The sequence below is a fragment of the Oenanthe melanoleuca genome, chromosome 3 (assembly GCF_029582105.1).
Source record: "Oenanthe melanoleuca isolate GR-GAL-2019-014 chromosome 3, OMel1.0, whole genome shotgun sequence".
NCBI lineage: Eukaryota > Metazoa > Chordata > Aves > Passeriformes > Muscicapidae > Oenanthe > Oenanthe melanoleuca.
Genome location: NC_079336.1, coordinates 94,889,916 through 95,034,094, shown reverse-complemented (window position 1 = coordinate 95,034,094; position 144,179 = coordinate 94,889,916). Strand labels below are relative to the sequence as shown.

Genomic DNA, 144,179 nt, shown 5'->3' with positions numbered 1-144,179 from the left:
CATCAAGAGGACCAAATTAATTATTCCACTGGCATGTCTGAGGTGGTATGAAACCATGCTGGTTTTTTTCCACTTTACTGCAACTTGGAATTTGGAGCTTCAGTGGAGCAGAATGAAGCATGGAAACTGCTGCTCCTTACTTGAGGGTTCATTTGATTGCTGTGGGAACTCATGAAAGGTAAGTTAAACAAATCAAGTTTATACTGCATAGCTCCTAATGTAGAGAAACATTGCACATGAGTAAAATTACAATGTATTAGGGCTAGGCTTTCATGAAGAACTTCGGTGACAGATCTATAATTACGTCCACCAGCAATAAGCAATTTTGCTCTGTTAACTTTCAAAGATTACATCTACTTAATTAAGATGATGAATTTACTTACTGTTTAAGAAAAAAAGACAGTGAAATAATGTTAAAATTTATTTTTGCTGCTGTTCACTGTTCCTATATGCACAGGTTTGAGCCATCAATAAAGCACTCCATCCAAATTGATCACCAAAAAAGCACTTCTTGTTGCCAAGCATCCACACAAGAAGGCAGCAGTGTTGCCCCAAACCCTCCTGTTCTGAAACAAAACCACTCATTATGGAAATGCTGTAATTTGTCCTCTGCAGAGGCAGGACCTCAGCAAGAGGTGATCTCTGTGAACCATCATTCAGAGGCTGTCTTTTGTTCCTGAAGGCCACCAACGAGGTGACAAGGTGGCCACAGTCACACCAGACAAGGACCCTTCTGGCCCATTATTCTGTGCCCAGCCATGGTCAGAGGTGGGCAGAGAGGGGAGGGCAGGAGCAGCACCAGTGTAACATGATCCTTCTGCCCCCGACATTCTCTCCTTATGTTCAGCTCAGGGGCTTCCAGAGCCTGCTGCACTTTGTCATTCAGTAACCAAAGGGCCTCTCCTCCAGGCACTTTGCCATCTTCCCTTTGAACTTGTGAAACACCATCCAGAAAAGACTTCCTGAGGTCCTAAGCTCCACCACTGCTCCCATGGAGCACCACCTCCTTTTGTCCTGACTCTGGTTTACTTGTCTACCTCCCTATAATTCAGTGGCAGTCAACAGGTCACCCTGCTCCCTGTACAAAATTCCAAATCTCTCTTCATAAAGACCATCTCTGTGTGACAAAGGCTGTCCAGCTCCCCAAGCATACTGACAATAAAGGATTTTAGCCCAGAACAGATTTTTGCCCTTTAACAAAGGGGAGCTAGGATGGATGGATGGATGGATTGCCCAAGAGATGGAGGCAGGTAGACATGCCAGGGAGCAGCTTGGTGGCAGGTGAGGTGGCCTAGCACTGGGTCTATGACCAGATGGAGGCATCCAGCAGGCACATGAGGAGCAGCCAGGGGTGGGAATGGGTGCGTGGGGATCCCAGGAGCCAGTCAATGGTGCACTCAGGGCCCTGGCAGCCAACAGCAGAGGCCAGACACACTGCTTTAGGGGTTTTTGGCTTGTTTTCCACCTCCAAGAGGAAGGAGGCTGTGACAGGAAAGTAGGAATTAATCTCCTGGCTCAATCTTAAAGTCCAGTCTGTTCAGCAATTCTGATGCAGACTAGAGTTGGATGCTTCCCAGGGAGTAGAAAAACCTGTGTTTTTCATCCCAACACCAGGAGTTAAACACTGGCTTCCAGGAGGCCATTCAAGAGCTTTTGCAACTTTATTCTCATTTGGTTTAGCAGCAACAATAGTAGCACTGGGTATTCCTGACTGCACCCGCTCTCCTTTGAGAACGGGAGGCAATAGGGAAGCGGAACTGGAAACAATTCCTGTGGCTAAGATCTGCAGAACAGAGGTGACCTGCTGCCTGAGCCAACACGGGCTCCTACAGACATCTGAGAGTGTTCTGGGCAGGAAAACTCTTCATCTGGGAAACAGGAAGACCCCCTCAAAAGGCATTAGCAAAGTTATTTTAACTTCCTGGTCACATAGCTGTGTTTACACCACCCGTGTTATTTACTGGCCATGTGCTTGACAAGCACTTACCACAAGGAATACTAATTCAAATTTCAGGAAGACAAGCAACTTCCTATCAACTTTTTACTATTTCCAGCCTTACCTAAACACAGGGACCTGCTCATATGGAGATTTGTATGGTAAATAATTTACATTCTCCAAACATTTGTTTCAAATCCATGAAAGAAATACTTCTGTTTAATTTTCTACTAAATCCAAATGACATTTTCATAAGCTAATGAACAATATCACACCTTTACATACTTGCTGGTTTTCTGATTTCTGTGTCAGAACCTCTTTATATGAGGTCTGAAGGGAGCAATATCACTTGCTTCAACCCTGCAGGCAGTTGCCAAAGGAATGCATAGTGAGAATAAAGCAAATTAAGTATTAAAATGGCCTCTCCTGTTCTTCCAGGAACACTTTTATTTCTATACCAAATGTTTCTGACTCTCAAGTCAGTTGTAGGTGCATTCATTGTTTTTCACAGCTTCCCAAAAGTGAATGACACAGCAGCTGGGGCTGGCTCCAGTTTGGGGGAGCAGGAGATTAATTTGTCACTCAAACAACCGGAGCTACAAATCCCTGTCCATGGTGCATCATCGCCTCGAACTGAGATCATCACATGGAATAGATTGATGAGGGCACAGCAAAATCAATCCCCTGCATCCCATAAAAACCTAGCAGCATGTGTGAGGACACGTGTGATGTGGTATTTACAAAACTGCATTTATGCATGACAGTCAATTCCTCTGTTTATGTAATCATTGTATTGGCATTCACTACAACCTGCTTGCAGGAGCATATTTTGAATTTTCAAAGCATGGCTAAGCTGGCAGGTGCTGTGTGAGTCAACATCAAACTGCAAAATTGCATGGTGATGTCCTATCATATGTGAATATTGGTGCTGTTCAAGGCCACAAAAGAAACCTTCACAAGGTTTAAGTTATGTATACTTTAATTAAAATTAATTATGGCAATGATCTCAAACTGGATGCAATTACAGCTACTGATTTGTTTAAAAATGTGGCGAAACTTCAAAGTGCAACCCTGAGTTTTAACTGCTGGAAATGTCTTTTTGCTTGTTTTTGAAATCAGATTTCCAGATTCTCAGGAAGTCCCTAAAGCTTTGCTGATGATGATGATGTAAAAATATAAATTTATTTTTTATTACCCCTATAATAAAAAAGCAAAATGTCTGCCAAGGAGGGGATGGATGAGCTGTAAAGGATTATACATATCCAGGCTTTTACTGGCTGATACAATACATCTTGCCATACAGAAGGACACCAAATCAGTGCCTCACACTTTGTCAAACTGAGCCACCCAAGAAGAAACCTAGCAGCCACCAAGGTGTTTAATCAATAGCACTGTCTTTGGTGATCCAGGTGTGTGCCCTCAGCTCCTCCCTTGGGCCTTTATCACCCCTTTCTGAAAACACAGATATGTTCTGTATGCAGATACACAGAATTTGTTCCTTGGAGCAAATGACAGCACTCAGGCTGGGCATGGGTGAGCCAGGCTGCAGGCCACCATTTCTGACCTGGGAAAAAAGGAAAATTTCTTCTGCTGATGGAAGCGGTTCAGCTCCACTGAGCTCATTAGGAAGATTTGAGTTTGCATCAGCATCATCTGTTTCCCAGCTACTCCTTCCATGGATGGAGGGGTCTGAAAAAGGGCCCTGTGATGCCACTCTAAGAGGCTGTTTGGATGCAGGGATGGGCAGAGCAGAGTGACAAACCAGGGTAACATCAGCACTATGGATGTGCATCCAGCCTGCTTCCAGCAGCCCTGAGCCACCTCTGCTTCCAGCACCACTGAGAGTGGGGTGGGAAACAGCCTGGCAGCTCACTGAGAGCAAGGCTGACCCTGCTGTGCCTCACCTGAGCCTCTCTCATTCCAGGGGATGTCACGTGTACAAATCCAAGATGCTGAGCCTGATGGCAAACGGGAACTTTGCAGCTGGACTCCGCAGAAAGGCAATTAAATAATCAGTGTGAATTAGCCTCATTTTATTTACCCGTGCAACATCAGGCTGATGCAAGTCCCATGATTTTGCTGCTTTCTGGTTACCTTAGTGGGTACATCCTCTGTCATGTTTCCTCTGAGTCTTTTCCTGCTCTCTTTTCCTTTTTTCCAGGTCTTGCACAATGTTGTGCTGGCTGTCAGCACAAGTCAGCTACAAAGAAACAAAAGGATAAACTTTTCCCGTGAGAATTAAAACAAAACACAGCAGAAGTCTGTTTAGCAACTTTATGAAGAGCAAGGGAAGCCAGCAGGGCTCCTGAAACACCTCTGTAGTGGCATTTCATTAAGTTTTAAAACTACATCAAGGCTTAATGCTTTATAGCATCCAGAATAATGTTGCAGACTCAGGGCAGGGATATTTTCCTCCCAGTTATGTGACCGTACAGCCACTCCACTCAGCCACCTCCAGGCTGCTCAGGTGAAGACTTCCATTCATGGCCACTTTGAAACCAAATGTGGAGCCACAAGGAAAAGAAAAATGCTCTCCCACTGATGAACCAACAGTGGCAAAATAAGGCACCAGCACTTCCAGAACCAACAGTGGCAGTAGAGTCTTTTACCGTATAAATCACATTCATTGGGGGATTTTTATCTCTCTAGGGAGAAAGTAAGTTTTATCATTACAAGTGCTGTTTCTACTGTGGTCTTTCCTGACAAAATTCTACCAATAAAAACATTTATACAGCAGCCTTCTGTCACTCCTAGGTCCATATCTTAAAATGTGGCTGCAAATATTCTGGTTTTATTAACTGAAAAAAGCTGGTCTTTCTGTTCCCAGCAGTATTAAACAGCTCCCCACACATCCTCTTATTCATATTAATTTATTCCCAGCTTTAAATATGTTTTCCCAGCTGTTGAGGCAAACTTCATTCACACTTATGACAATACAGATTTTAAATCTGTATCAATCTGATAATATTCAGACATTCATCTTGAAAGCACAATTTGAGCCACGACCACAAAAGCAAGTACACTTGTTTATCACCACTGTGGTTATTTGTAACACTGTGGTTGATTGAAAAAGACAAGATTCTTTTAAGTAAAGTCTTTTGGCACTCACTAAGATGTTTGTAGATGTAGATAGCACATTTTCAACAACTACAGCCGTGTATTCTCAATAATGACTGTAACAGTGAAACAGTTTTTCATGTTTTTACTGATGTGATAATTGGTTTGAATATTGCAAAGTATGGGACATGAGAAAGTGTGCTGGTTACATTTGGAAAAAGCTCTCCATTCTGTTTCCATAACACAGGGGAAGTCATATGAGTCATATTGCATCCAGATGAGCCTTAGGAGAGTTGTCCCAGGTCATGTGCAAACAGCACAACTTCCTCATGAGGGGAAGCAGAGGGGCAGGCACTGATCTCTGCTCTGTGGTGACAGTGACAGGACCTGAGGGAATGGCCTGAAGCCGTGCCAGGGGAGGTTTAGGTTGGATATCAGGCAAAGGTTTTTCACCCAGAGTGTGTTTGGGCACTGGAACAGCTCCCCAGGGCAGTGTCACAGCACCAAGGCTGGCAGAGCTCAAGGAGCATTTGGACAGCACTCTCAGGGACATGGTGTGACCCCTGGGGGATGTCCTGTGCAGGGACAGAGCTGGACTCAGTGATCCTTGTGGGTCACTTCCAGCTCAGGACATTCCATGACTCTATGATGACACTATCTACACACCCTGAATTCCCAGTGGCTGCAGGGATGGAGCTGATGTGGGTGCTCCACCTGCCCACCCCATTCCTACTGCAACCAGCATGGATGAAATGCACAGTGACCAAGGGGAGGGAAGTGATTTAGGGTTAGAAATCTGTGAGGAACTAAATGTACTAGGAAGAGAAAAAGAGAATGCCTTAATTGCTGAAAAAAGTGATGGTAGAGGGTGTTTCAGCATCCATTTCCTAGACAAGTAAAGCACAGACCCAGGACTGGGATGCAGATGGACAATTCCTGCACTCCCTGACACTAAAATTACTGTTCCCCACTAAATTAGACAAAGTTTGTAAGAAGAGACTACATCTTTTACTAAAATAACTGCCCACACAGGAAGAAAATTATCCACCCCTTTGGGTGCACAAGCCCCTTTCCTAGTCATGAAGAGGACTTTAGAATAAGACACTTGAAGCACCACACAGCTCATTTGGCAACAGGTCATGCCCAGTCTGAGGTTTCTGCACAAGGGACTTGCCTGTTTGCCCTTTACCATCATTCCAGCTCACAAAACCAGTACCCAAGTGCCTGATTTTTAATAACTTACCACTCCCAGAGGCAATCTGACTGCATGTTCTCAATTAGTGCTGCAAAGGAAAAGGGACCTCCGTGGTTTTGGGGATTCAGGAAAAGACAACACTGCTGCAGCTTCTCAATTAGCTGCCCTAAAAGAAGAAACAGGGTGTGCTAATAATATAACAAAACTCGAATGCCACACCTGGGAATTTTCCATGCAGATACCCTGGTTTGATCCTCAGGAGACAGCCACTGGCCCACTGAGCACAGGCAGTGTGTGCTGGGAAAGGACACCAGAGGCATCATCCATGCTCTGTTTTATTCACACAGAGAAATATTATTATAGATTGGTTTCTAAAATGTCTAAAAATGCACCATGCCTCAGTACTGAGACACTAAACCCAAATTTTAAATTATGTTCTGCTTATTGTACCAATATTTCAGAAACTAAGCACCTTGTGATACTGTGCATAAATTATTCACAACAATCTAAAACCACATTGCTGATAGAAGCTCTTTATCAATTTCTTTGAACTTGTAAGGCTGCAGCAATGTTTTATCAGTGCAAGAGGAGCATGGCTGGGAAGGCAGAGGATGTGGCCTCTGAGATCTTTCCTTGGTCACTGTTTATCTGTGTGGTGGTGGATGTTGATATACTGGTCAAAGATAACCTCAGCTGGGAGATTTTCATGGAAAATATTTGACCATCTGAATATTTTACCCATCTCTCTGGCATCTATACTGAACAGGGCAATTTGTGCAATCTTAGCCAAGCACTCAGCACCAACAGGGTTTCATAGGTGAGGGTTTAGGGTCACGTACTCAAAGCCTGAAAGTGGGCAAGGAGGGAATGTCCCATCCAACAGAAGCTTTCTTCTGAATCCTGACTAATGGCAGCTGCTCACATCTAGTTTGCAGCTCATCTGATGTAATTGGGGATACTGTCATTGGTCCCATGAGCAAGCTAACATCTGCTCAGCTCCTGCATGTACCAAGTCCTGGCACACAGAGTGGCCCTGGTGCAGAAGTGCCTCCTTCCCTGCCCTCAGTGCTTCTCCACAAAGGCAGGCAGAGAGTGCTTTTGATCCAGGTTCTGTGGACACTCAGGTATTTCGTGCTGCAGTCCCTGCAGCTCTCAGCATCTTCCATCAGTTCAGGGCTGTGGCAGGAGCAGACACTACAGGGTGATGCTGAGGGACGCGAAGGAGAAAAGGAACTTGACCTGCCTCTTACATCTGCAGTGCAAATGCTCTGTGCTTGATGTGTAATGGAAAATAGAGCCTGTTTCTCTTGCTGTTGCTGTGACCAGCATGAGCAAAATACTAGATAGAGCACAGAGCAAAATGTGAGGAAGGTGATATGGGATACAGATAATGACACCTTGCATGTGGTGAAAACTGACTGCCTGCAAGGACAGGGCTGCCGAGACATCCAGGAAAACATTATCTACTCCATGGCAATAAGCAGAGTTTTGTTCCACTTTATTTTTAGCTCGGTTCCTCCTCTTCCTCCACACATATGAGCCCTTCAGCTCAAGGCAAAGGTCCAAGAACAACAGTGTTTCAAGCCAAGGACTAACCTCACAATCAGAAAACCAGAGCTGAGATATGACAGGCTGCCTTATTTACTAACACAGAGCACACAAACCCAAACCAAACCAAAATAACCTACTTCAATATTTTTGCTTCATAGAGCAAGGAAAGCAAAGTCTCCCTTGCACTCAGCTCTGATGTGCTGCCATGAGGAATACCCTGAGAAGTCAGATGAGATTTATTTGGAACACTGAAACCCTTGTGTGTATGTTCTTGCCATAAATTCAAACCTCAAATGGAAATGTGATTTGAATTTAAACACTTAAAGCTGTGGCCTTAACAGTAGGCACTTTTGTATATTCATGCTCCTGCTACTGTCCTCAGTCTCCCGTGGTCTTGAATGACTTACTGTTTTTAGACAATTGGCTTCTTGTCTGCAGAAGAGCAGTTTGGCCCTATCCCTTCCATTGTCTTTTATGTTCAGTGAGGAAAAGGGGAGAGAGCACAGAAAGAGAGAGACAGATTTCAATCAAAAGCACTACATTGATAAGGGATTAATACAAGCCTGCCTTGTGATCAGATGAAACCTAACAGTCAGCCTGGATGCCTTATATTTGATAACAAAACTGGTACTTCTGAGTATCACCTGTAGAGTCGAGTACCTGCATCAACTGGAGCAGCAGCAGCTCCCAGCAGTGCCTGTGGCTGGTGGTTTGTGCTCTGGCACTCCCTGCTATGGCCAAATCGTCTTAAGGACAAGAATTTGTCAAGCTGATTGAGTAATGTAAAGATGGTGTTTAACAGCCACAGCTAACACTGAAGACACAGCTCTTTCCTAAAGGCACACAGCAGAACCTAAAGAACACACAGATGAGGAACAAAACAGGCAAAAACAGGTACTCTGCTGAGCATGGTGTCCCAGTGCTGTATTTTAACTATTCCAGCAGGTTTTTAGGGCTCCATGTTTTAAGGGGCAGACATCCCATGACTGTGGAGGAGCCAAGAGGCACCAGACAAAGAAGAGAGAAGCAAATATGGGGCAGACAGACACTGCAAAGGGAACACAGCAGTTTGGGGTAGGCTTGGGGATATGTGAACCTGAGCACAAGCAAAGCCCTTGGCACATGTTGCTGTTTCTTGGGAGACCCAGAGAAGTCCCCACTGAAGAAGGCAGCAGAAGCACCATCAATGTGTGAGAAAGGTGCTTTCACTGTGAGAGCAATGCTCAGAGACTCCAAAGAGAATAAACTGCCATGGATGCTCTCACTATCCACTGGGGGATCTACCCAGGTCTCTCAGTCATCCTTTATCCTACCCTTCACAGAGACAATTCAGGGTTTGAGTTACTGCCACCTTGTTTCACTTCTTTTCATTCATATTTTTACAGCCACATGTATATTTGACCTGGGCCAGTCCCAGGGAGCCACTGAAGGGCAGGAATATCTCTTAGGCAGCTGGGACCTGTTTTCCAGCTTTGATTTCCCTTTATGCCCAGGGGAAGGGGAAAAGGGACATGTCCCTGTGTCACTTTTTTGTTGCCACCATGAAACACACAGAGGTGCTGTGTAGATATCATAGGTAAACATGGACTGTTTACACTGAGAAATAAACCAGCTAACAGGAATAACAACTACCTCATGCTTTTTGTTGGCTCTTCCTCAGCCTCTCACATGGTTCACATGGTTTGCTGGGAGGAATCCCTGCCCTTGCCAACACTGTCCCTGTCAGGACATTCGCTTGTGACAAGCCTGTCTGTCACTACCTCTCTCAGATAGAGATAGTTCAGTCCCAAAGTATTCTCTGAAGTTGAAATTGGGTTTCTCCCAGGCACTTACTATGGCATAACTCTTAAAACCTGCACACAAAAAAGCAGCACCCACTGCATGTGCACAGGAAGCCTCCTACATCTATGAGGTGTTCCCCATCTTGTGTGCACCTCCAGCATGCCAGGTTCACCCCACAAAAAATGAAGAGGCACTCTTGTCCTGGAAGCCAAAATTTCCAGGAATCTGTCAGGTTACCAGGAAATACTGGAGGATGTAAGATTATTGGTAGAATTGATAACCCAAAGCATCTGAGCTGCCTGAAGGAGGCTTGGCACATCACAAATTGTATGTCAGGTGCAAACAACTCACAAACCAGATCACACAACTGGAAAATCAGTGCAGGCTCAGAAAGCACTAGCAGAACCACAAACACCTTAAACCTAAGTCCATGTTGTTCCTGGTAATTCACAGTGTCTAGGGATGTTGAGCAGAGAGATTGTTTTCTCTCACCTGGCTTAGATATCCCAGCACATCCCACCTCAGAAGTGCATAGAAATGTGCTTGGACAGGTATGGGCGACACAGTGTTTAACAGAGCAGTTTTCACAGCAATGGATCATACCCCATCAGCTATGATTCCCAGATTCCCCAGCCCATCACAGAGTGGTGCCCATCTTCTCTTTAGACTTCTTCACTTCCTGCCTCTGGGAGATGAAATAGAAGAACCAACACTGATTCTTCAGTCAGGCTGAATTTGCTAGATAAATGAATTTGTTAAGTACAACACAATGGATTTAAAAGGCTTCTGAGAATGGCTGCAGTGCTGACAAGCATGGGTCTGTCAGAATTCCCTTTGCAGCTGTCCCATGGTCAGTGAGTAATTCACACTTGCAGCCTCTTGCCTGAGTGTGCCCAACAGACATGACCAATGTGTTTGAACATTTTTTGCTGGATAATTTGGCAGGCCCAACACTATGGAAGATGATAGTCTATATTTCAGCTAGCTCTGGCAGAGCAGAGCAGAGCCAAGGTGGGAAATAAAGGCACAAGCCCCTATTCAGCACGAGAGGGCACAGCTTGGTGCCACCCTCCCCATGTCAGCCTTGGCTCTTTGAAGGTGTGTCACCTGCTGGGCTGGTGCACATGTATCTGTCAGGGTGGTTGTTCCCTATGGGAAATAGAGATGCAGTTTTCCAAGTTTGTGTAAATCACAGTCTGAGCTCTGGGAGACAGAGAACAATTTGCATGAGATAAACTCGAGCCCTGCCAAACAAGATGCAGTCACACCCTCTGACCAAAGCACAGGATTTACTCTGACACTCACTCACCTTCTCACATGAGGTGCTTCAACTGTGTCTGTACAAATAAACCCACTTAATAGCAGGATAATGTGCAGTGTCAGCATATCCTGTCATTAAGGCTACATTCCAACCTCATCTATAACCATTCACTTCATTGGTTCCTAAGTACTCACAAAAAATTCATCTCAGGCAGCAATTTTTTATATTTGACTTCTATTTAGAGCCATAAGTAGCTTTTTTAAACCTAAAAGGGGCTGAAGAAACATTTCTTTCTATATACAGAATTAGTGAGCTCTGAGCATTAGTTTCTGTTCACTGCAGGATGTGCAATATGGTTAAGTCATGATATCACAATTTACAACACTTTTATACAGCTCATGCATTTAAAACAAGAGGAAGAGAGATACAAAAGCAGCCTGGAGTTAACTTTTGAGGCATGAACTCCACAAGACTCAGTTCAAGGGAATTTTGACCAACAGAGATCCCAGGGATGGGGCATGCAGGGAGTATCAGATTGGTGCCTGCAGGAGCCACCATCACCCAGTCCTTGCTAATCCATGAGCTACAAGGAGCTCAACAGCTTTCACTTTGCCTTCCACTTACAACTTCCAAGAAAGATTTCAAGTCTTTGCAGCTCAGCTGAGAAGTGAACAGGGAATGCCTAGAGGCAGCTCAGGCATCTGGGCATATTTATTGATCTGTCACTGTGAGCACACCTCGTTTAGAGCTCCTTTCAAAACCAAGCCAGCCAGCAACTCCCAGCACAACACATTTTCTTCTGCTCTTCAAAAGCACTTTGCTTGACAACGAATTCCAAAGCAATTTGTGTATCTCAAAGGAGGCATACAAGTGGGCTTTAGGAGGAGTGACAGTGAAGAAAATGAAGGACTGGAAAAAATCTAAGGAATCTCTAAAAATGCCAGCCTGAGGATCTCCATTTACCTAAAAAAAAAAAAAAAAAAAAAAAAAAAAAAAAAATTAAAGCCTTCCAAACTTAGGAAGATAAGACCCTTTGTACATAGCTATGTCTTTACTGGGGACTTTGGGTGAAGGGATGCATAGAATTCTGTCTGTTATTCTTATAACATTTGCTGCTGTACAGTGCCCAGGTTATTTCTCATGGACTGAGACTGCTGTGGAGCTTTTCAGGCCAAGACAAGCAAGATCTCAAGCCCAAGGATACCTACCCAGATGTTTCAAGGCATTCTTCTGTGTTTGAGGAGGTTAGTGTATACATTTCTTTTATTATTCATTTATGTATTTTTATATTTATATATAAAAACCTGGTTTATAGATATATATAAACCTGACACTGTCAGGTTTTCTGAGACATTGATTATCTTTAAAGTATTGCAATTTTTTTGTAGCTTTATATTCTCATTTTATATTTCAATATCTAAGGAGCAGAGAGATCAGATCCATGTCCACAGGGTATTTTTTGGCATCCAACTCCCTTCAAGGTAAAGTGGAGGATGAAGGCAACCAAAGCTAAGAGTTAGCAGGGAAGATCTGTCTAGATAAACTTCAAGAAACAGAGCAAGCCCAACAGAAAGCAATGCCCAATAATGTCATCAATGATGTTTTAGTCTGTACATTTTCCCAGCTCTGGAACTGGTTGGGGATTTACTGCCTCACTTTGGGAGATGGACTACACAGCTCAAATGAAGCAGTAATGGAGCATTAACAGAATTAGTGCACTGAAAGTGCTTTGTAGGCTGGAGTTAGACATTTTCACTGGGGATGAGGGGATCACTCTCCTGCAGTAATTAGTGGAGCAGCTGACATTAACTCCCTAAGTGACCTGCTTGTTGCCACCACTGTGGATCAGAATAAGATTAGCAGCTCCCCTACAGGTGTGGCTGCAGTATGGAGGTGAACAGCACACAAAATGCTCTGCTGATTCAGGTGAACCAAACTGCATCCAAAGGATTACATTCCACTTGGATCAGCTGCACACAGAGAGGATTTGGGAAAGATCCTATAGCCCCAGGGAAGGGAGGTGAGGTGTCAATGCAAGAAACAGTTCTTGCTCAGCATGGAAATATTTATTCCCAATCCATCACAAAATTTACAGTTGTCCCAGGTTGCACATATGTGCTGTGTTCAAAAGCAATAGATGAAAACAAATAAAAAAACAGTGGCTTGAATAAATAAAAACCCAGAAACCTCCAATGTAGTGAAGGGGTCACTGTGCAAACATATTTTGGGAGAAGATCAGAAGAATTGGCATCTCTCAAATTATATGTCTTGCAGTATATGGTTGTTTGAAGTGATGCCCCCTTAAATTCCAATTTTATTATAAAATATAAAGTTTTAGCCTTCACAGTCGCAGAACAAAGCTTGAAAATGTGACCCAAATATAGCCAAAGGACTTCTTAAAAACCCAGACAAAATAAAAAAGCTCTAATCTCTTAAAAACAGTCTCATGATTCCTGAGTTACTCTCAAAATGCTGTGAGGGCTTAGCAAAATTTATAACACTTCACTTGTTTCAATTCTGTTGTCAGGCATAAAATCCAAAGCATGGGGAAAAAATAATTTAAAACCTGCAAGAATAAAGAAAGCAAGAAACATCTTCTGGACCTGCATCCTGTAACAATCATTACTCCATCATGATTGAGTCAACCAGAAAGAAAGAAGAAAAAAAAAAGAAAAGAAAAAATAAAGAGCCCAGGAAAACAATATGTAATTTTTAAGGCAGGTCAGTGCTGGAGGTAGCTGAGGGCATGAGCACAGGAGCAGGTCAGGAAAGGGAGAGCTCCTGGAGCAGAGACATTGGTGTCAGCACACAGCAGAACCCAGTGTAAGACCAGCAGGACAGAGCTCTTCTAACTGTGGAAGGAATAAAAGATGGGAAGCAAGCCAACATGGAATGGAACAGCAGAGGGAAACAGGAGTCCAGCTGGGAGAAAATAAACAGAAAACTAAACAGCAGCAAGGTTAAAAAAAAAAAATTAAAAAATAGAAAAAGCATCTCTGGCTGAACCAGATGGGGAACTTGCACTTTGCACAGTCTCCTGATCATATAATTAGAAGAATATGTATTGACCATAATGGATTTTCCATAAATGCTAAGTGCCTCTGCAGAAACACTGTTGTTTCAAGCACACAGATATCAAACTGTGCTTGCACTGTAACAGAGAAGAAAAGAATTTCCTTATATTATCTACCATAAGGAAAAACTGAACAACAGGCCAGCTGCAGACAGACTTCAGCTGTGTTAAACTGTTCCAAGCACACCAAGCTGGTCAGAATGCACAGATAAACTGACATGGTTATTAGAAATAAAGTTCTTACACACACAGACACACACACACACCTCAGAGAACAGGATGTAGTAATCAGCTATTTTAAAATATTCATGTGACCCTATCCTATCTTACAAAATCAGATTGCTGCCAAAGGTCAGACTGACCAAATCTGCACCTCCTTCCCCAGGTCTGACCTATAAATGGCACTGTTTAAAGCAACCACAGGCACTACTGCTCCTAATCTACCTTTGGGATGAAAGAAGTGCAGCAAACACCTTGAGTCTGACAGAAAACATCCTGTCAAAGGTTTTGCTGCTGACCTGCAGCTGAAGCACAGCCAGGACTGCTCACAGCATGGCTGACCCTGCAGCAGGGAGGCAGAGGGATGGGAGCACTGCAAGAGAACAGGCTTTTTTCTGCTCATGAGGAGTTAACACTGCTGACAACAACAAGGCAAATAGCATTGGGTGTGGTGGCTGCCAGCCACCGTGCAGATTTTGTCACAGAAGCAATGTCAATGACAGTATTCTGCCACTGCTTCAGATCAGGAAAGGAGACATTTAGGTCTCATATTTCAGTGTGTGTTTCATTGGAATAGAGGCCAAGCAGGACACACTGGGAAGTGCTGACTCAAATATTGGCCACGAGTGTCTTGCAGTGCCCACGTTTGCTCGAGTGGAGATTTTGGGGCCCCTGGTAGGTTGCAGACCAGTTGACAACACTATCAGTGGTCTAGAAATGCTAATCAACCTGGATCCCTTCCTCTCTCTCTTTTTTTTCAGTTTTTAACACATGCAGAACTTTCACCTTGAGCCTTCAGTCAGGGAGCAGTGGAAGGAAGGGACAGAGAGTTTCTGCTTGGTTACAGTTATTCTGCCTATGCATTTTGCCCTGGATTCTGCCTTGTGTTGAGTCTCTCCTGTTCTGCAGGGGGAAAGACATCACTCCCCTCAAAAAAAAAAAAAAAAAAAAAAAAAAAAAAAAAAGGGAGTAAGTGAAGCCATAGCTCACTGTGCACAGCTTTTGACACTCGCTATCTTAATGCAACTAACTTCAAAGTAAAAAATCTTTAAAGATGAAAAAAGGCTTTCATACAGTCTCCAGGCAAAAGCACTGCAAAGTACCATGGATCTGAAATTGTTAAACTCTGTGGTGGCTCATAACCCTGGAGGAGCTGATCATCATCTGGTAATGGTTCTCCCCATATTTATAGTGTCAGAAATTACACACTTCCCCAGCATACTTTCTACAGAATAAATCATGGCTGTAATTGCCCATATACAAGATGTGACTGTAAATAAGAGAAACCAAAGGCTAAAGCACTCTAAAGAGAGCATGAAAGTCACACTGGTAAGAGGTTCTCCCCACCCCACACAGAGCAAGATGTTGAAGTGTGGGAAAGCAGAAGATTTGGGCTGCTTCCAACCACTGGAGAAAAAAAGTGTCCACTTATTTTCTGGGGGAGCAAGATCAGACACGTTGACATGGTGGCTGCATTATCAGCAACATCTTCCTCTAATAAAGGTGCACACAAAATTAGGGCAATGTTAAGACCATTTGTTCTAAGTGCTGGACAAATCAACTTCAACCAGAGTGTTTCTGCCTGAAAAATAGTGATTGAACCCCCTCAATTCTGTATCTCAGAAAACAAAAAGTCATCAGGAGCACTAATATTTCTAAAGCTAACAAGCAAGGGTATCATTTATATCCTGATATTAGCATGTAATATTGGCACTTTCAGATAAAACCACTGGCATTTATATATATGAAATCACACAGTTTGGTAATTTTGAACTCAGGTGTTTCCAGTTGATTGGAAACTGGTTTTCCTTCTGCATTTTATTGACAACACAACTACTCAAAGGTGGTTCTAAGTTGTATTAATAGCATAGGTTGTTGAAGGCTACCTATCTTCAAAGCCCCTAATGAACAAATTGCTGCTGTGTTTAGACTTACATTTGATGGATTCTTTTTAAATGTAATATGCTTTAAGAAAACCACACAAGAAGTCAGACCCCAAGCTAGCACTGTACATAGCTGTGCTGGGGGAAATTAGGAAAAGGCAAAATATAGCACCTGTAAATCTGTTTCTGTGATCTTATAGTACAAAATTGTTTCACTTTAATTTAAAATAGCAATACATAAAATCACAGAATCACATCCAACTCCTGGCCCTGCACAGGGCAGCTCCAGGAATCACATCATGTGCGCACAATGGAAACTGAAGGAGAGATTCATTATGAGGAAGATGAACTAGAGTAACCCAGGGAGAGGGAAAAAAAAAAAATCATCCATAAAGTGATTTTTAGAATGAGGCTCCATAAGTCAGACATCCTTGTGCTAAGTGTCATGCAATGGAATGCATTGATTTTTTGCTTTGCCTTTCATGATTTCTACCTACTATTTACTGAAACAGATGGAGAAGATTGCAAGCTGATCTATAAAGACTCCTCACCCCATGCCTCCCTCTTTCAGAGGTACGAGCAGAGGGAATAGGAAGAACTTCCCAGGCATCCAAAATGCATTAAGTGGGACATTTCTTAATTCAAATCAACAACATTATTGGTGAGGGCAGGAAGGTAATGGCAGATTTTGGAGGTTATGACCCTTCACTTGCATGGGCTGATTTGAGATTTTGGTATTTTCAGCACATGCAGAAGGAAACACAACTGTTCTCATGACAAAGCCTTCTATGCTATTGCTTTTTCCACCCAGCCATGATGAGTCTCCAGCAGAAGCTGCATGGACATTAGCTAAGCACATCCTTTCTTTGTAGCTTGCTTTAGAAATAACCAAATCTCTTCTCTCTCGCTTTTTTGAGTAGGGAAAACAATCAAAAACATGGAAATGGCTTGTCACCTTCCTGCAGCTCCAGCCCCTGGAATCCAGAGGCCTCCAGACACAGCAAGAGGGTCAGTGAGCTGGCACAAATCTGCTCAGCTGCACTGGAGGGGAGAGGTTTGTGCAGCAGCTGATGCTCTGGCAGGGCAGGGATGATGGCAGTAGAGGAGAGGAGGTGGCACTCCTTTGTCTCCTGTGAGATTTGGGGTTTAGTTTCGTGTGTGATGCCACTTTGGATCATTAATACTTTTGTCATAAGGCAAAACAGGAGAGGGAATAGTGAAAGTAAGGTACAGATTCATTGTTTGAGAGGCTGGAAATCAGCATCACATCAGTTCCTGTGATTTTCAGAAAGTCTTAAGCAGATTTAAATGCAAAATTCCTGCAGCACTCACACGTGCTAATTTTTCCATAATTCAGAGTAGGATCCAAATTAATTGGTAACAAATCAATCTCATGCAAAATAAAATGTTGTGTTGTGCCTTGAAATCGCAAGAAGTGTGGGAATTTTAGTTTCGTGGATTTAAAGCTGCTGATGCTTTTGAATCCATTCAGAAAATGTCTCAGCTGTGGTCACGTCTTATAAAGACAAAAAAAAAGGCATTTTAGAACAGTCCATCCTCTTCACCTGGTGTGGAAATAAAAAGAAACCTTAACACTGCCGTGGAGCTGATGAGCACTACAGGGATGGAAGAAGATGGGAGCTTAGGACTGCACACAATATACAGCACGAATTCCCAATGTGTGCCTGTTGGAAAAGCCATCGGATGAGGTGCACAGGCACGCTTTTGAACTGCAAAACCCACGTAATCAGGGAGGCAGTTTTCCTGCTGTGAAAGGACGGGCAGGAGTGTCTAGACACGGGGCCGAGCCATGGATGCCACGGGCGGGATCCATCCCCAGGGATGCAGCTGCAGCTCCGGCTCTCCAGCTGTGCTGCTCCCCAGCGTGCTGACAATGCTCCTGCCCCAAACAAAGCCCAGCTTTCGGATCACGACGGGAACGCGGCTTCTGAGCGGAAATGCGAGGAAAACAAATAATTAAGTGGCCTTTAATTGTCCCGCTTAGCGTGTGTAGGGGCATAGAGGCAGGGAGATGCTGCTCCTGAGCACCGCGGGGGAGAGAAACAACGTGGTCCCCAAACATCATTTTGCTGAGAAGAGCTGGGCTTGGGGCATCTCTTTCCTGTCTCCCAGTCTGAATTAGTGCAGTGGGGGAGGACCAGGAGTAGGTGTGCTTGGCATCCTCTTGGCTGAGCCTTGCTAAGGCAGCCTGAAGAGCCAGAAGGGGCTGACAAGGAGCAGCACAAGTGGAATACATGGTGCCAGCCTCCAGTGATTTTTCATTGAAAGGAACAGATGAAATTAAGAATTAAAAGGAGGAGGGCTTAGCTTAGCCAAGCTCTACAGAACAACTGTTTAGTTTGGCTTCCTCAGGTGATTCTGATCAGGTAATGTTTCTTTGGTTAACTCGGACTGAAGTGCAGTGCCAAAGAAAATTTGCATTTGATTTACAGCTGAGAGAGAAGTGAAACCCTTCAAGAAGAAAGTCAGTGAAGAAAAAATATAGGGAAAGCAGTAAGATTCCTGCACTTGAGCAAATAGTTGAAGATGGCTGAATATTTATTAGCAGAATTCAGTTAGCATTTCACAGATTTCAGGCCCCAAGAGCAAGCATATGCTACTTTTCAAGGGGGTTTATACTTGTGAGTTGGAAAGCCCTCCAATACAGATCTCCAGCTCCAGCTGTTAGTTTATTGACTTCAAGTGAGTGTAGAGACAAAGGTTTGAATGAAGTGTGGCTGGTTTCTGTTAAAGGCTGCCATTATGAGCTATACAGAGTTTATTCAGTTCTACCATAACCATTGTTGGAATCCTTCCCTTCAGAAAAAGGAGAAAATCTTTTCCACTGTGAATATGCATCAATCAAGAAGCCTAAACTCTGCTCACCGTTGATGAATACTTGCTCTCAGCTGCATTCTTGCACTTGTGACCTGCATAAACCCCATTGACACATCAGCTGGGAAATGACTGTCCCATTGTAACCCTGCACATGTAGGCACCATGCACCAGCTTAGCATAAAGGTGCTGGACTGCAGGTGACACCCTTCAGCAGCAGCTGCTGGCCAAATGTCCCACACTTTCAACGATAAAACATGACTCAGACTTGGGGAATCAATGTTTTAAAGATTTATCCCTGTAATCTTCACTGATGGAGTGCAGGAGCCTCATCTGCCACCGAGTGGGGCTGCACCCCCAATAAGCTGTGATACATCAATACTACAAAGAAAACAAAGATTAGCTCTTTCAACTAATTCCTACTGCTCTACATATACAGTAAGATATTATTTGCTATGTAGAGGGTAATTCCCCTGAAGGACACCACGTTTAAGTGGCAAATTAATTTGCTTCTTACATTCACTGGCTCTTCCAGCTGGCTTAATTCTCATCAGCCACCATAATTTATTAACAGTGAGGTGAGAAAAGACATGAATCAGCTTAATGTGCTATAAGTAGGGCATTGTCATGGCAACAGGATGCAGACTGTTTTCTACTATTTATGTATGGTTTGTTTTGTGCTCAACCTTGAGACACGGCTTGGAACTACTAGAATTAGAAATATCTTCTTTTTTTTCAACTTTTTTTTTTTTTTTCTATTTGGTGTATTTTTCATAAATAACTATGTGAAAGGCTCCAGAGAATCTCTCCAGGAAAAGAGCTATATGCTCTTCACTGAGTCTTCCTAGAAGCAGAGCCTTAACTCTGATCTTCCAACCATTTTCTCACATTGTCACACAACTGAGTCCATGGATTAGCTCCCAGTTCATACCAGTCTGAGATTATGCTGTTCCATGCTCTACATTTAATTATTACCTGGGGGTAGAGGGAGAGCTAGACAATATTACTGAAAAAAGAGAAAACCTTTGTATTTTCTTAAATGCAATCCATTGTACTTAAGACATGAAAAAAAATTAAGATGTTAGGATTTTTACTGACTCATGATGAGGAAATATAAAGTTAAAAATTAACAATAAATGATTTTTATTGCCTTTGCAGCTAAGACTAAATCCTATGCCCCTTTTGCATCAGCAATTAATGCTTTCAAATAATGCCAGTTCTTCATTCATTAATTTTATTTACTACCCTGCTGCATAAATGGAACAGTTGGAATGCTAACAGTGCCCTTTGAAAAGCAATTGCCAAAATTACTCTTTTGTTTTCTTTTTTTTTTTTTTTTCTCCACTACCTTAGGAATCCGCTATCAAATAGTTAACAAAAATCAAAACATGTCTAAGATGTGTCAGGAAAAACACAAAGAAAAAAATAAATCCCTTTCACAATAAATTTTGCAGGTTTTAAACATTGCTTTGTTCTGAGTAAGGACAATAAAAATTTGAAAAATTCAAATAATTATTCCCCTTTTCTCCATCCAGTAGTCATTAATATGTCTTTTATTTAAATATGTCTGGGTTTATATTACCCTAGGTATTTCTTTGCATAATATGTAGGGCAACAGGCAACCATAACACACAAGAAAAGAGTTATTTTTTAGAGACTCAAGAAAAAATAGTAAACAATATAATTTTGAACTCAAAAAATTCTGTCAAGCTACGAATTGCAAATGTTCAGTCAAGCACTACTAACTAATTGAGCCTCTGGATAACACACCTCTTGGTGCCATTGGTGCCAGCTTTGCCTCCCACATGTTCTGCCAGTGGGAAGCAGTTTGTGACCAGCATCCTTCACAGAAGCTCTGGAATTGCTGGAAATTTCTGTGGCTCCCTGTCCCTCACAAGTGACACCTCTCAGCAATAATGAATGAGCTGTAGGATGTCCAGCTGCTGGCACAAAGTGGTCCAGTCCTCCCTGGATTCCTTTTCACTGCTCAAGCCACACTCTTCAAGGCTGCAGTTTCCCATGGACAGATTACATTTCAGCTGCCTTCTCCTCTCACAGAAGGTGAGTTCACTTTGAAAAGGAAGGTTGTTTTGAAAACTGGCTTGTGATCTGCTTTCCTTCCTCATAGGTAAGAAGACAGTCTGAAATTTGACATTTTTGACTGCTCAGAGCCACAGGGCATGTCCCTCCTGCTGGTGAGATCCTGACTGAGTGGGTGGGAATGCTCCCCCCTTGCACCACACACTCACATAGGGAATGCTTTTTTGATCTCAGAGAAGTGTTAACAGCATCCAAATAAATTTTTCCCCCAATGTTACAGTGTGTGGGAATAATGTCCCAGTTTACTACAGGTCCTGAGCTACTGCAGGTCCTCCTTCATGTCCATCCTGACAGGCAACAGCATTGAATGAGACCTTAATAAAGTAAAACAAACCAAATCCCTGCCCTTATGTAACTACCTGCTACTTTCTCCAGTCAGAAAACAAAGGATATACAGCCTCACCCTTCCCAAAGCTAGCTCTTCTCTGTTAAAAATTAATATACATTTTAATAACAAAACTTTCTTTACAGTTTTCAGCCTATGCCTGTAGGAAGGAATAACTTACAATGTATTACTAATTTGTTATTTGACCCTACATTGATCTTTTCACCTGCCTGTGATTCTTGCTACTGAAAGGTACAGATGCAAGAATTCATCAGGGAAACCAGACTTTGAAAAATGCTTCATTATTTGCTCTGTGTTAGCTAAAACTGAATTTCCACATTACTAAGTATCACTAGTATCCCATATCTCTGCCCAGTCCTCACAAGATGTCAGAAGAAGAAAGAAAAAACTCAGAAGAAACTTATAGTTCCCAAGATGGGAGGAAGGAGAAGGAAAAGGAGAAGAAAGTACCTGGGCTCAGTTTGACCCTGTAATTAGTGATCTGGAAAACATGAGTTTGGGCAGCCATTTGCAGAAAAGGATAAGGAACCACATATCCCAAACCCACAGAAAGCAAACAGGAGGCAGGAACCACCTTCTGAACACCCATGCCCCAGGGAAGGGATTCACCAAGAGCCAGGAGGCAGAAATCCTTTATCCACCCAAGGGTATTTTGAACTCCTCATGTGGTTGCAACACCTAAATTCTAGATAGAAAATATTGCTTTAGTTGGTAAAAAAAGCTCTGTTTTTTCAGGACATTACTTTTGAAATTAGGTGATTAACCCTGCTGTGTGGAGTCATGGGAGATGCTTCCCCACTTTGGGAAGTCTGGGCTTCAAAATGGAGACTGAGTGCTATGGGGAGGAGACAGCTCTTGGTCAGCTGGAGGGAATGGCTCTGATTTTGCTTACAGTTAATGACACTGGCTGTTGGACCAGAAAACTGAGAAAGAATAAAAATATAGATAATGAAGAATACAGCTCACATGGCACCCATACCATGCAATTTAAAAGAATGAGTAAAGTGAGCCCTATTTTTTATAGCACACTGCAAAATCCTGCATGGGTTCTGGTGTGTGGAGAACAACTGATGGATATTGAATGACTTAGTAAGTAAGATTTTAAAAGATGTTAAAGGACTGCCATGACTGGCAGATGCAAGGAAAACCATGTGGAACCCTATGCAGCCCTCAGGATCACAGAAGTTGCCATGTTAACCACTGTGCTTTGCCACAAAAACACTGTTTGCTGAGAGAAATGCTTATCCTGGCAGTGTGACACAGAACAGTGAACTATATTTGTGGAGGAAATGTGATTTATCCCATTGAAGGATCTGGGTGTTTCTATGTTGGAAGCATTGCTGTTCATAAGCTCAGCTCTTGGTCCAAAACCTGTGGTATGAGAAACATGATCAGTTTATTTCTATACAGGGGAGCACATATCTCACATTTGGGTTGGAGTTTCCCAGTGTGAAGAAACTGGGATAAATTAACTGATTAAAATAAGGCAGTACACATGGCTGATGGGGAAGATAAATATTTTCATTAAGTTCATAAGAAAATTAAGATTGATTTAGACAATTTTTAGGTCTTTCCTAAAATACATCCAAGACTTTATGTGCTTTATGTACATCTCACAATATGGCAAGTCCTGAGGTTGCTGCAATGCTGGCACCATTCTGATTTTCAGTTTGTGCCCATTTCCTTGGGGATTGATAAAGATCTGGAGAAGACCAGGCTCAGCATAGCTGCTTTCTTAGCTTACCTCGTAAATGCTTTCTGAGATAACCATCAGGGAGGGAAGGGCAGAAAAGGCTTTTTCCCATCCCATACAATGCCCTGAGCCGTGAAAAACACCTCTGTTCTCCAGAACACCCAGAACCAGCCCAGGGCCAGGAGAGGGAGAAAAGCCAGAGCGGGAGGAGCAGGGGCAGTGGATCTTTGGAGAGTGGCCAGCTGCTGGTGAGACCTGTCCTGCAGAGCCCCGAGCCTGCCTGAGTGACCCCCTGGACCTCTGACCCCCGTGGCTTTGCTGGGACCTGGCTCTCACCCCCATCCCCATCCCCATCCCCATCCCCATCCCCATCCCCATCCCCATCCCCATCCCCATCCCCATCCCATCCCCATCCCATCCCATCCCCATCCCATCCCATCCCATCCCATGGATCCCATCCCATCCCATCCCATCCCCATCCCCATCCCATCCCCATCCCATCCCATCCCATCCCCATCCCCATCCCATCCCATCCCCATCCCCATGCCCATCCCCATCCCATCCCCATCCCCATCCCCATGCCCATCCCCATCCCATCCCATCCCCATCCCATCCCCATCCCCATCCCCATCCCCATCCCCATCCCCATCCCCATCCCCATCCCCATCCCATCCCCATCCCCATCCCCATCCCCATCCCCATCCCCATCCCATCCCATCCCCATCCCATCCCCATCCACCATCCCCATCCCCATCCCCATCCCTGCCCGCGCACGGCCCCAGGTACGAGCAGCTCCAGGATTTCAAAATTAAAGTTTGCCATCTAGCGGCAAGCCTCGGGCTTCAGGGAGCAGCCGCGCCGCTCCCTCCAGGCTTTTGGGGATCTGTTTGTGATTTCTGACACAGGGATGATTCCTAGCGCTGCCCGCCATCCCGGTCTGCCCGCAGAAGCGATGGAAAGGGCTCGGAATTTTTGTGACAGTGTCACAGCCCCGGGGCAGCTCCCATGGTCATCGCACGGTGGCTCCAAGTAGCATTAAATCCTGAGTAGTTAAGAAAACTCCCACAACCAGATACCTCCAAAACTTTCGCTAGGATTAAAAAACGAAATGCAATCAATCCCCTCCATGTTCTTCTCTTGCCTGGGACAGTGGTAATTCTCAGGGGACAGTCCCCTTTGTTTCTTTGAAGTGTTTTGTTTGCCGTTTGAACGGAGCTGCACCTGGGAGCGACAGTCTTGGCTTGGGTGATGCTCCCGAGTGTCAGAGCTGCCAGGAGCCAGCACCTCTGCCAGAGCAGCAGTGCCCTCCTTGCCAGAGTCCCTGCAAGCTTCCCCTGAGCAGCACACATTGCCTGTGTGGGACACACTTAGGATGTGCCTATAGGATTCATATGGAGACCACCCCCGGCATCACCTGTAACTTATTTTCATACGAGGAAACAACATGAGGCAGCACGGGTAGTTTTCCAAAGAGAAGAAGAGCTCGAGGATCCTTCACAGAGGAAGGCACAAAGAGTGGCTTTGGCTGAGGACAGGCCCAGGAGAAGGAGCACAGGGAAGGTCTGGGAGGTGATGGGCAGCATGGTCTACTCAGGTGACCAGATTGCAATTAAGGAGCTGCAGGATGCCTGCACAACCTCTCCTCTTCCACGTACAACACTTCTATTAACAGAACTCCAGGTGGGATTAGCAATTTTTGCAGCATAATCACATTGTTGAGTCATATTTAATTTATGAACCACTATACACACAGTATCATTTTCTCATATTGATGCTGAGCTGATTATTTCCCAATTCATATTTATGCATTTGATATCTCCCTCTGCAGTGTAGCACTTCATGCTTGTCATTAGTGAACTTCATCTTGTTGATCTGAGACCATCTCTTCCATTTAGCATTTGGCATTCTGATCCTGCCTGCCAGACTGAGAAAATTTTATAAGTGCACTCTATATTTATCCTGAAAATCACTAATAAAAATATTGACTAAAATCAGTTCTGAAGATCTCTGCACATCTGCTTGGAATGCTCTCTTGAAATTTCCTTCCAGATTGACATTGAGTCATTGGCAATAACACTTTGAGAGTTTTTTCATCTATTTGTATACACACTGATAATCATGATTTTGCATAAACTGCATTTTGCTAGCTTATATGTATTAATCCAAGTTTTTAGTGCCAAAGGTCTTTTTAGATATATTGTCTACTGTCTCTCCCAATCATCAGTACTTAGAATACAGATATTCAGATCCTGCTACAAAACTGTGCAGCTATGTTGGAAAGAAGTAATTTTTACCCCTTCCTTCAAATTTACTAATTTCATTAAATGAGAATTAAGTCTCCATCTTTAATGAGGGAATTTGTGAGGCATAAGCTATTCAAATGATGTTGAGAGTCCAGAGAAAAAAAATAAAGCTCTGTACCTTCACATTTCACTTTGTGTGCAGTGTCAGCACAATAAAAATATTTGCTGATGATGTAGATGCTCCTTAATACAGCAGATAGGACTGAAATGATGCAAATGCCTATTAATCCTAAGATAGGATTCCTGGTAAAAGGAGGAAAAAAGGAGAAGTGCTTAATAACCATAACTGTGTCAGTTTTACTGCTAGCACATAATTAGATCAGAAGATTATTTCAAAATGTCCAGAATATAACTGCTTCTTGTTGTTTTGTTTACCTGTTTCTGAATAAAAAGCTGCAGTTCATCTCATATTTTTAAGTATAAGAATCTTTTTGGGGTCTATGTCCCCAGAGTGGTGGCAGGAGGTTGCTTCTTCCCAGCCTCTGCAGTTTGTAATTTGCAGAGGAAAAGTATTGAAAGCAAACAAAAAAAAAAAATTACCATGTTTATAAAAAGGTTTGGTTTTTTTCCCCTGCAAGAAATCTCTCACATGTAACGCCTCTGTTTCTGGCACAGGCTGGAGGATTTTAGGGATGCCACTGATCTGGAATGTAGCATCCACATGCCAACCATCTCAGGCAGGTGCTTGGGAAGAGGCCAGGAAAAAAGTTGTCCACAGCCCCACAATGGAAACAAAGGAATTACTCAACAACCTCTTCCCATAAAAATATGTGTTAAAGGAATGCAATCAAGGGCCAGGGCCAGCAAAGCCTGACCTGTGCTGGAGCAGTGAGGAGGCAGGAGGGATTTGGGCATGGCCCATTCTGAACAGCCCTGCTGGTTTGGGGGGAGGCAGATGGTCACACTGCCCTCCTCTTCCTTCTAGGCTTCCTGCTGGTTTTCCCTGCCAAAGCTGTCCCACTGAGAGCAGCAGTAAATGTCATTTTGTAGGTGTCTGCAAGGGAACAGAAGTGGCCCCAGCAGCCCGTGAAAGGCTGCAGACAGAGATGGATTATGCCAGCACCGAGTCAGCTCTCACACAGAGCCCGTGTAGGTGCTGTTATGGCTGTGACAGGCTACAAAAGAACCAATTGCACAAAAGCCAGGCTGGCAGTGGCTCCTGTTAGCATAGCCTGGTAACACTGCTCACATCACCTTCTCACATTACGCTCTGTTCCTTGAAGAAGGTTTGGCTGTAAACTCCTCCTGACTCCATGCTAATTCCAAAGGATAACATGAGCATCAATTAGGCTACCATGACTCAGAAAATGAAATATTGCCCTTGGTGGGAAGTCAAGACCACGTGTTTTCCCCTGCCTGCACCAGCACACGTTGTCCTACCCACTAGGTGTCCCTGCCAGCCAGGGAAACAGCCAGGGCTGCATTCGCTTCGTTCTGCTTGGCTTCAGCTGAAAACACCAAACACAAACAACCCAGGAAACGTCTGAAGTAACTTCTTCTCCTTTTTTCTTTTTTTTTTTTTTTTTTAACCCTCCTTTTTTGAAGCAGCTTCAAATCCATGCACAAAGCACAGGATGGAAAAGGCTGCTCTCCATTTTGCTCTGCAGTGTAATAGAAAGTTTTTGGCCCCAAGGAGAATGGTTTCCCCTCCTAGATAGCAAGCAGGTGATGGGCTACTTTAGCCCAAGCAGCACCAGCTTAATCCCTCCAGCCTCATCTCTGACTTCTGCAGGAGCCAGATAAATTTTACTGCAATCCCTCACCTCTACAAGCCCATCTTTAGAATAAATCCTGTGCCATTTTGTCCCCTCCACCATGGAACTAAGAGGTTAAATGAAGGGTGATAATGTTCTTGTGCTTCCCAATAAAAATAAAAAAAAATCAATATTAAAAATAATATTACTACTAATGCATATATATTCAAGTCTCACACACACACAAAAAAAAATCCTAATTTGTGGGTAAATAGGGCTAGGTGCTTATAACCTCAACATGGATTAGGCATAAAACGTGTTTAATGGCTGCCTCTGTAAAGAAGAGACCATTTTTCCCCAGATAAAATTTGCTGCAGTAATCCCTGGAGAGTTTCCAGAGGTCAGCAGAGAATCATGGAAGAAAGTGAAGACGTTAAAGGAAGCACATATCTGCAGATGTGGCAGCCCAGGAAGAGGGAGAGGAAGCAGGAGGCAAAACCTTGAAGACATGCGGGGAATTTTTTGCCTTGAAAAAGGTTTTGTCTCTTTGTGATACTGAACTGCGGGAGAGAGGGGCAGGAAAAGGCTATATAAGGTGGAGAATCTCATTCCACATTTTTGTAGCTCTCTTTCCTGATCTGTCAGCAGCATTCCCATGTCTCCTGGCGATGCTGCTTTACGATCAGCCTGAAATCCTCGGGAAGGAGAAGAAAACCGCAAGAGAGCCGGGTTTTGTGAAGCAGCACGCAGGATGGATTCTGCACCAGCAGCCTGGTCGGAAGGCTGTGCTTTTGGGAGCCATCCATGGGAGCACAGCCTATTGTGCCGAGCACTGCACAAACAGCCAGGGAGAGCCATCCCTGTCACAAAGGATCTGCTCTCCAAACAGAGACGGCAGAGCAGGAATAGCAGGAGGATTAGGAATGAATCGAGCTGCCCGGTTTGGTGAGAGACAGAAGCCTGGTGCTCTGATTTCCAGCCCAGCAATCTGCTCCTTTTCACGGCCAGCCACCTTGCGCTGCTCTGGTGCTTGCAGGGTGTTAATGGCACCGATGGTAATTGCCTGTGGCTCGGTGTTTTTAACTGCTGGGAGCTTTGCATGCAGGCACACACCCGCTGGACTCGGGTGCCCCCGGGGACCGTGTCCCCTCCTGGCCCCAAGGCAGCTCGGAGGGTGCTGGGATGGTGACTCCAAGGTGACCTTCGCAGCACAAATGCCATGCAAGCACAGGGACAGGAGGAGGGCACAGCCCTTGAGAAACCCGGCTGTTGAAACACCTTCCCCAGTGGCAACACAAAGCCAAAAAACTCTTTGTCTTACGGATTTAAGACTAACCATAGAAAGAACTGTGTTTGTCTCATGTTAATCACCTAGGCAACTGGGAAAGCAGAAGTGAGCTTCACTTTCTAGTGGGCTTCAGAATCTGCCAGTTTGTTCAAAAGCCTTTTTCTGGTACAGCAGGAATGCTTGTGGTTCTGCTGCAGAATTGCGTTTTTTAGAAGAAAAATCGTACTTAAAACAATCACTTGGGGTTTGCAGCTTTTCCTTTCCCACAGGTGCTGTGTGCCTGCAAGCTCAGGTAGTTATTTAATGTCCCAGGATCTGCTTTACAAGTACAGCCCTTTCCCTCATTTTAATTTCTCCTCCCTGGGATCCTACCACTGGGGCAGCAAGGATTTGTTAGAGACCAAGGAATGGGCTGGGAACTGCCCTCTCCTTTCCCAGTCAGTAGGGAATGGATAAAAGCCTCTCATTCTTGGAAAGGGGCTGTTAAGGAGAGGAGGATATATCCCAACAATGGAGTGATGCTGTGCAGGGGCAGACCTAAAGCTTGTGTCACAGCACTGCAACACAGCTACCATAGGTGAATAATCCAGCCTGCCACGGGGTCTTGCAGGATTCAAGTTCCAACTCTTACCTTTATTGTGGGCTGGGTCAGGAAAAAGGCAGGAAAAGTGGCTCTTGGCAAGGAGCAGCAGCAAGGTTGTTTTTCTGCTAGTGGCTCATTCAAATCTGAAGTTGTTTTTGTGAATAAATGCTAGCATTAGCATCTGCTATCTTATGGAAACCTGTACAAAAGCATAGGTTGAAAATTCTGTTGAAGTTGATCTTTTGGCTGAGAATCATGCCTTCAAAGCAAAAAAAACAACAAACCAACAAAACAAAAATCCACAGAGAGCTCCTACAATCCTAAAAAAAAAAAGGTTAATTTTAATTTGATTGTTCCTATTCTTGTCCAGATTGCTTTGCTTACAATAGATTTTGATAGTTTTTCACAGACTTTTTTATTTCCAAAATGGAAAAAAATAATGGTTTCTGGATGGTGCTGTCCTAGAAGAAAAACATGTTTTTGGTAATGTCTTTATTTACATTGTTTCAAAACCGATTTTCCTTGAAAGGAAATGTTTATGAGGTTTGGCTTTTCTCCTTATATTTCCAAGGCAGAGTTGCTGGCACTTTGCTCTGCCTGCCTAAGCCCAATATTAACTCCAAATTTTTAGTATTATTTTATTTAGCAGAAAAAAAATTCTGAGTTTTCTAGCTCATCTACAGCTCCACAGAGGGGGTGTGAAGCCCTGATATTTCATTTGGGCAACATTTAGAAAACTTCCAAATTACTTTACAAAGTTATAAATAATTATACAAAAGGTGCAAGGACTTGCAGAGACAAGCCAAGTTTATGAGGCCCAGAAACTGGGAGAATTAGAAGTTTTTCCATCTGCTTGGATGAGTTTTGGTTTAAACACCAGAAATCAGATTCATCTGAACATACTGGATCAATGGAAAAGTTACAGAGCAGTGGACAACATGATACATTTCACTCCACAGAGCTGATGAATAAGGCAGAGAGAAGAAAAAGCACATGGTCAGATCCTCTACCAATCTTTTTACCAAAAGAGCACAAAGCAGGCAAGAAAAGAAGGAACTCAGCAACCTTGTGGACCCCCTTAGAAGGGATAAATTCGAGAAGCTGTGCCTGTGCTCACAGCACCTGGAGCAGAAGAGAGCAGGGAGCACAACCTGCAGAGCACAGAGTGCATGGACAACATGAAAACTCTCCTACACCCAACATGGAGCCTGCAAGGTTTAGGTTTGTTTTGTTTTTTCCCAAGGCCATGCAGCTGTAAAGGGAAAAGAACAGAAGGCCTGGAAAATTCAGCAAATGAAAGGACCAGTTTCAATATTTCTTAAGTGTATAATTAATAGAGGGTAGAGATACACTGCTTAACCACTAAGATGCAATTAAAAACAAAACATTAAAGGCTAACTCTTGGTTATTTTCAACAACTGGAATTAGTGAATGAAATTTCTGATCACAATACATCTGCCTTTAAATTACAACAAGGATAGGATACTCACAGGATAAAGCCATGGGATTGTCAGCAAATGATGGCTAAGAAGAAATGGAATCCAATCACTTGCATGTGGAATAATTTTTTAATGTTTTAAACCAGGTAAATAAGAATGCCATTTATTCATTAGAAAGGATAAACTCTTGGAAGCCTGATACAAGCCTCTGGACCACCAATTTGAAGGGAAGTTGTGTGTGCAGAGCAACATCTCCAAACAGACTTGTTGAACCTGGGCCCAGAAATTATGAATAATTGGGCAGTCTTATGTGCAAAGAAAGACTGGCATTAGAGACAGAAAGTGTTAAAGTGGTGAAATAAAGGAAAGGGACATTGGAATAAAAGGGTGGAATTTGGCAAGGAGGGACTCTGTGGCATTGGCTGCAACAAGGCAGAAGGAGGAGGGGATGTCTCCTTTATAGGAAGAAAAGCAGTCAAATCTGCAGGTTACAAATGGATGTAACATGAAATAGGAGCCTTATGTTGTCATTTCCACTCCCCCTGCAAAAGACATCCTCCCTAAAGTCTTGATCAAGGACTGGGCTGTAAATCACAGAAGAGGCAAGATGCAAAGTTCAGTAATTTCCATCCACTGACACCAGGCTGTAATTGGTAAAAATGTGGTTTGGGGCAGTCTATTAACTTCTACTCTGCTGCTCATCATTCCCACAAGTTCATAACAGAGGAAAAGGCAATCAGATACCCAGCTGTCTATTAATAATTGATTTAATGTAACACATGAAGCATGAGTAATCTGTTTCTTGTTTCTCTGTTTAATATAATCCATGAATCATGGTGACCAGTAAAGAGGCTGATTGACTACTCAATGCCAACTTTTTCACTGATTCCAACTACTGACTTGCAGTTAAATGTCTGCTAAATACTTTGTGGTTATAACAAGAATGCTATGGAAGAGGGAGACAATTAGCCAGTTCACTAGATAGTGTTCATTTTTGGATAAAAGGTTGTAACTCTGCCTTGTGCTTCTTCCAGTAATCCCAAGTCTGCCCAACATTAGATATTAAAATAACTGTTGTCAAACATAGACCTCTCTCTTTTTGGCCCAGTGTCTTGTCTCTCCCAGAGCTAAGAAAAGGTTTAACTTGCAAGCAGATGTTGCTTTTCTTCTCACCATATTGCTACAGGTACCATGGTATCTATTTACCCCACAGTCACAAAAGATTTCCTATTTTCAGTACCTTTTCAAGGTGAGGAATTGCTGCTCTTCCTCTTTTACTCATAGGGAAACAAGGAGCTGAGAGTGTGTCAAGAACCTGGCTTTGCTAATTGTGCTATTTCAGGCACTTCTGCTTGTGAACATATGTGTGTTTTTCACCAATGCCAAGATTTTCACTCACTGAGTGTCACTTCCTTTGTTAGCTCCAAATGTGCAAAGGCTGAAAGGGCATCTTTACTAGTGAAAAATCTCTCAAGAACTCTTATAAATCATTCAAGCTTCTGGTTGAAAATGTTTCCTTTCACACACTTCTTAGTGCCAAATACAGGCCCATCTGGAACCATTATTAATTCTGTTGAACTGTTTAATTCCAAATGGTTCTCTCTTTTTTTTCCCCCCTTTTTTAAAAGAAAGACTTGATTCAGTATTTTATAACCATAATTGGAATAGCACATTAAGACTCAACAGCTCATTTTTTTATTCCAGGAAATGGCAAGCAACACATCTTGTACTCAATCAGTCACATTAATAGAGCAATGCTCAAAAATCTTGTAACATGCAGTTACCCACTAGTTTAATTCCTCTTACATATTTGTTTGCCATACAAACAGAGATTAAAATTATCTTTGTGGGCTTAAGAAATCTTCTTAAACAATTGGGAGCACTTCTCTGTGTATGCTTCATTGAGCACATCAGCCAGAGAATTGGAAGAATTGGTACCCTGCCACTGAAATGGCTGAGCAAAGTGCAAAGCATGCTCCTCCAGACACAAACTCACATCAAGATAGTTTTTCTGGTTTATCATCAGGACTGAAAAATTAAATTCAGTTTGCAAGCAAAGTCCTATTCACATTTCAAAAAGGAAAAGCACCAAAAAAAAAAAAAAAGCAGAGTTTTTGTGCAAACCTGCTTATTTAACTTGTTTTTGCATTAAACATTGCCTCTAGGATTTGAATGCACATGTTTAAGGGAAGGGAACTGTGAAATCTTGGGTGTCACTTATGTCAAAAGCACAGTTCCTGATGACTAACACTCAGGAGAGCTGGGAAGTTCTCTGCATAGCTCTCCAAACACAAGTGATGTGGGAGACACTCGGGATGCACGTTTGGCTCCTTGATGCTTGCTCTGGAGAGTGGTCACAGATCTCCAGACCCCTGTGGGGCTGCACAGGCTGCTCAGTGCAGGCAGGCTGGGACACAGGGACTGTGGCTGCCCACTGAAGGGCACAGCTTGCATCCCCCACGAGATGGGGATGAAAGCTCTGGAAGGTTTTCATCCCTAGAAGCTGGTGATTAATGTTCAGCTACAGAGAACCCTAGGTATGGAACCAGTCAGGGCTTAGAGTGATACAATTAGAAATTCATAGCCAGACTGTCATGATACAAATTAGTCTCAGCACTCATTTTCTTTGGCAAGACTCCCATTCTTCGGAGAAATTTACTGTGACATGAAAGATATCCAAAATACAGATAAAAGGAGTAGTTTTCCAAGTGCAAAATCCACTAGAAGTGTTTGCCATAAACTCTCCATAAAATAAGCTGGAAGGCAGCTTTCATGTCTGGTCCATGCTCCTGCTCCAAATAGGGTCAGCTTTGAAGTGAGATGGGGGTGCTCAGGGCCTTTTCCAGATAGGTTTTGAGTATATCCAAGAATGGAGAGCTTACAACCTCTCTGAGCACTTATTCTAGCACTTGATCTTCTTTACCATGAAGTTTTCCTCCTTACATCTAACTGGGATCCACCTTGCTGCACTAACTGGGATTCACTGCCTCTTGCCTTCATAGTGCACCCCCAAGAAGAGTCTGGCTCCATCATGTCTGTAGTCATTTATTGGGTAGTTATAGAGAGCAATTAGATACTCCCTGAGCCATCTCTTCTCCAAATGATCAAACAGCTCTCCCAACCTGTCCCTGTACTCCATACTTTCCAGCATGCTGCATCTTGGTGGTTTTTGTTGAACTTGAGCCAGTACAGAATCATAAAATGGTTTGAGTTGGAAGGAACCTTAAATTCACATCATTCCTATCTCCTACCATGGGCAGGGACATCTTCCATGAGACCAGGTTACTCAAAGCATCATCCAACCTGGCCTTGAACACTTCCAGGGATGGGGCTCCACGCTGCTCTGGGCAACCTGTGCCAGTGCCTCACCACCAAACTTGTCTACCAGGACCCCTGGGTCTTGCCTTAAAGCTGCTTTCTGGTTGTTGCTGGACATTATTCCTTACTGGGTGCAGAATTTTGCATTTGCCTTTATTGGACGTGGTGAAGTTTCTCTCAACCCATTTCTCCAGCCAGTTGTCATCCCTCTTCAATGCCCTGGCCTTTAGTGCATTGACTCTTCCACCAGTTTTGGGCCATCAGTGAACTTGGAGAGGTTCCATCCCACTCCATTGCCCATCTTTAATGAAGACATTAAATAATATCAGACCCTGAGGAGCACCACCATCAACCAGTCACTACTTCAACTCTGATCTGCTGCACAGAATACCTGGAGCCCTGTGCTCCAGTCAATTTTGCATTCATCTTATCCTCCTGCTCAGTTCTCTTGTCTCCACCTCAGTATCCTTATCCTCCAGGATACTACAGGAGGCTGTCAAAAGCCTTGTTGAAGTTCAGGTAAACAACACCCACTGCTCCCCAGTGCCTCTGACATGGCCATGGCCCTCTGGCACTGCCCCTTTCAGTGCTCATTGGCATCACTGCTCGTGGTGCTGTCACAGAGACCATGTGAAAGGATTCTAATGTCATTGGTCTGAGCTGATACAGCCATGAGGACCTGACTGAATAGCAATGCTAAGAGACAGCAGCAAAGTAAATTTTGTTTGGAAATATTGCTGCAAAATCATCATATCCGTAGAGAAGGGTTTGATGTATTAGTAATCAACTTCCCTGGAATATTCCTGTAATTGTTATGGTTCCTTAGGCGTAAGGAAACAATTTTCTGGATTTGGATCACTGTGTTAGTTAGTCTGACAAGCCCAAAATAAAGTAAATTTTCACACATCAATCATTAGCATATTTGCCTAGGAAACAGTGTGCAGAATTCATGCAAAATCAACAGCTTATTCAAGTAAATACATATTCATAATTATTCTATGTGAAATATTGCTTTCTGATTTTATTCAGTGAATGCTAACTACATTCCTAACAAATATACAAAAATAACAGCTCCCCTGTTACTATGGAGAGGGAGATGAGAAGGTATTGTGCCGGAGGACTAACTGTAAAATCTTTGGAGTAAGAACCAGATAGTGTGATTCCCTCAGATACAGTAATAATAATTCAGCAGCCCAAGGTTTTACCTCCAAGGTTTTTGGAGGGAGAAATTAAAAGTTGCTGATGAGTTGGTCTAGAGATATGCCGAAGGGGTGTGCCACGGGAGGGACATTCTCCATCATTCTGCTGGGAAGGGAAGGTGTGACACTCAGCTGAAGCCAGCAAGGCGAGAGGGCAGCGCGGAGGCTGCAGGAGCGGAGCCGGGGATCGCGGCGCTGCCTCTGCCTTACAGACAGCGGTTCACACCTTTTTGCCAAAGATTGCTGAGCACTCTGCAGCAGTTCCTGACGTGCCGGCTCCCAGCGCCAGTGTGTGGTGCTTTTCCATTCGGCAGAGGGGCTTTCTCATCCCTAACAGCGCGCTGCGCTCATTATTATGCAGCGGGTTACATCTTGCCTAAATAGAGATTCTGGTGACAAGATAATTTACAACGCTCTGTTGCATAATCACTGAGCCAAGGTCAGGGAAACCATTGATGTAGCACAGCCAGGGCAGTTGTAAAAAAACCCCACATCACCAAAGGGGCTACTGCCAGTGAGAACAGGCGGACAAGAAAGGACAGAAAAGAAAGACCCTCCAGCTCTCTCACCATGGTAAATTCCTACTCCCCTCCCTTATCTCCACAGATCCCATGGTTGGCTAATTAAAGAAGGAGGTGTAACTATCAATCTAATCTCACTTGTTCTCAAATTTACCATAATTTCTACACTTGAGAGGCTGGTGAAATGAAACAGCACTACTAGAATTTCCCATTCATCAGCAGGAAGCAGAACAACTCTGGGAATTGGGCTAAAAATAATTAAGAAGGGGGATCAGGTGCTGTGCACATGCATCTGTCTGTACAGGGGCATGCAGGCACACAAGCATTTACTGAAACTAGAAGCAGTGGCACAGGGGGAGATGAGCACGACCAGTAATTTTATCTTAACATATGAATGCTTGCAGATGCACTCACAGCATACTTATTAGAGTGGCAAAAACACCCAAGAAAACTGCCATCAAATTATGCTACAAACAAAATCAGCTTTTTGAGCAGATACAACCACCAGCAGTACTTCAGGAGACACTTGGGAGCTGCTGGGTGCTCAGCACATGGCTCTCACCCCAGCACACTGTGGGCACAGAGCAGGTACACTGCCTTTGAGCAGGAGGGCTGACATTTTCTGGAAGCATCCCTGTTATTTCACATGCTTTGCTTTGTTTTGCACTTGTGCAGTAACACTAGAGTTTTTCAGAGAGTGTTGGAGTGGCTTTTGCCCCTTCTCCAAACAGGCAGGCTGGAGTGAACTGCTGCCAGGGCCCTAGCTCTGCTCAGCACAGAGAGGGAGCAGCTGGTCCAGGACCTCCTCCAAAAGACAGACTGATCAGACACACAGAAATCCTGGATCATCAGAGCTGCTCTTCAAAATACACTTTGATTTCAAAGGGATAGCTGAAAAGGAAGATGTACCTGAGAGGCAGGACTAGAATGGAGGATTTAACTAAGTAAGTAGCTCTTACCTGAGGAATCAGCTATCCAGCAGAATGGTTTTTGAGAAAGATTCCCCAGCTTTACTACTAGTCAGCCTAACACACAGTTACTTGCCATGTTCCAGGAAAAGCTTTTGTCTAGTTTGCACCTCCTCCAAGAAGGCTATAAGGAGATGGTGATGGGCCAGATGCACAAGCTGGTGTAAATCAATGCTCTTTGTTTGTCTCTGCTGGAACCCCCACTCTCTATTTCAGTCAAGAGCTAACACACAGCAACTTAATATGCATTTATGTTAATATTTGCACTTTGCAGGGTTTGCTAGATTGTCAGGTTGTATGTCACTTCCAAAAGCTAGGGGACCTACTGGAAACTGCCATTAAGAGTCACTAGCTGACAACATGTAGCACCTCTCTAGAAAAGCCTACACTTCAAGCACCTCCTTGTGATTAATCTTTCAACTAGACAATACACATTACTATCTTTAAAAAATTAATTTTTTAAGGACAGAATGCATTAATAAAAATGTGCACAAATTAGTACCTTCAAGCACTGCAAGACACAGGGAAAGGATGCATGGACAGAGTGGCCAGGTCCCTTCAGAGACCACAGCTGTAGCCCCTGTCTGCAACTAGCTCCTGGCAGCATTCCTGCATCCAGCCCTGGAATCCAGTCTCCACTCCAATCACTCCAGAGCGTTATTAAGGTGCATGGCATCTCAGTAAAATTCAAATCAAAGTTTCTTTCCTGCAAATCAGAGTGGGATAGGTGGCAAAGGTTGATGTAAAAAGTAAGCAAGCAGCAATGAAGGGGGTTTGTATCACACAAACTTAAAAAACAGTCTGGAATAAAAAATGTGTGCATTATTGCCTTTCACACTTTATCTGATTTTGCACTGCCAGACAACTTAAACTAAGAGTATATGGCAGAATTCAAGACAATTTTGAAAAGACTTTCCATTCTCCTTCAGCAGATCGCTCTCAGTGAGACCTGATGGGGAGGGAGTTGGAATTCACAATATTAGAATGAATATAAATGGTAATGATCATGCTCTTCCACAATATTTCCACTTTAAAGAACAGGTTAATTAACCCTGAATTAAGCAGGCTTTGCAGTCAGGAATAGAGCAGTTCAATTGATAAGAACTTCCTGACCCCTACCTCTTAAGATTCAAGATTCAGTAACCCTTGTTTATGTTAAACATTAGCTTACCCTGTGAGGAACCTCCAGAAATCAATAGGAATTGCACTTTATGAGAAAGACTGGAAGAATCTGATACCAATTATAAACTCAGACTGGCCCTCAGCTGGGTATTTCTGTCTGCTCTTTTCTTTTTTTTTTTTCTTTCCATATTCCTCCTCCCCCATGTCTGCACCCAAGGAAATACAGAACGTTCCCTCTTATAAAAGGCACTTGAATGGCTGCTTCTCCTCTTTTCTTTAATCCAAAAAGTATGAATATTTCTTGTTAAAGGAAGGTAATGTTTGACAAAAGCTGGCAGACTTAAGTGTATTTCTAAGCCTGGAAGGAGCCCAGCCTTTTTCACAAAATGGAAGCCACAATTTGTGACTTTTAAATGTGAAGTGGTTTATTTCTTCTTGAAGAGAAAAGTATAGCTGAAACCACTGGAGAAAGCATTAAGGGAAGCAATCTGGACTTAAAGAAGAAGAGATGTTAGATCCACACTTTTCTTTTACCAAAGCATGTGAGGGAAGAGGTGGATAGAAACAAGGAGACGTATTTTCTATTTGCAGTTCCTTTCCCCAGATTTTCCCAGAAGCAGAACAGGCTGTAGCTGTGTAGAGGAACAGAAAGCCTGAAGATACTGGTAAAGAGAAAAATACCCATGTGATGTAAAAGGGAGGTGGGAGAGAAAAATCCTTCAGCCTTTTATTTTGAGTCAGCTCAAAGTTAAATTACATCTTGCTGCACAGGGAAAACACATCTCCTGAGAGCTGCAGCCTGGGTTTCTGTGTCTCCTCTCTGGTCTGGCCTCCTACATTGGACTCCTTCTCCCAAAATGTCACTGCCATGCACCACCCACAGCAATCCCCTTGACTCAGCCAGAAAAGCATGTGGTGCTGTTGGAGCAGTCATTGGAATGGGAAGGCTGGAGGATGGCAGGGCAGCAATTCAGCCTTCAACCTTCTAGCTCAACAGGCTGAAGGACAGTAAGCTCAGGCTGGGCAACCCTAAACACAAGACTTTTTCTTACATCACCTGATGAAAGAGTTGTTAGTGTGCTAGAGTTGTTCATGTGGCAGAAACTGCCTTTTTGATCAAAAACATGGTTCCAATGGGAAATTTAGAAGCTGATCTATTTTTACTAAAAAGGAATAGCAAAAACCCCAGTGGGACCTCAGGAACGAAATCATGCAGAAATCATCCTTCCAATACTGATGTGCAGGCACAATAGATGCCAGTGTTTTCTGCTACTGAATGACTGTTGCTCACGCTGCCTTTTTCAAAGCTGAGTGACAGATTGGGCTGGAATTAGATGGGAGGCATTGCTACCTTGAAGCTGTGTGAATGTCTGTGACTTTACAGCACTGACTAGCTTTAAGTCTCTATTTCCCCCCAGTTTAGTAGGTACTTTTCTGCCTGAATTAGATGCTGCCTGATTTTCTCAGCTTGTTTTTCACATCAGTTTGCCTAAAATTGTTGGATACCTAGCAAGTTAAAAAAAAAAAAATAGAAAAAAAAAAAAAAAAAGAGCTGTGCCTGGCTCTGGTATTTTTTTCTGCTCATGTCCTAAAGCCATGTCAGGTTGAAATAAGGTACACAGCATCTCTCCCATCCTCCTTCATTGGCAGCATCCGTGTTTCTGTGGAAAAGAAAACCCGGAGCATGCACTGGCAGGGAATTGCAGCATGGCCAAATAGGTTTGGTATAGAAGAGTGGGGCAGCAAGTCTGCAGACTCTTCCCTGGCTACAGAGACAGCCAGCAAGCCAGGAGTTCCTTATTCTTTCTGTAGACACAGACAAGAAGATTTACTGCTTAGTGCAGCATTGCCTCTGGGGCTGGAATTGGATTTCTCCCCAAACTGTTACTTCCTTCCAAGCTCCTCTTCTGTGCAGAAAATTTTAGAAGGAAATGCCACTGGATTACACAGTTGCTGTCTGCCTGGGCTTTAAATGTGCCAATTTGCATCAGTCTGTAGGCAGTGCTGAGAACAGGCTGGAAGTGACTGCAGCCTTCCTATGCTACTAGTGGCATCTAACTTGCAAATCTGAAACAATTGAAGAGAAAAGGTGAAGCAGGATTAGAGACAGCCAGCTCTGAGATACTAGGAAAAACCTAAACTCTTCTTTTCTCCTCAGAAAAGCAGGTGTGAAACACAGCACTCTTGAGGGATGCCTTACAAAACATCAGGATGGAGCCTCAGTGACTGATGGAAGCAAAATGAAGTACAAAATGTCCCCATGAAGGAAACTGTCCCCATTTGTGTAACTGAACACACTGGGAATGAAAATCATTGAGAACAAACCTGTCGCTAAACACACTGAAAAATTTTTAAAGATAAATTGAAACAGTACCAGAGCACTGTGAGAAAGCTGATTCCTACTTGTTTTGCAGAAACAAATGGATAGGGTAAGAGCTCAACTGCAGAAATGCTGGCCAGAAGTGAAGTGCTAAAGCTTTGCAATTACATTTTCTGTTAACAGGTAAGCAGGCACATTGTCATGGGAAGCATCACCATGTGGCATCACAACAAAGTCTTCTAATGTTACCTTTACAGTGTGCAAGCAGGTTTTCATCTCTTGCTGCCTTGCTATTCAGTGTTTGGGTTATGCAAGGACTTTGTACCTTGGCAGGCTGAGGAGAAGAGGAGGCAATGTGAACAGCCTGGAAACTGGCTGTCTGCCTTGCCTCTCGTTAAAGTAATTCTGGTGCTCAGAGTTGTCACTTGGGAACTAGACAGAGATGCTGGGCTAGGACTCCTACATGAAGGAACTGCCTTAAATATTGGCTGTACATCCTCAGTTTAGGACTGGGATGCATGTGTGAGTTAAGTGATTCAAATTTAGAGCACCCTCAGACATCTTCTATTCCCAAAGGAAGGCATAAGCATCTGCTAGCAATCCACAAGACACCCAGATGTTAGAAGAAAAGTCAACAAAACTTCAACTTACTGACACCTGTCCTTCTTCATAGGAGAGACATTTGAAGGGTAGATAACAGGAAAAACCCTGCATGTGCTCAATGCTTCCTCAGAGGAGGGTAAATAAACCCTTTAGGCCTTGTTGAACCAAGTTAGCAAACCATAAAAATATCTAGCAATCACCATTCTAGGAGAGCCAACCTTTGCTGAATGGTAACTAACGTTATTTCAAGACATTTTTAAATATTTATATCAATAATGTCATGACTGCAATATCAGCTACTTGAGTGCCTCTCTCCTCAGCAGCACGTGCTCCATTTCAGCTGGCGTGTTTGAGGAGCTGTGCTCAGTATCTTAGCTGAAGAAACACTTAAAAGGCATTAACTAGCAAATTAACATCCTTGTTTTCAAAGGGATGTATGAGAGGAAGAAAAAGGCAAACTCTCGTGCTAGCACTTAAATCATACAGAATTTTTAAAAGAAACTAACTTGGACAGCTGCTGTTATGATTATCCTATGAGATTCATTAAAGCCCAGTTTGACATTCAAATAAGTTCTTGTTTCTGCTGGTAAGAAAGAAGGAGAGTATGTACTTTAAAGAAATTACAGGATTTAGAAATGAAGATGAAAGATTCAGAACTACCTTGTAGTTACTTTCTGCTCCCTCTGCCCTCTTATAAACTGGAAATATGATGACAAGAGGCACAGTGACCTCTGATGTACCGCACAAGAAGAAATAAGAAAGTTAATAGGGGAAGCACCAAATTAGACACCTGAAAGAACAGGATTAAAAGATGAATAAGAATACTATATCACTTGTCTGCATGGCATTACAGAGTCCACTTCATCTTTTTTTCAGGTTTTATTGAGGAAATTATTAGATAGGTCTGTTTCTTTCCCAGCCCTGTGCAGCCTATTGAAAAGGCAGGATACATTCACTCAGTAGTTGCATGCCAACAATGTGCAAGGCCTAAAATTATTCCATGATGTTCCTATGGATTTGCACTGCACCTTCCTCCTATCCATGGGGCACAGCTGCTCCCATGCAGCTCATTCTGTGAGTGGGACTGAGGCTCCTCAGAGCTGCTTCTCAGGCTCCTGCAGCCAAGGCACAGATGCTGCTTGTGCTCCCTTTATTAAAGCATATTATTACACAAGCAAAGGGGATTTGTACCACCTGAGCTACCCATCTCCCTCTCTGCCTCTGCCCCACCCAGCCATCCCATGGCAGCACAGATCAGCTACAAGTTTCCACTACAGCTTTAGAGGAACTAAAATAAGTGGGGGCATTCTGCTCCTCATTTATTATCCAGCAGTTCAGGCTTCAGGTGTGGATCTTCCCAAAGCAAGATCAGAACTTGCTGCATTTCAGGGAAATGCTTACAGGTATTAAGGATGTCATTAGTCATCCAGGATTATTCCTCTTGGACTCTCATTTGTTTCAGAATATCTAGAAGCCATATACAAGGGTATTTCTTTCCATATGTAGTCTGTAGGAGGTAATGATCAAATACTATGATGATGAAGATGCTCTAAAAATATACAAAATCTGAGTAGATTAGACTAAAATAAACATGGACAAGGATATGTTGGGAGATGATTGTTTTACTTGGAGCTTTCACCTTAGTGTGGAAAAAGCTAGATTTTTTTTTTCCTGGTGTATTATAAATTTTGTGTTTTTCCCTAGGCAAAAAGATGTACAAAAAGAGAACAGTGTAAGTGGGTGAAAAATATAAGAACTGGCAGACTGAAGTGTCATGGATGATGACACTTTCTGCTTTTTATCAGCTGACTAGCTGAATTTTACATTTGATTTTGTGCTGGTTGTAAGCCTGGGAAAAAATACATTTTATAAATTAAAAAAAACTCAGATAAAAACCAGCATATTGCAATATACCTTCACCTGTTACATGCATGCAAACCCTTCTTAGAAATGGATTCTCACATTCTAAGTGGCTTCTAAGAAGTTGATTTTGACCTTTAAAGGAAATTTTAGTTATATGGAAGTTTGAAGTGACACACATTAAAGACTGAGATGTTCAGATATTGTAGTAGCTGGACTGACTGGCTCAATATACAGCAATCAGAAACCAGCAGGATTTTCCTCTTGCTTTTCAGTTCACACAGGATTGTATTGCTTGGCACCTTGCATTAGAATTTAGCTGGAAATAAATCTCTGTCAAAAACCACTCTTATCAGAGTGAATTCCAAATGTTTTGGAAGATGATTTGGTATCCATGTACCTCCATTCCCACAAACACTCCTTTCTAGAAATAAGAGATTGAGTTTCAAGTTAATTAAACATGAGACAAGATTCTAATTGGTCTGATTTTCTTTCAGAAGGCTTGATCTGCCCTTCCCAGTTTCTGGCACATTCCCCTAAAAAAGCAATATGTCACATCCCTGTTGCCATGCTGCATCTGTGGGACTGAACAAGCAAAGCCTTTCAGCTACAAAGGGATGCTGAATTCCAGTTCTACCTGTATGATCCCACTTGATTTACCAAAGGCTGCTCCCTTAGATATCTGCTCAACCTGTCTGAAATGACTCACTGGAAACATTCTTAGCATATGCCTTAGAAAAAAATGAAAAAAGCAGCAAAGGAGTGGAAGGAAAATAATGAGAGAAAGGCAAAATAACTGTTCTGTGTTAGTTAATCTCTCAGAGCCTAATTTCATCTTGCATTTTGTCACTGTAAACTTCTCAATTATTTAAGAAGTAATTTTTTCCTGGTTTTGTTATTTTTATAGGGACTGTGCAGATTGATCTGGAGAATTTCTATTTTGGATGCCATTAAGTAAGTATTATCTGTTCACTCTGACAGCTGATCTCTGACAAGAAATCTGCTGTTATCATTCCTCTGTCTTTTTCCTGGGTTCAGATGGAAACATTTCACTTGAAATATTCTCACTGCAAATATAAGACTTTTTTTTTTTTTTTTTTAATATATATATCTGACATTATCTCATGTATTCTGGCTCTCTGAAAAAAAAAAAAAAAAAAAAAAAAAAAAAAAAGTCCCAGGGTCTTTTTTAACATCTTTCATATAGCCTACACTTCAATGAAGATGAAATGTTTATCTCTTCAACTTTTTATGCCTGGGACACATCTATGCAATAGGAGAATACAGTTACAAAGGTGCTACAGCAAGAATGTTAAATGCCCACAGACATGTCATGTCATGAATATTGATTTAGTTGGATTAAGGCATCTGACACTTCCTTTTTATGAGGGGATATTCCTAAAAGAATGTCCTGAACTTTGGGAACACCCTTATCTGCTATGTGATCTGAATTAATCTTCTCCTATATCACAATCTCTTATTTGCCTTTCCATACTTTCCATTTCTTCTGCTGAAAGTTTCAAAGGTAGAAAGAATCACAGTAAGCCTTGTTTCTTTACTGCTTATCAAGACCACTGCCTCTCTTGGAATCAAAATACTATAGTGGAAATCTCCAACTCATTTTCTTTTAGATCCAAGAAACACAGTACACATCCACGTGGATTTATCCAAAGATAAAACCCCTTTCCCCATTAAAGCATATTTCTTAATCTTCTGAAGTGACACTGCCCCTCACATCACATTCTCCCCTGCTTTCAGCTACAATTTGCAATTACAGGGGCTCCAGAGCAGCCACACTTCCATGCAGAGTCATCCTCCTCCCCATCTCTGGCCCTGTGCAACAAGCCCACCCCATCAGGTCCCTGCTCACTGAAGGGTCACATCCCTCCCAGGACATTTGGGTACCTCAGGCTTTATCTTTGTCTGTCAGGGAAGACTTCAAAGTGCTGCTGGGGTCAGGGTTCAGACCCTTCTCTGGAAAAACAAAAGAAGTTTCTAACTGTAGCTTATGAGGAATGATGCAAAGCAACTGATTGCATTTTGTCAAGGAGAATGAACTAAGCCAGGGCTACCCAATAAACAAATCACTTAAAACAATTTGCAAGTCATATTAACTCCACATTCTTTTAGGAGGTATCCTGAGGGACTTTAGAGAGACATTCACAGAGGAGTTGTACCTACCAGGAGACAAAGCACTGACTGAAACACTAAAAGACTACCAATGAAATCTAAGCACTTCCATACTGGAGGGAATTTTATTCCTTTTCTCGAAATGCAGAAATTTCAAAGTACTAAAGTGCAAGCAAAGACAATGATAGTAAGGTATCCTAAATCACTCCTTCAGGAATTCCAGACACAATCATGGAAGTAGGTACCCATACTAAACTGCAGAAAAGAAAAATATTACAGAAAAGGAAGGGAAATGCATAAAATGAAATGCTAGCCATATACACTTGTCTGTTGTTGAATTATAATTTACTCACAGTAATACCAGAAAGAATTATTACTCTAAAACCAATCTTGAAAATACAAGGGGAGCTGACCAAGTTCCCAGTTGACAACCAGACCACACAACTGTCCCTTTTGCCTGGATGAGATGGAGCAAAGGGAGTATAAAATATCCTGAAGATGTTTCAGAGGCTGTTTACTACTTAGCAGAATGGAAAGCAGCACAGGCAAAAAGGTTAGTGACACAAGCTGGACCTGAGGTAGCTGGGAAGAAAGGTTGGTTTGGGTAAATTTCTCAATGATCCTTCTGATGCCACGTGCTTAGAAAAATAAGTAAAGACAACCTGAATTCCATGGACAAAATCCCTTGCCTTAATGCCAATTTGCTCTAATGACATTAAATCTTGTTTTGAAACGGATGAGGTTATACGGGGTAAGGGCAGAAACTGGATCCCTATCCAGGGAGATGCTAACAGCTCTCCAGAGGATCATCAGTAATAAGGGAAATGCAGTTCTTATCCTTTAAACCTGACATGGGTAATGGCAAGCTATTCCCCTTTCCACACTCTGTTACAACTGGTTGTTTTTGCTGTTACTGCTAACAGCTGCTGGTGGTGCAGCAGCCTGGAGATGCTCACTGGGCTCCCAGTAAATGGAACTTGCAGCCTCCCCCTGCCCAGGAGCTCAGCTTCAACAGCACAAAGCAATCAAACGGCAGGAGGAGACCAGAGTGTGGAAAGATGGGAAGGGAATCAGCCAAAGGTCACCTCTCAGTGTCCTCCAGAAGGCTGGCTGCAGACCTCTGGAGCTACCTGGCTGATCTGTACTGATTCCTTGCTGCCACTTTCCCAGAGACCTGACTCTGACCAAAACAGAACTCTTCCAAAACACAAATCCCCAGATTTCTTGCCCTCCACTTGCATTTTGTGTTGCAGACGTTTATTTGCCCCTAACAGAAAAGTTAGGCTACCTAAACAACCTGACTGTTTATTTTTTCACACTGATATTTGGTGAACCATTACTGAGCAACCTGGGCCCACGGTGCCACTAACCAGGACAACTTTGGCTCTTTCTCTGATTCATGCATGCTCTGTTCTCCCCTGTTATCAGCTGGTCATTGACACAACTGCTGGTCCCAGCTCCAGCTGAAGGCAGAGAATGCCCAGCAGGAATACAAAAGCACGTTCCACAGGAGGAGCTGCAGCCTGAACATCAGCCTCTGTCGGAAGGGAAGGGTCAGCAAAGCACTTTCCAAGACTGATTAAAAGCTCTGCTCAGCTGCAGGAGGGTGGGAGATGGCAGCCAGGCTGACAGCTGGCACATCCTCACTGCAGAAGGATGTGGAGGTGGAAGTTTCTGTCAAGGGTAGGAACACAAATCCTTCTTGATACCAGGAGTCATAAAATCTGTAACAGTGAATTAGGAGAGAACAAACAGGTTTTGTCCTTTTTTTTAACCCCTTGAGAGAATTTCAGCTGTTTCTTGTCCATAAAATACACAGAAGTAAACTTGAACCCTGGAAACCCTGGAAAAAGTTAAAATAAATATATTTCAGGGAATTGAAGTGCTATAACATTTGTAATCTACCCCTCCCCTCCACCCTCCCCTCCACCAAAAAAAACCAGAAAATAATTAAATTTTAAGAGGAGTCAATTATATTTCTTTGGGGATTTTTTTGGCATGCTGCACTCACGTTTTCCAACTTCTCTACACCAGATGCCAGAACTTACTTTTTTTTTCTATAAAGTGGTATTTGAACATTACCAAATTATAGTTGAAGTGGGAACCAACACAATGCTAAATAAGAACACCAATACAGACACAAATGCCAATGCTGGTGATGCAAAAAACCACTAAGCCATTTCATCTGACTAAACAGCAAGGGAAGAAGTTGAATTTTTGAATTGTTAAAGAGTTAAATCACAAATGTGAGGGTTTGCTATTAAGTATGATAAACCACAAGAAACTTTATCACAAACTCTTAGAGCTGGCATTAATTTGTGCTTGGCTTCCACTGCATAAAGCCCAAGTGCACCCCTGAGAAGGGAAATCCTTGTGCCTGTGGAAAATAACTGTGAACTTTGCCCTGTGGCAAGTTTGTAAGAGGCTGACACAGGAAAAAAGAAGTGAGTGGAAAGGATCTGACTGGAAACACAATAGCAGACTTAAAAGGCTCTGATAAATGAAAAGTCATTCCGAGATTAGGGTCTCATTCAAAAAAATAACAAAGACATTTTCTGGTATGTGGCTGAAAATAGATTCCATATGAAAATGCTTAGTAGAGCTTATCAATACTTTTCATTCTCAGCAGCCTCTGAATAAATGCAACAATTTTTAAAACTAAAATGCAGTTTAGTTTTAAAAGGCATTTTAAAAATATTCTGTAATTTAGATGCAGAAGCTACACAACTAGTGTCTTCATTTTTCCAAACCAATAATACAGTTTTAAAGATTTTGATGTTACAATTCCTTCACACTTTTTTTCCCTTCCATCTGCCTGATCTTGTCCTCTCTTCTTGTAAAAATACTACCAGCAAGGAAAAAGAAAACAACTTTCCTTGCCTGAAAACTGAACTGACTGAATAGTCACTTGATTCAAATGTTCCAGAAGCTTTGTGGAAAATTTAGAGAAAGCACTGAGAAACGTTTACCATTTTCAGACCATCTCTAATACCCAATGAATCTTTGAATCTCCATTTGCAGGGCGTATGTAATATTCTGAACTTTGTAAAGGGCTGTTGTGAACAGAATTTGTTCTCTTTTTCCATAAAAAAACCCAGAGAAACAAACAAAACCCCCAAACAAACAACCTCAACAAACCAAACCGACGGAATTGTTAAAAGACAAAGCAAATTAAAGTTTTCTCAGCTTGTCTAACATTTGTTGATGGAGCGATCTCGCTCCCAAAATTCCCTCCGGCCCAAGCGGGGCAGGGATGCTGCTGTCTCGCCATGAGCTTCCTTTCCAAAACAAACGCCGGCGGATCCAAGCGGGAATCGGGAACCGGGAACCGGGAGCGCGGGCCAGCGCCACCTGGTGCCCAGCGCCGGGAATGTCCCCGCGGAGCCAAACACGCTCCCGACTGTTCGCCTCTCCTTGTGCTTGGAGATGTCTCATCTCCACCAAGCAGCGTTCTGAGCCACGACGCGATTTAGTTTGCGTTCAAAACATTGGGTTTTGGTTAAGCGCATCCTCTCGGTTTTCCACCTTCAAGTCAGAATTTGTTCCGCTGTTAAATACGCAGTGTAGGAATCTGGGAATCCAAACCACCAAAAAGTCAACTCTGCAAGCATGACTCAAGTGAATAGTCATGAGGCATCTGTGGGACTACTTGCAGGAGTGGGAAAAGCAGCATATGTCTCCAAAAGTGCTCAGAGCAGTGCAATTCTGCCAATTCTCCCATGCATCGCCTGTCTCCTGGTTGAAGGCACAGCTTTGGGAGCCTAGTGCTTCCACGTGAATCTGGATTCTAACCTAAAAAGAAAAATTAATTTTTAACTCTCTCAGATAAAAAAAAAACCTTGGGGAAATAAAGCGGTAATAAAATATTTCCAAATATTTGTGAATACCATGAAGAGAGCACGGGCACAGATGCCTGGAAATGACAATACTGAGCAAACTCTGAAATTTGCTCTTGGAGACCACCACCTCCAAGCTCTGCAGGCTTGCACTTCACCTTCTGCCCTTGCTGAACATCCCTGTGCAAGAGGCTGGAAAACAGTTCTGAATCACTTAGGGGAGGAACGGGGAGAGGAGGGGATACTGACAAATCCTATTTATTTTCACAGATCAAATGTGGCAACTGTGGGTAACTACAATTGTATTATTTACATAAATGATAATTACAATGCATCTCCTTCACCAGAAAAATCACCTAAATGCAGATATAGCCCACAAATCACCATGTACTGTATTATTTCTCTTTGTGCTTTTATTTAAAAAAAACCCAAAAAACTAACATACAAATCTAATTTATGGCTTGTTTCTTCCCATTTCCACAATGATCTCAGGTTTTCTGCAAGAGCAGAATGAAGCAACCTAAAGCAGCAAACGTTCCCTCTTCGTTGTCTGAAATCTGGCAGCTCATAGGGTTTTATGATGCTAGAGGAAGCTTATTTACTGTTCTTCTGTTGTGGTTTTCACCCTGAAGTGATTTTTCTTTTCCTCCTTTCTTTTTCCTTTTGCTTGCTGTTCAGGGCATCTTCTAGCAGGAAGTCAGCACAGCATCTCGACTGCATCTTCAAACAAGACTTTTGCAAGCTGATGCTCACAGTGGCTCTGTTTAGAGGTTTGCTCTTGTGGGGAAGCAGGCAGGTCCTCCTGGTTGCTTCTGAAAGCATCTCTTCACTGCATCTTCCATCTGCACAGGCTTCTGTTTTAACCACTAAGGTCAAGCCTGTGCGGTTTTCCCCACTCTGACTGTTGCATTAGTGGCACTCTGAAAGTGAGTGAAAGTGAGACTTTCACTGGATGGGAAGTGTTTGGTGAATTTTTAAACACCATTATTGATTTTACATTAATTTTCTTTATGAACCAGGGAAAGCTCTTATGCAAGGGTATAACAGCCAAGAAATATTTGACAAGTTGTTTAAAATCTATTGCCTGGAAGAAGCCTGATAGATCCATTAATTTATTTTCCTGATATTTTAGTATATTCTATAAACATATTTTCACTGATTATTATTATCCATCCTGAAGGACACAGCACAAAAGTGATCATATATTACCTGCAGCAGAGGTGGCTACCTGCTGGAGCTTTACCACAAGAGATATGGATATTTTGCCTAAAGTGGGTTTTTTCATCGCCTTCAACAAAACATTATTAGAAAATAATGATTTTGCCTCTGCACCAGTCCACACCAATTCTATGGCTTCTGTTAAAAGGGCAGATTCTTCTTTATATGCAAACTTCTCTACCTGTTACATCAGTTTAGTTCACATGATGAGTGTTCTTTTTAGATACAGATTATTGATTGCTCTTTAGTGAATAACTTTTTAGTCATTCTTTGCCCTCAGAAAATTACCTGTGAATGTTTTATGCAAGAGTATTCATCATGAACAATTAATGTACTGAAAATGTAAGCACCTCAAGAAGGCATTATATAAAAGATGAGCAAATTCATGGTCATGTATCATTCAAACTTCCTGCACTTCTCTTTCTTTTAAAATTTATGTCTTACATTGTAGTACAATAGCTTGTAACAATTTTATGAACTGAATGGAATAATGACAAAAATGCCTTGTAGTTTAGAAAAATTTTAGAAATCAGGAGCAATATTTTTAGGTATGACACATCACAGCTTTATAGTAATTCAAAGTATTTAAAAAACATGTGAAGACGTTGCAAAGTAATCAGAAACCAGAAAATTGGTTCAGAGGAAGCTTCAGTCTACACAGATGCATTCATAGAAAGTGGGGAAAGTCTTCTGTATCAACTGGAGGGTAGGACTACTTGTACCCATGTATATTGATATTTGTTAAGTTTTATAATGTAGAACACTCTGAATTTAAACCTCTTAAGCTTTTCCCTGTGACATGTGGAAGGATCTTAGATCATTTCACTTACTTTAGTATGTTTTAAGCCTTGAAAATAATGCATGTTTCACATCACCATCCAAAATGCTCTAGAAAGTATTTTAAAGATACTGCCAGCTAATTCACCAAATCCAGGAGCAGCAGATTTTAATCTAATTTCCAGTAAAATTGAAGTAACAGTCTCAGTGCAGCTGGTTTGCAGTGCTGAAGGGAGAGGTCACTTGAGGTGATTAGCTGCAGTCACGGGCAGTACATACCTCTCTCATCGAGTCACAGCACCACACCTAGGAGAACGTGAGCAAAGGAGTTCAGGGCTGGTTCCTCCTTGGCAAGAACAAAGGGCCTCCCCCCCAAAACCAAAAAAACTTCAGCTCTGAGCCTTGTAAGTATCAGTTTCCTTCTCTGATTTACAGAGTCACTCTTCTAGGTCATGGTAGGAGTGCTATCTTTGTACCTTTTTGAAGTGACAAGTACAAGAAGCCTTGGGTTTATGAAAGGAGGGTTTGTTGGTAAGGCTTTATTCATCTTTTAGCTGACAGAGGTAATTGCTAAGTTTAATACTGAGTTAGTCCTGAAGTACTTTGGATTTTAGACAAAAGTCATCAGTTGCAGAAAGATTAGGAATAAATACAATGCCAGTTGACTCTCACTCATAGATTGCAATAAGGGAAATATTGTTGGACTAGGGTATGTATTCCAATTCAATTATACTTGGCAGCTCAATTAGAATTGCTCACTATAATACAGATATTTCCTCTTTCAGTGTACTTTAGTAATGGATATTCTTCCCTTTTTATCTCACATATGAGTGATGAACAGGATGTTTCTAATTAAAACCAACGCCAAACATTCCATTCCCCAATCTTCACCTTTTTATGTTCCTCCACTGACTACTCTTCCACACCTCCAAAAATTGACTCATAGATTGGACTGCCACCTTCTTTTTCCACACCTCACAGGCCAAATATGGAAACCCTGCACACACATAGCCCAACAGAGTGTGGTGCAACAGAACCAGTGACCTGTCAAGATGCTCACACAGGCTGTGGAAACTCTGTGACTGTGAGAGCTGGACCTCCCCTTTCCACCCAAACATGTTCAGAGCTATGCAAAATTCCAGCACTGAGCAGCCACAGCCCAGTACTGCCCAACACTGACTACTGTACCTAATGCCATGTTGGAACAGAGCATAGAGAAAGAAAATTAGATTTGATGCTTTTCCTTCTTCTCAGTTTTCTGCCTCACTTAAAAAAAAAATAAACTGACTGCATTTTTTGTTGTGAACAGCTATTAATTAGCCCATACCCAAAGTGGTTCACAGAAGAAATGCCATCTACACAGATGTACATCTGAAAAAACCCAACCTGCATCAAAATATGTCTGGTTTTGCCAAGCAGCTTACAAGGCAAAGTAAACCATTTAATCACACAGTAATAAGATGACCAGTTTGACAAAGAACAAAGACAAGGATCAGCTGTTAAGAAACAACTGTTACAAAACAAACAATAAAGGTTGAACATTTATAAACTTCTAGAGTAACAGCTTCTCTAGTGATGTTGAACATGAACTTGGAGTGACAGTCAGTAACTTGTTTCCATAAACTAGCATAGAGACATCACTTCCCTTTACTCAATTCCTAAAGGAAAATTCTCTGGAGTATTACACTAGTCTTACTCAAGTTTTCCTTCTCAGCTTAGCTGAGACTTGAAAATATATGATAATCTTGATTTCCCATTTTTCTTTTCTGATTTGCTGTGAAAAAGCCATAAAATTTAAGCAACAAAAAGATGTAAGACTCAGGAACTCAGTGACTCAGTGAATCTGAGTATACTGGACACAGCCAAGTGGAGGAAAACTAGATTTTATTTAACATATTTAAATCAGTTGTTCTGTAAGCTGTCCTGACAGCTTATATGTGAATGCACATTTACATATACCATATAAATTCTGTTAAGGCCTAGATCACACTCATGTTCATCACTAAGAGTTGGTGGAGAGGATTTTATAGTACCATTGATCTCATTTACACACACATTCTTCTGAATGGATGATCTATCCTCCATGTCTGCTTATCAGCATAAAATAAGATAATGATAAGAACCTGACACATTAGGGATTCACCATGGAAACAAGATCATTAGGGAATCAAAAAGATCACAAGCAAGCCTTTAATGTGATAAAGATGGAATAGGAAAACCACCTAGATCTAGAATAACAGCTGAGTAGACTCAAAAGGGAGCATGCTACCCTTAAAATCTATTATATTTTGTCAGTTATTCCTAGGAAAATACCTCCTGTTGATTAGTTGACCCTGCTGAGGTGGAAGAACGTGTACATGGAAAATGGAGGATAAATAGAAGCAAACATATCACCAACGTGTGGGTAACTGGACAAACCATGCAGCACTAGACAAAGTCATCTATAGGTACTGATCTGTAAGACATTTCTTGCCAACTTACCTGCCACATGCCCTCAGCAGCAGAAGTCTGAAGCTCCTTGACAGCAACAACCACCACCACGTGGCAACAGAGAGAAATTGACTGCTTGAAGTCATTGTGTAGCTTACAGTCTCTACTCCCTACATGCTCCCAAGTTGGTCATGCTGCCACCTGCCTGGATGCACAGCTCAACCACAGAGCAGATTATGGAGCTTCAGCAGCAGCCCAGACAGCTCCTACAGCAGCACAACTATGGCTGAGAGCATTCCAACAAAACAGACCTAATAGGAATGACTTTCACCCACAAACCCAGGGAAATACTAAAGGGATGCTTCCAGGATCATAGTAAGCCAATCTGTCTCAAGCTTCCTTCATGTAAGGGCCATCCCTTCCCATGACTTTTCTGCACTACCATTGAACATGTCTGAAAAATAGCTGTGCCTTCAGCTGGATTAGTTTGCAGTCATTTTACTTCCTTGATTTGGCTGTGCTGCTGCAGGAATGCTGGTTGATAGAACAGGGTACAGCAGAAAGGCAGCAAAAATATGACTGTGAACAGCAGGATTGCTTCTTAAGGGCAACAGCAATTTGGAGCCTAACTGCAGAACACTCTTCAGGGCATTCTAAAATGCTGATGAAATATTTATTGATCATAAAAATAATTAGACCTTATCCCCATTTATCAGATAAGGCACAACCAAGAGGTCCACCTGAGACAAGCTGGAGAAAAAGGATGTAAATTCCTCTCTTCTACCTGCTCAAACTAGAGAAGGAGCTGGCAAGACTTATGCACACAATATGCTACTCCTAGCCAGGTCCAGTCTTTCTATGCTGAGAGAATGCTTACAGTAGAAAAGGATACTACAGCTTTGGAGCAGGATATTTAAAATGGCATCTGTCTACCATGCAGCAAAGTAAAAAAACTAATCTCTCTACCATGAAGAACTTGTTCCTACCAGTTAACAAAAACAGGTGTTGTTAGGGTTAAAACTGTCAGTACCAATAAAACCCACACCCACCTGCTCTCCAGATTTGAGGTGAAAGCAGTTGTACACATGTGCTGATGGTGAGACTACTTTTAATTTCCCACCTTCAAGATTGAAAGTAGCATCACTTCTCACAACTGATCCCTCTCTGCATGGAGATACCAAATTCCATTTAAGCAACCCACCTTTGGATGCTCTACAATGCTGCCAACTGTTTGACACATTGAAAATGAAGACAGGGATTCCTCATACTCACTTCATATTTAGCTGTTCATAACAAAGAGGAAGCAAAGTGTCCCTAACTGCTCCTGCCTCTCTAGGCCTGTGATAGACCAGCTTCAGGGAACCTAAGTACTTTGTAAAAATGAGGAGCTCAGAATCCCACCCAGATATTTTTAGGGAAGAACCACCCTCCAACCTGCAAAAAATTTCATAAAGTAGCCATTTTTTTCCTTTGGTAGGTCTAAATCTGGAGCCAGAACTCTCATGTAACTTCAAGCCTCCTGGTATTAAATGATTGATTTTCCCAGTTGGGAGTATTGGATGTACTTCTTGTAAACATTTCTCATTTGGGACCTGACTCAATTCATTATGTTGAAAGATCTCTTCAGGCTGCATCCTCTCCAAGGCAATATAAATAACACCCACATCAACCTTATTTGGGGGACAGAAAACCCCAGCTCTAAAGACAGAACTCATCATATGGACATACTGCTGATACAATGTGCAGAAGTAGGCTCCAAGGATAAAAACTGAGTGAAGCCCATATCTGATCTCTGTACATGCATGTTTGAAAATGAACAGCAAGAAGCAAACCTTGAGTGAATGAGAACCACCAAGTCAAAATAATAGCTCATCACCCATAAAATTATGTGATTAATACCCAATCTATTTTAATTAATTTTAAAAATGAAGCTTTGTAGCAGATCAGACTATCTGAAAACCCTAAATTTGGTACAATCCAGAGGACCAAGTTTGGGGATTTCACTAAGTACTATCAGAAAAAATCAGTTGAAAATACAGTATGGATACTTGAAACAATTCCATATTCCCTCTCCCTCCCCTAACCATACTCCCAAAAAAATCCAGAAGGCAGTGGTGTAGATATTTATCCAGCTATGAAATTTCGACCAAGACAGCTAATAATGCTTTAAAACTCAGACACAATCCCTCCAGGACATTTTTTTAGAAGTTGTTTTTATTTAAAAAAATAAAAGTACCACTCATGTTTCCAGAGAGCTTTTGTTAGGGCAGAATTAGAATTAACACATTAAATAAACATGTTGCAACAGTCATGTGAGCTTATAGGAAACAACACACATTCCCCACCCTGAGGTCTTTATTTTTAGTGCAAAAACCAGGTTGGTATAGCAACAGAAAACATCCCAGCCACAGACATTTACCCAGAAGGCAACCCAGGAAGGTCAGCTAACATCAAGCTGGATTTTAGGAGACATGGATTCCAGGTGAAAGGAGAAGAGATTTAAGAGTCTTTTTCTGCAAGAGTGGGAAGATTCTAGCTGCATGAGATGGGTTGTAAAATGCAATTAAGAGGAACTGAGGGTCAGAGACATTGCAACAAAATGACACTGGAATTTTTGAGCTGCACAGCAAGCATGTTCAACCAATTACAGCCATCATTAGCTATTTCTGAAAGGCCAAACATATTCCAATCTTAGGAGAAACAACCCTGTAAGTTTAAAGAGCTCCAAGCCAGAAATTCACGGTGGGTCAGTCCCAAATCTTCAATGCAGCATTTTTAGTCCAGGGACATATTAGCAGCATATGAGATGGTCAGAAATAATAGGCAAAATTCTTATACTTCTGAAAGCAGTAACATGACACTGTGGAGAAAGCCTTAGCTAAGGACTCCTGTACCCTGGTTTCTGCTCATAGCCCTGTTAATAGCCTGGAAATGCTCTTGGACAAGGCATTTCAGCCCTTTCTACTTCACTTTCATCCATACAGAGAGGAAGAGACATAGTTCCTTTGCAAAACCACTTGAATAGATTCAAGCTCACAATAAAAAAATGACTCCTTGTATTTCTCATTCAAATCCACAAGCTATAGCTAAATGCTCTGTGGTGGGCTTTGTATAATAAACTATAACCATGTTCTCAAAATATTTCTTGTTCTCTCACAAATATTAGGAAGCTAAAGCTAGGGAGAATACTGTGCAATTGCCACTTAATTAAAAGCCAGCAATTCAGCAGGGGGGTTAATTGTTTTGTTTTCCAATTTTCAAAATTATTGTTTCTAAATAATTTTTAAATAGAGTTTTAGGTCATCATATACAAGTTGAAGTCTGTCCTCACGTTTTGTGAGCCCCATAGAAGTACTGCACAGATTACAGTTTCATTGAAATGTGTTATCATAGACTTGTTTTGATCAACTGTTAAAGCAATACCCATATCTTCAGGGTAAGGATGCATCATGACAACTTAAATGAATCTGCTCCCCATTCAAAGCATTTCTAACAGGCTCTGAAGCAAGACTTTTCAGGTTGCTAGTTAGCATATACATTAAATAGAATAAAAATAGTGGTGATTCCTGCAGATCACCCTGGCCTCAATCAGCCTTGCTGACTTAACATTTTACACTGTCCCACAGTAACTTCCCCATCCTGCTTATTCTGTGACCCCACTACCTCTAATCTCTCAGCAATACTCTGAGATTCTAGAAAAGAAACACTGATTCACTACTTTGATATTTAAGTTGTTTTAACTGTCTTCACTTTAGAGAAAGTCAGCCAATCAAAGTTGCTGTTCTGTCTCTGCACATCACCCTCACAAACAGGAATCCCCTTCATCACAACTTGCACTACATCTCTCTATGAAGCTGCCTCATCTCTACCTATTCTATGTTAACACATAATTAACAAGTTACTGTTATCACTAAGCACTCTATGGCATCTCTTTCTCCATGCAGGAGGTGATCTCTTCAAAGCAGCAGCCAACTCTTCAAGAAGAAGCAGAGAACCAGTTATCATTAACATTTAAATACACACACATTTGAAGTTCAGCGCAGCTTAGAAGATGGTCTGAATATGATGAGCTAGCACTAGACAACTCTGTCCAAATTGCTTATGCTATAAATTCTCCAAGCAAGCTCCTCACCCAGGTCTTACACCTTTCTGTTCATAATGTGAGGCTGTTCAAGGGTCACCAAAAGGTGATTTGTGGCCAACATAACCAGCCCAGCAAGCATTTCTATTGTCGACAATTATGCAAAAAGATCACTGTACGGTTTAGCTCCACTTCCCATTCCCTCTCTTCCCAATTTAAATAAAGAAAAAGCTGTCTCAACAAAGGCTAAATTATCTTGCCAGTATAAATCACACCCACATTCAGGAATGGCTTATTAGCACATTGTACAGGATGGCTTAAAGCACCTCCACAGTGGTGCAATGAAGCCCAAATTAATAATTTCAGTGCCATTTCCATCACAGAATGGTGTTTTCCTTCTCAGAGACTTTACAGCAGCAATAGAGACACAGGATGGATAAACAGAACATTTTAAAGACTGACAAACTTGAAATTATGAACAAGGATACATTTAACAGTTATGAGAAGAGATACAGATATTTAGTTGATAATATTTTGATGAGTTTTCAGGCTCTCTAAAGTACAGCCAAGAATGTCAGAAAAGAGCACTACAAATATTTCTTTACTCCATGCATTGTAAGCAAACACTGAGTACTTACAGGAATCACTGTTTTTTTGCACCAGTAATTTATTTAGTAACCAAATCAAGCCTGTATTATCCAGCATGAGGTTCTCATATTTTCAAATCAGAGCATTTATCCCGAACTTCTGCATAACTTCTACAGATTGCCCTCAATGTATTTTGGTTGTCAGTGAGAGTACATCTTGGACCTTAAGGAGCTAATTACAGAAAGTGTTTTTGTAGGCCAAGAAACCATTCAGTTTCAAACTAGTTCAAGATTTCTTAAGGTAGAGTTTGCTTCGATTAACTAAAGTTTCATTCTAGTATCAGAACCTTTAGATTCTTAAAGGCTCTATGTGAAAAGTATTTTGCTATCTATTCTTGAACAAGCTTTCAAAGGTTTAGAGTACTAAAAATTTGGAGCGTACCTACATTGAGCAATTTCAGCTAATCTTGTGACACCAAGAATTCATTTGCTTGGTGAAGAGAGCACAACTAGAACAGGAATAGACTCAAACAACTGAAATACTCCAGTTTAAAGATGAGAAGTTTTCAATGAGGAGAAAAAAAATCCTTAACCATGGCACAATAAGTGCAGCACAATACTTGGCTAGGGTTATTCTTCCCATTCAAGAGTTAAAGCAGAGTTTTACAAGGCTACTACCAAAAATAAAGATACTTTAATGATATTTACATGTAATTATGTAGCTCTACAGAATATTCAGTACAGTAGCCTGGTAATTGCCATGACAGAAACTGGCCCCCAACAGACTGATGTTTGTATTCTTTTTCCCTACGAAGTTCTTCTCACGGGAGCTTGACTTCATTATCTCTACCCCTAATATCGGAGAAGTTGGCAAGAATTACTTCCCTTGGACATGGAAAAACATCCTCCACTGTTTCTCAAGACATTCTTAAAGGCAACAAAATGTTAAGTCTAAAAAATGCTCCTTAACAACTTCTGAAATTTCTCATACGTTTATATTTGGTCTAATGTGAAATGAGAGTTAGATTATCATTGTCATTTCCCTTAGAATGTTTTTGAAGCTTCTTGCTTTTCAAAAACTGCCATTTCCTTTAACTATATTATACCTTCATTTGTCAGCTTACAACAAGCTCCTATCTAATGTGTTTTTAATTATCATCATTTATTTATATTTCATACCAGAAAACACTCTTTTGCTTTCCAGGCATAGACAAGGGCCCTGGTTCCAGAAGCTCCCAGAGCTTAGTTTAAGTAGGACTCCACACAAACCCACCTTCGCAGCATTAGAAGCAGATTCCTGAGCAACTCTACAAAGAGGAGATCTCTTCCTTACTGCTTGTGTTGTGCCATCCATATTATTAAGTGACCCCTGAAAAGGAAAAAGACCACAGCTAGCTTCGTTTACTTTTTTTCCTCGCTCTGAGGTCATCAGCTGAGCACCAACACAACACACAAAATAAAGGAGGAAAAGCCTCATACACTTGTCCAAAGCCCAAAATAAAGAGCATTATCGTTATTTCCGCAAAAGGTAGCACAAACACGAGAGGGCATACCGGCCAAGGAACATACACAAATCCAGAGGGGAAAAAATGGTTACCAACCAGCCAGGAAACCGAAACGAGCCGGCACCCAGAGCACGGCTAATCCCAGCCCAGGCAGGGTTACCAAGGCGCACGGCACCACAACACGGCACCGCCGCCAGACGCCCGCCCTCTCTCCCTCATCACACACGGCCTGAGCGCAGCCTGCCGGGCCCCCACCGGCTGCCAGCGGGCCCGGCGGCTTCCAGGCCGCCCCGGGCCCGGCTCCTCACGGGCGCCGCCGCCACAGCCAGGCCCGGGCGCCGCCATTGCCGCCTCGCACGCGCGGCCCCGGCCTTTTATCGGCACCGCGCCGCCCCACCCCGCGCCGCGCCGCCCGCCCGCCCCGCCCCGGCCTGCGCACCCATAGTACGGCAGCGCCGATTGGCCGCGCCGCCGCATGCCGTTTGTGTGGGGCGCGGCGATTGGCGCAGCGCGGCCGCCCAACGGCCGCCCGCTCGCGAGCGCGTCCCTGGCGGTGTCAATGGCTCCTCCTGCCACGGAGCAGCGACGGGCCTGAGCCGGGCAGGACCGCGGGATCGCCGGGGGCCGGGACGGGGGGGCGCGGCGCCATCGTCCCCCACAGCAGCGCTGGGAGAGCCGGCGGCTCCTCTGTCTTCGAGCGAGCCGGCAGCGGCGGCGGGACCCGCGCCCGGAGATTCCCCCTCCGCCCTTCCCTGCTGCCTGCGCCTGCGAGGCGGCCGCCCCGGGGCTCCCTCCGAGCGCCCTCGTCCCCGCCGAGGCACCGGTTGCCGGAGGATTCCCCCCCTCCCCTCCCGCCGCCCACACGAGCCGGCAAATGAACTCGGTCCGAGCCGCCAACAGGAGACCCAGGCGAGTGTCCAGGCCGCGCCCGGTGCAGCAGCAGCAGCAGGAGAGGAACAACGCCGCCGCCGCCGCCGGGGATCGGGGTAAGCCGGGCTCGGGGCCCGCCCTGCGCGGGGACCGGCAGGAAAAGCCCAGGCTGCTTCACCCTTGGCTCCCGCTCAGGCCGCGCTTTGTTTGGCTCGGGCTCTGCCCCGGCTCGGGGGGAGGCGGGGGCTCGGCCCCTTCCCCGGCCGGGGAGGGGGGAGCCGATCGCCCGCGGCCCCTCGGGACAGGACACCCCCCCGAACCCCCGCCCCGTCCCTGGGGACCGCGGGCGGGCGAGGCGCCCTCGCCCCCCGGGAGCAGCGGTGCCTGCCCGCGGGCAGCTGCGGGCCGGGCCCCTGAGGGGCGCGGGGGGAGGGCGCCCGGGGGGCTGCGGGGCGGGGGGAGGCGGTGGTGCCGGCCGACTTGCGGCGGCACCTTCCCCGAAATGGTGTCCGGGGGCGGCGGCTCCGGGTCTGGCCGAGGCTCCGCGGGGCCGGGCCCGCCGCGCCGCGCCTGCTGCGCAGTTTGGGCTCCGGCTCCATGGCCGGCGGGGGGGCCGCGGCCCGTCAGCCATTGATCCCCCCCGGCCACACCGCCCCCGCCGCCCCGGAGCGGAGCGGGGGCTCGGGCCGCCCGCGCCTCAGCCCTGCCCGGCCGGGGCCTAGCGTGAAAATGTTGACAATTCGGAGCTAATGGGGGAAAGCACCATTGTGTGAGGGCATGAGGAAGCGGCGAGCTGGGATTCGCCCCTCATGGAGCCCGGAGCGGGGTGCAGGGGGGCTCGGGGGTGGCGGCCCCCTCGGGCCTGTCGCTGTCGCCCCAGTGGTGGCTCTGGGGGTGCCACTGTGCGTGTGCTCCGACTGTTCAGGGCTGGTGCTGGCTGGGCTTTTTTTTTTTTTTTTTTTTTTTTTTTTTTTTTTTTTTTTTTTTAAGGCGAGATGGGGGTGGGATTGGAGGAGACATTTTGCATGTCTTATCTGGTGGATTGGATTTTAATTTTTTATGCATTACCTGTCACAACTCCGGCGTGATAAAGGAGACTGATCCGTGGTGCGGTCTTAGGTGTACATATGCCTTTTTAAAATTAAAAAAAAAAAAAAAAAGAAAAAAAAAGAAAAGGCTTCATTGTCAGCTGAATGTCTTTTGTTTGAATATCTGGGATCACATTGAGAGCAAGGTATTTTAACTACGGAGATGCATCGCGATAAATATTTTAGTGCATTTTATGCAATCAGAACATTTTAAGTAGATGAAGTAAAGAAAATTTAATCTGAGGAAGTATTTTTAATTCTCCATTCCTCTCCCTCCCCTTCCTTCCCCCGCCCCCCCTCGCACACATTGGTCAGAGCAAAGAATGTTACCCAGACCAGATTGCTGTGTATATAACCAGAGGATGTGATGTCTTATGCCCAATTATGGGTCTTGTGTAAACCTTCCAAAATCTTCAGTAATTATATGATTAAAATTACTTCTCTGGTATACTGACATTTAAAAGACAAACAACACAGAAAATAAAGAAACACAACAACAAAAAAAGAAATTCTTCCTCTGAAAGACACGCACTGAGGGTTTTCATCATTGATACTCCATATGCAGAATATAGGGGATTTTTTCAACTCCATGGTTTACTTTGCATTTTAAACAGGTGAAAAATACAACTTATAAAAGGCATTCAGAATGATATGCTTATGGATTAAATGCAGTGATTATTCGGTTTTACATTAGACTGCCACTGTTCATATGTTACTAATTTGCTAAAGATACAGGCAGAAACTTCCTCTATTAAAATATGAGGCTGCAGTGTGTTTGTATTACTTTGACATTTCTGGAACTCTGGATTCACCTATTTTTTTTTTTTTTTTATGCTGTTCTGTGCTGTTGACCACTCAGTGGTGATGAAATTATAACAAAATCAAATTCCATGGTTTGTGGAAATTACCGTTCCATGTAGATCACTGCTAGCTTTTTCCTCCCATTTTTGAAGGTCAGTTGTGCTAGGTCTCACTTGCCCAAAAATGTATCAACAGTATTAAGGTTTTTTTGTCATTAGTGTTCCATCTACATTTGGAGTGTCTTTAGCACAGTTTCTGTTCTATCTCAGGATTTGCAAGGTCTGATCCACTGTATCTGGAAGGTAATTTCAGCTTTACTTGTGACTTTGATCGCTTTGTGCAGGGCTATTGCAGTAAAGGCTGATGAATAATGCTACTAAATTAAAAGCCAATATACTGGGGTTAGACTATACCATGCAAATCAGTGTTGACTTCTTTCACCTTTATTCCCAAGCAATGTAGGTCATCCTAAAAAAGGCTGTACAAAAGAATCAGTATAAGTTATTAGGAAAGGGTTTCTATTGAACTCAGATATAAATTTGTTTAAAAAACCTCTCTTACTGTATACTGTGAGTGCAGCTGTGACTGAACAGGCATTATTTTTTGTTATTGTTAATTTCTTTCCTCCTTCATAATACAGCTCTGTACTTATAACCACGGCTATCATGGGACAGAGTTGATAATACAGCTCAGTTAATCTTTGGAACTTCTTGTTTCATATCATTAGATTGCTTGGTAAAACATGTACTAGATCTTGAGCTTTATTTATTATTTAATGCTGCGTAAGTAGACAGTATTTTACAACTGAGTAACAGCTATTACATGTTCACTACTGGGTAAAAATCAAGTTATGATGCCTATTGTTGATAAATAGATCACTGGGAAAAATGCTTTTATGAAAATCCTTCCTCAAAGGTTCCTTATAAGAATTTAAAAATCATACAAAGCAGTGCTTTATACTGAAGTGATTCTCATTTTATGTTAATGAAAAAGCAAATCTAATGAATATATAACAATGCTATCTATATTATACATTGATGAACAATAGCTGTTCTGGTTACCTGTGTTCTGGTTAGTGGAGAAGGAAGATCATAAATGATGGCAGATAAAAATGTTTTCTCCCCCAGACTCACTGTGTTACACAGCCAAGATAAGATGTCACCAGGATACACTTCCCAAGATGTTTTGCCTTATGCTCTGCTGTTCACACCTCCTTCCATCTAAATTAGCCACTCTGGCTACACTGTGCCACTTCTGTTTTACCTTCTCCCTTCTGATCTCTCCCCAGTCACTCTCCCCAGTCACCAGTGGGGTTACCAGTGGTTTATTCAGTGGTTTTGCAATTCTGCATGAAAGATATAGAATAGATGTGTCCTTTTATTTTCTTTAGAACAAAGGTCTACCCAAAAGGAAATCTGGACTTGGTAATGTTTATGATTAAATAGTCCCATGTTTGCTTATAGTGTTATTCTTTCTTCCTTGAGTGTATAGGTTTGGTTTGTTTTAGGAAGAAGACAAGGTTAGATGCTTATTTTAAAAGACCAGAAGATTTTGTCCAGAATGCAACTGAAATTGTCAACCTCAGAGCTGCCATATGAATATTTTTTTCTTGTTTCTGTTCTTCTCAAAATCATAACTCCATTAGTGCGTATGTGCCTCTGTAAACCCAGCACATCACTGGCTGTAGTACTAATGAGGTTCTGAGCTGCATGTCTAGAATTAAGTGCTCTTAGGGCCGGCTCCTGTGTGCTAAGTCCCCAGCTGCATCTGGCACGGTGCTGCCGCTGCTGTTGCGCGGTGGCGGTGTCCATGTGACCAGGCAGGGAGCTGGCTCCCGAGCTGCCTGCGCCAAACGCTAACTGCCTTTTTTTTCCCAGGTTGGTTTTTGGCACGAGTTCTGCTGCAAGGGAAGGGATCACACTGAACGCTTGTGGGTGTGGTGGGGCTATGGCAGCTCCAATTTAGATTGGGTTAAGCTGGGTCAATACTTTCGGAGCTGAGGCAAGTTTAATACATGCAGCCATAAACCTACCTTGCAAGTTTGCTTCCCCTCCTTGCGCCAGTCTATTTTCCAATGAAAACAAGATACGTACACCCATACAGTCTGTGTCATTCTGCAACTTCTGAACTTGTTAGCTCGTTTCAAGCAAAGTTGACAAAGGGGTGTGAAGTTAAGTTTTGTGGAAACTGTTGGCTGGGCAGAGGATGAAGACAATGAGGGAAAGACATTTATAACTCACTCTCTCTACCCATGCCAAGAAGGAGCAACCAGCTGGCCTGTCAGCACACAAGGTAATTGAATTAGTCATTTGTCTGTTTAGGGGACAGAGGCCTTGACGTACTGGGAAAAAGAGTAGGGTAGGCTGTGTACATCAAACATGTAGAAACTAAGCTCCAGTGGAGTCGTTTCTCACAACGTTTGAATTTTGTAATGTTGAGATAAATATCTTAGGAAAGGTAAGGAGTCTTTATTTGGCTCTGTTTGAAGTGTATGTGTGTAAGCACATGCATGATTATATGTGATTGTTTTTTTAGTATGTGCACCAAAAGGCTTATTTGGTGAGTGCAGGCCAGTAACAGTGACTGAATTAGATTACTCTTATTCTGAAGCAAATGCACAGACTTGCATCAAAGCACCTAAATGGGTTTCAGTTTTTGTAGGGTCTTCCCTTAAGACAAGAAGTCAAGTAGGGCATTGGTTGCTTCACATGGAAAGAAAACTAGTTAAGGTTTTTCTCTATTTCTTGAAAGTGAGTCATGGGCTGTGAAAAGGTATATTCACATATAGAAACATAATTCTTGTTTTTGCAATGAAAAGTTTCCAAAGTGTACCTTAGAGATAAAAATTTAGAGTCTATAAACTTGGTTCTTCAAGTGGAACTTCTGTTTCTCTAAGCCTCATTCTGCATTATGAGTACATCTGTGTGTACCTTTGCTGTCCTTCATATAGGGCAAGTGCCTAAACCTATGCTAAAGGTTTTCTATTTCATTTGGAGAGATAAAAATCAAGTGTGTTTGTTCTTGGCATACACAGTAGTGTTCATTGCTTATAGTTTCAGTATATTTTAGTCAATCATAAGACTGTTAACCTCAGTTATAGTTTCCCAGAAATGCCAAATCTTTTTTTATGTTCTGTGTTACAAAAACTTGGAGCCCAGTGGTTAAAGAGATAATGAAGTCTCCTTCATGGGTCTGTTTTATATCTTTGTGCTTTGGGGGAAGGTAATGCTCTGTGCCCCCCTCCTTGCTCTGGTGCTTCCTGGGACAATCACAGTCACAGAGTAGAGCAAAGGTGTGCAATGTATGCCAAGCTGTTACTGCAGGTGTGCAAGCATGAAGCACCTCAGTTGTTGAGCACAAATAAACATTCTGTGCACTGGGTATGAAGCTCTGATGTATATGCACAGAATTGAAGCACTAGGAGCTGCCTGGGAAGGTCAGGCTGGCAGGCTGCTTTCCATGGGCAGCAGCTCCCTCAGCAGCACGGTGAGCCTGCTGCGCCTCACGAGTGCTGAATGTGCAGTGCCTGTGCAGAGCTGCTGTGCCGTGTGTGTGCTCAGCACAGTGAGCACACACACACAGGATGGCATCAGGGGCTGCCTCTGCAGCCAGGACAACTCCTTTGAAAGGCCCACACTCTCCTCTGGGTCCCTGCGGTGATGGAAGGAGGATGCACCAGGTGCATTGTTAACGTGCATCACCTGTGGCAACACTTAAACTTCCTCTTGCAAGCTGTGCCTGTGAACTTCTTGGTCTGCTAGGAAGAGGACGTAGAGTGTTTCTGTAAGGTTTCTAAATTGTATAGATTAATGATGAAATATATTTAGTCTTATACATTACAACAGATGCAATAGGAAAATTAAACCAGAGCCGTGCAACATATAGGTAACCAAAGCAGAGGTGAACTGACTGAACTAAAAGGAATTGAGAAAATGGAAGGTTTGTTCAGTTGAATTCATTATTACCTAATAGTCTTATGTTTTCAGGTTATTAAGTATTTCTGTTTCTTACTTGTATATTTCTTTATTCAGTGCTTGGATTGGAAGGGGAACAAAACTTGGTGATTCTTGTTCATGGTACTAAGCTGTAGTATTTGAATATCTAGATTAGGTGTTTAGTCTGAGTCCTTCAGTTCTTGTAAAATGGGGGCCAAGGAGGGAGGAGGGAAAGAATGCAAATTTAAAAATGTAGTGAAATTACAGACCATCAAAATTCTGCTTTTGTAGTATATTATTGCTTTTAAATTTTTATAGAGGAAAAGATTAAGTTCTAGATGTAGGTTCCTAAGTAAAGAGGATTCTTTAGAGGCATCTTCTGTTATATGCTTGTACTTCCTGTTAGAAAATTTAATGAACTTTTCTTGAGGTATTAAAATATGTATCTGGAATCTTTCTTAAAAGATAGCTTGAATAGTAGTTACTGTGGTTCCTCTCAATAACAGTTTTCCTGATTATACTGCTGCCTGTTCTTAAATTATTATTCATTTGTGGGTAGAGGCTGGGATAAACAAGCAGTGAATACTTACAAAACCTGGAGTTCTTTCAGTAGGCTTTTGGGGACTATTTTTTTGTGCTCTCCTCTGAGATACTTTCTTTACTTGCTTTTTTTCCAAGAGAACTAAGTAATTGTGGAGCCTGTTTGTTAGAGAAAGGTGTTGTCCTGGTTCTCCTGCTTCTAACTCCATGCTCAGCCTTTGCCTTGCTTTGACACCCTTAGCTCCCTGGACCCTATCACCACAGAAACCAAGCCTCCAAAACACTCTGAGTTACCTGCTGGTTTAGCTGTTGGTTTACCTAAGTGCAGGGTTGAGTGAGTGCGTAAGAGAATCGGGGATCGGTGGGACTGGCCCTTGCCCTCGCAGGTCACCCTTAGATCAGCTTGGCTGTCCTGTGGGATCGCAGCCTTCCCTAGTGGCTGGTGCCAGTCCTGTGTATTTGAGAGGAGCTGTTGCAGTGCTGCTGAGGCTCTGTGCTCTGCTCCGTTCTGTGGGACATACAATGAAACCTACTGTTCGTTGTAACAGAAACCTGCAGTTTCCATTCCGTTGCCAGGTTTGTCAGGTCCCTCAGATGTCTTACATGTGAGAGTTCAGGCACTGCTTTGTTCTGGGAGCTCAAACTGCTGCATAGTTGAGCTCTGCCTGGAAACCTTGTCACTGAGGCTCCAAGGTTTGTTTCTGTTGAGCAGCAGTACCTTGATTCTATGTAGGTTACTCCACAGAAGCCTGTATAGATATGCTTCCCATACAGGCTGAGTATCACTGGTATTCCAGTATCAGAGTAATAGTAGTGTTTATCTTCTTGCACAGCCAGTTCTGTGTTCCAAAAAACTGATTCAGCTGTACCACGTGAGTGCCAGTCTAGTGCTGGTAGAGCGTATCAAGCTTTCCCTCACTTTTTCAGTGCTGGTTGACTGCACTAAGCTTAGTAGGTACGCACAGTGTAGAGAAATGAGCACTCCTGGGGATGAGGTTGGGAAACAAAAGCTTTGGGTTTTGTCCTACTTTGAATTGCCACTACATGGCAACAAGGCCAAATCAACAACTGTACTTGGAATTCCTGTACTTATTCTAAATAACCACTGTCCACACCAGCAGAAGAGCTGAATGTGCAGTCTCTTGGTCATCGTGCTGTGTGCATACTTTTATGCTGAAGGTTAGCATGAATAGGTCATGTTACAGTAACTATTTCCTTTTGGTAATCCCAGTTTGTAGTATTTGGAAACAGCTTATTTACCTTAAGGGCTCTCATTTGTGGGTTCTCTTCTGTTGCTTGTTTTCAGCTCACACATCCAGAAGCAAAGGTTCCAGCATTTAGTGTCTTGCTTTCTGAATAGGGGGGAGTTGTAGCTTTACAGCAGGTCTAAATTTCAAGCTATCTTTGTATTTGGACAGGTTTGTAGGATGACAGGTTACCATATGTCAGCTGATCTGTGGTGTCTGATTCACAGTAATTGTTCATGTGTATGCTCTTAGCCTGTGGCAAATGGAAGGTAATTTGAGTTAGCTTGACCCTCTTTCATTATGCTTTTGCAAGGCACTCCCTTCTCCATGTGGATTGTTAGACCTGCTGAAGAGCCTTGGCTAAAACAATAATGCAGTTTCTGTCTCTCAGCTAGTTTGGCTGTATCTGTGCAACGGCAGGATGAGGACTTCCCCAATGTCCTGTATTGTTGCTGAAGAAATAAATGCTACAAAGATGCCATTCTGAAAACCAGTCAGATGTTACAATTGCCAGGTGTTTTTTTTTAGAGAGGGCACAGAGCTTTATTAGTGCGTTTAAAAGCACATGGAACAAGTTGTTTATTTCACAGTGTCTTGCTATACTTCCTTCTTGTTTTTGAAGAAGTACATTTTACCTTGATTTTTTTCAGGTAATACTTGGTAATTGAAATAATTCTAACACTACAGTAACAATTTTTGATGTTCTGATTCAAAGCCTGCTGAAATCCTGGCTAACTGAAGGATTCCCATTTACTACAAATGGCACTTGAATTTGATCTGAAATGACATGAAAGGTAAAACAATTGATTTTCTTTTTAGTGCTCAGTTCTTATTTGAAATTTGATTTTTGCAACAGAAAATCCAGTCCAGTCTGGTTCATCAATAATTGCCAGAAATCTAAAATACTACTTAAATGCTTATGGGAAAATACTTTTCAGTACCGTGATAAAGCCATCCTGTCTTGCTGCCTTACTGAGAAGAGAAACTCGGAACTGGCTCTTGAATCTATTCCATTTCCTCTTCTTACACAGATTCATCTCCTTACTTAATTACTGCATTACTGATCCTGTGTGTATATAAAGTATCCTCCCTATTTTTGCATTCTTATTTTGTCAATAAATGTTTTTTCTCCGAGATAATTGGGTAAAATTTACAGTTCCCAAGCTGCTTGTACTTGAAAACGTGAGAGGAAATGTGTTAATTTCTACTTTAATTGGAGTTTGAGACGTAGGTCTTGGTGCAGACTTGCTGTAATCATGTGAAAAATAAATAGATGGAAAGTTTATCAACATACTTTTAAAAAATTTAATTTGTCTGTGTATCTTAAGGAAGTACATTATGCTACAGAAGCATGGGAAAAACTTCAAATTTTAGTCATGTTTTCTAGGAGATGAGAACAAAATGGAATGCTTTTTTGGTTGAGTAATCCTTTCCTGATGATTGGGAAAGCAAGAGGCCAGAAAGGTGACCGAAATGCTATTGGGTCATCAGTGTAAATTGTGTGTAGTGGCTGCTCAAATTCATGTTTACTATTTCCTTCAATTGTTGCCATCTTGATGGAAGAACTACAGTCCTTGGATGGTTGTTACGTTAATTGTTGTCAAGATGCAATGCCTCACCTTTCTCTGAACATTGTAATATCTGACCATTTTCTTGGGCATTCATGCACAGTCTTTGAAGAGCAGTTATTCAAAATAAACCAGAGTTTACTTGGAAATTTCATTTGCTCTGTTAGGACCTGTGTTGCAGAAGTGTCCAAGTTGAGACCATGGGTAGGGACAAGAGATACCTGAGCTCCATCTCTTGCAACCTTGGGAGACCAAAGGTCCAGGGTGATTGCAGCGTATGAAAGTGCATAGTGGTTTTTCCATCACAGAAGAACCACTTTTCATGGAATCACAGACTGGTTTGTGTTGGAAGAAACCTTAAAAATAATCTAATTTCACCCCTCTTGTATTGAGATCCATTTGGAGCTTCCTCTGGTTCAGTTTTCTAGGTCTCCACAAAGCACGAAAATAATTGAGCCTCTAAGGTATGTGCCTCAGATTGCTGTTGAGAGAACCTCCTTCAACACAAGAGTTGTTTGGCCAGCTAAGCATCAGTGGGAGGAGAGAGGATTAGTGCTTTGGGCTACTGTTGCTGTCAGGATGACTAGAAAAATGGGTGTGATTGTGATGATAATGGGTGATATCTGAGCAACTTCAAGTGGTCTTTGATAACAAGTTTAGAACCTTTCATATCTTGCCAAATTTCTTCTCATTGATCAGCAGCTTGTGATCAATATTCTGCTGAGACACTTGATGGTATCAGTATGGTTGTTTGTCATTGTCAAATTTTACCTTAATTTGAAAGGTTTAAGTAGCTGAAAAAGGAATATCCCAGTAGGTTCAGTGGGTGTCTGTCTAATGAAGCTCTGTTGAGAAGATCAGTTCATCAGTCAATGTGATGTTGGATCTCCCATTTTGTCTAAATAATTCTTGAACATCTGAGCTTATTAACTTTAAAAGTCTAAACAAGAAATAATGTTTACTGACAGCCCAATCTCCTCTAAAACTGTTTTTTAAATGCCAGAAAAGAAGAGATGGGGAAATTATTCTGATTTTTCAGTTATAGACAACCTAACTTTAATATGTAAGTTTAAAGGAAAATGCATTGGTCATACTAATGTTGAAATCTGTAGATTTGTAAAAATGTGGGGGAAAGAGAGAGAAGAACAGAAAATTAATTTGAAACAATTTTTTATTTTAGAATTTCAGTCTCAATAGTATATGGTGTTCCAGTTCAAGATCAGTTTTCATATTCACTTCATTAATTTTTCAGCCTATGTTTTCTGGACAACATTTTTGAGAAACTGAAGCTTTGAATTTTCACTCTGCTGTGGGTTGCTCATATGCTGATTAATAGAATGGAAGTTAAAAGTAGGCAGTGTGTGGAAAAAGCATGATTTTTAACTCCTCTCTTTCAAAGGCCTGCCAGACAATACCTGTTATCCATTGGTGCTGAGAGTGGATTCATTCCCATGTTCTTGGGTAAATCCCAGCAGAATGAGTGCATAGTTTTTAATTAATTTCAGTTGACTCAGTGACCTGTGTCACAAGGAATTCTCCAAGCTGCCAGTGTATTTGTGTGTGTGTGTAAGATCTAGAAATGTTGCACAATTGTGTGGAATCAAGAACATTACCTGAATCATAGTGAGCTGGGCAGAGTGATTTTTCAGACTAAATACACTTTAGTTGTTATCACAATGTTTCTTCCTTATCAGCAACGTTGGCCCTGAGCATTCCTCTGGGCTACCAGTATTAGCAAACAGGTCGTCTGGTGAAGTGGTGCTGTAATGGCTGTGGAAGGCAGAAATTTTCAATTCTTTATGTCATTTGCGTGGTGGAAATAATTACCACTTTCATAATGAGGAAGTTTTAAATAGTAAAGCAGACCATTTCTTTTTCTTATTACCTTTATGATGTTTTGGTGCAAATGTAGTGACTAAAATTATGTATATATAATGAGTATTAAACATTAACTAAGATTTATTTCCTGTAACATATATAGGGTCCTATTGGCAGAAGGATTATAATTTGCAGTAATATAAATGCTGTATGTGCATTATGGTAGCTAGGGAAACTGCTTGAGCCTGCTTAAGATTTCTGGGACTTATTTTGTCTTTTCCCCAAATTCATTAGTACTACAGAAATGGCCAAATACATTACAGAAAATGAATTTTAATTCATTTAGCTTTTGAAATCAGTATATGGTGAGAAAGGGCAAAGAGATCAGAAGAGCAAGGTTTAAGAATGTGGTATCCTGCTTGTGTTGAGTCTTTTGCTCAGTTTAAAAAAAATCAGCCTGCTCGTTTTTTTTTTAAACAGTGATATATTTCCTCCCAAGGTTGCCTCTTTATCCCCTCTGTCAGGTATTTTTCACTATATATATGGAGACAATTCTTAAGTATCCCTTTCTGCAAATCTAGCTAGTAAAAATCTCCCCATCTAGATAAAATTTCTTTCAGAGATAGTCACTGTAGTAGACTCAATGACCTTAAGAGTTTAAATTAAATAATTTTTTTTTTCTTTTAAAAGTAGATTTGTATATATGTGTGCATATTTAGTTTTTAAAGTGAGTGGAACAATTCAGTGGTTCTTTGTTTCCTCTTTTAGTATTTCTAGTAAGAGCACTGCAGTGGGTGGAGTAAGAACTAATGAGCAGTTTCTACTCCAAAAGGTTCCTGACTTACTGGTCTTTGCACAGAAATTCTTGCTCTTGTATATGCTCAGAGTTTACTTGGAAAAGAGCTGTTCAAGCATTCAGTGATGCATAAAGAATACTAATCAGTGCACTCAACTTTAATCCTTCCCTTCTTCCTGAAGGTCTTGTGTTGGAGTTGCATTAAACATGGAGAAATGTCTGTTATTCTGCCACTAGTGGTTGTCTAGAGTAATTTCAGATACTGGTAAAGGATCTCCTTTGTTTTACTAATTTGGATGCTTGTATTGCAGAGCTCATGGGTCTTGCAGGCCTTCAGTCATGTCTGTAGCTGTCATTGCACACCTGGGATGTAGTCATGTACCATTGTTTTGACATCAGCAGTGGGAAATGAAAGCGTGAAAAGATGGCATAACTTGCCCAAAATCACCGGGGAAGTCTGTAGGCAGAGTTTCACTGATATTTTAAGCAGTGTGATTGCAAATGGCCAGCAAAAGGGATTTTCTCAGTGGTTTGCTTCTTCCTTCCTTTATTTTAATGACTGTGTACCTGTACAATCACTGGGTATTGCGTGTGGGAGCTGGTGGGAAAAGGTCTGCACCCTGTTGTCTGGCAGTGTTATACACTTAAATTGTTTTATCTTTATCATAGAACCACATCTGTGGGAAGGAACGGAATTAAACATGATGTCCTTGGGTTCCTGTGGTTGATACTCTAGTTGTGCACCGCATGGTGTCTTTTAGTACAATACCTGTTTTCTTTTTTATGTTAGTGCTCAGCTTGTCCCAGGCTAAAATCTGGATGGGTGTACTGGGAGTTGTTGCTCTCAGTTGCCTGTTGTCCTGTGCTCCCAGCTGGCTGATCCTTGTTTAAGACAAGGATCACTGAATGGTTCAGAATATGGCTGTGATGGTGCTTTAATCTTTCAGGGCAGCATACGAAGGTAAAGGAGAATTGGTTGGCTTAATTAGGTTGGGCTGAAAACTGGAGCTGCTCTTGCAGTGCCACGTGGGCTGTATGGCCATCTGTCATTGGGGCAACAACTTACATTCTAAGGGGCAGCTGGCAGGATTGAGGCTTGCTTTGCCTGGCAGACTTTTTTTTTTTTCCTTTATTTGCCAGTGTGTGTCAGTCAAAGCCCTTATTTGTGGGTAAGGCAGAGAGTAAGGGTTGTTTTAACTGTTTGCGCAATTAATTTTAAAAATCCCAAGAGGAACAGTGGGCATTTCTGTGAGAATAAATAACTTGTTCTTGTAACTTGCATTCTGTGCCCTTATAGACTCTTCTTTGTGCTTGTGAAGGTACAACATGATGACACATAGGTGTGCCTTTAGGTGCACTGAGCCATACGTATGGCACAAGAAAATTGCACATTGGTACTAAAATGCAGTGTTACCTTGTGAAAGCACAGATACCAAAGGAAGTGCATAGAGATAACTTACAGCTCATGTGGAAGGTTTAAACCCTGACATTTTCCTCTTTAGAAACTATCATAGGCTTCTGGGTAGGGATGTGGGAACTCCTAATGGTATTGATCATATTTGCACATTGCTGTGTACAGAAAGAGAGAAAAATATTTGTAACATTTTATCTGAGGAAGATTGGGTGAGTTTTTATAAAAGGTAATTGTTGGGAAAATAAGTAGTTGGACAGAACACTGCAATTGGCAGTCAAGCAGTGTATGGCTTTTAATTTGAAATGCTTTGAATATTTTTATCAGAAGGGGAAGTACTGCTCCCTCTCTTTGTTTGGTTGTTGGCTCTTTTGTTTTTTCAAGACTAGGCACAAGTTAATAGTTTAGTGGTTCTGGAAATTCTTAGTGAGTCTAGCATTTACATTGGCTCTGGCATAGGTCTAACTGCTGTAACTTGGTCATCCCATAGAGCCAGCTGATGTGCTGAGGGGAGAGGCTAGGAAGCAATATAATTTAAATAATGGATTCCTAGTACTCAGTGGTAGTCTGGACTGGGACAGATGATGTTCTGCTCTATCTTGAACCTTCAACTGACTGCTCTAAAAGGACCTTTATAAAGATGGTACCTGGCATATGGGTGCTTTATCTACTTCTGTCCACTTCTCCATCCATTAGACCAGAGATTGATAAAGGGAATATGTGCAGTGTGCATTTATTGTCTTTGCTCTGGTATGAGTCCATAGTTTGGTCTCAGAATCTGTCACAGTGTTGATTGTGCTTTTCACAATTATGTCTAGGAGTAGGTGTGGGGCTTCCAGGCTGTTAAGGTTGGAGTTTTGTGAGCATGCAGTAGAACGTGTCTGAGAGATCCCTTCATTTCTGCATCTGAGAAAACAGTGTAGAATTAAAATTTTCTTTTATCTGTCCTACTAAATTATGTTGTTTGCTAGGGGAAAGCAAATTTTTGATGGGATTTTTTTTTTTTTTTTTTTTTTTTTTTGCTTGTAGATGTGGTGAAAACATTTGACTTTAATAATTGCTTCAGATTTGCAGGAAATTATATTTAGTTTTCTATATTTTTCAAATTGATTTAAAAAATAAAGTTGTAATGGCGTGGAATAAAATGTTACAAGTCTCCAGAAAGGGCACTGACATTGTAGTCGTTTGTACTGGCAGAAATGAAGTTCAGTGGCTCTTTCAAAACTACTTCCAGTATAATTATTTCTGCTAAAGAGCTTTCCTGACATTGTCTGTATTTTGAGACGTTCAAGTCCATGACTTAGTTGCCTTGCTTTTGATCTTAGGCACCATGCTCCCTGATAGGGGCACATCAGAGACAACTTTATGTGGGGAACTCCTGTCTGAGACTGTCCCATTGCAGGAGGGGACTTCAGATATTACCATTTTTTTTTAGTGTTTTTTTAACTTGTGTTTTAATATATATGTGCCTTCAATGGGGAGGAGTGTGGTGGTGGGACTTCATCCCTCCTTTTTGTCCCAAGTCTGTTCTTTGCTGGGAAGTCAGAAGTCTTCTGTTTACAGTGAGCAAGTTGACAGTAAGGTTTGGCTTTATAAAAGATGAAAATTAATTTTGAACTGCTCTGTAATGAAGATGACTGCACCTCTTTATTTGTCCAATAAAGGCACAAAAGAAACTTTTTGTCACTTGTGTGATTGACAGTTTTATTGCTGCGTTTGTTCTAGAAGTATTCATTTTTTAAGATTTTGTTCCCTACACTGCCATAGCTGAAGGTTTTCAAGTCTTCAGCCATCATTGATTACTTTTCATTAAGGGAAAACTTCTCTCCTTTTCCATTTGTTTCCTTAAGAACATAGAATATTTTTATAAGGGTCTTCTTTTGTCTTGAAATCTAAGCTTAAATAGCCAGACTAGATTTTGATTTTGAGATGCACATGACTTACTTTTCTTCTTAAGTTTGAAGGCTCTGGTTCTCAAGTGTGAAATGTTATTAACAAGCTTTTCAAAACCTGTTATTTTGTAGCACTTTACTTTGTTCCCAGAAACTATGACATTTTTTGACTAATAGATGGCACTAAGTATAGCATAAATGGTTCTTGTCCTTGGAATATAGAAGACTCTGCTGCTTTGAAAGATAGTTTTAGTCTTTCACCTAAGTGCTGGTCTTAAAGTCTTGTTAGCATAATGCTGGGTTTGTGTGCTTAATTATGTGTATTCAGCAGTTTACTACTTGGCAACAAATCTAGTCTGAGCTCTAAATATGACTCGTACTCTCTCAGTCCAGGTTGTTATAATTGTTTAATTTTTTTTTTTTCATTCTGGTAACTGCATTTGACTAGTGTACTTGATCAGAAAGTATCTAATTTGTTATTTCTGTTCACTGTATTTCTGCCAGGGCTTAATCTGGTCCTACATGATTTACTTTTTTGTATGTTGAATTAAAAGGATGAGGTGTATGTTGCTTATAGGAGCTACCAGCCTCTTGCCTGGAGGCATGAAGATGCCTGTGGACTGTTCCTTCTGAAAAGTGCCTATGTTTTTTGAGGAGTATGGTTTGCTAGGCTGCCCATGTGCATTAATATAAAAGTTACTGGAAGCAGCACTTGTTCCTACCAAAATACTAGTTTGTGAAGTTGTGAACAAAACCTCAGTAATCAACTAAACCTCAGAAAGTGAACCCAAACCACCATATTTACAGCATCTGGATGTAGGATGGATGTTAGTATATGTGGAGGAAAATGAGTAAGGGTTGCTGTAGGTAACTTCTTGATTAAATTCAGAGTGGTGAGACATAATGCAGTGTTTTAAGGAGTTATTCTTAAAATACATATTCTGTGTAAATCAGTCATGAAATTACATGTGAACAAATTATTTCAATCAATACACTAGCATTTCTTGTATAATTTTATTCGTTCAACCTATAGAATAAGAATAGTTTTTTTAAAATTAGCCATAGTTTGAGAATAAACATGTCAAGAATTCAATCTGACAATTGTTTAGAGTACATCTTAAGACAATTTTTTACCTATGTTGAGCATGAATATAACAAAGATGAATAATACTCCATGTGCTCAACCAAAATACAGGGGGAATATGACAAAGCTCAATGCAATTGTAAACTGTCTTTGATACATATAAGAATATGGAGAATATCCCATTTTTGTTTTCTAGAAAAACAGTGAACAGAGATGTAAGAATGCTGTACTTGATGCAGTATAATTAATAGTTGACAAGTATTACATATTTTAGTTCATTGGGGGAAATACCCATTTTTTTTAGTAGGCTGGATTTAACTGTGTTTGTGACCCTCGTGGCATGCTTGAAATTGAGTGCACAGAATATATTTCACTTGCTAGAAATGTTTCGAATGCTCACAGTTTAAGAGCAATTCATGAAGGATTCTTTTCTTTTGAGTCTCGAGTGATACTGAATCTGCTCGTGTCTTGCTGGCACTTCAGATCTGACAGACTATATAAATGTAGTTGTGTAATGGGGGGCTTTTTGTGCTTCCAAATGGACAGTGTCTTGCACATTCTACATGTGTAGAATTTGAATCTCGCTGTAATTCATTGTTCTGAGTTTGCATCTATGGTCTTGCTATCCCATGGCAGGTGTTGGTCTGTGGAAAAGGTGGATGTGGAGTGACTGTGTAAAGACAGGATCATCAGTCAGTAGATGCTCTGCATGCAAGGTTTTCCTCTAGGAACACTTAGACACTTCAGAGGCTCCCTTCAAGGTAAAGATACTAGATAGTCAATAAAAAGCCTCTTGTGTTTAGGAGTGATGGTTTGTACTAGATTGGTGCTGAATTGTTGGCATTGACCTGTGTTCCCTGAAGCACTGCAGTTCTCCAGGATTAAATTATACAGGAAACATGAAGAGACAGGAGCAGAATGAAGTGGTTCTGGCTCTTATTCTAACTATTTTAGGTTGGTTCTTACTTTGTTTTTAGTTAGCCAGTATATATATGCACACATGTGTAGCTGTTGCTATGTGACAAGAGTCTTGAACTTTCATCCACCAAAGGCAGGACCTCCTGTAAGTCCTTTGAGAGTCTGAGATATAAAGTAGAATATTTTTTCTGGAGATATTTTTCTACATGTGGCAAATGAGAGGCATCTGTTATGGGAAGTTATTCTCTATGGTGATGTCTCAGCTTTGTTTACTTGTTGATTTCTGGTTATAACTGGGCATTCCAACTACCATAATATTTTCCCAGAATATCACTGTAGATGGTGCAGTGCAACCATCTGCTATGAGTGTCTATTGTCTATCATATAGAAGTAAAAATTAATTCCATCATAGTTCACTCACTGGCCTGTTTCTCATCTTGTGCCAGTATCAGACATGCACACAGCACTGACATGAAGTAATTCACTGACTATTAAGTACTACACTTCAAAGATCACAGCCTGATTTGATGTCAGGCTTCATAGTTTTTCAGCCATGGTTTGACTGATGCACCAAAATTTCTTTGTGTTCTTTACTTGTTAGTCACCAGTGGTGGCATATGCTCTGACATCTAAGTAAAAAAATATTGTCTAGCAGCTCCTATACAGCAACAGGCTTCTTCAAGGTGTATTTCTCTGTTGCCTGCCTTCTAGCTGTAAGCTTTTGGATTCACAGGGTTTGGATAACGTCCACTTGTCCAGTCCTTAACTGTGAGTATAGAAGCCATGGGCTGTGTATTTTCTTTCCAGTTTAACTGCTGCCCAAAGCCCTTTTGGGGGTGGTGTTTCAGAAGCACAGGAGAGGCATTGAGATGGTTTTGGTAGCTTTGGGCTGGAAGGAGGAGGTGTCTGCTCTATGAAAATTTCAGTTGTCACAAGTGTGACTGTATAGTTGTCCAGTTCAGTAAAGGAAAACGTGGGATAAATGTGGTTAATGAAATTAGACTTTTGGTACTGAATTATCTCCTCCTAAGTGCTAACACAAGGTAAAGTCATTCAGATCAAACGCTGGAAACTGTGGCTCACTAGATTCTCATTTATTTTCACCAGTAATTTTCAGTAGTGTTTAAATTCAAATGAGTTCATAGAAAATACTTTTTCTAGCCTTGCTTTACAGTAGTGATGTCTGAAAGAAGCAGCAGGTGAAAGAATATAAGCAGCAATGTCTTTTAAATCCTCCCCACCTACTTTTGAAAGATGTTAATTCTTTAATTCATGAATGGTGTGGTGTGTGCCAAGATGGCAGCAGCCAGTTCTGGTTTGGCTCCAGTAGTTTCAAGCAAGTTTTTGAGTGTAGAGTTCTTAAACAATGTGCCATCACCTCATCCCAGATTATCAATTAGGAGGGGAGGAATGGCTGTAAGCAAACCAGCAGGGACAGAGCTTTGAACATTATTCATCTCGGTCAACATACCAGTCTAAGCCTGTGTGAAAACAAACTCACTGTGCCTCTGTGTTATCTTAAGTTTCTCCTGTTCTAGCCTTGCTTGCAACCGTGTCCATGAGCTCTTCAGGGTAAGTTTAAGTTTTTTCCCTTCTGCTGTAAGTGTTTGAAGTGACTGACTTGGCTGCGTCTCCAGGTGCTTCAGCACATTAATAACAGTGGAACAACTGAGTAGTTTGCAGGTGTGTCAGATTGGTAAATTCAGAACAGGTGAAACTGTGACAGGATGACTTGATGAAGGAAGCTGAAACTGAGGGGATGATTACAAAGACTGACAGAAAATAGGGCCTGGAAAATAAATTCAATTTGCTGATGTTATATAACCATCTTAGTGCAGCCTGTAGATTCATTAGTTTGGGAACATACTTTGTAAGGGAGAGTGATTGTGTGTGGCTTCGCTTTTAGCAAATTGACTGTAATTTAGAGTGAAGGTGTAGGAGGTAGAATATATTAATACTCTGACTTTCTAGCTGGTGCAATCTTGTCTAACAGGTGAGTTTTTCAGCATGTTCAGCCAGCATGTGTTCCAGCATACTTCAGTTTACAGCTGCAAAGATCCTTGAAACTGTGAATTGGCACAGTAGCACTTACTGTTTGGTTTTGGGGGTTTTTTTTTAATTTTATTTTTGTAGTTGGTAAGAGCTTAGTAATACGGAGAAAGACTGATTTATCTCTTTCTATACCAGCAGGACATTCACAGGTTGGTGCAAAGATGGCGTAGAGTAATAGTGTAAGTATTACCTTATTTCAGGTGAAAGACTTGGGAGTAGGGGGCATTGATACTATTTTGAAGATCACCCTTAAGTAGGAGGTACTTGTATGTCATTTATCCCGGCCGGCATGAGCAGAAATGACAGGAAGAGCATGGGATGGGGAGAGGAGGAGCGGGAAGCTTGCTGCAGATACCCCAGAGTCCTTTCTGTGCTTTGGGAGAGCTCACCAGGCACAGCCCAGGGGCTCTGCCCATGGCCTCTGCTCTGCTCACTGTGTCTGGGAGGCTTCACTGCTGAACAGAGCTGGAGGTTACCCCTGCTTTGCTGCCGCCTTGGCAGTGCAGATTTTTAAATCTTAATTCTCTTACACAAAGGTCTGATGGATGTCTTGGAGTTTGTCTTCCCTTCTTTCTCAGCTCTAGCAGTAAGGGATTAATTTTCTGTAGCCCTGTAATCAAAGCTTTTATTTCAGTTATAACCACATTTGAGCAGTGTAAACAAGATCACACGGTCAGGCGGTGGTTTGTTTACTTCTTTGTGCTGCTTTTCCAGGTAAACACTAATGCCTCATTACCTTTTGGTCTTTAATGTGGAAAGGTGAGGAGGGAGGCAGCTTGAGGCCTCCTGTTTAAAATTTCCGCGCACTGGCTTTGAGATTGACCTCTTTGGATTTTTTTCTGTAGATGTAATTAAAGAAATTGAAAAGGAATTATGTTTCTATCAGTTACTCATGAGCATTCAATTTTGTAGAAACGTTTCTGCTTCTCTAAAACAGCTTTTTTTTACAAATAGCCTATCAGTTGCTCTCCCTTTACAAAAACACTGTTTATTTAAAAACAAACAGATAAAGATTTGATGATGTTCCACTTGCCAGCTCAAGCGTATAGAAGGCCCTGGGATGTTTTACAGCCTCACTCTGGGTCAAAATGCACAGCAGTGATGTTTTTCTTCTCTCAAATCTCTGGACCAGGAAGATGATGAAATGAAACTGAGTCTGACAGTTGGGAAGGAATGATGTAATGTATGTATTATGGAAATTTAAGAGAAGAAGGGAGTTTCTGTTACTTAAGCAAGTTATATTTTAGTACTTCTAATCAAATCTTTGAATTGCTGTGCTGAGGATGTTTTGACTTAACTTAAATTTCTTCATAATAGATTTTTGCTGACAAAATATGTTTTGATACAGATTATTTGAAAACTTAACATAGTAACGCTGGTGTGGAAAATATCCAGGTTTGTGTAACAGGGTAGTTTCACTTGTATATGGTTGAAAACACTGTCTTCCTGTCCTAATGTCCTGATGCCTGGAATTTTTAGAAGTGAGGAGTACTCAGCAGAGTTAAAATGGGCTGAGGTTTTTGAGATGCTGAAGTTCTACAAACTTATGTTCTGTAGCAAAACAGTTGGATTGGAGCTTCAGTGAAGGCCAGTGGTAAGGCCTTGTAATAGAACTTTGGAGGGTAAATACTTCAGGCCTTGGTATGTTAAGCAGGAACGGGAGAGCATTTACCTGATGAGAATGCTGGAGTCAAGCAGCATTGTTCTTGAATTGTTCTGTGGTGGTGTCTTCTGCCTTTGCCTAATTAAGAAAGCCATGGCCATCTTGGGAAGGGCTCACTTAGTTTGGAGACTCTACAAACTCCAGGCAACCTGTTCTGCTGATTTTTACCCTCAGAGTTTAAGAAGAAAAAAAAAAAAAAAAAAAAAAAAAAAAAAAAAAAAAAAATCTCCCTATAGAAATCTTTTTCTGATGTCTTTCCAGGGCTTAAATGCTTTCTCTCCTTATTTGTGTACAGTTGTGAACTTCTGCAGTGCTTTGGGCCAGAGAAATCCTTGTTTTTAGTTTTAATATTTGAGCAGTTTGTCCTGCAGAAGAGATAATTATCTGTAAGATTATTTGTCATTCAGAACTTACCTGAAGGTTTGTCGGCCATCTGTGTTGTTTGTAGTATGATGTTTCTTCTTAACATTAATACTCTTTATTCCTGCAATTTTTTAAGGATATAGTCAGATGAACTGAAAACCACAATAAATCAGTAATATGAAATGGCAGCCCTCTTCAGCCAAGGTATTCTGACTCACCTAGTCTGTTGATGCAATTTGGCTATACAAGGGGTGTTTATCAGTTCTGGTGGATCAGTGTCTTCAGAATAGTTTCAGGTCTGTACACCTGTGACTCTTCTCTCACAGTGTGTTTTTATGCATATATTGGATTTGTCTCCAGAAGAATGCTTTGACAGTTCTGCATATGTACACAGGTACATTTCTATTTTGTACATATTCAACTTTTCATCAACACTAAAAAGTCTTCAAAGGGACAAGATCAAACTGTGTAGGCTCGTTGGGAACGTGGGCATAAAGGGGTTGTCAGCACTAGTCAAGGCAGGAAGGGGAGCCTCACCATGGGGCAGCTGTCATGCCACATCTTGACATCCTTGAATACTTTCTAATCAGTTTTTAAAAACCTTTCTTTGGGAAAAAAAAATCGGGAAATGTAGGTAAAATAACCAGAAAAGGAGTTTATTGATTCCCTTTTTTCTGCATGTGTTTTGTCCACTGACTTTCCAAAGTCTTCTGGTCTGTAAATACACTGCTTGGTGTTGATATCTGAGAGAAAACATTTGAGTTCAATAGATAATGATGGAACTGTGCTGACATGAAAGGAGAAAACTCACCATCTTAATGTGCAACTTCTAGGTTATCTTTGATTTTTTTGGCATTGTGAGAAAGAACATTCCTCTTAAAAATCTCTTTATGTCCTTGTGGGCTTTTAGCATAGGGTTTATTTTTTGATGGCTGTTTCAATCTGTCTTTCAATGGCACACAGCACAACATTACTGTGTGTAGTGAAGGACTTTGAGAGTCTGGATGGAAGAGGTGTTACTGGTCTCTTCTTCAACCATACTTTTTCCCTATTGCTTGTTGCTGCATGTGTTCAAACAGCTTTTACAGTTAATGCACATGATTTAAAAATACTTCTGTGAATAGAAATTTACCATACTGAGGCATGACAAATTTATAGGAAGTGTGGTGTCTCAGACCTTCAAAATGGAGACAGAATAAATGGCAAAACCCCTTTCTGTCTGGTCTTAAAATGAGAATTTGGGAAACTAAAAATGGGAATTCAGGTGCATGAGAAGGAGGACCTGTTTAAGAAGTGAGAAGTTCAGGATTCTGCTGTAGGTATACTAAAAGACTAGACACAAAAGACTGTGGAGGAATAAAGACAGCCCTATTGAAAACTTTCAGTATTTCTGGACAATTTTGACAAAACCAAAAAAGTTAGTAGTTTCTTTCCATTTTGTGACTTACACTTGCTCTCAGGTAACCAAGCTTATTCTGCCTGCTTGAACCTTATTTCCTCTTAATGTTGTTAGGAATAAATATGAAATGGAAATAATAAGCACCAACTTCTTTTGGCAAGGCAGAATCTATAAGGCCTTTTCTTTAGATGGGCATTTCCATAATGTTTAGTGTAACAGAGTTTTAGTCAAATTGGGACCATAAGAAAAACAGTTGAGAGATACTAAGAGAAGAAGCTAGATTTATTTTTAAATGAAATTGTCAGTGGTTGAAAATAGTTCATCAGATACAGGGCATCATCTGTGGTTTTAAACTTGAGAGTGTTCACTGCAAAAGGTCTCATTCTAGAAACTCTTAAATTATGCAGCCATTCCATTTAACTTCAGAATTTATCAGGAAAAATGTATCTGCTATTGTTGTAGTTAATTACCAAAAGACATAATTAACAGCCAAATACAGATTTTTGCCTTCTAACACCACCCACACACCTTGACAGTTGTTGGTATTTTAGTCTCTGAAGCTTTACTGAAAGCAGAGTTTCTGTATCAAAATCAGTTGTTACTCATTAAAAACATTTCTGAAGTTTGAATGCACCTATACACAGCTGTTAGATATCTGTATGTATGCATAAACCTACACGGGTTTATGTCTATATACATGTATATCTAACAGCTCCTCACAATGTGAAATGACAGTGTTAATAGAAAATACTAATGGAAATTTAATAGCTATTTAAAAAGCTTTTAGTTCATTGATGCAGCATTTCATGCATGATACTGCTTTTAATGGCAAAGATACATCATCAGTCAGCATCTGACAGCCTGCTTTCCTTGCAGTTGAAAACAGCAAAGTTAAAACCAGCTGAGTGTCGTGGGGTGGTTGGTTATGCAGTGCTGTGGAATGGGCTGGATAACTTAATGTGTGCAGAATTCACACAGTGTTTAAGTTTAAAAAGAGAAGTGTGTGTCTGTAAAAATAAGCCTGTTTAAAGGCAGAGAAAACAACAAAAAAAGGTAAAAACTTGATTCATGTATCAAAAATATGCCGTTTGGTTTTCTAATAAAATCAGGATGTAATTATTTTTTCCCCTCTCCAGATATCCAAGAGCAGTAACTTCTGGATTGAGGTGTTTAGGAGATCCTTAATGTACAAGGCGAGGAAGAACAGTGTCCTCCTTGTGCTGCAATTTCCTTGAACATATAATACTAAACCTTCTTTCCAGCTTTTCTCATGTTTGTTTTGCAACACGTTTTGGCAGTGGAAAACAGATGATCCTGTTCTGCCAATTTGTATGTAAATCCTATGTTAATACTGTAGAATTTGTTAGAAAAGCTATTTAGCCTTTATCTCCCAGAGTAGAAGGTTAGAATAATGATAGTAGTTCTCTGTGGAGGATTTACTTTTTCTCAAAGCAGTTCAGGTTTAGGTAGGCCCTTAGCCCTACAGTATTTGGTGTTGTCAGCAGTTTTTTTATTTTTACTATAGCTCTTTACAAATTTAGTTTTGAATGAGATGTTGACTACTGCAGTGGTGTTTTATAGTTTGATGACAGATTTCTTAACCCGTCTTAATAATAACATATATGCTGGCAAATAAGTATGTCCCTCCTGCACCCCGACGATACTGGGCACTTGATACGGTTCCACACGTCGTTTTGTCAGTTATTTCACTGAAGCTAAACAGAACCATGCCTTCCTGCTCTTGACAGGCACCTTGGAGTTGGTAATTTAGAGTAAAATAATAGGAACAGTCATTGAGAAATTTTCTGAGTAAGGATCAGATAAGTGACTGTGTGTGAACCTTGCCACAGTTAGGCTTGTAAAATTCAGCCTTACTACAACATATGTTAGATACAACGTATTTTTGACTAATTCAAGGATAAGAAATGCTTGCTTTCTTTTTATTATGTGTGTATGTTTCTGGCATAATAGCACACATATATATATATTATTTTCATTAAATAGCCTTTCATGAAATGTTAAAAAGGATTATGTCTTATAACAAGGGGTCTCTTTGGTTAATGAAAGAGCAATAATTTGGCAGAAACTAAAGATTTTAAATTTTTTTCCTTTCCAGTTTAAGGTATTTATGTTTTCAGAATACTGTTGTTAGTTATTCTGACAGGTATTAGGTATTCTTATAGTGGTGTTTCACAGTTTCTTTGGGGGGATATGCATGCTGGAATTTCTTTGGGTTTTGTTGGATGTTTTTCATTTCAGCTGTAATATTTGAAATTCTTTGTAAGTGTTGATTGTAGAATTAGGGCAGAAGGAGAAAGCAGTGTGCTTGTTTAAAGTCAATGTAATAGTAGAGAGAAATAGCCCAAAAAAAAGGTAGCAGAATTAATATTTTTTCCTTTTGCAGTTTGCACATTTTTCTTTTTCTAGAGACATGCTCTTGAACATCTGAAATTGAGGAGTGTTAAGACAAGGTGTGTTTTCCTCCCAGCTATCTGTCAAGGTTACAAGGTCCACATTTTTTCCTCTGACTGTTTGGTGTTTCTCTGCTTCTTCATAGACTAATAGTCAGCTTGAAAACTTTGCTTGGTATCGTAGGGAAGGAAGACAGCCAAACCCAGTAAGCTGTAAAGTATTATTTAATATAGTTTTCCTCCTCTTGCTTCTTTCTTAGAGGAAATAATACTGACTGCACCCTTTGGAACCCAGCACACAAGAAGAGCTGCCTTGCCTTTCATCTTGCTTGGTTTTTTCCTCAGCCTTTTTGCCACTGCAACACAGATCCATGACTGCTTTTCCTTGTCATGCTAGGCATTTCAGAAGCTCTTTTAATTCTGAAGCACTAAACCAGGAATTTCCTAAGGTTCATCAAAACTGCTCTTTGACATAATGAGGTTTCAGCAGGGCCAATGTATTGATGGATGTCAGTCACATCTGATGGAGAGTCCACAGAAGGTAGATGGCTTTGCATGGAAAGTATCTCCATATCTGCTACTACATTTAGTGGCAGGAGATACTGATTTTTTCTGCCTGTGTTACGGTAGTGTTCTGCAGATGTGGCTCATGACAGTGAAATCTATGGGAGGCTTTAATTTCCTGAAAATTGGATGAAATGTTTGTGCCCTGAGATGGTGTTTTACAGAGGTCGTGCTTGAATAGCTGCAATAGTGTTAATTCATAACGAGACTTGTGAATTGTTTTATTGCTCTTTCAGGAGGAACCATGTTTCTCTTGGTTTCCTATGGACCACAGAAAATTTCTGTAAATGGATCAGTTAGGGACTATAGAAAACTTAAAGTGTAAGTTGTGGATGTGTGAAGTGAAATCTCTGCATTCTCATTGAATTTACTCATTCCTAGACTGTGGGTTTGCCCCACATTTTTTCAAAGACATCAGAAACTCACCTAGAGAAGAAATGAATAGTGTTGTGCTCCTTCTTCAGTTCAGCAGTGCTAAAGGAGGTGAGGCTGAAAATAATTACTGCCAGAAGTTAATACAAAGAGGAAATCACAAACTTCTAATTATTTTTCTGGAGTTACTGGTATCAAGAATATCCAGACTTAGTCTAATTAGAGAGGTAAGGTTTCTGCTTCATAGTTCAGTTACTCTCTGCTTATTAGAAATAATCTGTCCTCACAAATTAGTATCTCTTATTAATTTTACAAATACAAGTTAGACCATTTTTCTCCTGAGTTTTGGAGACTGGCTTTCATCCTGGTAACGTCCAGCCAGTTGACTGATATCATTGTTCATGGAAGCAAGTTCTCTGGATTTAATATGTATTTTTTTTATGGTTTATTTAGTTGGTTGGTTGTTTTCTTGGGGGTTGTGTTTGCATGGGGTTTTTTTTGGGTTTGTTTTTTTTTTAGTTTTGGTTTTTTTGTTTTAAGTACCAGTGACTGGTTCCATTATTCCTCTCTTTATGTGTTCTGGTGACTTTGGTGTTGCTGTTGGAGAATCTATAATTCCCTCTTGTCTGACACTTTACTTCCTGGTAAAATGGGATTTTGAAATTTTTTGTAGGCCCCAAGGGTGTGGTCACAGGGTTCCATTCTCACCTCTTTGTTCAGGCACCTTGAAGTACTGCCTGAACTTGATCAGAGACATCTTTCTGGTCAGAATAAAGTGGCGATCCTGGAACCTATTTCAGTGTTTTTTATTGTTCTCACTGGCTGTGCTTTTCTAATGAGATGAAAGCTGCTCTATTTCAGCCAGAGAGGGAGATGGTCTTTGAGACTGGTAATCTGACTGCCCTAACAAATGAAGCGATTCGGCCAGGTAGAAATTTTAATTGGTCCTACTTGGAATCTTGAGTATAGTTGTCACAATAGACAAGAAAAAAAATCAGCTTATAGTAATAGTCTATTTTATTTAATGTTGTTCAGAAGTGTAACAGTGAAAGGCTCCTAGCACTGTATTTCTGAACCTTAAAATCTACTTGGTCGGCTTTTTCACAGTAGCATCAAGGAGCCATGCAGCAGTGCCACGGCTTTGAAAGTATTGCTTTCTTAATGAGGAATGCACCCAAAAAGGGTTCCTTGTCCCTTCTCAATGAAAGCTTGTCAGAGCAGAAGTCAAGCTGCCTATTAAGCAGAGAGGGAAGTTCCCTTAATCTTGCACAGCAGCCACCTGGAGAGTTATTACTTTGCTAAATGTTATAGATGGTGCTATAATACAGTTACCATCAGTTTGGGAAAACAATGTCATTAAAAAAAATACCAGAAAATAACATCTGTCTTTGAAATTCTAGTTTATCAGTTCTAAGTGGTAGTGCTGATCATTAGAGCTGCTTGTTCTAAGAAAAAGGTCTTTTTCCTCCCTCTTTAAAATGAGTTATTTAACAAGTAGCTCAAGTATGCAGGTACTTGCACAATTATTCTGTGTGTCTAATAAAAATGTGCATGTTAATGATTTTTTTTTTTTTTTTTTGAAATTCAGTCTTTAACCTGATGTTAAATATCTCTTTTGAGGACATGGTTGCGGAAAGAAACCAGAATTCTTCATCAAATCCTCATTATCACTTTTTAATCCTGGCTTCTGAAAAGGAATATATTTTTCACAGTAGCTGGAGGGTTTTTAAACTGGTGTTAAAACATGTTTTTTTGTGCTAGGTGGTTTTAGACTGGGAGTTCCCTAGGGAATCAAGTGTAAAGATGTGAATAGCTATTTGTGACTGTTAATAATTTTTAAAGAAATATGGATGAGGACAAGTTTTGGACTTGCAGCCAGTGTACCTTCCCCAGTTGTCCCCTTTTCTATTAGTTTTTTTTTGTGCCAGGTCGAAGAACTTAAGTTTTTGCCTTGCTTTGTAAACCATGCTTTCCTGTGGAGCGTTTTGGGGGTGCCAGCTGACCTAGCAGAGGAACAGAAAAGATCAGATTCTTAGGATCTCATGGAAATCAACTTTTATCTAAGAGTAACACTTAAGAAATAATCTCAGCTTTAAGAAACTCTCTGTGTAGCTAGACATAGTTGGTTTTCTTCTTGTAGAAAATACTGCTAAATATGTTGTAAAATTAACATGAGCTTCTGGATAAATATAGATAGAGTTTGAGCATCTGATCTATTCTTACTCTTTTTAGGCCATCATGACTGCACGACCTATTTCCAGAGAGAGTAATAAGATATCTTATTTGGGTATTGATGTTTAAAAGCTTAAAATGTAAATGCAAAAAAGGTGCTGTTTGATTGTTTGGGTGGAAGGTGTTGTGGTGTGTGTGTATTTCTTAAATTTTGCTCCATACAAGTACTATAACTCATAGATAAAGCATAATTTTCCCCCCCCTCCCCCCTTTCAATTCAGAAATAAATTTCATACAGGAAAATTTCAAAGTATTCCACACAATTTTTGTTTATTTGATAAAATGTTGCAAGCTACAGTGTGCTTTGCGTATTGTTGTATATATTTGATTTATTGTCAGTAAGAAATTGTATGTATATTTAAAATAGTCTAATAGTCAGTAATGGTTATTGTGTCTGGTTGTTTCTTCCCAGAAGGCAGAATCTCTTTATTCCATATGGTGTTCAGGAAGTCCGATCTTTCTGTAGTCTTTACAAAAGCATACATTTTTAATATTAGGTCTGTCCCCTTTCCAAACTGAGAACCTGCTACTCTGAGTAGCAGTTCTGACTCAGAATCTTTTTCTTGGAGGGTCTCTTCCAGACAAACAGCTTTGTCTCCCCAGTCAGAGGTTAATCCTTCCTGTTGACCAGTGCCATCAGAACCTTACACTAAATAGTACCTTTTAGATTTTGCCTTTCAGGAAGCTGTGCTGCTCTGGATTAATGCTTGATAAACACTGCAGGGTTTCTTTCTATATTAATTAAAAAATATATCACAGTATTTATTAAGGTCTTTGTTAGTAGCAAATTAGTGCAGCTATTATTTTAAAACCATGTTTTTAACATTCATCATAAAATGAAGTAGCGGTATGCTTGCCTCCTGTTTCTTATGGATTTTTTTTTTCCTAAGTCCACCGAAGAGAAGTGAAATTTGACTGTGAAGGACCACCCTAACGCTCCTGCCTTTAGGACATGTTGGATCTGAGCTCTGTTATTTTTGCATGTCATCTTTCTTAGTTTTGTTTGCTTTTGTTTGCTTTGGGTGGGGGGCTTCTGGGGGCTTTTTTGGTTGTGGTATTCCTAGCTAGTGGTTTGGGTTCTTTGTTGGTTTGGTTTCTTTTTTGGTTGTTTTTTTTTTTTTTTTTCCTCTTCAGAGAAGATAGCTCTCAAAAGAAAATGGTCTCCATTTCAAAAGCAACCTTAAGCCATCTATAATTTAAACTAATCCTTAAATGCTGCCTGGAATCAATGGGTAAGCCTCTACTGGTGTGAGAAACCTTTGCTCTGAGATACAGAGTATGTGCAAATTCTATATTCAGTATCTTTCATGTGTTGGTACTGTATCTGCTTTCAGGTGTCAGCCACTAGTTAGGAATGTTTTCAAGGACACAGGATGAGTGTCAGTCACACTACTGATATATGCATTTATTTAACAGCTTGCTCCCAGAGACTTGTTCCTTAAAGAAAAGTAGCAGGTGGGTGTGTTCTGCTTGGTCTTTGGGTCTCTGCAGTTTGCTGCAGAGATGTTGCTGTAAGTGCAAATACAGAACTACCTTTGTATTTCTGTTCAGTAAGTTACTTGCCTTCATTGTTAGCTCTGTTGGGGGTACCTTCCTCTCTACTCCCTTAAATTTGTGTAATCCTCTCTTCCTTGTTGGAATTTTGAACTAATCCAGAAGTGGGATCTAATCAAGTACTTGGGGCTATCATCTCACAGGCTGGCAGGTTGCTTGGTATGGGTTTTGTCAGATTACACCAAGATGAGCTCAATCCAGAGCAAATGAGCTGTATCAGTTAACATTTTAGTTGCTTAATTTGCAGTTTTTTCTAGTTATGAAGATGGACAATGTTGGAATTTTTTTTTTCATTCTGAAGTTGTACTGGTTCTACTTAAAACACTGAACTCTTTAATGAACTCTTCTTGTTAAAATTTATTTGATAAGCAAGGTGAATCATGGCTTCATTCAAATAGGTTCAGTATAGAGTAACTTTATTGTTCAGAGCTGCTCTTCAAGATCACTCTCAATTCGATATGGATTTTCCTGTCTTAAAACTGGTTGGTTAGGTTTCTCACCACTTTCTTCCCCCCAGCCTGCAGGAGCAATTTCAGTGCAGTGTCTGTTTGGAAATACCTGCCACCCCCAGGACTCTGCTTCTCTTAACTAAGAATCTTTTTGTTTGGTTGGTTTTGCTCCTCCTACCCCATTTGGGGAAGGTAGAGAAAACCAGCAGAAAAATGTGATGTTTTAAAGTGAAAACTTAAGTGATCAAACCCTACAGACTAGTATATGAGCTGTCTTCCTTGGGACCCTCTCCCCTGTTTTTATGATGAGTCTGTTGGGGGAATTTAAAGCTTTTTTTTCTTTTCATTTTAAAGAATGTAACAACTCTACAGTTGTCATTTATATTTACAATGCTTTCAGAAAATATCTGAACACATATATAAGGTAGAAATGCAACCACATGCACGTGTTTTGGAAAAGACATTGTGGACATGATAAATTTTCTCTAGAAGTGACTTAGATTTATATATTTTTAAATAAATAGCTCTTGACAACACTGTCACTTCTGTAACTTAGATCTTCATGTTACAAAATAAGTCAATTGTATATATTTTTTTTTTCCTTTGTTTTAATGTACTCACTGCCACAGCATCTACAGAAATGCGAAGCACTTTTGACAGTAGTTGCCAGAATGGCAGATTTTTCTTCTTTTTTTCCTCTTGGAAGTATTTGTCCTTTTTGGTCTTTTGTGGGTCTTAAAGTTTATAGTGTTACAGTTCAGGTTCATGAGTAATTTTGAACTATCAGGTGAGATAATTCTGAATTTAAATTTAGGTTTTGACCTGTCAGAGTCATGAAGTTCAGTAAGCATGATTTTATTTGAAATAATTTTATCTTACTATCCAATATAATTGGTGTAAAATATTCAGGTAAATATTTTTATTTGAGAGCAGACTCAGCTTAATTTAATCTCTTAAAAACTGCAAACATATTGACTTGGTTAAAATTGTGACAGCATCTGGCAGTCATTTCAGCAGGTGTTTGTATGATGATATTAATATTACACACACACTCTTCCAAATTTGTTTATTGACTTTTATGTTTCTGTCATCAACAAATGTGATTATAATGCTTTTTGTGTATGTTACTGCCTGATATTGTTACACTTTAAAATAGGTTTTTTCAAACTATTTTGGAGGCACTGAGCTTCTGTATTTTAAAACATATTTCTACTCTAAAGCAGGTGTATGTTGAAGTGATTTTTAGGGAAGGATTTTCAAAATAGAGCTCTTGAAGTCTGGTTTAAGAGTTTTTTTGCTCAGGGAAGGGCAGTATGCAGTGTTGAAGTAGTATTACTTTGTAAGGACCATCTCTGAAGGCTCCCAGTGTAGTTGCTTTAATCTGTTCAGGGCTTACAGGGAGCATCTGGAAGGCTAAAACCAAGCACCAAGGTTACTGCTGTAAGAGATCACTCAAGACCTTCAGGTTTCCTGGTACTGTTTCACTTGGCAGTAGCTACACAGGCTGCATCTGGAAAAATGGAATCAGATGTTATTTCTGAAGTGTCAGAAATCTGTGCAGAAGCCCCTTGGAAGTGTGGCAAAAACTGCTGGTGAGAGACATCATGGTACTCTTCCCTTGTCTTCCTTGGTGTTCAGATGGAAAAAGGAAGATTTTAATTCTGATACCTGCTGTGAGTGAATGCCTATTCCTTAATGACATCTGTGCTAGAAAAGTGATCTTTTAGTGGGACTCCTGCCATTTTCCTAAACACATGGCAAGAAAATGAATATATTTCTCTTCTGCTTAGCAGTCCTTCAGTGTTTCAGCCAAACTGACCTTTCCTTCCATTTTAGCCCACAGTCTTCTGCTGTCTCTTCCCAGCAGTAATACATTCTGCCCTTTGTGGCCTCAGTGGGTATTCTTCTGAAGACCTGCTTGGGGCTTATCTGTGCCCTTGCCGTCACCTAGTGAGAGATCAAAATTTTCTGCTTTGCTTTCTATTTTTTTTCCCCCTGTTACCTTTGCTTATTACACTGTTGCTGTGTTTCGTGTGGCAATTTTGAACTACTGACCATCCAGAACAGGGGGGAAACCCAGCTGTTCTGACAGTCATCTTGCAAATGCGTCTTCAATGCAAAATAGGGTAGGGGGGAGGCGGGGCTTGAGAAACCGTGCTCAAAGTCCCCAGGTAGCTTCTGGGGGATATTAGCAACAGTAATCATAGTTCCTGTATCAAATCTAAAATAGAAACAAGGGCTGCAAATCGGCCCCTGCTGCAGCGTCTGAGAACATTTGGGTGTTTTGCTGTGTGGAGCCTTGGGGCTGGTGGTGGTGCCTGAATTCCTTCTGGCAGGGACTGCTTCACACCCACGGCTGCTTTTCTGCTCTGGTGTGCCAGGGAAGGCTGGGAGCTCTCCTGTAGCAGCTTCTGTCTACCTTGTTAAATTGAGAGGATTTTTTCAATCAGAGATGCAAAGAAACAGGTAAAGCCAAGTGACTGACCCATGAGTATGCACTGAGTCTGCTCTGAGTTCACTGACCTCACACACACAGTGATCCCCATGCTGAGCCAGACATGCCTTCACAGGAAAATTCACTACAGTTCATCTATTAGTGTCCTTTAGGCTTTTTGCATAATTCATAAATACTTATCCATCCTAGGCAGTGGAGGGGTCAGATGCAAGGTGCGCCTGGGGAGCAGCAGACAGGGAGTGTGAGCCAGCTTCCAGCTGAAGTTTTGGAGGTGGCTCTCACTGTAAAAGTGGTGGGTCTTGATAGAAATTTCAAAGCTCACTTCGGTCCTTAAAAACCTGTGCTGTTGGTGGTTCTTCCCAGTCATGTGGTCTTCTGGCTGTGCTGATCTGGACCAGGTGCTGGGCTGGCTGAGGGCTGATCATGGTGGTACTTGCAGGTTGATTGTCAGGGGGATTAGTGAGGTGCTGAAGCTTTCCTCTGTTGCTCTGAGGAGCCTGTGTGGTGGTGCATGCATCACCGGTGAACTTCATCTTTGCACCAGCTTCTGTCCTCTGTTTGGGTGTTGTGATCTCTAATGGTACATGGGAAGATTGCAGTTTATAAATATCTGCTAAGGAGGGGGAAAAATAGTTTGGGTTTTTGGGTTTCTTTTTTTTTTTCACTGATGTATCAGCTCAGGCTGCATGGTATGTATAATCCTGTACAAGCACAATGTTTTGTAATTTATGTCAAACAACCCCAAACCAGAAGCTCTTAGGAAAATCATGAGATCAAGATTTTGAAATGGGAGTGAGTCACTTCAGAATTGCATTGCCTTGTGTTTTAAATAGACTCCTGTAGTATTGGAAGAGAAGGGGAGTTTTACTGGTGGCAGGGGTTCTTTTTTTGTGGATTTTTTTTTTTTTTTTACATTAGTCTCTTCTACCTAATATATTCAGGAAAACTGCTGGCTCTGTGGCATGGCTTTTATGACTTATTATTTTCACATCACATATTGCTCAGTTTAAGAAGAAAAAGGCAATTAAAATGAAAAGGAAATGCAAAATTTTTTTCTCACAGTTAAGCATCTGTAGAAAGTATACGTTTTTCTTAAGTGGAGTTGTTTTTAATTTATTTTCTAGATGCTTTTTGTTCTGGCCTTTTTAAAATTTTTGCAACTTTATATTATAATGTTAGTTATAGGGCATGCACTGATGAGTAATTATTCCTTGCTTTTTTCAAGTATGTTCCATAAATACATGTGCAGAGAAAATTGAAACTAATGAATCAAAGCCTTTAAAATTATACTCATGACACTGTCTTCACTTCTTTTTTAAAGGGCAGGGAGAAAATATGCTCTTACTTTTTCAAGTGTAATTTAGGTGAAGAGAATGTATGTATTTAAAGCTACCTCCATTTTACAGAAGGCTTTGTGTGCTGGCCTGAGCTATTCCCAAGATGTTTGAGGAAAACTCGGTCTTGAATTTTGTACTAAGTTCTATGTTTACTAAAGGATTTCTTGATAACATTGAGTTAATAATTGACACTTCACTGTTCCTCATTCTGCTGGTTAGTGTTAGGTAAAAAATTTGAAGTAATGAGGTGATTGAATTAGCATAGTGAATTAAATGCTTGCAGAGAAACCAAAAGCTTAGGGTTTTGGTTGTTTTTTCTTAAGCTGCTTTTGGTGTAGCTGCTGTGTATGTATGTATGTAGAAAGTACACATGAGGGAACTTAGATTTGTATGCTCTGATAATGACCTTTTTTTTCTTTTTTTAGCTAGAAGTTCTCTGTTCGCTAGCACCCTTCTGACTATGTACTTACCTGAAAATTTCTGTAGCATTTTCCTGTTATAAAGCAAAACTACAATTCTAAGTATGGAATTTCTCGTTTTGTTTGCAGATGATGATGTACCTGCAGATATGGTTGCAGAAGAATCAGGTCCTGGTGCACAGAACAGCCCATACCAACTTCGCAGAAAAACTCTTCTACCTAAAAGAACAGCTTGTCCTACAAAGAGCAGTATGGAGGTAACTTATTTGGTTTTAATTGAAAAGGAATTGTTACTGTTTCAAGAATATGATGCTTGTGGTATCTTAAGTTGTCTGTTGACTGAAGTAATTGTTTTTCATTAAAGGGTGCCTCTACTTCAGCTACTGAAAACTTTGGTCACCGAGCAAAACGTGCTAGAGTATCTGGGAAATCCCAGGATTTATCAGGTAATAACTTTTGTACTAAAAAGGGGGTGAGGGTAAAGGAGTAGAGGCATTTTAATGTCACACATTCCCCCACAAATGTTGTCCCCAAGCTGTTTTTCTGTGTGTTTTCCAATTAAGAAGCTGTAGTGTGGAAAAAATACCAAAACAAAACTACAAGCTTGTTCTGAACTTCAAATTTGGTAGCATGATTTTAATCAGAATTTTTAGAATCTGGTCCTTAGTTCTGTCTGCTTCACTGCAGGCATGTTTTGGTTGTTTTTTATTCTCATAGTGCTGTATAGTTGTATCTAAGCTACTGCTAGGAGCAATTATACTGCAATGCCTAATTACCATTTCTGATATTGATGGCATTGTTCCATTGCATTTTTAGGGGTAGTTTGGGTATGTCACCACAGCACTTCATTGTGGAGAGAGGGAAAGACTTGGTATGTTTGTAAATAAACATCTACCTGCGTACATAATGTAGACTTTTGCACACATCTACAGTAAATGTACATTGCATAATAAACACACATTCAATACATGTGTATATAACTGTATTGTGTATTTTATTTGTGTTCACACACTTAGTAGATATATACAGGTACATGTCCCGTGCTTGTTCAGTTTTCCCTATAATTCTTCAATCTCTCTGCTTCTATTTTTTTTCATCTTCTAACACACTCTTCAGTTCCAGGAGATCTGCTGTCACTTTTGCCTGGAAAATCAACACCAATGCTTGCCATCTCCCATCGATGTGGTTTCTCCTGCTTTTCTTGCTTCTGGTTTTTTTTAGTCCACATCTCTCTTAATATTGTAAATTAAAACTGAAGAGTTGGCACAAGGCTTTGGGACTGTTTTTGTTCCTTCAGTTGAGGTCTGCTCTGCTCTTTCTGACTTCTCATTTTCTTCACAGCATAGTCTTTTTGTCTTTTGAGCTCTCTTTTTCCCCTTTGTTTTATTCTCCCCCTCTTTGATCAACTCTTCATTTCAGCAGCCGTTCAAGAACCATTTAACTTCAGATTTATATTCTTGAAATAGCCCGAACCGATAGGACATTAACTTGTGTCATTTTGCATTGATTAATTTCCTCATTGGCGCTCTGCAGCTTTGTGCAGAGCTGTCTTGTCACAGACACTGTTTCTCTTGACAGTTCTTAGTTTTTCTTCCATTTCATTCACTTTTTTGCTTTGTTATTGTGCTTTTGCTTTCCTTTAAAAGTGTAACTTTATAACATGAATGACACTGATTTCAAGGGGAATTCTCCACGCTTCCACTGCGCATTCCATTTGTTAGATTCTTGAGCTCATGAGGGGAAAGTACAGGGATTGTGGATGCTTCTGCAGCATAGAATTAACAGAGGAATTCTAAACAGTGATTTTACAATTTGTTTTTAGGACTGTTTTCAAACCAGTTGCCATTTAAGTAAGGAGTGTCCTCAAATTCAAACCATTTTCCATTAATCTGTTTCCCAGTATGGGTGATAGTTATTTTTTATCCTTCCTGTTGAGTTTCTAAGAGATTCCTCTAAATTTGAATGAGTATTGGTTCTGGTGACATTTATTTTAACACACAGTCCACCTCAGGTTTTTTGTTGGCGTAGGTAATGATAGCTGTTGCAACTGAGTTGTGAGACTTTTTGTATTGTCATGAGTGGCAGCTCTGTGTTGTCATCTGGGCTGTACAGGTGTTTAGAACTGTAGATGGAATGAAGGTGAGAGACTAGAAATACAGAAGGAGTTATTGGTGGAAAACTGTTCTTGTACAGACTCTGAGTGGAGGAAAATTCAGCAAAGTTGAAAGGAGAAATGCCAGTCAGCTAGAGTTTCTATCTGGAGTGGAGCCAGGAGTTGGAAAAATGTGTATTTTAATACAGATTTCAGAGTTAGTTCTGCTGGGAGTGTTGCTGTTTTAAATTTCTATTTTCCTTGAACTATGGATTTGAAGTACATACTGAGACTCGAGGTTACTGGCTTGTTCACTGATTTATTCTGTACACTAGGAACATGAATAAGTTTATAGAACTTACTTTTTAAATTGATTTTTTTCTTTTCCTATTGATTTCCTAAGATACTTTCCCAAGAACAATACATGCTATGTTTCTGACATATTTTTGCTTCTTAACAAGAAAAGATTTTTACTGAAAATGCCCTTATGGAGCAAAAGCTATTTGTCTCAATCTTCTCAACTAAAATGGACAAAAAAGGCAATCATATAAGACATAATTTACAATTTTGGATTCTTGGGATGGCATTCTTGGTCTTTGTACATAGAAGGGAATGCACTTTCAGGCAGCTTTCCCTGTTCTTTGTCTTGGTATTACTTTGCTAGTTCCTATCAGCTAAATGATCAAAAATGAAACTGAATTAGTTTCATGCATGTCCTGTGGAAATGGAATGACATAACTAGCTGTGTTTCTAACTTTCAGATGTGCAGTATATTAATGCTTGCTAAATCATAAATAGTTCAACTGTCAACTTACTTTAGGGCAAAGGTAAAGATTGGTGATGACCTCTCACACTTCATTTTTATTTTTAATCTTGTCTTGTTTTGACACTTATTTGAAAAACTGGTTGGGTTTCTTTTAATATGAGTCTGCATTTTGTACATTACCTTCACTTCATCAACAGGCATGAAACTGTCAGGAGTAAGAGTGTATAAGTGCTTCTGATTTGGTGGCCAAACAAGCTTTTTAAAACTGTTCTGGCTCATTTTTGTAAACTGAGAGGAAGAACACATGGATTACATCCTTGCTTTGACACATCACTAAAAGATATCGAAGATGTGAAGTGTGGATTTAGAACAAAATCATGTAGGTCTCTCTTGGATACAGAGAAGTCTTCGCATTAAGGAGCAAATTAGCTTTTTCAAATCATACTGGAGAATTTCACCTGGTAATCACTGTATCAGTGATTTGAGTGGAGAAATCTTAAATCAACCCCTGCTTAATTGAGCAGAAGGGCAATTTAAATTAAATTGCTCACTTCTACAGGATTTTGAATAAATACGAGTGAGGATAGCAAACACCTGTAAAATCATCATCTTCATTTTGAAAGCAGATCCTAAGTTTCCAAGTAAATACACCTTGAAAAATTTCAGGGGCAAGAAGGTTGAGGCTTTAAAATTTTTATTATTATTTTTATTTCAAGTATTTTGACACTTTTTCAAAGTTGGTCATTGTCCCCTGCAGTAAGGAAACAATTTTAATTTTGAAATGGAGCCTAGGGAGGAAAGCAGGAACTTTGGAGCAGTGGGAAGGTACTATATTAGTGAGCTTCCCTGTTCAATAAAAAATTATTCAATGTCCTGATATAGATAAATGAAAAAAAAAAACCTGCAGGTGGTTTATGGAAGTAACTGCTTAAATAATATGCCTCAGGGTTTTGTGTGTTAGAAGAAGACAGGTCATGGAAAGCTTGGGAAAATTTACTGTTTTGCATCTGCATATAACATTTCAGCTTTCAGTAAGACAGTAGAAGACTACATCTAACTGGAAAGCTACCAGAAAAAGATTAATTCAGAAGCAAGGTCCAGTTATTGTGTGATGCATTTCAGGAGTAATTAGGACTGTAGGACAAACTGCTCATGCCTGTTTGACACAGGGGGGACCCTTTATACCTTTATATCTCCAGTGGAAAGACTTTTTTAAAAACCAGCATTGATACTGCATGTAATGTATTTTGGTGATGCCCAACCATGTTCTCCTTAAAGGACTTCACTAAACTCTTCAGACTTCAGGCTCCCCAAGTGTCTCTTGAGCAGAAGGCCTTTCCAGACTACTTGCATTTCATAATTTTTACCAACTTACTGGGTTCAGCCTGGCTCATAAGGCTTTGTTTTGTTTTGTTTTGTTTTTCCTTGATTAAAATAATTTTGTAATCTGCCATTAATAATGCTGTTGCAGAAGAGAACTGTCTTGGCCAGTTTCTGGGCATTCATTTCTGTTTCTTTTCTTGTGTCCCATGCTAGCCATTCTGTAGCTTGCAATGGTCTACAGCAAGGCTCTGATCATAAAAAAATTCTAGAGGAGGATAGGATACTGTGGGAGCAAATAACTGTGGATTTGTGGAATGATGGCACTTACCACTTCAGCACAGCATAGATTATTGTTGGGTTGAAGTGGCATATGCCTATAGTTTATGGCTGTAAACTGTGTTACTGCTGTGAGTAACTGTCAACTGCATAAATGCCTTCTGCATAATACTGCATAAATTGCCCTCTGGCATCTGAGATAAAATTGGTACCTTTGAATCACTAAGGGGACATTCATATGATGGCACAATAAGAAACACATTCAGGGCAGGTGCTGTAATCTCAGGAATATTTCAGAAATTCTACTACCTGGTCTGATCAGAGGTGTAAGCATGACACTCTGGAAAAACAGCTCTAATCACTTCTGTCACGGTACACAGGTTCTGGTGATGTGATCTGCAGACCCCAGTTAAAGGGGGAGTAAAAAAGCTGCAGTTCAGTGCCTGCAGTTCCTGTCTTCTCCATCTTACAGCTGGAAATAACACATTTCTTTGTGCTGCCTTGCCCAGGGGAATCCTGAGGCAGTTTGTTTATTTTGTTTTGTTTATCTGTGAAATCTCACATACTACTTTTCAGAGTGTTATTCCCTCTTATTTAGTAGGTCATCTTTCTTAAGGTCAAGTCAGTAGGCTTCACAAACTTTAAATGCCTTGCATACAAATCCTCTAAACTTTGGAAGCTGTTCTGTGTGGCTGTGCCTTTAGGATCATAGAAAGGATTCTGGAGGCATTAGCCAGACAAGTGACCTTTGCAAGCAGAACTTGCCTGCTTTGGGGATTCCTGTCCTAGGTGGGTCACAAAGTGCTGGCAGGGCTTTCCCAAAGGAGCTGTTGTATTTGGAGTGTCCATGTGCCCATGAGCAGGGGTTTAATAAAGTGCACTCCTGTCTCCACACAAAGACATAGGAATACAGCTTTCTCCAGCCTCTCTGAAGAAATGCATCTGGCAAGACTAATACTTCTTCTGGTTAGATTTTTAATTTTGAAAGGGAGAACATAAATGGGAGTAAGTGAAAGGAGGGGACTTGAGAATTATTGATGGTTGTTGGTTTCCTACATCCCAGATGTCCTCTTTCCCTAATGTGTCCATTGTGGGAGAACAAGAAAGTCTTCCTAGTAGTTTTTCCAGACAGTGACTATTTCTGATTAAATTCTTTTGTGTTCAGAAACATTTGCTGACATTTTGGCTTTAGGACTGCCTTATTATTATTGTATGGATAGTGTGGGTTAATTGAAACACAATGAAGCTAATAGCAGTGAGAAGCCAGCATTTCTGGAACATGCACAGTAAGTAGCCTGCTTAACATCTGCACTTGCTTGCAGAATGATTCCTCCAATGGAAAAGGTGAAATATGAAGTTTGGAAAGAGGACTTGAAGTCTGTACCTTCTATTGTATTTTTTGGTTTTAGAAGAAACAAGGCTTTTTAAAAGGCTTTTTAAGAAAGGCTGCCTTGAGATAACTGGCATTTTAAATGGGAATATTTCAAGTGACAAGTTGGTAATCTTCTGCAGTCAGAATTTGAGCTCACTAAATATATCAATAACCTTGTATTGATTACTATTTAATAGCAGCACCTGCAGAACAATATCTTCAGGAGAAGTTGCCAGATGAAGTCGTTCTAAAGATCTTCTCCTACCTGCTGGAGCAGGATCTCTGTAGAGCAGCTTGTGTGTGTAAACGCTTCAGTGAGCTGGCTAACGATCCAATTTTGTGGTAAGTGAAAAGCTATTCCTCATTATCTTGAGAAATACTAGATGTGCTGCTCAAGATGTCAGTACAATAGAAAAATTGAAATGCTGGTTACAATTAGTTGAAGGAAAACCAGTTGTATTTTATTATGTCTGGTTTAGTTAAGCATTATTTGTTACTTGTGAATATCTGATTTATGTATTAAACTGTAAAACTTGATTCTCTGGTAATGTTGATACTAGCTGAACAGTGCCTGTTTTTAAAAAATCTGTTCCTTCAGTTGCCATTCCTTCTTCCCCCTTGAACATTTTTGAGGCTAGTGTTACTTAAATGGGTTTTTTTTGGTTGAGTTTTGTTTTATTTAATGGTCGGATATTTGGACTTTTTTCCTCTATATGAGTTTGCTCTACCCCTAGGTTATTGAGAGTTTGAACAAATGGGAAGTAAATTTGTAATTTTTTGTATGGAAAAAACCATCATATTTCTTAAGCTGCTTTGTTTTAAAACTAAAGATTAAGACTAAAAGAAAAATATTAAAATAACATCACAGAACTACCCCTTTTTTTCTGTCCTGAAGACAGCTTTGTGGATGTCTTGTCAGATGAATTACAACTTCTGTGATTCAGTGGCATCTTGTAAGTCTGGGCTTAATATCAGCAGGCTCAGACACTGCAATTATTTGCATTCTGGCACTAATGAAAAGAATCCAACTGCTGTGTACCATTTTCTTCTTTTTAAACCACTGTAATTTGTTCACTGATTAACTCTTTTTAGAATACAGTGCATCACTTGTTCTCAGTGAATTCATTTTTCAGTCTTTTTTGGCAAGGTGAAGAAGAGATGGTGGCATGCTTGGTCTTAAGTTTTGTTACTTGTGCTGCTGGCTTTTGTAAGTGTTAAAGCAATGCTGTAGTTAATGCACAGTTTGATTCACAAATAGTGTAACTGTGTCTAAGTTTTATCTTGAAAATTATACATTGAGAACTTTTTCTGTTGGATTGTAAAACACATTAAAATTTCTGTCATAAAAACACAAAAGTCAGTATAACAAAAAAATTATTTTTAGGTGGTAGGTACTGATCTTGGTTGTATTCACTGTCACTGGCAAATTCTGTTAAAAAAAGAAAATCCAGGTATTAGCTGCTGGCTTTATATTAAAATGAAAGAGTAATCAGAAATGCATTAATTTTCTCTTCTGCTCAGGAAAAGATTGTATATGGAAGTATTTGAGTACACTCGTCCAATGATGCATCCTGAACCTGGTAAATTTTATCAGATTAATCCAGAAGAGTATGAACATCCAAATCCCTGGAAAGAAAGCTTCCAGCAGCTGGTAACAATTTTATTCATTTATATTCAAATTTATGGGTATTTTTAAAAGTAAAAACACCAACTTCTGAAATGTGGCTGACAACAGTAATTATCTTGGGTTTAGACTTTAAGGTCATTGTGTTGTTGGGCAGTAGGGGGAATTCAGAAGTTATTTCCTGTTTTGGGGTGCTCTTTAGGGAGACACCACATGGTAAAGTGGAGTCCTTGAGTATCCAGCTCTTCTGTGTTGGCTGTTGCTTTGCTGAAATTTTGTGTGAGAGATTGTCATAGTGTGAGACTCACAATGTGAAGGATGCTTTGTCTTATCTTACTAAACCAGTGTGTGTGGTTATCAGATTTGTGTGCCTCTTCCTCTGGTGAACCAAACATATATTGGTAATGTCTCTTTGGCTAAATACTGATTTACAGCTGGCCTGTCTGGAGGTAAACAAATCTTCTTTAAGGAATGTGATTGCACCTCTAATCCAAAATTTCAAAGGTATTGAACAAATGGCTGGGCATGATACTAGGAAAACATAAGTAAGGGAAATGCACGTGGAGGTGAGTGTATCACACAGTGCCATGTGTTGTTGATTAATGAATTTCTGAAGTGCATTGAGGACAAATGCTTGACTTGGCTTCTTTGTTCAGTATTCAGTCACTAAAGCATTCAGTCACTGAAGGTATGAGATTCTCTTTTCCTCACCATATAAATGCATTTTTTGTGGCAAACTGCTAGAGAATCAAGAGATGGAAGTAAGGACAGCTCTTGTGGAATGTTTCAGGTGTATGAAGCTTTTAAGTTTCAAGGCTTATGGCTGTGTAAGTAGCTGGACTCTTAGTTAGTTGATCACTTCCTTAGGCTCAGATTTTTTTGGTGTTGCCATTTCAAATTGTGTGCCTAGAGTGGGAGGTCAGTATATGATTCTTACTTCCTGGGACAAACTGATATCAGCAAATGGCTTGTTAATTAGGGAATTAGTAGATCTCCTGTCAGTACTTTCAGGCCCACCTGTCTATCACAAACTCTCTTCCTTGTTTCAGTACAAAGGAGCACATGTAAAGCCAGGTTTTGCTGAACACTTCTACAGTAATCCTGCAAGATACAAAGGAAGAGAAAATATGTTGGTACGTTTCTAAAGTGATTCTTAAAAATATTTGTATATCTCTAGAAATAGAAATGGACATTGCTCTAAATTTGCTCCTTTTCTTCTAGTATTATGATACCATTGAGGATGCTCTTGGTGGAGTTCAAGAAGCTCATTTTGATGGACTTATCTTTGTTCACTCTGGTATATATACTGATGAATGGATATATATAGAATCTCCAATCACCATGATTGGTGCAGGTATGTAAACTGGGAGCATCACTGTCTTGAGCTTGTCTTAATTACTGCCTTAATTACCATGATACTCAGGTGTATTAAATACCCAGTAAAAATGCCCATCTTTCTTGACTGCCTAGCAAATAAGTGCTTTTTGTACAAGTGTCACTAACTCAAAAGCAGCTGATGCTTCACACTGAAGTGCTGTTGTTTTCTTGCTAGTTCTTGGAATAACTTAATTTATCTTTTTGTTTCATTAGGAGAAAAAGAATTTGTCAGAAAGCTTATTCAGTTATATAGGACTGCAGTTGAAATTTTTGCATTCATACATATGTATATCTATAAAAACTATCTCCAGAGTAGAAACCAGCAGTGGGAACAAGCTCTGTCCCATTTTCTTCAGGATCATAATTGCATCTTGAGGAAGGATATGAGACCATCCAGCAGAAAGATTCTGAAACTAGGGGTTCTTCCTCTGTTCTCTCCCAACTGTTCCTCTGGACAGGAACCTTTATGCAGAAGAAAATAAGAGTTGGAGACTAGGAAATGTTTAGGAAGGTAATATAATATACCAGGCTGCAGATTGTGGTACTTGTGGAGTTGCTTGCTTTTCCTCACTACTAGGAGCATGCTAATTCCCCGTAGAATGATAACTAGGTAGGAATTCAGTTTGTATTGCTGTCTGGTTGAGATTTTGGTTAAGGAGTCTCAGACCTCTTGCTCCTGTGGTGATCCAGAAGTGAATTATCTGCTGTTTGTGTTTATCTCTCTGGATTGGTCAGGTTTACTGGATTGTGGTTTTGTTGAGGGTGGTGGGTTTGGGGTTTTTTGTTTTGTTTATTAAGGGTAGGGGTTTTTGTTTGTTTTGGTGGGTGTTTCCTACCTATATATTCTTTGTTTTGCTAAGTCTCTCTTTTTGGGTATTTATCTGTTCCTCATACCAACTGTTTTGCTTTTGACTGTTCTGGCACTTCTTGCCTAGGTTTTGCAGCCTTGGCAGGGAGAATGCTTTTGAGCAATGCAGTCAGATTGTTCCAGTGTTATTCTGAAAAATTGTCCCTGCAGATCTGCAAGATGTGGCTGTGTTAGTATGTGAGTTTGTCAGTTTGAGACTACATTTCTGAAGCTAACATTCTGAACGTGCCCACTTAGAATGCTTTGGTCTGTGTTGTGGAGAGCTTTTGGAGCCCAAACTGGATTCCTTTTGGATGAGACTAATTTAAGAGATGTTCCTGGAATACTCTTACTGCCCTTCAGTAGCTGGTGTGTGTTCAGTCAGAGGGACCTGGTGAGGACTAGTGCAAAGTGAGTCTCTTCTCCCCTCCCTGTGCTGCAGTGTGTGCTGGGAGCGGCTGATCCTCAGCACTGGTTCCCTCTGTGGTACCACTCCTGTGTCAGGCTGCAGTGCTTGCTAATGGAGACATGGCTGCAGGCAAATGGCTGGCAAACCCCTGGCTTCTGTCTCACAGAAGAGAGGATGACAGTACAAATAGGGCAAGTCATATTCATGAAGTGTCTAAAATCCTGAGAAACCAGATCAGTACTGTCCTAAGATACCAAATTTATCAGTCACTTCATGACATTTGAAATGATAGCTTGGATATCTGGATAAACTTGTGCATGTTCTCTGTTTCCTTTTAAGTTTTGAAAAGCCATCTGCTTTCCCTTCCTCTGGAATTAACCTAAGTTATTCAGAAAAACAGTTATCTTAAGTACAGTCCTTTAAAAGCCAGGGATCTTTATTGTGTATTTTTGTAACAGAATAGCTGTCTTGGGGAACAAAACCTCCAAGAGGAGTCCAGCAATGCTTGATGTATTTATATTTCAGTTTTTGGCACTGCTGACTTCACTTCCTCAGACTTTCTCCACTGAATGGTGAGTGACATTGTAGAGAGAGTCAATTTTCATTTGACTGGAAAAGAAAACAAATTAAAGTGAACCGCTAAGCCTTGGAGAACTACCACTTCTCTGTTCAGTCTGGCGTGCTTTTTAGAATGGTAGGATTAAGGCAGCACCAAATCTCTGCATTTCTACTCAAAGTTCTTTAATAGTTTATTCTTCTGGCTTCAGAAGAAGGACAACGTTATTGGAAAGGCAGCTTAACATACCTTGAACTTGCAAGAAGCTTCTGTTTTGTCACATAAGCAAAATGTGCTTACAGAATAATGCCTGGTGTTCTGAGTTTTTTGTTCTGTTTAATTTTGGCATTATTTCTTCCCCTAAATCTGAGGGAAAGAATCGGTTCAGGAGGAAGGCTTTGGACATATTACTAATACTCTGGCATATCTGAATTACCAAGAAACAAGCAAGAGGAGAAGTTCTGTAAGGAAATTGTTGCATCTGGTTCAGCAGACAGAAATACCTTTTAATTTTTAAAAAGAATTCTGTTTTCCAGGGTTGGTGGGGGCAAGGGGGATGTTTGCTGCAGGAATAGGAGCCTTCAGTGGAGTGCTCATCTCACTCAAGACACAAAATCTCCCAGTTGCTGAGTTTCGGTAGTTGTACAGACACGTCCTGATCTGAGAATCTTCACTGAATGTGTATTTTCAGAGCTACAACTTTCGTTTTTTCCCTTTATTTTCCATTTGACTTAAATAATGTGCAAGTGAAAATGGATTATCAAAGGATCCTTCAGTCAAAAAAAAATGGTAAAACCAATAAGAATGGTTGTTGTCATTTTAAGGGTAGGAAAATTTAAAATGGTAAGAAAACTATTATAAATGGATATTTTTTTCTTTGGAATGCAAGAGTACTTTCACATGCCTCCTGAGTTCTTTTTCAAATACCCATTCTGCATGTTTGAATTGGGAGCTTTATTTTGGACCAGTTTAGACCTTTGTGGTTTACATCTTGTAGACTGTAAGATCTAAAAGATTATTTGGTTTTTGCTTGGTACAGTTGGACAGGATCACAGTTATTCCTGCAGAAGGTAGTGATTTTTTTGTCTTCTAATGCAGGGAAAAGTGAAATTGTTTTATTCCTTATGAGACATTAAATAATTCTGAGGAAATAGCCAGTTAATTTACATTTCTTTAGAAAGTCCCTTACTGTAGGCTTTCCGTTCCATTATTTCTAAATGGTCCTTAAGCTGATCATGAATTCTGATCCTGGGGAGCACGACTCCCTTAGGCTCCAGGAAACTGACTTCTTGGGAGCTGTGTTTTGCTTGATCACAAAATTAGTGGTCCTTTTCCATTTCCAGTTCTGATACCAGTTTCTTTATTCTAAAGTGGTCTAAGCCAAAAGCTGAAATAGAGCTGTTTCTCTGAATGATGATTTTGCTAAGATTCAGTAGAATGTTGCAAAGAATTTCATTGGTACATTTGGAATGATACTAATGCTTAAGGAAGTCTTCACTATTTCCCTAGGGAAATCTAAGTGCACTGATCTTACTAACTGGCATGTTCCATGATGGGCATTCTGGGACCTTTCCCATCTCACAAGTTACTACTTGTGTGGGAGGAACTTGTGTGATGAGAGCAAGGTATCCATAGAGAACACAATCCAAGTCCTTTGCAAACAATTCCACAAACCTCTGTTTAATAGTGTTTCAGGGCATCCAATGTGAAGTGCAGTTTTTCTGTCCCACCCTGAAAGTTCTGATTTATGACTCTCATGTCCTCCTAGGTGCTCTATTCATATCCTGGGTTTGGTTCACCTGCAGTACTGTTGTGCTGTTCCTTTTCATGTGCTGAAACACACTGATTTGTTTATGTCACTGCATTTGTACTGTGGTGAAGCTAGAGAAATGTTACCAAACCACAAAAATATGTTTTGTATGATGACACAACTCTTCATCAAAGTATTTTTCAGTTGTTATCTAGTACTAAGTGAATAGTGGTGTAGAGGAGAGCCAGACTACCTTAAAATATTTGCAGCTCTGCAGTAATGAAAGCAGAGATTAGGCTTTTAGATAGTGAGAACAAGCTGGATAATAATGTAAATGTTGCTTCATTCTGACTGACATCTTTCTGCCAGAGTGATAAAGAACAGGACATACTGCTTGTCTGTACTAATATCAACAGACAACAGAAAAGGATCTGCTCATGAGGAATCCTGTGCTTAGGCTTTTCAATAAAATACAGAATTTAGGGCAAATACCTGCTCATGTTTGTGTTGAGTTGGGAATGATTTAAAATACTATCAGATAACTTATCTGCTATAGTACGTGAAACTTCCACCTTTCTGTTTGGTGTGTTGAGGGAAGGCTGCTTCTGGCTTGCATGTTTAATGTGCAGGTTTGAATCAGACAAATTATCTTGCTTGTGAATGAGTGTCATTGAATTTATTCCAGTGGGTGGCTGTGGTTAGCTGGTGCTCCCTCTGCTGGCTCATGCCATCCCAACATAAATATCACCTGCTTTTGGTTTAAGGATAAAGAATAGAGCAGATCCTCCCTGGTAACACAGGAAATCAAATGACATCGTAACCTTCTGCACATACTGCCAGTAGTATAGTTAAATCTAATTCAGTAAGATTTTTTTTTATTTTATTTTTAATGAAGAATAATGAGGATATCCATTCAAAACTCTGAATCCTACATTGGAGAAGTGTGGGGAGGTCACTTGTGGGTCATGTGTAGATTAGTAAATAGTGGTTCATGTCAGTGATGGTATGTATGTTTTTAGCATTAAGAAAATTGGTCTTCCAAACCAGAAGAAATTGTACTTGGAGCAGAGTTAAACTGCCTCTAGCCTGGTACCCATGTTTGAGCTGTTCATTCAATTTGCTGTAAGTAGTAGTCAAAAACTAGATCTATAAGGTTTTTTTGAGGAGGTTTTTCTAACTTACTAAAATGTAAGTTACTAAATTGGTGCCAGATTGTCTTAGTTAAAGATTAGTTTCTTCATTGTCTTTGAAACTTTCTTTTTTTAAGATCCTTTTAACAGGAAGACTATTTGTGTGCCAGCAATAGTGTTAATTTTCCTTTATTGCTTTGAACAGAATTCTGTAAGTATTTTGAGGATTTTTTTTCAGCTGCATAAACTAAGACTACCTAATTGTTTTCTTTGCAGCACCTGGAAAAGTAGCAGATAAAGTTATCATAGAAAACACTAGAGATTCCACCTTCGTTTTTATGGAGGGTTCTGAAGATGCCTATGTTGGATATATGACAATCAGGGTAAGACTCTCACCCTTAAGCAGATATTCTAAAAAATTTATTTTAATGCCTGAGCAGTTAAATACAACATTTCTGTTTTCTTCCTTTTCAGTTCAACCCTGATGACAAATCTGCTCAGCACCACAACGCGCACCACTGCTTAGAGATTACCGTGAACTGCAGTCCCATTATAGATCACTGCATTATTCGAAGTACTTGTACAGGTTAGTGGGCTTTTTATTGTTTGAAGAAACACAACAAATTGAGTATGATTACTATTGGCATATTTTTATCTTTTGATGCAGGTATTCAATACAGGTTGCAAGCTTAACTTGCCTCGGAGCGTCATTATTAGAGTGACCTCTTTGTGTCCAAAACCTCTGTGATAATGTGTACTTGGTTTTCTGTTTGAATCTCTTTGGGCAGTTGGTTTGAAATTGAGAAGTGACAGTTAAATAAACATACCTGGGTTTGGTGGTTAGTTGTAGCTGGCAGGATGGGACATTTGAAAGGGTTACACTTGGGACTTGTTCATTTGGGTTCGTTGTGATATTCAGTATTGGGATTGATGGCAATAAACATCACAAGATGTAACTGCTGAGCTGAGCTCACTTCCAAGTGGAACGATTTGATACATTCAGAAGATGAGTAGTAGCTGTACAGGCAGAAGTGTTGAAAGACTCATTTGACCATCAAACACAATGAGGAATTTATACCGCCTGATTTGGGAAAAATCAGTAGTCTAGGTTGAGGAAAGGAGGGGTCAGTGTCTGGAAGTGAGGAGCTGGATTGCAGTTTAGTCACCGGCAGGAAGACATGACCATTCACAATCACTAGACACAAGACATGGCAAGTTGAACGTCTTTGAACACAGCCAGATGAAGTGGGGTTGGAGAGTCACAAGTAAGAGGTTCAGGAGAATTAAGGTAGTGAGTATTCATGTGGAATTGGCCATGTGAACTTCCCCAGGGTCAGCTAGGGAGAAGGAATGGATCTGTGCAGCAGGCTGCTGTGCATGGAGGTTGCTCAGCTCAACATAAAGGCAAGGAAAAAGGAAGGCGTTCTTCCAACTAAATATAAAAACTACATTTTTCTGGTACTGCCTGTGAAGAATACTGCAGGAAGCCATGTTGAGAATGGTGGAAGGATTCCTGGTGTGTGCCTTCTAGAGGAAGATGCACTTTTTTGAAGGTTTTGGACTATAAACCACTGCATTTGGTCAAGGCAGCTCTGTGCTTTGCATCACCATCTCTTTTATTGGAGACACATCAGCAAATACTTGGAAGCGTTAAAAATGGCAAAAGAGGAGCAAAGAACAGTGAGCTGCTCCCAGTGTCCCAGTTATCCCAGTGTTAATGCTAATACTGGGAAGCCAAAGTATATGAAGAAAAGGTGTTCTGGAACATACCATATACCAATATTTGGGACCCTGACAACCAGTGGGAGAAATGAGATATGACCACGTTCAGCTTGATAATTAAACTAGTTTGAAGAGCTGCATGACTTCATGTTGAAATATGTTTGTATGTTTATAGATAAGCCATATCTATAGATATAGATAGATAGATCCTAATATTTTTGTGAACGTTGTTTATGAAAATTAAGCTTTGATAATTATTTTCATGACTACTTTCCATTTCTGAGAATTTTGAAGTTTTGCTTCCTCCAAGACTCTGGATTTCTGAATGTTTAGTGTATTGAATTCTCTTGATTCTCTTCTACAAAATTAAAATTTCTGGTCCATTTTTGAGGCTGTGTGTAGGCTATACTATCATCACTTACTGATTATCAAGTTTAACTGGCTTTTTAATCCTACCAAGCCTTGCTATTGCTTACTCAGGAAGTACTGAGTTTGTATAAAAACAGAGGAAGAATGGCAGTCTGCCAGAAAAGGCATTTACTGTTTCCAGATAATTGATATCTCTGAACTATTGATCCACAGGCATTCAAAACCTCTTTCCTGGCACATGCTTGATACCCTTTCTGTAGATCTCAAAGTTGCATTAAAGCATATTTCTACATTATGTCGTATGTAAAGTTCTTAATGTATGTCATATGTAAAGATGGGAGCTATGAAAGTGCAAGTGAATTAAGCTGGAGGTTCCTGCTGCCAGTCTAAAGCATCTTTTGAAAGGTTTTCCAATAAAATTTAAAAGGCAAGATCCTGAGTCTAGATGTTCTGTTGCATTCATTGTGGAAGAAATGTGTGTTAGTCCTCACCTCAATGGATAAAAGTAGTAGTGGATGGCAAAAAAAATGTTCCTTTTTAAAAAAAAATTAATATTGGTAAAGTATGTGCAATCATTATATTCTGAGTAAATAAAATAAAGCTTAAACCAGTACTACATGTGCTTTGTACTCCAAAAGGACCAGTTTCACACAATCAATACTCAAGTCCAGTGAAGTGAGTCAGAATAAAGATTGCTTTCATTTCAATAAGCAAAATGTGATAGAGGTATGCTTTTAGAACATCACACTGTGTTCCAAAAATCCATAGCTCCTCAGTCTTAGAAAAAGAGATGGAGGAAGGGGAGTGAAAGCAATTATGAAATACAAGAAAAAAGAAGTTATTAACAGTTAATACAAATAGGACATTAGGAATTGAAGGAAATTGTGGAGACCTCCCTCCAAAATTAAAACATACTACTTTACTGCCACAAAGAACTTGATAAATAAGACAAGATGCAACATCTGTCTAGAAGAAACAGTTCTTGTGTCTTAATTTGGGGAACAAAGGGAATTGTAGCAGTGATGCTGATCCATCATAGAATGGAAAAATTTGAATGGCAAATTGTTGTGTAATTTTTGTTCCATATTTAATGAGAATAGGCAGGAGTGATAAATGCCCTCATCCCCTAGAGGGCTAATGAAACACGTCCCACTCTTGACAGTAACTGTGGATGAGGTTAAACAGCTGTTAATACAGACATTCTAAAATCATGCAGGAGTTTAGAAAGAACTAGCCAAGAAATTGTCTGGCTTCCTATTGTGTATCAATGGTAACTTGAAACCTCAATGAGATGGTCTTTGTCCCTGGGGGAGGTGGCAGGGGAGAGACTACTCTGGAGGAAGTATGACAGGAGTATTGCCTGTTGATCCTGGGGTGGAACGATGAGGGATAAATGCAGGGGTTTGGTCAATGAAGAATTTAAAATATATGATGAATCAAATTCGTGTGTATTTACAGGAAGTTATAATGGTTGCATTACACTGTTGGCACGTGTGATTACTTTCTTTGACCAAAAGAAGGCAGCAGTCTCAGTAGAATTACAGAGATCCTTGAAAACTGTTTGACATCAACACACAGTGCCTTAAAATATTGCAGTTCTACAGAATGCTCGGAGCCTACACCAAATAGAGGAAAAATAAGTTTCAGGGTAACTGTAATTTTTTTTGGTAGTTTTTTCAAAGATGAAATAACTTCTTGACTTGCAGAGAAGAAATAACATTGTATTAATGAGACCTGTAGACAATGAGAACTTTACTTATAGAGTATTATAGATATAATATGAATATAATATAACTACAGTCTTAACCAGGAGGATGGGTTGCTAGGACCTCCCTGGTAGGTGGACTGTCAAACACCACCTCACATTAGTCTGATAAAGTGCAGAGTTACACACACAACTTGCATTTGTTCCTATTTCTAAGTGCTAAACCCCTCTCTGGGAAAGCTTAAAGAGCCACTGTGGATAAAGTGCTAAATATGAGTCGTCATATATTCGACTGGCCAAAAGAACTGATGTGATCCTTAGTTACACCTGTAGGAATCCTGAGTAGAAATTGAGATTGTTAGTGCCTCTGCTTAGACCTGCTTCAGTATAAAGTGCTCTTTTCTGGTGTCCATAGCAACATGTTGGAAAATTCAGAAGCTGTACAGTGAAAAGTCATATAAGGTAAAGCAGAAAACTTCAGTTGTAGTGAACAACACTGTGACTGCAATTTGTTACTTTATCAAGGAGAAAGCTGAAGGAGCAAAGTGCTTGCACCAAACGTGTGCATGTATTGGGTATGGCATACACTGATACAAAGAGAACTGGGTGCCAAAACTGGAGGAACTCAGATGAGCAATTAAAGTGTAAATTAAAAGGACAACAGCCCTCCAGCCAGCTAACAAGCTTTAAGTTTCTCAGTTGCTGGAAATCAAAAAGTTATCAAAATTTAAATACGTTTCTACAAGATACGTGCTGAAGTTCCTGCTACTAGACTTGAAGCAGGACTTAATTTAGGGAATTAGTATAGCCTGTATTATTCATAAGGTCAGAGTAGACAATCAAAATAATTTCTTTAGGAATTTTAAAAAATCTCTCTGTAAATGAGTCTGTGAATTATTTAAGCATTGTCTTTGTGGTGCTTTGCTAGAAGGATATATGAAAACTGACTAACAGAGCAGGTACTGGCTTGCTTATTTAGTGATGTTTAATTGTGAAGAATGTGTGTTACATAGGCCAGGTTCCCTGAGATGAGCTCTTATCTTTCAGAAATAATTGTTGATTTTAGTGGCTGCAGAATTTCATGTTGTCACACTTCATGGAGTTCAGGGAATTGAGCTGATCTGCTGAAGTCCTGAGCAGTTTGAGTCCTAGTTTCCTGGAAAATACTTATTTTCTGGGTTACAGTATGGTAACTGAAATAATTCAAGGAGTTTTGTAATGCAGCTGGGGAAAGACCTGTTGGTTTCTGATGTTTATTCTGTACTCCACATTGTGCATCTGTGTCCTGCTGAATGTTGGGTGGACAGTGTGTCTTTGTATGCTACAAAATTATTGTTTGGCCTCTTTGAAGTACTGAGTTGTGAAATTTTAAAGGGAAGCAAACTAAGGCAGTAATTAACAGAAAATTTTGTTAGATTTCTGTTGTCCTCAGTAGGCCTGACACAGGGAAATAAATGAGTGAGAACTTTCATAAGCATGAATTATTATATAAACCATTGTCCTGGCAGCTGTTTAACCTTGGCAGGGTGATTTTAAAGCAACTCCTACCATGGTTTTTGCATCTGCAAAATGATGAGATTAGTGTTTTTCTGCCAGTGGCTTGCAGTGTTCTGGCTCTGTGCACACAAAATCTTTTTTAAATATCAGTTCACACTAACTTTTCTTGCGAAAGCCCTGCCAGACTATTTATAAATACAATGTGCTTTGAAGCTATGGTAACTCTACTGTTTTCTTCCAGTTGGCTCTGCAGTATGTGTTAGTGGCCAGGGAGCTTGTCCTACTATTAAACACTGTAACATCAGCGACTGTGAAAATGTTGGACTTTATATTACAGACCATGCACAGGTAATTTTCCATATTAATTTCTTTACTTTGATAAAGTTGTTTACTATTCCTGATTCCTGTCTTAATTTACATTTTTATTTCACAGGGAATATATGAGGATAATGAGATATCCAATAATGCGTTAGCAGGGATCTGGGTTAAAAACCACGGAAATCCCATTATCAGACGGAATCACATTCACCACGGACGTGACGTTGGCGTTTTCACTTTTGACCATGGAATGGTAACCTATATATTTTCTTTTGAAGAAAGAAATACAGATGTTGTAGAACTGAAGTCTTCAAATTTTGCCTACCATTGGAGAAATGTGTTTTTTAAGACGTGCATTTACTCATGAACATATACTTCAAATATTCCTGCTGTTGTTCTCTGCTCTTAAGTGGGAGACTTCAAAGACAATTTTAGCTGAAAGATGTTTAAGCTTTTTTCAATTGATTGGCAGCTTGTTACATTGTATTGTGTTGCAGTGACGAAGTACCTCTTGAAATAGAATGTAAACCGCAGGCTTACATTTATACTTCATTCTTTTCCCTTTGAAAGGAACAAAAATAAGGTGCTGGGCGATTTAGAAATTTTAAAAAAATGCTTTGTGGAGACTTAGCCTTATTTTAATATTAAAACTCTGAAACAGGGTATGTACACCTTCTCTGGGAAGAGGACTTTTATTTCAGGGAATTAGTTGTGGAATTTTAACACAGAATTTCTATCAGAATTCAGGTCTCGTTTCATAAATATGTTTTTTTTGTGTGGGGTGAAGCTCATCACTTCCAATTATATGTACAGTAGTAAGAAGTTACATTTGTAGCCCTTGATATAGAATAGATTTTTGTCACTGAAATAAAAGATGATTTGCTGATTTGTTTTAGGAAAATATTCTGCATGTCTTACGAAGAGTGCCAAATCGTTGTTTTTCCTGCTTGAATGACAAAGTCCCAATTCCCCATGCCCAGCTGGCAAAACAAGCAGTTTTCTTTTAGTCACTCTTAAAATGGCAGATCTCTAAGGATGCTTTCCTTAGGGTGCAAAAGCTCTTAATCCCCAGATGTGAGAAATCAGGAAAAGAAGGCAAGAGATCTGCTGGGTTGAGACTAAAGGGCAAGAAAGAAATGCACAGGCAATGAAAGCAAGGACAGGTGACCTGAGAAGAGCCCAGAGACAGTTGTGTAGGGGTGGGGTCAGGAAGGCCAGGGCATGAATGGAGCTGAACTTGGCAAGGCATGCAAGGAATGACAGGGAAGGATTCTACAGGTATGTCTTTCAGAAAAAGAATGGCAAAAAAAAAAGCACATTCCCCCCCACCATGAGCAACAGCAGTGACAAGAAATGAGGAGGAGGCTGAGGTACTCAGCAACTTTTGCCTCAGTTTTTACTGGCAGTCTGTCTTCCCACACCTCTTTATTGGATGGACCTCAAGGCAGGGACAGTGGGAGCAAAGTCACTCCCACAATAAGCGAAGATAACGTTTGTGACTGCCTGAGGAACCTGAATGTGCAAAAGTCTATGGAACCCAGTGAGATGCATCCCAGACTCCTGAGGGAATTGGCTGATGTAGGTGCCAAGCCACTCTCCATGACATTTGAAAAGTCATGGTAATCAGGTGGTCTCTAGTGACTGGGATCTCTTGGCAGATTGGAAATAGCATTAACAGGAAATCCACTATGGATAGAATAGATAGTGAGGCCTTTCTCTTTTTTGTCCAGATTGCTGGGAAGGCACAGATAAAGAGTTGAGGCAGTGCTACTTGTCATTGTTGGATTTGTGGTTTTCTAGTTTTAATAGAAGGCAAACAGGTCACAGGGCTGCTGTTTTTGCTGCTGGCATAAAATTTTGCCAGTGGAAGGTGAAACATAGTGGGATTCTGCTGGTAGGTGCCTCTTCTCCACTCCAATAGTTACATCCTAGGGACCATACTTCTGTGTTGGGCAAGATTGCACCAGCTGAGAATCCCTCTTCTGATGGATGGCTTTACATCATTTTCTGTACTCTACAATGATGTTTGGCTGGTTTGCTAAGAGTGGTGGCAGATGTCTTTGGTTTATATTATCTCATTGTTTGGACTGCATGAAGCTGTGTTAATATACTGTACAAGCACTTCTCATCCACTTCAGTGGGTAGTACATATATCCATACATCCCTTCAGGACTTAAACAGGCTTGGAAAAATGGAATGAGTGATTTCAGCTATGGAAAATCTGGTAAAGGAAAGTGTTTCAGCAGCTCCTGCAGGGGAGGTGTCTGTGTGTAGGCTTGAGCGTTAATTGGAAAGTCTGGGTAGGAGCTGCTTCTTGTTTAAGTACTGAAGTATAAATATTAAGTATAGGAGTACTGAAATATTAAAAAAAAATTAAAAGCCAGGCTGAATTCACTTGATTAATTTTAAATAAAAGTGTATTTGATCTTCTTTCTTACTGATGAAATGCCTGTTTTATAGCTGTGATCAGTGTGGTATCACAAGCAAAATGAAATAGAAATAAATGTTTCTCTTTTGTTTAAGGGGAAAAGTAGCACATTAAAGAGAATGTGTGAATAGTATTTATCTCAGCATCAAATATTATTGAAATATTTCATAGTCATAAACTCCTTTGAAAGATTCAGTCTCCCCATATCTCAAAGTCTGCTTTGGCAGCATCTTCTGCTTTTGCATCATGTCTAGTGATAGAGTCAATGAAATGACATCATTGGTAATGTTTGTATGCTTGTTAAGTGACAAAGTGACTTAGTATCCTTCAGATACAAATCCTATATTCCTAAACAAATCAATGGATTTTGTGGTTTTGCTTCTCTCACTTCTCTTTTTTTTTTAATATTGCTTGTGACTGTGCAGTGGGATAAGTGCATTCCAGTGCTGAATTCCTACCCTACACGTTCTTTTCCCGTGGGTTTCTGTGCTGGAGTGCTGTCTCCAAAAGGTTTCAAGAGTGCTTTGTTTTTCAGTTTCATGTTCTCAGACTGTTCTTTGTGTTTTGATACTTGTAGAAACTTAACCTCTTATTTCTAAACTGGTAATATCCTGACGTTTGCCTTAGTGCTGTGACAGATATGTAACAAGCTGGCATTAAAAATGCAGCATGGCATTGACAGCCCTGGATGCCTTACCCTGACCTCTCAGGTGCCTGAGATGAGTTAAGAGGCATCTGTCATAAATTGCATTTTGTAGTTGTACGCAAACAACAGAGAAGTTCCAATTTAATGTAAGAATAAGCATAATTTTACAGTTTAAATCAGAGCTCTAGGCAAAACAGTTTTCATTTTCATTGCTCCCAAATGAGAAGCTTGGGGGGTTTCTTTCTGATGAAACTAAAGTGTAGCAGCATGTGTCTAAGTTGGGTGATCATGACTAGTTTACATCTCTGTCTTCTAAATACTACAAATCAGATAATTTTAAAGAAATGTGTATATAAAGTAAAAAAAAAATTAAGTATATAGCCACATGCTATGCAGACTACATTAAAAATTCAGTTTGCCTTTTGCTGTGCATAAAAATAAAGGGTTTGTTTTACATCTTGAATGTGATTTTCTTTATGTTTAATTTGAAGTTTCATAAAATGCACTCTCAAATAAGGACCCTTCGAGGGTGTGGAAGGCAAATTTTTATAAGCATAGGTAGTTACTCTTTTTCTATATTGGTTTCCTGTTGTCTTTTTTTAAGATTTTGCAGTTTTTTTCCCTACCCTATTGGGAGTACCAGAGTCAATAAATATTTAGAAAATGTTAAATCTTACACAAGCATATCTTTTTAATACACGTATTGTTCAAACAGTAATATAGATGAAATGCCTCTGTGTTTCTGTAACATAATTTTCAAAACAGAGAAAGAAAAAAAAGCCCTTTTAGAAATAACAGGGGGAGAAATCCTCTGAGAAGCAGCAACAAAATCTCATCAGTTCAAAGTTTTAACTCTAAAGCATTTTAAAGCCATGTTTCTTAGACTAGACAACATGAAGAAAGAAAAAAGTTCAATTACTGAGTTAGTCATGATGCAAGAAGTCTTCTGAGTTTTTCCAGCTGTGCAGGATCCCATCTTTGTGATCACATCTTTTTCTGTAAGGTGTGTGCTAGATGGGAACATCAGCATTATCATTGCTGTGGTGTTTGTTTCTGATTCCTTTACCTTCTCAGATCTTAACAGGCTGCAGCAGTGTTCTTGCCCACATATACTATCAGAGTAGCTGTCATTTTGTGTCCACAGCTAATGCTCTGCCTGGGATTGTAAATAAATTTGATGTACAGAGCTGCTTTTTAGTATTTAGGATTTTCAAGCAGAAAGTTACTTGGTAGTTTTGTGTAAGATTGTAATACTTTTTCTACATGCATCCTTTATTCCTTCTTCTTAATCATAGGGGCCTGTTTTTGCTTAGCAATTCTGGTACTATCTGGTGCTGTTCCCTGCAGGTTCTTCTTCTGTTAGCTGTTGAATTATAACCAGAAACCACCACAAAGTCCAAGCCAAACACCTAGCACACATGAAATCCATCCTTAGAAGGAGGTTGAGGCAATATAAGGCTTGCAGTCCCTCTCTGCAGAGGAAGGGGTATTGACCTTTCTGACCTCAATAGCTGCCTGGCAGAATCTCCCTAAAGGATCTGGGCTTGAGCTGCCCAACAGCTAGACAGAGCATAAGGGTTGGGCAGCTCGAGTGTGCTGAGAGGATCAGCAGTGCCTGATGGTGCTAACTTCTTGTAGTTGGAGCTGGCTGTAAGATTTGTGTTAGCAGTGTTGGTGGACCCTGTGGATAATAGGTCATGGAACTCCATAATTGGAAACGGTTTTTGTTTTAAAAAAATACTGGCTAGCTTTCCAAAGACAAAATGTTGCCTTGAAGCCATATGTGGTTTTTTGGGATCCACAAGTTCATCACCTCTCTTAGGCTGTAGTTCAAAGGCACAGTAATGTCTCTTTGAGGGGTGTGGCTCTGGTGGCTGAAAAGATACCGGGGATTGCCTGGGGGCATCTGACTGAAGTCAGTATTAACCCTTTCTAGGGGGTGAATTTTGGGCCAAAAAAAGTTGTTGGTATCAACAGAGAATGTCACAGGAAACAGAGGTATCAGAAATAGGAAGCCTGGGATTGATGTGGTTGCTCAGAATGGTGGAAAAGCATGTGTTTCTGACAAACAGCAGCCCTCTTGGTTTAACTGACTGGAGTTAACAGTGATGCACACAGGTAATGGTCAGACTTGGTCTCAACAGATGCAGAAATCCACTGGCTTTAACTGCATCAACCCAAAGCTTAAGCTGACTCAGATTAAGGTGGACTGGACTCTTTAATGCAGTTTCTTTTTATGGATATTGAATGTTATGGGATCTTACTCAGCAGAAAGCCTTGACTTTCCTGCCCACTAGTCAGGCTTATAAAGGAATCTGAGATGCAGATTTATTTTATTTTATTCTCCCCCTTTGGAGGAGCATTTCCTTCCCAGAGGTTTACAGCAGATTCCCACTTTCTTCTGAATCAGCAGTCCAGCATTTTTCAAGTTAAATATTGGTGCTTGCTGAAGCTTGTGGAGATCCTGCAGGCCACATGTTTGCAACTTCTACCTGGAATCCATTTCATGTGTGATGAAGCACACCTGAAATACCCCTCTTCTTTCATCACGGTGCTACAGCCATAAACACGTTTGGCACTCAGAGGGAGAATAATGTGTGAAGTAATTAAAAAGATGTCAGACCATGTTTAGTAAAATTTTAAATGAAATTGTGTATTCCATCAGGAGAATCAGGCTTTATATACCATATTATCATTTTAAGTAAGTTTCTCTGAGGGCTTCATTTTAAGGGAAAATTAGGGGGGAAAAAAGTGACTCCTTTCAGGATAAAAAGTCAAAAGATTGCCTGTTGACGTGAAGGTATATTTCTGAGGAGATCTTTGGATTCCCCTGGCTGTTAGTGTGCAGCTTCCTTGAGCACTCTGAAACCATCTTAACTCACTTAGGATTGGATTTCTTCAAAGTTCTTGAAAAAAGCATAATTTGAATATCTGCAGAAAATAGGTGTCTTCCAATTGACTTTGTTACCCAGAGGAGTTTGAGGAGCTAAGCTGTTCACATGGATAGTACTTTTTTGGAGAATCTTTAATCCATACACTGCCTTTCCTGACTGCAATCTTCAGAGTAGGGAGAAGAGCATTCTGCCTTGATTTCCTCCTTAAACTGGATGTATTCCTGATTTTTTATAGTCAGCGTTTGATGGAGTCCCATAGCAATTCACAGCACAGTGAAACAGAGTTCTGACTGCCTAGGTTGGCAGTAAATTGAGGAATTTCCACGTGATAGGTGTAGAAACTCCAGGCCTGAGACATTCCTGGATCATGTGAGCATGGAATCCAGTTACTCTGAGCAGTAGCAGGAACTGGGGGGAGGGGGAAGGTGTTTTGTTTTGGGGTTTTTTGTTTTTGTTTTTTGGGGTTTTTTTTTAGTGCACAAGTATAACAAGTCTCATAATGAGCAGGTCTAAATAACTAACTTGGGTGGCTACAGGAAAAATGGTGCCTGCTGGAGACACTCTTGGGTTAGATCTTTTAGGAGCTTGTATCTAAGCCATCCACAAATTACAGTACATCACTTGGTGTGGTTGTCTACCATCTCCAGTAAGAAATTCGTCCTGTCTTTCAGATTAGTTTCTGTTCTTCTGGTTGGGCAAAATGGCCATGACATACCATTAAAGTTCACCTTAAGAATAGGTTGAATTTGAATATTAAAATATTCTAGGACCATGTTGAGGAAAATGCTGTGAAAGAGCTGACACAGTTACTTAGCAAGGCCCTGGAAGTAGAATTGGAGAAATCATCAGGCCAGAAACAATTATTTTTCCAGATGAATTTTCAGGTGGGCCACTTCATGGTGCTGCTCCATGGTTGGCATGGAAGAAGCATGCCTGGGATGGCTTTGTGCAGTGGCCTTTTTCTTCCCTGCCTATAGCAATACTGTTTATAATGCTCTTGTTTAAATACAATTGTGTTGTAGGTCTACTGCTATTGTAACAGTGTCTCTGTGTGCACCATTTTAAAAAAGGGGAAAAAAAGAACATATTGTACCACTTAGCCACTCAGACCAATCCAACTCTGGAAAAAATACTGGAATTCCACTTTTGATCAGTTGTTTCAAAGAAATTTAGCACACTTCTTCCTAAGAAATCATATTTTTGCCAAATGTGTATAGCTGAGGGTTTGAAAACAAGCAAGTAGTCTTCTCCGTAGCACTGTCCTTTCTGTGTCTGGCCTGTGGGCTCTGTGGCCTTTAAAAAGGAGTCTGATCCTTAGGAGCTGCTGAGGAAACCTGATACTGAGTCCTATTCAATGTGCTATATCTAGAGTTGCCATTTTTTCTTGGTATTCCATGAGTAGTCATAAATAGCAATACAAAAACAGTGTCTCTGAAACATTATTTTATTTTTGGAAGAATGAAATTATATAGTGTCAGCAGTTGTTTTAATTAGCTATATAAGTACTTACATGTTGTCAGTTTTTGTACTGTTTCCTTTTAAATGAGGATTGAATTTAAAGGGGAGGGAGGGGAGGGAATAACCTTCATTTTAAAAAGGACTTTTACAGGAAACTGCATGTTTTCTGTCTTAAGGGTTATTTTGAAAGCTGCAACATCCACAGAAACAGGATAGCAGGCTTTGAAGTGAAAGCATATGCCAACCCAACAGTGGTGCGGTGTGAAATCCATCACGGCCAGACTGGAGGAATCTATGTGCATGAAAAAGGAAGAGGACAATTCATAGAGAACAAAATCTATGCAAACAATTTTGCTGGTGTTTGGATTACCTCAAACAGTGACCCAACAATAAGGTATGGTTTTCCACATTATTATTTTACTACACAGAAGAGATTTGATGGGAATAGGATAAGTGCACTTTAATTTAATTAAATTATGAGGAGCTGTAAATACTCCTGTATGTGTAGAAATGAAATTTCTGTGTTCAGTTGAACTGCATTTTTAATTTGTGTGTGCACTTAGAGGTACGATATTCTCAAAACAACAGAGCATAGGTTCTTTATTTTAAGTCTGAATGGGGTACAGTCCTGGCCACTACATACATATGTAGTATTGTACAGTGTATTAGACTAACTTCATAATGTTGATTTTCTTCTTAGGGGCAATGCAATTTTTAATGGAAATCAAGGTGGTGTTTATATCTTTGGTGATGGAAGAGGCCTTATTGAAGGAAATGACATTTATGGTAAGCTGATTTGCTTGCTGCATATTGATTTCTGAGAAAAATGAATGTGTAAGTTGTATTAAATAACACTTTTGTTGACAGGTAATGCCTTAGCAGGAATACAGATTCGAACAAACAGCTGTCCCATCGTTCGACACAACAAGATTCATGATGGTCAACATGGAGGAATTTATGTAGTAAGTGCAGCCTAGGACAGGAACCTGTGTTCTGTTTTAGAAATGTTGGGGAAAAGTAACCTCTGTGCAATGTTTGTGCTTACAGTGCTTCTTAGGTTATAAACCATGTTCATGTAAGCAACTGAAGCCAGTGCTGCTATTTAAAAGATGAAGGCTTTTATGAATGCCACTAAATTATTCCTATTACAGAATAAAATATTTAAAAGGAGATAGATTACAGAATTTTATCGCTGCTTGGTTGAAAGCTTTTTGGAAAAGCTTAGTTTTCATAGTAGTATGTCATAATTTAAAAGAAAAAGTCTGTTCAGCTCTTTTGGAGTGCAATGTGTTTACCACTAACCACAGTGAAGACTTTTTTTTTTTACTGTCTTCAGGATGATAGAAATTGCAACTCTTGTATTGAAAAAGTGGGAATAAAGCACAGTTCCCAGCATGTGCAAGGGCTCTGCTAACTGAACTGAAAGAGGTGTCAGGTTCCTTTACGCAATACCAGATGTTCAGAAATATGTCTGTCTTTCTGCCAGAGGTTACCTAAGGTCCAGCTAATGCTGCAAGTGTTCAGCTTCATCTCTTCATTGAGTAAATTTAACCAGAACACTTCCTTCCCCTGACTGAGAAAACTGTTGTTTGACCTCTGGGTCCAGACGTGTGGTGGGGATAGTGACCTTGAGAGCCATACCAGTTTTTTTGTTCATCTGGGTGTAGGTTTGAGACAGGGCTTTCATATGAGTGCACATCACTGGGGAGGCACCTCTCCAACAGCAAGCAGACATTTACAAATACCACTGCAGAGCCTTGAAAAAGAATGATTTACATGCAGGGTGTTCTTTGTTTCATGGCAAATATTCAAAATCATGATATGCTGTTATTTAAAAAAAAAAAAAAAAAAAAAAAAAAAAGTGAAAAATGGAAAGGAATTACTTTGCTACAGTAAAGAAGTCAGGGTGAAAGGGATGGGTACAGCAGGAAGAAAAAGTATTGGTGATTAGCAGGTTTTCTTAACTCTTAAACCATCTTGTATTTAGCATGAAAAAGGACAAGGTGTGATTGAGGAAAACGAAGTTTACAGCAATACATTGGCTGGAGTCTGGGTGACAACAGGGAGCACTCCAGTCTTGAGGAGAAACAGAATACACAGTGGGAAACAAGTGAGTTTTGCTCTCTGGTTACAAGAAAAGAAAGTCCTGTGGTTTTATGCCTCATTACTTTGGAACTAATAATATAATTCTTGATGTGTTAGGTTGGAGTTTATTTTTATGACAATGGACATGGCGTGTTAGAAGACAATGACATCTATAATCACATGTACTCAGGGGTTCAGATAAGGTAACGTTTATTCTGATTTTTTGTCAAAACAGATGTAGCTTGTTATGTGCTCTATTGTGTCTTTTTAGCTGTTCTTGTCATTTTGCTTATAAAAATAACTTTTTCTGAAATCCAGTATGTCAGAATACTCTCTGCTTTAACCTACAAGAAAGTTACAAATACAGCCTGGGCACTGACTGGAGTATGTGGCTGTTGAAGTCTGTAAAGCTAAATTATGTTTGGAAAGAACTATATTTTACTAAGATTTTTAAGCAGTGAGATCCATGGGGCACTTCTTTGGAGGTGTTTGAGATGTCTGGCCTTGGGATATAGTAAATTACTATAAATTACTTCTTTTTAATGACCTTAAAATGACTTCTTTGCTTACATTTCACTCCAGAACTGGAAGCAACCCCAAAATTAGACGCAACAAGATCTGGGGTGGTCAGAATGGTGGTATTCTTGTCTATAATTCTGGTAGGTTTGTTTTTCATGTTTATCCAGAATTGTTTGTGTTCTGTGGTGTTATATTATAATCTCACTTATTATACTTCTTTCCCCCACCCTTCCTTCAATTTTAGGGCTTGGATTTATAGAAGACAATGAAATCTTTGATAATGCAATGGCTGGTGTATGGATTAAAACAGACAGTAATCCTACACTAAGAAGAAATAAAATCCATGATGGAAGAGATGGAGGCATCTGTATATTTAATGGGGGAAGAGGTAACTTTTTCCCTTACTGTTTTTCACTGAATATTCTGGATAAGAGTTAAATTTCAGTCTAAGCAGTGTTATTTTTAAAGTGCTCTTTAGAAACACAGCTCTTGTCTTCTGAAGTGATAAAATAGTTATAGTGAACATACCCTAAAATGCTTTTTAGCCTTAATTACATTAGTAATACTAAAATCTGTGGGAGGCAGAGAGGTAATTAATCTCATCCAAGATAACTGTTAGATTGCTGCTTAGGACAGTCCTTATATCCCATTTGCTCTTGTAAGCTTTGCCACTTGACTGAAACAGTGTTGGATTCAAATCATGTAATCAAAATCATGCACCTGAGCAGTTTAGGTTCTGCCAAGGTTCAGGGGGAAAAAGACCCACAGATCTTCAAGGAATCTTTTATATATTTGTAAATTCAGAAGTGATTTCTGTCTGAAATCCCCTGACTGTTTTAACTCAGCATTTTAAAGTAATCTTGTCCTATAACAAAAATGGCTTTGGCAGTCTGCTAATTTTAGAAAACAAGGAGAGATATTAGAAAAATTAGGAAAGCAGAAAAACTTAGTTTTCTGCAGTGGTGCCTATGATTGCAAATTCCAGGCTGTGTACTGAAAAAATACACTTCCAAAATTATACACTGAGAACTCCTTTAAACTGGTATCACTGATGTCAGTGCTGCTGTGCATATTCTCGAAATGAAAGGAGTTATTAGCAGGATTGTGACACATAAGATCCTTTGAAAATATTTCACATAAAGGTTACAGGTCAGGAAACACTCCCAAGTTCAAATGTAACATTTGTTGGTCTGTCATAGGTCTTCTGGAAGAGAATGATATCTTCAGGAATGCTCAAGCTGGTGTTCTTATCAGCACCAATAGCCACCCTGTGCTAAGGAAAAACCGAATATTTGATGGATTTGCTGCAGGTTTGTGCTGTTTAAATCAAATTTGGAAGCTAGGAGTGAGCTCTTAACAAAGTTTACTCTAGCTTCATTACCCATGGTTTTAAGAGACTGGAATATCCTTCAGTGTATTCTAAAAGAATTCAGAATTCCAAATTCTGAATTGTAGTCAGGGTGTATTTTCAGCAGTCTTGGAATTACAGCATGTTGAGAAATGACACATATTCTGTTTTCTCATTTTTTTGTGAAATATGTTTCATTATTTTATTTTAGAAGCAATTGGTAAAGTTGTCTAGGATATATTACTAGTTGGTGTGCTGGATGCTGGTATGAATATCTTATCACTGCTTTAAAACCTAGGAAACTGAGCAAATATACATTTTAAAGAGCTTTGAATTGCATCTCAAGTTCAACTTTCTCACTCCACAAAGTTGAAAAATTACAAAAATGAGCATTTATTGCTCGAAAAGAGATGAGGAATGTTTAACAGTGATTTTTTACAATTTTACTGTTTAATCATCACAGTTTCATACGTCTTGCATTCCATTCCATTTCATCTAAAATTGCATTCTTGAGTTTTCTCCCATCTTTCTTTCAGAAGAAGCAAGTTTTCTGAGAAGAGCCTCTAAAGGTGTTGTTTCAGTGTGGTGGGGGGGAAGGATAGGTTGCTGTCAAGAGCAGTCCCGGACAAATGACTTGGAAGACATGGGTTACTGATAAAAGCTAAGAATTAACGAAATGAATTTTAGGTGCCCATCTTCAGAACTTTTTAAAAAATATATTTTTAAAGGGTAAGGTATGTGCACAAGAACTTTCAAATGTACATGAAGATGACAGCTCCAAGCACTCAAAAATCATATCCCCTTTGAAAATAAACATGATCATAGTACCATTTTATTACCAGATAAACCAGTAGTGTGTTGTTCCTCCCAGAAACCATGCATGCCAGCCAGTAGCTATTTGAAAACATTCAAAGCAGCATTTGAACCTCAGTTTTATAACAAATTACAGTGCAGTTTTGTAGCTATGTAATTTTCCTTTCTTCCCCTTGAGTTTGTGACAGCTTATAAAAAACCCAACCAACCAACCAAGCTGTAGATTACAAGAGAAGAACAAATGCACAACCACCAGGGATTTAACTTTGCCACTCTCTTTTCTCTTCTTTGTTCCCCTGACCCACTAAAGGTATTGAAATAACAAATCATGCGACTGCAACATTAGAAGGCAATCAGATTTTCAACAACCGCTTTGGAGGTTTATTTCTAGCATCTGGTGTCAATGTCACAATGAAAGGTGAGCCCAAGTCCTCCTGGCTTGTGTTTGGTCACTTGTTTGGTGCTGGGTCTTAGGTTTATCATACTCTGTGGTTCACAGCTAGTACCACCTTAAGCAGAGTTTTGACTAAGTTTCAGCTGAAGGTAATGACCACATGTGTTAAGATTTAGATGCCTTCAAAGTTAACTTAAGGTTTTGCTGTCATATTAAAATTCTGTGATCAGCTCTTCTGTCCCAAAATCACTTCTGAGCTGTTTCCTTATCTTTGGCCCATCTCACACTCCAGTTCTGAGTGCAATGGAAGTGTCCAGTAAAGAAACAGGATCTAAAAATATGAACATTCACAATCCTGAACACTTTTTTTTTTAGAAAATATGAACAGTTCACATATATAAAATTCCCTTGTATAGTGGGGAAGTATGCATGAAACAGGATTCTCTTGGTTGAGATGGGCAGGGTGGTTTGAATGCCAGACAGTTCAGGAAGAAAAAGGTTCCATTTGCTGGATTTTTACATATTTGCCTGTAGCTGTTAAACCCTTTCCTGTGGATGATTTGCACCTCTTAAAACACAAGCTATGGCTCCCTGCTTCCCAGCACCTGGGCTTCCTGATGGCATCACTTGGTGCTCTGATGCTGCTGGGAGCGGGCAAAACTTTTTGAGGTGCACTTTGGGACCAGACAAAAGATCAAGTAGTTGAGTAACAGAGAGAATCAAATTAACTGTGCCTTGGACACATCTTTGAAGTACTGGAGTGGGTCAGACCTAATTACCACTTCCATTATGTTGGAAAGTACCTTATTCTTAAACTTTCTTGGGGAAAGAGCCATCCTTTTCCTCTTTCTAAGGGATATTTCAAAGGCATTATGGTAAATGAGAGGCTTTCAAACACATTGGGTTTCAGGCTCCTCAGCAGAAAACTTAGACCTGTTAGGAAGGCTTGTGTGTCTCTAAGCATTCATTAAGAGCCAAGTTCAAGAAGAGTATTTAAATGGAAGCTATCAGGTATTTCAAGCCACGTGTGCAAAGAGGAACAGTGTTACTTGCTTCAGGAGTGCATGGCACTCTGGTCACGCGGGCATTGAGGATTTTATATTCTTAAATGCCAAACTGAAGTGTGGGTATAGAACTAACTGTTCCTAATGGACCCTTTGCTTCAATGCCTCAAGGGAAAAAAATATAAAGTCATTGATCCAGATGTGATTAGTTCTGGATGTTTTTCCCCCCAACAGATAACAAAATAATGAACAATCAAGATGCCATAGAGAAAGCTGTCAGTAGAGGCCAGTGTTTATATAAGATCTCAAGCTACACCAGCTACCCGATGCATGACTTCTACAGGTAACAGGTTCTTTCCCATCCCCTACAGTAAGGCTTTCCAATAAACCCCTTTCTCTTCCAGCAAGGCCCCTAAGAACAGTCACTGGGTGTCAGTGAACACACAAACGAATGCTCTTCCTCAGCTGCAACAGAAGAGGATTTAACAAGTCCCCATTTTCTGGAATTGACTTTGGGCTTGAGGAAAAGAGATTGTTTCTGTGAACTTGAGCCCCAGGGATTGCACAGCACAACTGTGTTTGTGACACAAATAACAAAAAGTGTGCTGTGAAGTCCAAGTTTGTGTAAAATTCTCAAACTTTGCAGTCCTGTGCACCCTCTTTCCTTCAGTGCATTTCTGGCCATCCAGCCTCCTGGAGCATTTCCCTTGAGAGCTGGTCAGGTTTTGGTTCCTGCCTAACATGCTGCTTTTCCCTCCAGATGTCACACCTGCAACACCACAGACCGTAACGCCATCTGTGTGAACTGCATCAAGAAGTGCCATCAAGGACATGACGTAGAATTCATTAGACATGATAGGTATGTTTCCAGCCAGGGCGTGGGGCTGCTCCCAGAGCAGGAGGGAATGGCCACTAAGAGCTGTCTCTCTGTGTTGTAGGTTTTTCTGTGACTGTGGTGCTGGAACACTGTCCAATCCCTGTACGCTCGCCGGAGAGCCTACACACGATACAGATACACTATATGACTCTGCTCCACCTATAGAATCTAATACATTGCAGCACAACTGAATTCCTTTTCAGAAAGAAAGTCCTGCCATTCTAATATCATAACTATTAAAACTTTTTTTTTGGAGGAAGTTACACTTGCCCATTTCTGCAGAAAGAGACTGTATTAAAGCGGATGTGTGAGGTGTTGACACTATGGAGCTCAACCTACCAAAAAAGAAAGTGGCAATATGTTGACTCAGGATAACAGAACTGGGCGTTTTAGCATTACTGTGTAAACAAAGACTTTGAAGGGACAGAAGTGAAGAAAAATAAGCTGCAATTTTGTACAGATACCAACTTCTGAGAGCTGGTGTTTTTACAAGTAGCATTGAAAACGCAGTCCAATTTGCAGTAGTACTATTCTGTAGACAAGCAGCATTCTTTGTTGCTGCCTTTATGGACATGGGTACCAATTGCTTTTGTAACATGGTAAAAATGTGAGCTAGCACTTCTGCATTTCTTTTGATTTTTTAACATTTATTCAGATTGAGAAATATGATTTTAATGCTTTAATCTCATGTAGTTTGTTTCTAATTTCAAGCAAAAAATCTTATTGTACTTGAATGTGTCCTGTTTTGTTAGCACACCTAGACTTGCTGTAACTGTACTCATGTCCCAGTATGTACGTTCTTTCTATGAAAGAGAAAACACTAATCTTAAATTATATCCAGCAATTTTTCTGGTGTCCTCTGAAGTTAGAATAATCTCCTCCCCTGCCCCAGCAATAGTCTGTACTCAAACCACCCTAACAAAAGAAAGAAAAGCGAGTGTTTTAATGAGACTTCCTAGACTATAATGCACTATAAAACAAAGTACCCATGTAACTAAGTTTTGTGAAAGAAATTTTACTATGTTTTAAAGTACACAGTAGAAAGTCTCCTCAAAACAGTCTTGTACGTTACTCTGTTCATAGTTTTTTTTGAACAGTCTGGACATTACTTACATAACCTGCTGGAAATCACAGCAATTTCCTGCTCTAATGAAGCTGAGACAAGTATATATACAGCCCTATACAGTTTCATAGCTTTTTTCCATTTATGTGTATTGGTGACAGTGGGTAATCAACAGCCTGAAAGTGTATGCATGTACCATAACATCTAGACTTAATATATTGTGGAGTACTCAATAACCATTATGTAGAGGGTAGGTATGAATTAAAGGGTTTAATTTCCTAGGAAAGACAATGGAAAAATGGTCATTTTTAAAAAATAAAGTTTATTAGATCATAATGTTGTCTGTTCCCACCTTTTTGAGAAACCCGTGCGAGTTCCTAAAGCCGGTTGATCATCTCCATGAGTTTCCGAACTGCATTTGCATCACTGGTTGCTCCATCCACCACCTGGCACAGGTACCTGAGGGAATAACCACTTTTACTGACATGGACACTGAGGGGCAGAGTTTAAGATACCCATTCCTGCAACAGCTGTAGGAGACGTGGATGCTGGGCCTGGTTTAAAGGCTGCGAGCAGTGCCCCCCCAGCACCTCTGTGTGCAAATTCAGACTGGCAGTGACCCAAGGCTTAAAGTACTGCTCATCATATCTGCCCTCACAAAAGCAGCTGTAACTGCCTCTCGTGCTGTGACTGAGTAAAAGCCACTGCCTAAATATTAAAATGGGTTCCTATAAGCAATTTGCAACTTAGATACAGAAAGCCAGGGCCTTACCTAAATATTCTCAGTGACAGAGTTGTTTTTTCAAACTCTTTGGCTTTTCTGTGCCCCTGCTGAATGACCTCCTCTGGAATATCTGCAAGTCTTGCCGCATTGAAGCCGTAGCTCTTTGGGCAGGCTCCTTCAATGAACTTGTACAGGAACGTAATTGTTTCCTGACTTGGATCTTCACTCTCATTTTCAACCATGCATGCCTGGGAAGAGCAAATCACAAGTGAGAGTTTGCAATACTGACCTGCAGCCTAAGAAATGCATGGGATATCATGTCCTGTTCTCACAAGACCGGTTTGTCGGGGCAGAAGAGCACAGCAAAGCAGGAGAAATGCCGTGCTGACACACGTACCATGTGGCCCAGGCGCACGGCCCCGCTGTGGGAATGGTCCTCCACCAGGGAGTGGTAGTGAGTGGAGAAGAGCGTCCGGCAGCGGATCCTCTGCGCCAGCTCCTTCACCACCGCGCTCGCGATGGCCGTGCCGTCAAACGTGGCCGTGCCTCTGCCTGGGGACACAACAGACAGCTCTGGCACCCAGCAACACCGGGGCACAGTCCAGTCATCCACAGCTCACATGCTGCTGGAGACACAGACGCCCTACAGACAAATGCAGCAATGCATTGCCAGTGTTTGTTTTTTCCCCTCCCATGAGAGGAGGTGAGAGCCATCTCTGGGAAGTGACCAGAGAATTGGCCCCAACAATCACCCTCCTCTGCACTGCAGAAAAAAAGATCTTTCTGCTCTCCTGAGGTTTGCTGCAAGTAATTATGCAAAGGAAAAGCAGGAAACCACAGCTGGAAATAGGGTAATAATGACTGTGGGTGGGAGGTGGTGATGAGTTCCCAGGGCACCCAAGATGTGTTCATGTTAGAGAGGCTGAGACACCAGTTAAACACCAGCAGCATTATGATGAAACTGGCCCTGTGTGCTTGGCTGCCATTCAGACAGCCCAAAAACCTTGCAGCCAGTCTTTCATCCCTCAGATTTAGCTTCCATCTATTACAAAATAGTCTAATTACCCAGTTCATCCACGAGAACAAGGGAATGCTCTGTTGCATGCTGCAGAATGCTGGAAGTCTCACTCAATTCAACAAAGAAGGTACTTTCACCTTTAAAGGAAATGACAAAAAAAAAAAAAAAAAGCCATGAAGTAGTCAAATACATGAGAACCACAACTAAAACCTCATTTAATCTGCACTAGAATCTTGGTTAAGCTAAAGTGAAACTCAGTAGCAAACTGAAGATGAGCAAAAACATGACACTGTTTTTCCAGTGTGAAAACAGCAGGTTCCCATTCACCATTAAAAGTAAGTTTTGGCTGTACTCCTTTAGAGTACAGATATAGACAGAGGCACAATTAAGTTTTTAGGCCAACACACCTGCTTAACTTAATAGCACCAGTCAAAAATAACAGCTGGACAAGAAGAGGGGCACAAAAACTACAAGATGGGGAAAATTTTTGTCCCTTTCTTGCTCTAAGTGCACAGGACAGGCCAAAGGTGTGTGTGGCCTTCCAGTCAAAAAACAAGAAAAAAATCAGAGAGACTGGAATTACCGGTTTGGTTGTGAGGTCACAAGGGAACAATTTGGCTAATAAAGGCTTTATTTGTCCTCAAATGAAGTATGGCAAAAGCAATATTCTGCTGCTAAGGCTTGAGCATCTCATGGGAGTTTCAGCAACCCAGATAATACAAGGCCTGAAATTTACACCTGAAATTGGTTTTAGCAGATTATGAGCAGAAGTACACAATTATTCACAACCCTCCACATGATAAAGCCACAGTTAAAAAGCTGGGATTTACTTGTTCTTTGTGGGGATCACTACAAATAATCACAAGTAGCAGCAATTAATGCAATTTATTCCATTAAAGGCAAGCATTTATTTTCTGTATTCATGCTGCATGAGCACTGCTTTGCTCTAACATAAGTTTTCCAATATGAATTATTGAGCAGTGTCCACCAATCCTGATTTTCTGCATTTATTTAAAGAAATTACCAGGATTTAATATGTTTTCAATGATATTAAAGAATAACCATTTATTCTTTTCAGAAAATGAAGCCCTAAAATTATATTACTGAAAAGATTAACTTCATAAAAGTCCCACTTACATCCATTACAAAGTGACTGCCATGGAACTTCTGCTGTGCTTTCCTATCTACACAGTGTGCATCACAAATGCATCAAGAACAGATTTCAAAACTCTTTCTGTGCAGTGTTCATCCTCACGATGTGAGATGTCAGAAATAGTTATCAGTTAATTGAAAAAAACTGAAAATGCTACATTTTGCTAGACCATCGCTCATGAAAGAAGGGCCCTTCTCATCTCTACCATAAGCACTTAAGTATTCTTCCACACTTTTGATTCCTTCTTGTGAAATTAAACAAAATGGAGACAAGCTGGGGAAAGAAAGCCTTAATAATATTCTCTAGCTGCAAAGAAAAGCCTTGATTTTGGGAAGTGTAAATATTTTTTTTTAATTAAGAACTCAGAATGATTCATTTCCAAATTCCTTCTGTGCAGCAAGTTCAGTGGGCTTAATTCCTTTCATATTCACTGACCCACATTTTTCAGCAGAGAGATCACAGGAAATCTCTGCCCTCCTTAAATGAGCAGTGATAGTACTCTTATCACAACACTAATTTTATTTTTCTAGCCCAGTGGCACTTTGCCCATCACCACTGGCAGACTTTACCATTTCACTTGTCATGTCATCCTCCACTTGTGTCTTCCTCTCCATTGAAGGAACAAAATACTCCAAGAACTCTCAACTACTGCTTCCAAGGAGGATATCTGACTCTCTTCCTCATCAGAAGAAATCAAACATAAGGCATTCTGATTGAAACAAGGGACTTCTATAGTCCTTGCAAGGTAGAAAAACAAGTCCTGTGCAACAGCTTCACTATCCTATTTCAGAACACTTAGAAAAAGGTATAAATGAGAGAATATAATCAATTCTACAAAAAGATACTCCTCAGACTTGCATCCAGCTGGGAGTTAGGCTTTTAATATTAAAATTCAATTAGGAAGTAATCTCGTGAGTCTGTCAAAAATTGAATGGGGACACACATGAAAAAAAGCCTCAGTGCAATCCTGTCTCCACTCTGAAGAAGAGAGGAGTGCCCAGCTCTGCCTGGAAAACACTGTCCCCTTTCCACCCTGCCACTCAAGGCAGGCAGAAGGCTGGTGGCAGCAGCGCTGTGTGCAGTGTCAGACACTCACCGGCCATGATCCTGTCGGAGGCGCCGAGCCGCGTGAACACGCGGTCGATGGGCGTGAGCCTGCAGGCTTCCGCGGGCACGTAGCACCCCAGCTGGGCCATGACCACCAGGAGACCAGCCTGCACAGCAAACAGGGACACTCACATCTGCACTGCTGCTTGCAGCTCCAGTGCCACACACAGCGAGGCCACGAAGCTGTGTTTCCCCTGAAACAGGGACTGGAGTACATAAAGCTTCCCGCTGCTTTAACAGCTCCAGGCTGCAGCAGCGTCATCTCTGGCACGGCTGAGCTACTCTGAAAGCCTTCAAAACACAAATTATCACAGCAAGCAGTGTTCATACTGCAACCTCCCTGCTGATCTCTAGATTCATCTTGTTCAACCTGCAGAAGCATCTTTTGCCAGCTGATGCCAAGTCCTGGGTAAGTAACTTGAAAAAGATAAACAGTACTCAATCACTTTTTCCTCTCCAAGGACAAACAAAACATCCCTCCCTAAAGCAGAAAATCTGTCTGAACATGGGCATTTTCTACCAGCCTGTGCAATGGTACATACCCTGAAGCCCACTTCTGGGACCTGCTGTGACCCCCATGAGAGCCAGGCCCTGCAGTTCCTTTACCAAACCCCACAGTACCCTGGAACACGTGACACTCACCTGTCTCATGAGTGTAGATTTGCCACCCATGTTGGGGCCAGTTACCAACACACAGGAGGCCTCACTGCTGCTGCCCTCCTCCTTGCTGCCAATTACAATGTCGTTGGGAATGAAGTCATCCCCAAAGAAAGTTTTTGTGATGCACGGATGGCGGGAGTTTCTGAGTTCCAGGAAGGGAGGAGCATTATCCATAGGCAGCAGGATTTCAGGTCGGCACAGGGGTCCATCTCCACCCTGACTGTAGTGAGCAAGGGACATCAACACATCTAGAAAATTAAGGGAAATTCCAGTCAGTCACACTTTCAGATTTCTTCATTTACTCATTGAACAGAAATTTTCTAGAAACAATTTTCTATTTTATTCCATTTTCCTCATAAGGGAAACACCCAAGAACAAGTAAACACCCAGAACAAGTAAAAGGTGGGAATACTTACAGTGTGTTTCCTCATTCTTTCCAGATTTCTACAGATGTCAAGATAAAAACACTCCCCTATAGTTATTTTAGTTAAGTCTTTAACACACCACTTAATTTCAAAAGTACATGCATAAAATACTATTTTCTTCCTTTTTTTTTTTCCAATTTAGAACAAGTAAGGTGGAAACCAGTTTCTGTGACAGTGAGTTACTTTGTGAAGAATCCTAATTCTGCTTGAAAGTCTGTTGGTCCAGCAGAAAACAGCAGCAGAATACCCTCAATTAGCTGAGCCCTGAGGTTCTAAAAGCTGATCACCTACACAATGAGACTGTTTATAATTTTAGAGACTTTATGTACACACATTACAGCTGAGCCTGGACACTGAAGTCCCCTCTGCTGGGAACCAATTCAGCACTTGCCCTGGGCTGTGGTGTAGCTGATGTGACTGCTTCCCAGCTCTCCCAGCAAATCCATTCCCAGCCAACACTCCCTGCCTGCCCTCCCTTTTCTGCTCTAGTGGCATTCAGAAACAAAGAACAAAGACCTCTCAGAGTGCTTCATCTTAGCAGAAAATGCACAGGACAGAAGTATGCCAGTCCTGAGAAGGGAATGCAAGAGATTGTTCTATGTCAGAAATTTAAGGACAATTTGGGGAAGCCTTCTTAGTAGACTACCTTCTTCAAAGCTTGACACTGAGCACTTTCATTTTTAAAGGATGCCCAGAAAGCTTCCAGCTCAGATGGAAAGGAGCACTAATCCATACAGAAGGCTCAGGAAGCAGTGAGGACCACCAGGCTACACTGAACTTGGCTGCAGATCTACAACCACACAACAGGAATGAAGGAAGAGTTCGCAAACAAGGCCCAGCAACTGTCCTGCTGTTTAGCGACAGGAAGTAAACAGGGAATCACAGCTAATTATCAAAGCTGTTACCACAATCAAGAGCTTTCAAATGACAAGTTAAGAGCTGGCAACAAGCTCCCCAGATCAGATTTCATCACCACAGGGGTAGTTTCACTGTGTCAGTGTGTTGGGTTGATGTGGCCATAAATGTCTATTCTATCATCATCTGTTGAAGCTGGGTGGGGCAGTGATTCCTTATCTCCATGGCACATACCATCTGCTAATGGGCCATCTTTAAACCAGCTGGGGCAATCACCTTTATCTGTTCCACAACCCATCCTCCCTCCAGGAAGATATCATCTGCTGCTGGCCCATTGAGTCCCACTGTGTGACTGATAAAATTACATCATCCCACTGGGAGATGCTCCAGCCAGGGGGAGGAGCCAAACCTTTCCTACCTAGATAAAAAATGATATTTTGGACAGCAAGTTATCCTTCTTTCCACTGGATTCCAGAGGAGAAGCTGGACCTTTCCACATCATCCCTGGACTTTTGAGGAAGGCTGCACCCTTCTACAGGAGCACTGCTTCAGCTGAACCACATCTGCCACTGCAGGAGGATGCAGCCACCATTTAATGGGACTGTACCAACACCCTGACTGACTGACAGGGTGTCAGGTTGTATTCTGATTCTGTCAGGGTTGGGATTGTTTTTTGTACTACTGTATTTCCATTTTAATTTTCCTAGTAAAGAACTGTTATTCCTAATTCCCATATCTTTGCCTGAGAGCCTCTTAATTTCAAATTTATAATAATTTCGAGGGAGGGGGTTTACATTCTCCATTTCAAAGAGAAGCTTCTGCCTTTATTGGCAGACACCTGTCCTTCAAACCAGGACAGTCAGAAGGACAGCTCTTACCCAGCCAAAGAAAGCTCTTACCCAGCACAGCCATGCACTCCACAGCTGTCTGCCAGTCCCTGCTGTTCTTGTCAAAGTTGTAGAAGAGGCGCCTCATGCAGTCCTTGAGGGCGGCGTCGCGGCGCTCCTCGGCGTTCACCATGGCAGCCAGCATCTTCTCGATCTCCTTGGTCCAGTAGCGCTTGTAGCCCTTCCTGCTGGACCTCAGCTCGTACTCCTCGGGCAGGTTACGAGACACGGCGCTCTCTGGGATTTCCATCTGGTACCGGTTCTTGCCTGTCCCCCAGTACTGCACGGATTTGGACCCCAGCAGCTTGCGCTGCTGATCCAGGTACTTCCGCAGATCTTCCTCGACAGCTTTGATATCCTGCAGTGCTCCGTCATAATCGGGGTCAAAACCTGCCTTCGGGGTAATCACTCCTGTCTTCCGAGCCTGGTTGTGATCAAAGGCAGTGTCCCACCTTGTGAGCTCTGCACTCAGGTCTGGGAAGCGGCCGTCGGGATTTGTGGCTTTGCGGGTGACCAGCTGCTTCAGGACTCTGGATTTGAAGTCGCTGGCAACCTCCTCCATGACATCGACAATCTCATTCATTACTTTGAATCCCTCCAGGGCAGACAGAAAGTCAGCGATTTTCTTTTTGCTGTATTTGAGCTCTTCGTAGAAGATGGCCCTGCTGTCAGGATGGTTCTGGCTTTTGAGTGGTGACCCGATGCTGTGAATTTTGCTGAGCAGCCTTTCCAGGTCAGGCAGTTTCTTGAGGGACTCACTGACTTCAGACATTTTATCTGGCACTGCCAGGAGGTCCTCGACAGCATCCAAACGATCGTTGATGGATTTAGGATTACAAAGCGGAGCGCAGAGCCACTGTTTCAGGAGTCGCTTCCCGAATGGTGTACAACAAGAATCAATCCTTTCCAACAAAGTACCTTCTATGGTTCCATTGGTTCCGTTCTGCAGGACTTCCAAGTTCATCAGGGTGACTCCATCCAGCACCATCCGCTGGCCAGTTCTGGCAAACAAACTACTTGAACTCATGGTTCTGGCAGTAGCAATATCCACAGGGACATACTCCTCAAAGTTTGCCTGTGATAACAGCTCCTGATCAATCAGACATTTTTTGAGATAGAAGACACATCCCCCAAGAGCTGACAAAGCTAATTCACTGTTTTCACCAGGAGTCAATCCCAGGGAGTCACTCTCTGAAGTCAGAGATTTGATTACAGAGGGCAGAGAACATCCATTTTCAGAATTCTGCTTCTCCTTGAAATATCCTTCCTCAAGAAGGACTTTTAGTGTTTTGGACGCATTCCAGAACTGGGAACCCGAGGTCAGCCCTTCCTGAATGCAAGAAATAAGTGAGCCCTTCAGTATCTTCTGCGTGTCCACTGACAGATTGCCCTTCTCAAACAGCACCTGCACAGGGCTGTAATGAGCTACCAGAGTCCTAAACCTGGAGCAGTGGCGGTCGTCTGGGAACTGGCCAACGTGGAACTTGCCCACGGAGGTGTCGACGAAGCAGACCCCGTAGAGGCGCGTCCCGGCCGAGTCCTCCTTCTCCTTGACGCACAGCAGGAACTTGCTGTGGTTCTCGGAGGGGTCGCAGTCCATGACGCTGTAGGTCTGCGTCCCCTTGGTGATGATCCTGCAGATCTCCCGGCGCACCACCTTGTCAAACCTGCTGGAGTGGCCCGCGGACTTGCAGCGCGCCTCCATCATTTCGGGCGTTTCCGTCTGCTCCACGCGCGCCACCTTGTAGCCCTTCTGCACCAGCACGTCGGAGAAGCGGCCGAACGCGGTTTCTGGAAAACCCGAGTGGGCCCAGGTGCCCTTCATAAAGATCAGGCCCAGCTCATTCACGCCAGTGACTGCGTCCATGTGATACAACTCGTAGAACTTTCCAACCTTGTAGCAAATCACGGCGTCGAAGTTCTGGCTTTTGAGCTGCCACCACCTTCGCACGCCAGGCGTGCACTTGTTGAGATAATCCTCAGGCACGTACAGAGTACAGGGGTCGTAATCAGGGTCACCCTGACGCCTCCTGCGCGCATCTCTCCTCTTCCCTTCTTGCAGCCAGTCAAGCTTTTCGTGTTCCCACACTGAGAAGCCACCAGTGCTTCCACTGCAAGCATTTGCTTGAGATTCAAAACTTTCAGGTGCTGCAAACGATGTCAGCTTAGACTTGGCTTCTGAAGAGACTGTTGCTGCTCTTTTGGGAGTTTCAGAACATCCATTTCCCAAGCTACTCCTTTTAGCAGGCTTTTTCACCTCTCCTCTCTTTCGTTTAGAAGGGACTTTTACGGGGCTCTCTGCAACACTCTCTGTCTCTGTGTCAGAAGACTCATTTTCATCCACCCCACTACTGGCTTCCTCACTGCTTGCTGCTTCTTTCCCATCAGGCTTGAACTCCGCATCAGAGCCATCGTGGTCACTGTCAGAATCCAACACTCTCCTTCTCTTGGCTTTTACAGCTCTTTCCCTGCTCATCACTCGCTTATTGCTTTTCACATCCTCCTCACTATTGCAGTCTTCACTGTCGCCTGAGGCATTTTCACTCATCTCCTGGAAAAATAAATTATTTTGTCTGTAGATAATTCTGGCTACAAAGATACTGCTGCATAAAGAAGTGCAAAAATGTACATAGGTACACAGTACCTATGATGCTTCAAGCAAGAGACAGCAGAGCCACAGCCAATTTCACCTACCTTAAGAGAACTCATAACGAATTGCTACTGGCCAGTGGCATAATTATTCTTATTTGTGCTCTTTAGAGACTCATCCATTACTGTGCATACGTGATGCTGATTAACAAAGCATTTAAACTACACAAAAAAGAATATGGCATGTGCAGGAGAAAGAAAAGTAACTCCATTATTTACCTTTTCAGCCTCAAACTTTAATGGAAAACCAGCAGTGGAGTGAGTACAAAGTGCCACTGCATATAACACAATGCCTAGCCTAGAGTGGCACCTGTCCCTCAGGACACTGTCACACTGGAGACTGAGTCAATGAGGAGCTAAGGGAAACCACCATCCCACTGACAGTTTCCTCATACCATTCCTCTCCAAAGAAATCTATTCCAAGACTATGTGCTCATATGGTGCTATGAAATAATAGCTGAATTAACGCAACATGAATACAATACAATAAAACATCAATTTTTAGTTACTCCACCAAGACTGGTGTTAACAGTGCGAGAACTGGCATTTTAGTGCTACTCCACGAGATGAGGGTGGGCTCCAAAAATTCAATTTAATGCCTTAGATGAGTAGTCAAAAAGCGAAAAATTTATGCATTAAGACACACTAAAACTTCAGACTTCAAACTTAGGGCAACTTGGACCATGATAGAGAAGATAAAATGATGCACCAGAAAAAAGCATTTCCGAGTGAAAAAGTAGGTCACCATGGAATGATGAGTGAAGAGAGTCAGAGAAGTTAAGTAGATTCAGAGGTCAGTCCTTACCACACAGAACACCAAAGAGACTTGTCTTTCCAACTAGAAAAGATGGGAGACCAGCATATGAACTGACAACACAGAAGCAGTACAAAAAAAGACATATGGATACATATGTGTGCAGGATTAACAAGGAGATAAACTGTGATTACAGTACCAGAGAACTGCAGGATAGTCCCTGCTTAGTTCCAAGTCACAGCCTCCAAGTTCTAGCAATATTTCTGCCAATTACAGCAATTAAGAAACATTTTACCTCCACTTCTTCCTCTTCCTCCTCTGTGTCTGAAGGTTCATTGCATACTGCCAGTTCAAGCCTCTTGGTTTTATCTTTGCTCATGGCATCGTCTGCCAGCACCATGGCTCTTTTAATTTCAGGCTTTGTGCTGTAAAACATACCTCCCTTCATCGTCTCCCCATCTGATGAACCTGTAAAAACCACAGATTTGTTAGGAACTGATGAACAGTGTTCATAGTTCACTTTTAAAAGCGTTCAGGCAACTAACATTCATATTCGGATAACTGAACTTTTGTGCTGCTACCACTCATTCCCACCACATCTTAAATACAGCAACTTATCACTCCTTCAGGCTGATAAACTACCCCTGGGGAATGTATACACACTCACAAATGAAATGCCTACCTACACCAGCACTTGAAGAACTGCTTCTATTTCTGTAACTCATTAGCACATGTGAGCACTCCTAAGCTGAGCTCTGAACACCCTCACACTGACTGTAGTTAGTACTGAATTTAGCACCTCACACTGGCAGCCAGCACAGTCCTGACTGAGACCACAGGGCTATTTCAGCAATGACAGCTAAGTTCAACCAGTTATCTTCACTTTCTAGACACAAGCCACCTATGGCACAGACCTCAAAGCTCTGCTGGCCTCCAAACTGCTGCTCTAAGTGCAGCCAGGCACCCAGCCCAGCCCATTAGCCAGATTAGCTGATGGCCAATCAGGCTGGCCACTCAGCCTGACACTGCAGGGCAGGGAACAAAGCCTGCTATTAATAGCTGCTCCATTCCCTCACCCTCTTGCACAGCCCCCGAGCACCACAGCTCCTCCTGCACATGACACAAACCCAAAGCCAACCAATCTACAGACTGATTTCAGGTCCCATCATCCACCACTACTGACTGAAGCTTCAGCTCTAAACCAGTGGCAGACAAAGGCAGCAGACTTGGAAGAGGCCAAATACCCCAGAAACAACTCAAAATTCTTACTCACAATCAACTCTGAGTTTGCAGCAGCAAAGCAGAGAGTTACAAGCAGCTGCTTCAACAGCACGAAGGCAACAATCCAGACCTCCCTTATGGTTCTCCAACTGCAATGGGGCAGTCTAAAAGTATTTTGCATTAATATTAAATGTGACTGAACAATGTCAAGAGAAAAATCTTCTCATATAATTGATCTGCACACTCAACACCTGAACATTCACTTAACCAACAGCTATGCACCTCCACTTCTCCATGCCCACCTGTTACAGGTCTGGCACTCTGCTGTCTGCATTTGCTCAGGTACAAAAAACAGTGCAACCGAAGAAATGTCTCCATTTCCTCACCCAAAGAATCTAACACTCTTCCTTTGTGTATAAAGACGCTTTTTGTTTGAATTTAAAGCAAACCAGGTATTTTAAGTATTTTTACTCTGTTCTGCATTCAACACTTTTCCTGTGACAGATGTCTATCTGTGCTTAAACTTCTTTTTCACAATTTTCTTTGGGTTAACAGATTCATTCCCCTTACCTGTATTTGCTTCTAAATGCAACTGCAAACTCTTAAAATACTTTGATTGTTTTCAAATACTTTCAGGAAAGACACATATAACCACGGACCAATTTACTTGCAATAAATTATGATAATACTCATAGCAATAACATTACCTTTTTAATTTATAAACTATGGCTGAAGTGCAGTACACTGAAGTATAGAGGAGACAAAAACAAGACAGTTTACGGCCAATGATTTAGCTTTCAGCAACAATAAAATTATGAAAAAAGGGAAAAATGGATTATGATTGTTAAAGAGGTGAGATTTATTACACAAAATGTTAAGCCTTGATTATATTTGATTATCACTAGTTAGCCATGTAATTTCTTCAGTATCACAAACACCAACTCTGACCTGTAACTACAAGCACTGCCCTCACCAACATTCAACTCTCAAGCTATATATTTTATTTACAAAACTGCTGCACTGCTGAGAAGAAACACTGCAGCAGAATTAATTTTTTTTACCCAATATTCTGGGCCTAGCCTTTTAATTCTGGATATACTGCAGTTCTTAAACAGCTGCTTAAGAATTGGGTTTGACACTCCTAACATTTTAAGGATTTCAGGGATAAATCTGGAAATACTGGATTTGTCTCTTACATAATTTTTATACTGATGGGAGAAATAAAGGAAATATCTCTAAAACATTAGCAAGCTTTAAGTTTGCTTAATTAGTTGTTCTAATCTAAAAAACAGAAGGGCTTAGTGTTTTATGTTTCAAGAACTGTATAAATACAAATGTACCCATAACACTCAAAACTGGTCACTTACAAAGCACAAAACATGCTCAATTCTACTCTTGGTTTTGCTGCTCTTTCTCTGTGGAGAAAAATATATCCTATGTTCCAAGACCGTAATTCCAGAACAAGTGACATTTTTCATTTTCAACCAATTTTGTTTCTATCTCTTACCTTTATATGGCTTCAGGTATTTAACACTGATCCAACCCCTTGTAGGGCTGTCATCAAAGAACTGCACGTGGATTCGAGTGGATTTTCCTTTTCCTCTGACTATTGTTCCTTCAGTGGGGTGATTGTATATGAGACACGGCCACCAGGGATAACCTTCCATCTTGGCCCACACCAAGTCCCCAGGAGAATAATCACAGGAGACACTGCAGAGAGGACAAAGGTGTAATTAAAGGAACACAAACATTTGTAACAGCTCTCTTCATAAATGTTCTGCACACTGCTGCTGAGCATTTTGCCCTCTCATGGTATTTGGAAGCCTCCCATGGGGTGCATCCTGGATTACACAGTTCTTAAAACCACCACCAACACTTCTTAAACTTTTTTGATTTGCTCCTCCAAGCTCTGCCATATCCCCACAGAGATAAAGCTTTATCATAAAATGGTTTGGATTGGAAGGGAACCTAAAGATCACCTAGTCCCACTCCCCTGCAATGCTCAGGAACACCTTCCACTAGATCAGGTTGCTCAAAGTCCCATCCAACCTGGCCTTGAACACTTCCAGGGATGGGACATCCACAGCTTCTCTGGGCAATCTGTGCCAGTGTCACACCAGCATCACAGTGAAGAATTTCTTCCTAATATCTAATTAGACTCACTCTCTTTCAGTTTGAAGCCATTCCCCCTTCTCCTGTCACTACATGCCCTTTTCCTGTAGAAACCAATTTTCACCAGGCAACTAAGGAAAAGAGTAAGACTTAAAAAACCCTCAGGCTACAAAAAATGAATAAACTCTACCTGCGCTGCAAAGCAGCTGACACAGCTTTTATTTGCTCTCTCCTCCTCCCCAGATTTGACCCCAGCCACGGCCACAACCAGTGACACACGTGGGACACTTGCCACCGTTCAGCACAAAAGAGACACGGAGCTCCTGGAGCAGGTCCAGCAGAGGCCAACAGAGATGATTATGGGGATGTCTTTTAAGAGGAAAGGCTGAGGCAGCTGGGCCTGCTCAGCCTCGAGAAGAGATGACTGAGGGGACTTCATCAATATGTATCATTATCTAAATGAGGGGTTACCAAGAAGATGGAGCCAGGCTTTCCTTGGTGGCACAAGCATTCGGACAAGACACAAAGGGCAGAAAGTTCCACACGACAGAACTTCTTAACTGTGTGTGCGACTGGAACTGACTGTCCAGAGAGGTGGAGTCGCCCTCACTGGCGATATTAAAGCTGTCCGAGCACAGTCCTGTGCCGTGCGCTCTGGGATGACCCTGCTCGCACCGGGAGGTTGGGCCAGACGCCTCGCTGTCCCTCCCAGCCCGGCCCACTGTGTCATTCTGATACAGCACGGGAAAGCAAACTTAAAACACGAGGGCACCACCGCTTCCGAACAGCAAACGCCACCACTTCCGAACAGCAAACCCCTCCGCACGCCCCGGCCCCGAAGGTGTCCCACTGTCCCGCCGGGAGCACAGGCCGCTGCGGGCCCGGCCGGGCACCACATCCAGGGAATGGGCAGCGACGGGGGGACAACGACGCGGACACGGCGCGGGCCCCGCTGCCACCGCAGCTCTGTCCCGCCTCCCCTCCCCTCCTCTCCTCTCCCCGTCCCGTCCCCGCCGGTACCTGGGGCCCTTGGCGGCCGCGCCGCCCCCCGCGCCCTTCTCCCCGCGCCGCGCCGCCGCTCGGCCCGCCCCGCCCGGGGGGCTGCCGGCGGCCTGCAGGCCATTCCGCTCCCCCGAGGCGCGGCGGGGCTCGCTGCGGGGCTCGCTGCGGGGCTCGGCTCGGGGCTCGGCGGCGGCCGGCGGCGGGGCGGCCTTGGAGAAGAAGCGAAGCAGGGTGCTCTGCCTAGACATGGCCGCGGCGGGAGCGCGGGCCGCGCTGCGCGCCAAACCCGCCGGGCGAGCGCCTGGCCCCGCCCCGCCCGCCCTCAGCCGTGGCGGGAAACGCTGAGGGAGGGGAGGGCCCGGCCCGCCTGTCACCGCGGGCCCCGGTGGTGCCAAACGTGCAATATCGAAAAAGTTCCGAAAGATGGGTGTTCTCCGATGTCTGATCTTCGTATGCTTTCCAGCCTGGTCAGCAGGAAGGGAGATTTTAGAAACAGCAGCTAAGGAGCGGTCCCAGGTGTCAGTATAACAAATCACTTGTGGGTGGAGTTGCCTCGTTAAGGTTCAGGGCTCGGGGTGATCCCCGACCTCGGGGAGGTTCACAAAGCCGGGGGAGAAGGATGCGCTGCTGGTAGTGAAAGAATAAACAAGTTATGGGCCACAAGGACATTTGGCAGGACCCCAAAACTAAAAAGACAACTCAGCAACTGTGCTGAACCAGCTCCAGTTGGGTAAAAGGTAATTCTGGCAGAGGGAGATGGTGACCACCATCACCAACTCATGGACCCAAGAAACCCCTGACCCAAAAGAAGAGAAAGACTGAGTATGGGACTAATTAGCAGGAGAAGCGAGAGAATCATTAATGAGCAGAAAATAGAATACTGATCAATAAGAGAACCATCTAACTTTTAGCCAATGAACTTTAATGCCTTTGTTCACTAAAATGTATAAATATTGACAGGTTTTGGTAGTCATCGTGCTGGCATTGTGGCTTTGCCAC

General features: G+C 41.2%; 2 protein-coding genes across 3 annotated transcripts; one reads left to right on the top strand and one right to left on the bottom strand.

The window, feature by feature from the left end:
- The first annotated feature begins 59,223 nt into the window (after positions 1 to 59,223).
- On the top strand, positions 59,224 to 128,949 carry FBXO11 (F-box protein 11). Of its 2 annotated transcripts, none has more exons than XM_056486773.1 (23): positions 59,224 to 59,699; positions 94,081 to 94,208; positions 94,316 to 94,397; positions 99,978 to 100,122; positions 101,302 to 101,431; positions 102,454 to 102,537; positions 102,626 to 102,758; positions 107,750 to 107,856; positions 107,948 to 108,059; positions 113,008 to 113,114; positions 113,200 to 113,337; positions 120,687 to 120,904; positions 121,211 to 121,296; positions 121,378 to 121,472; positions 122,498 to 122,620; positions 122,713 to 122,798; positions 123,178 to 123,254; positions 123,359 to 123,502; positions 124,314 to 124,424; positions 125,586 to 125,693; positions 126,908 to 127,016; positions 127,434 to 127,532; positions 127,612 to 128,949. In XM_056486773.1, the coding sequence occupies exons 1-23, from the start codon at positions 59,588 to 59,590 to the stop codon at positions 127,739 to 127,741; spliced, it is 2,664 nt and encodes an 887-aa protein (XP_056342748.1). In that variant the 5' UTR covers positions 59,224 to 59,587; the 3' UTR covers positions 127,742 to 128,949. The 2 variants fall into 2 exon arrangements, with proteins under 2 accessions (XP_056342748.1, XP_056342749.1); XM_056486774.1 differs by having other exon boundaries at positions 59,247 to 59,699; positions 99,981 to 100,122.
- On the bottom strand, positions 128,916 to 143,464 carry MSH6 (mutS homolog 6). Its single transcript, XM_056486772.1, has 10 exons — positions 143,199 to 143,464; positions 141,574 to 141,776; positions 139,141 to 139,313; positions 135,455 to 137,993; positions 133,258 to 133,523; positions 132,605 to 132,722; positions 130,403 to 130,492; positions 129,735 to 129,889; positions 129,386 to 129,585; positions 128,916 to 129,072 (listed from the first exon to the last, which is right to left on the bottom strand). The coding sequence occupies exons 1-10, from the start codon at positions 143,426 to 143,428 to the stop codon at positions 128,991 to 128,993; spliced, it is 4,056 nt and encodes a 1,351-aa protein (XP_056342747.1). The 5' UTR covers positions 143,429 to 143,464; the 3' UTR covers positions 128,916 to 128,990.
- Between the last annotated feature and the right edge of the window lie 715 nt (positions 143,465 to 144,179).

Excerpts from the sequence above, each read along its gene's own strand:
- MSH6 (XM_056486772.1), bottom strand. The coding sequence starts at position 143,428 with ATGTCTAGGCAGAGCACCCTGCTTCGCTTCTTCTCCAAGGCCGCCCCG. Across the intron at positions 129,586-129,734 it reads CCGTGCGCCTGGGCCACATG|GCATGCATGGTTGAAAATGA; the intron begins GTACGTGTGTCA and ends TGCTCTTCCCAG. Across the intron at positions 129,073-129,385 it reads CTGTCACTGAGAATATTTAG|GTACCTGTGCCAGGTGGTGG; the intron begins GTAAGGCCCTGG and ends TTATTCCCTCAG.
- FBXO11 (XM_056486773.1), top strand. The coding sequence starts at position 59,588 with ATGAACTCGGTCCGAGCCGCCAACAGGAGACCCAGGCGAGTGTCCAGG. Across the intron at positions 102,538-102,625 it reads AAGGAAGAGAAAATATGTTG|TATTATGATACCATTGAGGA; the intron begins GTACGTTTCTAA and ends CTTTTCTTCTAG. Across the intron at positions 125,694-126,907 it reads TGTCAATGTCACAATGAAAG|ATAACAAAATAATGAACAAT; the intron begins GTGAGCCCAAGT and ends TCCCCCCAACAG.